Source organism: Pezoporus flaviventris, unplaced genomic scaffold (genome assembly GCF_033815535.1).
Source record: "Pezoporus flaviventris isolate CSIRO_AGI_PZ_B2104156 unplaced genomic scaffold, CSIRO_AGI_Pfla_v1 ptg000044l, whole genome shotgun sequence".
NCBI classification, from domain to species: Eukaryota; Metazoa; Chordata; class Aves; order Psittaciformes; family Psittacidae; genus Pezoporus; species Pezoporus flaviventris.
Genome location: NW_026892592.1, coordinates 868,313 through 1,012,491, shown reverse-complemented (window position 1 = coordinate 1,012,491; position 144,179 = coordinate 868,313). Strand labels below are relative to the sequence as shown.

General features: G+C 45.2%; 3 protein-coding genes and 1 pseudogene across 3 annotated transcripts; 3 read left to right on the top strand and 1 right to left on the bottom strand.

Moving 5' to 3' along the window:
* Nucleotides 1–52,433: 52,433 nt before the first annotated feature.
* On the top strand, nt 52,434–118,512 carry LOC133276324 (nuclear pore complex protein Nup93-like; annotated as a pseudogene).
* A 5,448-nt stretch (nt 118,513–123,960) lies between these two features.
* LOC133276337 (solute carrier family 12 member 3-like) lies at nt 123,961–125,944 on the top strand. Its single transcript, XM_061467066.1, is given in 3 exon segments — nt 123,961–124,745; nt 124,747–124,900; nt 125,136–125,944. Coding segments are annotated over 3 exon segments (552 nt in total). The 5' UTR covers nt 123,961–124,611; the 3' UTR covers nt 125,400–125,944.
* A 2,220-nt stretch (nt 125,945–128,164) lies between these two features.
* On the top strand, nt 128,165–129,657 carry LOC133276339 (solute carrier family 12 member 3-like). Its single transcript, XM_061467073.1, has 2 exons — nt 128,165–128,411; nt 129,534–129,657. Exons 1-2 carry the CDS (start codon nt 128,214–128,216, stop codon nt 129,648–129,650), a joined length of 315 nt encoding a protein of 104 aa, XP_061323057.1. The 5' UTR covers nt 128,165–128,213; the 3' UTR covers nt 129,651–129,657.
* Nucleotides 129,658–132,328: 2,671 nt separating this feature from the next.
* Nucleotides 132,329–138,025, bottom strand: LOC133276340 (transmembrane protein 170A-like). The gene is made up of 3 exons (XM_061467074.1): nt 137,961–138,025; nt 137,693–137,863; nt 132,329–132,462 (listed from the first exon to the last, which is right to left on the bottom strand). The coding sequence occupies exons 2-3, from the start codon at nt 137,859–137,861 to the stop codon at nt 132,332–132,334; spliced, it is 300 nt and encodes a 99-aa protein (XP_061323058.1). The 5' UTR covers nt 137,862–137,863; nt 137,961–138,025; the 3' UTR covers nt 132,329–132,331.
* Between the last annotated feature and the right edge of the window lie 6,154 nt (nt 138,026–144,179).

Genomic DNA, 144,179 nt, shown 5'->3' with positions numbered 1-144,179 from the left:
ACCAGTGGTGAAACTGGATGGAAATAAAGGTGTTTGGCTGGAGGTGAGTGCTGGTGCTGGGATGGAGGCTGAGCCCTGTTGCTGCTTGTGACTCCTGTGTGGGAATTGTTACCTTGGGGTGGTGGTGGGCTGCTTGCAAACATCCCAATGGTCTTCCCTGAGTGGAGAAGAACTTGGGGGAGTTCTCAGAAGAACTTTGCAGCTCCCTGGGAGAGAAACGCAGCTTTCCGGGGCTGGGGATGGACCTCATTCTGCATGTTGGGTGACCTTAAGTACCTTTAAGGTGCTGGTTTGGAGATGAGGCCAGGGGAGACATGCCCAGGAGGGTTCCAGCCCCCTCCTGCCTTCCTCTGGCTTTGTGGTAGGTGTCTATGCACCACCCTGGGCCTCCCTGTAGCTGAAGAGTGTGGTGGGTGAGAAGGATGGTGTGGGCTGGCAGCTTGTGCATTCTGAGCTGCTGCTGCAAGGCACTGGGCTGAACCCCAGTGGGAACAAACCCACCCCAAGATTTCATGCTTAGCAAGCCCAAATCCATTTGCAGAGCAGATAAATCCCCAAAAGGATGCCATCCCTGCAGCCTCCCCAGGCTGTGTACATCCACTATGGTGCCTGGCTCCTCCTGCACCAGGCATGACCTCCAAGCACATTTTTCAAGCCCAATTTTGGGGATCATTTTGCTTAGAGCTGTGATGACTTCCAGGCCCAGGAGGGTGGACAACCATAGTTGTGAATAAGCCCTGTGGGGGTTAAATGCAGCTCTTTGCTGTCATGAGGGTGGGTGGCTGCAGGATGATGGATGCTGGGAGTGTGGTGGGGTGATGGGAAGGTGCGTGGGACATAAAATCATAGAATCATAGAATAGTTAGTGTTGGAAAGGACCCCTTAAGATCATCTAGCTCACACTAAACCATATCTCCCAATGCTCTGTCCGACCTGGCCTTGAACACTGCCAGGGCTGGAGCATTTACCACTTTTTTGGGCAACCTGTGCCAGTGCCTCACCACCCTGTGATAAACACATAAACACACCTATGATTTGCAAAAGCCAATACATTTATGTGGATATAACTGTACCAGTTTACAATAACAGAAAAAAAGCTCGCTAAAGACACAAGATTAGACAACAAGTTAAAAAGGGCCAGAACTCTTGAGCAAAACGGAGTCACATAGCAAAAGAATTTGCAAAGGTAAAAGAAGGGGGGGGGGTTGGGCTTGATATAAGAAAAGCTAATGCCTGGAAAACATAAGAGTTAACGTACTTTTTATCTTAACTTAGGTTGTAGAAAGAGAACAATGTTTATGTTGTAAGTCTGTGGAATGTAGTGGCCCCACTAAACATGAGTTAATTGTTTCTCACTAGTCTTCTAAAGTATCTTTAGTTTTAAAGAACAATGTTTGTGTTGTAAGTCTGTGGTGAGATAACAGGATTTAGTGGCCCCACTAAACATGAATGAGTTATTTCACACCATCCTTCTACTTATCAGTTAGTTTAGAGACAGAGCCTCCCAAACATCTGCTAGCTTGGGATACTCCTTGTCTGCCTATCCTGCAATAAATTTTGCAGGAAGGTCACACTGTTTTAAATCTTTGCTAGTTATCAGAAGAATTACAGATATGGCTGGTTTCAGCTAGTTGTGTGATTACTGGGGCATCCACCTGTGCCAAAGGTGAAAAGTACGCTGTGAGGAAGACTGCTTACTTCATCTCAAAGACCCCTACTCACAAGAGGAAGACTGCTTACTTCATCCTCAAGACCCCTGCCCACAATCACCGGAGAGCAGTGCGCAGACGCCAGGAGGAGGGGACTTATGATAATAAGTTCCGGGAGTTAGTTATAATATTCCCCACCCATATGTGGGAATTATGAATATGCATGTAACTAATGTAATAGTGAAAGTATATAAACCTGTAACAAATGCTAATCACTTGCACCTCTGGCTACAGTCATGCGCCCAGCGCTGTTGCTTTTGCTTTATTGACTTTGTTCCTCAATAAAACCTGGTTTAAACTTGTTTAGATGAGTGAGTTCGTATTTCACACATGAGGGCTCACCCGGGATAAAGCCTGCTTTGCTTCCGTGGGCCTAGGGGAATCCGAGTGAAAGGCGCACCCTGCCGATTTCGACAGTTTGCTTGGTTTCCCCTGGTGTCATCAGCACTTGCAGGTTATATCCTGGGCAAAGAAGGAGACTCATAAAGCAAAAGCAGGGAAGGGGTCCCAGGAAAACCGCAGTCGCCTGTAATTCACATGCACAAAGACCCAGACAAGAAAACGGACTGTAAGTACTGTTCGGTTAGGTGGGAATATGGGGATGATCAGTATGTGAATGAGACACGGACCAGGTAACCTGGATCTGTGAAGACACGGACCAGGTAACCTGGATCTGTGAAGACACAGACCAGGTAGCCAGGATCTGTGAATCGAGTGCAGAGTCCTTCTAACCACGGTTCCAATCTCCCACAAGGGAATTGGCTGGTGAAGAGACGAAGTGAACGAGTAACTGAAGAAAGACTAAAAGACCCCCCAGGGTATAAGTATGGGACAAGGGGCAGGTAAGCCAAGTCCCAGGAAAGAAAGGGAGCCAGGAAATGCCAGCCGAAATACCCCCAGACAGTCCACTGGGGGTTATGTTAGCTAACAGGGAATATGGTTCAGGTAGGAGAGACAAGACTAGGGGTGTCAGGGGCTCTACCTCCTGGGGAATATCAGGTAAACGAGATACCTGTAAGTCGTAAGGAGACGTCCTACGCGAGGTAAAGACCATGGGTGCTCGCCCCAAGGGTTGGTTTGGTACAAGGGTAATTGTACTAACGGCTTTACGAGCCTTTGGCAGGTAAACAATGGCTTGAGGTTTATGTGTTATTGCTCTGACCCAGGTGCAGGACCTTGCACTTGGCTTGTTTGATCTTCATAAGGTTAGCATTGGCCCACCTCACAAGCGTGTCAAGGTCCCTCTGGATGGCATCCCTTCCCTCCAGCATATCAACTGAACCACGCAGCTTGGTGTCATTGGCAAACTTGCTAAAGGGCTCACTCAATCCCACTGTCCATGTCACAGACAAAGATGTTGAACAAGACCGGTCCCAACACCAACCCCTGAGGGATACCACTCCAGCTGGACATCGAGCTGTTGACCAGAAATCTCTGCGTGCGGCCATCCAGCCAGTTCTTTATCCACTGAGTAGTCCATCTATCAAATTGATGTCTTTCCAATTTAGAACAAGGATGTCGTGTGGGACAGTGTCAAACGCTTTGCACGAGTCCAGGTAGATGACGTCAACTGCTCTACCCCTGTCCATCAGTTCTGTAGCCCCATCATGAAGGCCACCAAATTGGTCAGGCAGGATTTCCCCTTAGTGAAGCCATGCTGGCTGTCACCAAACACCTCATTGCTTTTCATGTGCCTTAGCATGCCTTCCAGGAGAATATGATCCAAGATTTTGCCAGGCACAGAGGTGAGACTGACTGGTCTATATTTCCCTGGGTCTTGGTCCTTTAGTTCACCTGCAGAGTCTGTCACTGGAGCTGGAATGGCTGCAGTGTCTTTCACTGAGGTTGGAGTGGCTGCAGTGTCTATTGTTGGGGTTTGAATAGCTGCTGTTCTTGTCACTGGAGTTGGTGGAGCTGCTGTGCATAGAGTTGGAGTAGCTGCGTTGTCTGTTGTTTTACCATCAGATCCAGAGACATCCTTCTCCTGCTCCTTACTGGGCTCTGTAGGCATAGGCCAAACCCCAGCACGTTGCAGCAAGTTGTCTTCTCTGGATGACAGCACACCTTGTCTAAGTGTTCTATTAACTTTTCCATATTCTGCATTTATTCAGGAGTGAAATTCCAACACACTGGAGGGGCCCACTGGCTTGCCCATACTGTCCCACACACCCTGCCACTCATGACTGCCCAGCCTCAGGGAAGATCTCTTGGTGGTACTCTTAGATCGTCCTTTAACCTTAGACAAGTCTCAAGCCCAACCATGCTTAGCTTTTGAGATCAGACGAGATCAGGTGTTCTCACTGTGGTATGGCCATGGGTAAAGCACACAAAGTATTTGTGGCAACATGCTGATTCTCAGCAAAAGCAGCAGGCAGGTTTCAAGGCTATCCAAAAGATATCCAAAATCTTCAGAATTCTCAAAAGCTGCTGTAAATAGCCTGGTGGGGGATGGGGGGTGTGAGGGGATGTCTCCTTCATAGGATGACCCCCTGAGGTGGAAAAAAGAAAAGTGTAATTGCTAAAAAAATCCATTATATGCCTCCCAAAGTATAGAGGTGATGACCACGCTGGGAATGCAAGCCAGACCAGTTTAATGATCAATGAGTCTATTGTATTACAAGTCATTGCCATGAACTACAGCGAAACAATAACCTTAGGCCAGGGCCCCCAGACGATAAACACTAAAACAGCAAATACTGGCTGTAAGTAAGGTACGACATGCTGAAACTCCGAGACCAAGTGCAACAACTCTGAGAGAAAATAAATCAACATTGTAACAAGTGACTATTAATCCAAAACAATGAATGCTTATCACAAATCCGATTAGACACACTCTGGTCAGATGTTGTTATCTCAACCCTTTGTGCCCCACATTGGGTGCCAAAAAGGACTGTCGTAGTTTAAGCCCAGCCGGTAACTTAGAACCATGCAGCCACTCTCTTGCTCCCTTCCTCCTTCCGCCTGCTCCCAGGGGGATGGGGAAGAGTATCAAAAAAATGTAAATGCCAAAGGTTGAGATAAGAACAGTCCAGTAACTAAGGTATAATACAAAACTACTACTACCATCAATAATGATAATGATAAGGGAAAAAACAAGGGGAGAGAATATAAAACTAAAAGGGGAGAAGGAAAAGAAAGCAATAAACCCAATTAATGCCCAAAAAATTGCTCACCACCTTCCGACTGATACACAGCCCGTTAGGTTGCATTTTATCTCATTGGAAAGATATGGGGGGGGGGGCACTGGGAGAAAGTGTGAATAAGAAAACTCTGATCAAATATTGTAATCAATGGTGGCCTTTATATAAATTGGAAGATGGGGAAAAGTGGCCCTTCAATGGAACTTTTGAACTATAATACGTTGTTACAATTGATGTTCTTAAAGCGACAAGGAAAATGGGATGAAGTGATGTATGCAGATATGTTTTTCATTTTAAGAAACCACCCGGCATGACAGACTGAATACGAAATTAATGCAGCTCATCCAGATCCCTTAATTTTGACTTTGGAAAAGGACAGAGAAAAACAGAAAGCTAAGCTGGAGAGATGTTGTTCAGCCTGTGATACTGGGGAAAGATGTTTAAAGTGAAAAAAAACAACCAACCAACCAAACAAAAACAAACAAACAAAAAAAACAGAAACCCAGAGTAATCAGGAAGATAGGTTGAAAAATCATGTATCACAGGAACCTCTGTATCTGTCCTATCTGATTTTGATAAGGAGGAAGAGATTGTTGTCACTGGCAACAAGCAGAACATTCACATTCAGAGTTAAGAAAGGGTTAAACCAGAAGTGCTGTTGCAGAGGCAGGCATCTGCAGCCCCTGCAGAGCAGTGTGAGCAGCTGTGAAAAAAAAAAAAAGGAAAACCAAGGGGGAAAGGAGGGGAGCTTGCCCAGCTCCTGTGTTTGAGCATGGGATGAGTGCTGGGGCAGGCAGAGAAGTGGGAACAGACATGCTGACAGACAGGACTGAGGGCTTGCTGGACCCTCACTGGGCAAACCCTTTTATTTCTATGAAGTGATATTAATTAATAACAATGATTTAACATTAATGGTGGACAAAAGCCTAAACCCTGCTCATTTCTTATATGGGGAGCAAAAAGAATGTTTAACCCACAACTGTTTAGAAGTTATACAATACCAGACCAAGATTTGTGAGGATTAAATGGAACAGGCTTTCCCGGATGGTGAAAGAATATAGGTGGACAGATCTTCTAGATGTCTACAGGGAAAAAGGATGTCAGGGTATGCGCTAGTTAATGGAGAAAATATGCAAATCATTGATAAAGGGAAATTACCCTCAGATCGGTCTGCTCAAATGTGTGAGCTATATGCTCTGAAAAGAGCCTTAGAATACCTAGCGCATAGGAAGGGAACTATTTATAATGACTCGAAATATGCATTTGGTGTAGTGTATACTTTTGGGTAAATTTGGGAAGAATGGGAACTTTTAAAGTCAAAAGGGAAGGGGTTGATTCAGGTTATAAGAAAAACTACCTCCAGGGGACGTGAATTGGTGATGCAGCCATTTCAAAGCATCCAAATAGATTTCACTGAACTCCCTCCTGTGCAGAGGTGGAAGTTCCTATTAGTAATAGTAGATCACTTAACTCATTGGGTGGAAGCAATTCCGGTTGTCAGGGCTACAGCAAATACAGTATCAAAAACTCTTTTGGAACTAATTATCCCTAGATATGGGATGATTAGCAGAATTGACTCAGATAGGGGAACACATTTAACATCAAGCCTTGGGGATAAAATGGGAATTGCACACCCCATGGCATCCTCAAAGCTTGGGAGGAGTGGAAAAATTAATCAAACCTTGAAACAAACATTAACTATACTAATGATTGAGACCCAAATGTCCTGGGTCAACTCCCCCCAGCTTATATAGTGGGCATGATGTGCTGAGGTATGGAATACCCCTTTGGCTACTTTGGGTCAGGTGTCCTGTCTCTGCTTCCTCTTGGCTTCCCGTGCCCCTCCTTACTGGCAGAGCATGAGACTGAAAAAGTCCCTGATTTGGACAAGCATTACTTAGCAACAACTAAACCACCGGTGTGTTATCAGCATTCTCAGACTAAAGCCGAAAGCACAACACTGCACCAGCTACTAAGAAGGAGAAAAATAACTGTTATGGCTGAACCTAGGACAGGTGTTTTTATGTGCCTTAATTGATGCTTGTGATTGGGAAAAAGTGAAGTATCAGGAGATGATTTATGACAGCTTGAAAAAAAAATTTTGGTTAGTGAGGAAAATGAAAGAAACCCCCAGGAGCATTCGAATAATTTTTCATATAGACCAATTTTTTTGCATTTTTTGATGCGTGTCATCCTGCGTGCAAGGGAACACCCTTAGGAAAATCTGGATTTCTTTGTTGGGAAAGGCTAGGATATAATCTGACCAAGCGCATCCCGGTGAGGACAGTTTTCCATACAGCTGCTTGCTGGGTGGCTGGCAGGGCCATGGATTGATGGACAGGGATTCATCCTAACCTCTAAGCAATTAGGGATAGTGACTGCCCCTGGGCTTGGAGCTGCCTTAGTCATGGGAACGGCTTTTTACATGATTTACCAAGGATTTGGAAATAGAGGCTGTATTAACAGGGAGATCCATTCAGCTTTGTAGGAAAATCTTGGTGTTGAATCTGCTTCCCTTGCTGGGTATCCCAAAATGGCATCTGAAGGGGTTGCTGCAGCCAGATAGTGCTACTAGGGATTTCCTCTGCAGGAATAACTCCTCAGGCAGTGGGATATGGGGAGAGCAGGGCAAAGGGGAGCAGGGAGGTGTTTCTTGCTGCTGCTTGTTAAAACAAGCTTCAAGGAACAGAAAAGACATGACCACTGTTATAAGGAGGGACTTTGGAGCGATGGGCGATGTTCTGAAGCAATGACGAGGTCCAGCCACCACCTCTTACACAAGCAGGCTGTTAGATGTACCATTTTGGGGTTTCTGAAATTCTCAATTTCCATATCATGACCTACAAGTCCTGGGTCCTCAGCATTAGCCACTCCAAGGCTTGTGCTAATGTCCTGCCCCTGCTATTATGGGCATGTTCCCATGAGGGGACCAAACGCAGTGTATCCCTATATGCATTCAGGACACAATTTCACTGGTGATGTGTTGCAGAATGACTCTAGGAGCAGGACCATAGAGCCCTGGAGGACTGTGCAAGCAAGGCAGGGGGTGGCCCCCACAGGCAACCGGAGACCGGACATGGGAGGAGAATGTGGAGGAAGCTGTGTGGGGCTAACCAATACTGTTGTGCCAAGGAGGAGTGGCTGAATACCACTCCTATATATATGTGAACTGCGTTACAAATAAAGTAGAAGTTTGCTTATCACCCATATTGGGTTGGCCTGCCTGCTTCTCCTCGCTGCTTACAAATGGCACCCGAACAGGGACGCGGACTACAGGGCCCTGGTCACTGGGGACCCGGATACAGGGCCCCGGTTTAACGGGGACCCGGATACAGGGCCCCGGTTAACTGGGACCCGGAACGGCGAGTGAGCGGCGCCGGCGGCAGCGGCCGGGGAGCGCAGGCAATGCTGCTGCGGTGGCGTGATGGACCCGGGTGCTTGGACTAACCGAAAGAATCCGCCGCTGGGGCGAACCAGACACTGCTGCGTCGGGAGGCCGATCCGGAGACTGAGCTTTACAGGACGACCCAGAAGAAGATGATCCGGAAAAGGCTGTCCATGAAAATGGACCAAGAGGTAGCCCTGGACTTATTACAGTGCTTTTTATAAAAGCGGGGAATTGAGCCTGAGACTCTAAAGCAGCTAGCAGGTCTAGTGGCTGTAGGGAAGGCTAAGGGATTTTTTGCAGATCCTAATACAATATTTGAGGAGAGTGAGTGGCGAAAGTTTGGTGATGAACTATTTGACTCAGTGCTTAATGATGATAAAACAGCAAAGAAACTCGGTAAACCACGGAGAGAAGTAATGAACTGTATAAGAAGGTACAAGGCAGAAAAGAAAACTGCCGCGGTAGCAATAGAGAAACTAGGAACAGGCGTCCCCGGTCGGTTGAAACCGGGGGAAGATTACAACTCATTTCCCCCAACTCGCGGGAGCACAGGGCTCCCCCCCCTTCCTTTTCTCCCCCTCCATCAGAAGGTGCCGCAGAGGAGGTATAACCCCCCCTGCTCCCCCACCACCCCAGTTCCGAAAGTAGGGACTTTGAAAAGGACAGAGAAAGTATATTAGAAGGTATATGCATGATAAATGTCGAGAAATCCGAAAGAAAGAGGGCGGTGCCTCGGCGCCGGATCGATTGCGGCGCCACTGTGAAGCATACAGTAGAAAATAGAGATCATGCGCTAGTGGAAGATTTAAAGGAACTGCGAGCCTCTCCAACCCACTATGCCCTAGAGTGAAAAAAATTTTAACTCGGTCACAGAGGAGCCAGGTCTGCAGATGGCCACATACCGAACGAGAGACATCTGATAAGAAAGACACAGCTGCGAGCAACGGAGACCCTGAGTTCGGCACAGGATCAGCCCCCGAATGCCCTGAATCCGAGCCAGATTTATATCCTCTGCTTCCAGACCCTGACTCTTGGTCTCCCGGGTGGGTCTGCTCAGACTCACTGGCCCTGGAGACGCTCAGCTGTAACAATGGGTAACCAAGGATGCGATCATTGCAGAAAATTCCCCAGTAATGGGCATCTTTGCATATCCTGTGTTTACTACACAGCAGGGGGCTAAAGAGTGGGAAGCTCTTGATCTCAAAATAGTTAAGGAGGCCTGACAAACAGTGACCACGTATGCGTTAAAATCCTCTTACACCCAAGCTGTATATGTTATGATTTTTTTCTTGCAATTGACAGGGGTAGCCCATACAGTTTCTCTGTGATACTCATGTACTAGAAGTTGGTAAATATAAGTATGTCCAGGTTTCTATCAACCCTTGGAGACCTTTGTAGATACTGCTGGCCACTTCTTTCAGCACAGGCTGGCCACCTGTGTCGGAATGAGTGTGCATTTTGGTCAGTATAAAAGCCCAAGCCTCATACGATGTGGGGGAGGCAGAGCTTCTGCAGGGATGCCTGCTAAGGTTGAGCCTGCCACCTCGCACTGCAATGATGCTTCTCGGAGCCGCTTTTCTGTTAGTCTCCACAGGGTCCTTGTGCCACATTCTGTATGTGGACTGTAGTGGGAGTAATGATTGTCTGGATTTTGTGCTTCAAGTATTGTAGTTGTGTGGCGTGTGTTTGTATGTGTGTGCTGAGGGCAGACGGTGTTCTGTGTATTTTTCTTGTTGTTGGGTTCATGTAAAAGCTTTCAACGGGTAGCTGTTTAACATTTTGGGCATGAAAGGGTTAAGGTAAAGGTGCGGTTGCCGGCGGGTATTTATGGTTGGCAGGCAGGCCCCTATAGTTGCTGCCCAGCAGGATGGCTTTTGCAGGGACTTAAAAAAAAAAAAGGGGGGGGGGGGGGGGAGAGAGAAAGTAATGATGCTGCACTTAACCTGTCTACTTCTCAAGAACTGAAGAACTGATAACCTGGGGGAGGGGGTATATTTGTGCCCTCCTGCCTACAGGTCCATGGTGACTGTCTGCAAAGTTTGTGAAGCCTTGCCATGAGCTGGACAGACGAATGGAAAAACCTGATGCCTCAGCTACAGGAGCTGACTGTGAATACCCCAAGCAGACTGAGATAGAGGAAGAGAAAAACGAATGACTGCAAAACATCACTTGGGGGCAAATGAAAAGTAACATCCTGAATATGTGTGCTTGTAAAGTAGCTATTATTAGAGGTTGTGATTTTGTGTATAAAACCACCTGTATTTACTAGCTAGTTGCTAATAAGAAATTGCACCTTGTATTGTATAGATTTGTCACATGTAAAAGAGATGTTAGAGTATGGAAATTTGCAGTAGCTGCTAGAAAATGCTAAGGCAAAAGCTAGAAAATTTTTAATACAATGGTAGTGCTATAAAGCAGGTGATGGAACAAATTAAGAGGGGGGGAGAATTCCACTGGTAAGAAATTACTTTGTCTAGTCCCTCACTGCCATCAGCATCTTCAACATGCTGCTGCACCCTGTAATAGTTACTCTGCTAATGTAAATCTGTGTGTGCCTTGCTGTAGTAGCAACTTGTTACTGGATAAAGCAGGTGAAACTGTGCATTGACAACAAGGTGCAAGGACTGAGGCTGACCAAATGCCTGCTACCACAATCAAGGGCAAGACTGGGTTGGCTTCTGTGTTTGCCACCAAGAAGAACTTTTAGCTCTGCTGCTGGCTGCAACCCAGCAGGAGTGGAGCAGTGGGGACACATGCCATGCCAGACCTTGATGTGAAGGATCAGAGAGCTATACAGCCTGTTATCAGAGAGCTATAGAGCAGAAAAAAGGGGCAGGCCCAGGTTGCTCTAGTTGGCATATTTTGGAGATATAATCTAGCCCAGATCCCCTGCTCAAGTAGGGTCACCCAAACCATATATAAAACATAAAGGGGGAAGATGTGGAGACAGTGTTCTCACAGGAGAATGCATAATTGGTACATAAACTTTGAATAGTCCTGAAAGACACAGCAAGGCCATGAGAGGCCTGAAGAAGCTTAAGCAAGCAAGATAAGAGGCTGGAATTCACCAAGTTAATGAGAACTGTGGACTGTTGGCAAGCTTTCAAGGTTGAGTTCTCACACCTGTGTTTAACCAATTATATGTTAGTCACTAAGGGTCTTCAAAACATGTATCCAATCATAATATGCCAAATCACTGTAAGTGCTTCAGCCAGGGCCTTGGCTCAACTAAGCAGACTGGGTTGCTGAGTTGCTAAGCAGACAATTCTACATCGAAGGCAATTTCTGATTTGTTTTAATGTTGACTCTGTGAGACATGCAACACTGCAGAACCTTTTGTTGTTGGAACAGGGATATGGATGTGAAGAGTTTGATGGAATGTGTTGTATGAGTCTCTCTGATTATGCTAATTCGATGCACGAACAGCTGAGAACCCTGGCTCAGCTTACCCAGCAATAGTAAATGAGCAATATCCTAAGAATAACTAGATGGTTGTCTTCACGGGGCATTACAGGTTGAGTCAAACACTGCTGTTTAAAGTATTGCACTTATGTATCATTGTTAGGTTAATCATTGTAGCTATTAGACTTGCTTATAGTTGTATGATAAAACAGGTGAACAGAATAACCCACAATGCCTTGCTTGCACAAAGAAAAAGGGGGGAATTGTTGCAGAATGACTCTAGGAGCAGGACCATAGAGCCCTGGAGGACTGTGCAAGCAAGGCAGGGGGTGGCCCCCACAGGTAACCGGAGACCGGACCTGGGAGGAGAATGTGGAGGAAGCTGTGTGGGGCTAACCAATACTGTTGTGCCAAGGAGGAGTAGCTGAATACCACTCCTATATATATATATATATGTGAACTGCGTTACAAATAAAGTAGAAGTTTGCTTATCACCCATATTGGGTTGGCCTGTCTGCTTCTCCTCGCCGCTTACAGTGATGGAGAGAGTACCTGCTGGCTATGGGTTTGTTCGTTCATGTATTTGGCCATAAAAGAAAAAAAATGAGGTGAATTCATTACCCTCATTTTATCTCCTAAGGTATCAGCTCTTGGAGGGGGGTTTGTCAGCATGAGTTAGCAGTGACTATGAAGGGAGAGGGAGGACAGAGAGGAAAAAACCCCACTCTTTCCTCATTTCTCTTTTTTTAGTCACTTCACTGTGTGGCGTGTGCAGCGCTGAGCACACGGAGCGGAGAGGAGGAGGGCGGAACCTGTTCTCCAGAGGAAAACGCCGCCCAGCCCCTCTACCCCCCTCACCGCAAGGTGCTGTCCGTGTCTATCTCCGAGTGCTTCAGTAAAGTTGTAGCGAGGGGGTGGGCGGTGGTTGCGCTAATAGAAGCGTGTGGCGCGGGGAAATGCGGCGGTTTGCTAAATGGAAGCGTCGGTGTGGTGGGTAGGTCGAGGGTTTCTCTTGTGTGTTGGCATAGCTTCTCCTCTTTTTCCTGCGGTGGGCGCTACAGGTCTCCAGCCTCCTTCCCCCCCTCCTGACGGGCGCTGAGCCCTCCGCAGCCTCCCACCGTACGGGGCTCTCTCTCTTTTGCCGCTGGGTGGGCCCTGCAGCGTGAGGCTTTGGTGAGGCCTCCCCTCAGGAGAGTCCCCTCAGGGAAGCTGCTGCCAGAGGCAGGTGGTGACCGGCTCTGTCCCCGGCTGAGTGCCTCAGCCGCAGTGCAGGCCTCTGTAGCGGGAGGATGGTGGGGAGCAGTTGCAGGCCTTCCTGTGGCCTTTTCTGGGGCTTCTTGGAGGGTTCTGTATGTCTCTTCCCCCAAAGTAACCCGCGTTAAAAACAGCGGGGCTGGCCTTGTATGGGTGAGGAGTAGCCTTCTCATTAGAGTTGGTTTGTGGTGGTCGGCAGTGCAAAGCCCAGCTGTAGAAGGGGAGTTTAGTGTTTAACCAGGGTGCTGTGTTGGTGCTTTGGGAAGCAGAAGCTCTTTGGATGGGGAGGTGTCAGGAGAGCAGGTCAGTGTGTGTTTGTCATTTGGTGTCTTTGTTCAGAACTGGGGGGGGGGGTGTGTTCCTCTCCCCAGTGGGGTTACAGATTGTTTCCTGACTGGTGGAAGCGCATCTGCTGCCAGGGGTCTGGTTATGGGAGCTCAGGAAAGGCTCAGTGTTCTCTGCACTGTCCCTGATGCAACTTTGTTTTCACTGCAGATTTTGTTCAGCTTATGTGACCTCATAGTTGCTAGGGTTTGCTTTCATACGTGCCTGGCAAGATACAGTAGGCTTTTGAATGCAGAAAATAAACCATATATAATGCTTGGGACTTTTTGTTTTTCAGACCAGTAAGTTGGATGCAGGACAGGGTCTTTAAATGCTATCTTTAAATGCTTAATATGGACCCTTTAGGATATCCTTGAATGAGAATGATGGCTAGCCCTTTCCTCCTACCACAATCACAGGTCCTCTCTACCAACAGCAGTGCTGACTTCTTGTGCAGAACATGTGAAAATTACTATAAGGATTTCTTACAGGGCATCTTGGATGCAGACCTTTATTTCTGAACCTAAAGAATGCCATTGTGTCCCAACATTATTTTAACCCAGAATATGTTAACAGTGAGCAGAGGGGGTTGAATTAAAGTCCAAGTGCAAGCAAGGGCTACTTCCCCCCTCCTTCAATGTGGTCATGTTGTCTCATGGAACAGCAGTTAGGTCTTGGAGAACTAAGGTGAGGGTGCCAAAGAAAAGCTAGTTCCTGTGGACAGCAGTAAAACACACTTATGTTGTGTCTCCAAAAGGATTTCTTACTCTTTGGGAAAACTTCTAGGGGCTTACAAATAGGAAAAGCTTAAAAATTGCTTGGAGAATGTATTCTGTCATCTAAATCCATGCTTTTCCTGTGGTGGTAATGATACAGAGGGTTGACCAATGTACAGGGGGGTAGTACAGGGGGGTTGTACAAGGGGGTTGTACAGGGGGGTTATACAAGGGGGTTAGAGGAATTTGCTTGCTTAAACAAAAGGACTATCTGTTGTAAATGCCTGCTAAGCAGAACAGAGACCTCCGGTCCTGTTGATAAGCAGACGCCTGAATCTACTGATAAAGGGGAGAAGCAGAGGATTTATGGCTGGGACACTGACCAAACTCTACTGATAAAGGGGAGAAGTAGAGGATTTATGGCTGGGACACTGACCAAACTCTAAGACCACACGTAAAGACTAAAAAAGGTGAAAAGTGCAAGAAGAGGAAGACTCATTTACTTCATCTTGAAGACCCCTACCCACAGGAGGAAGACTCATTTACTTCATCTTGAGACCCCTGCCCATGACCAGAGAGGGCACTGCGCAGGCGCAGAGGACCTTCTGGCTCATTATAATACGAAGCGGGGATAGGACATGAATATGTATAGGTGTGTTGTGCAACCTTATGAATATATATAACTTTAGAGAATAAATGTAGAGGGAAACAACACTGAGGTACGCATGACTTTGAGGAATTATCCCCGTGCGTCTCAGCGCTGAATAAAAAGCATACCTACTTTACAACTTTAACGAGTTGTGGCGTCAATCTGCGCATCAGTAATATCACAAGAAATCCAGTGAGGGGGGAGAATCTGTGTTTTCATGTAAAGATTTTCAAATGCCAAACTAAATGCTCTATTTAATGAGGGTCATTTGGCCACCCTATGGAAGTTAGTGCCCTGCTGATTTGGGTGACAGTCAAGTGCTTAAAATAAGTTCTGTTTGGAAAAGAGAGTGCTAGGATAGCAAAACTGCTAGATGAATCAGTTATTTAAGGACAGTGGGGTACAGTCAGATGGCATGTAAAAGGCAGCGTTAACAAATGGGTGATAACATATATTGGAGGAAATCATTTAAAATGCCTACTGTTTGGTTCCAAGTTCAGTAATGAACAGGATAGAGAAGAGTCATCTGTCCTTGTTTGTCCTTTCTCGCAATGCAAGAGCAAATAACAATGTCATTGCTTGTAAAGCTTTGGGGGAAATAACTCAACAAACAACAAACCAAAAAACTTTTGTTTGTCATATGTACTATAAAGCCTTTTTGCAATCATAAAAAGATTTGACTTCTTGTCATGGTTTAAACCCAGCTAGATGGCTTGTTCACTCACTTCCCCCCCCCACTTCTTGCCCTTCCCCTACTCCCGGAGGGACAGAGAGGAGAATCGAAAAGAATGCAACTCCCACAGGTTGAGATAAGAACAGTTTAGTAACTAAGGTATAACACAAATCACTACTGCTACCGCCAATAATAACAATGATAAAGGAAATAACAAGGGAAGAGAATACAACACCTCACCACCAGCCGACTGATAACTCGCCCCCCCAGCCCGACCAAGCTCTGACCAATGCCTCCTCCAACTATGCAGTCTTAGCCCTTCCGGGTAACTCTCCATTACATCCTGGGCATGACGTGCTGTGGTATGGAATACCTCTTTCGTCTGTTTGGGTCAGGTGTCCTGTCTCTGCTTCCTCCTGGCTTCCCCTCCTCCCTGGCAGAGCATGAGGCTCACAAAGTCCTTGGCCAAACCAAAACATCCTTGTTATCAGCTCTGTTCCCAAGCTGAAAGTCAAAACACTGCACTGCACCAGCTACCAAGGAGGAGAAAAATGACTGGTACTGCTGAACCCAGGACACTTCTGCATGTCTACCTACAGATGAGATGAACAAAACACACAGGACTGAAAGTCCTTATGAGAGGCAGGGGAGGATTAATTGGTGGGTGGCAGAATAAATAATAAGCATGGAAGACTCTGTGGCCTATTCAGGATTTTCCTGAATCAGGCTTTTGTTGCTGAGGGAACGGGCCGTTGTACCAGAAGGAGAACCAAGTTTAGTGTGGAGATTTTAAGATGACCTGTCTGGATTTCATATGTTTTTAGTGATGCTAGGGTATGGAAGTTTTCCCTTTGCTAGGTTTGATTAAACATTTATTATTCTGCTTGTCCCATTTTCAGTTTTAACAGTTATTTTTCTCCTTCTTAGCAGCTGGTGCAGTGCTGTGTTCTGGATTTAGTCTGAGAACAAAGCTGATAACACACCAATGGTTTAGTTGTTGCTAAGTAATGCTTACTTTGATCAAGGACTTCTGAGCCTCAAGTTCTACCAGTGAGGAGGGGCATGGGAAGCCAGGAGGAAGCAGAGACAGGACACCTGACCCAAAGTAGCCAAAGGGGTATTCCATACCTCAGCACATCATGCCCACTATATAAGCTGGAGGGAGTTACCTGGAAGGCCAGGTCCATGATGTCTGGCTCCATCTCTTGTAAGAGTCTTTCAGAGCAGGCAACAGTGTGCAGTGTTGGATTGTTGCCTGCTGATGACACCGTGGAACTCATCTGGTTTCATCAAAGTTGATTCTTTGTTGGAATGATTGTTGGAGGGAAGTCAGGGCCACTCGCTAGTGGGCTATAAAAGTGCTGCATAGCAGGCAACAGCATACAGTTGAGTTCATTGGCTGTTTTCCCGTAAAATCAAATTCCCTTGAGGTACACATCGAGCTTCCCCATCTTCCTGCATTACCCACCAAATATATCCGGTTCCCTGAGCAAAAGCAATCCCATGAGTGGGTTTGCCTTTACCTGAGGCAGGAATAACCCAGACTGTCTTCCACAGCAAATTCTTTATGTGCACCACAGGAAGTATGTCCCCTTCTATAATATGTAAAATTTCTGACTGGGCCAGGCCAGCCCTGTTGGCAGATCCTCTGGTGTTGACCAACCAGGTGGCTTTTGCTAAATGTGTATCCCAATCTTTGAAAGTCATAGAATCATAGAATAGTTAGGGTTGGAAAGGGGCTTAAGGTTGTCTAGTTCCAAACCCCCTGCCATGGGCAGGGACGCCTCACACTAAACCATACTACCCACGGCCTCGTCCAGCCTGGTCTTGAACACTGCCAGAGATGGAGCATTCACAACCTCACTGGGCAACCCATTCCAGTGCCTCACCACCCTAACAGGAAAGAATTTCCTCCTTATATCCAATCTAAACTTCCCCTGTTTAAGTTTTAACCTATTACCCCTTGTCCTGTCACTACAGTCCCTAATGAAGAGTCCCTCCCCAGCATCCTTGTACGCCCCCTTCAGATACTGGAAGGCTGCAATGTGGTCTCCATGCAGCCTTCTCTTCTCCAGGCTGGACAGCCCAAACTTTCTCAGCCTGCCTTCATACGGGAGGTCCTCCAGTCCCCTGATCATCCTCATGGCACTCCTCTGGACTTGTTCCAACAGTTCCATGTCCTTTTTATGTTGAGGACACCAGAACTGCACACAATACTCCAGGTGAGGTCTCACAAGAGCAGAGTAGAGGGGCAGGATCACCTCCTTCGACCTGGTGGTCACGCTCCTTTTGATGCAGCCCAGGATATGGTTGGCTTTCTGGTCTGTGAGTGCACACTGTCAGCTCATGTTCATTTTCTCATCGACCAGTACACCCAAGTCTTTTTCTGCAGGGCTACTCTGAATCTCTTCTTTGCCCAACCTGTAGCTGTGCCTGGGATTGCTCCGACCCAGGTGTAGGACCTTGCACTTGGCATGGTTAAACTTCATAAGGTTGGCATCAGCCCAACTTACAAGCATGTTGAGGTCCGTCTGGATGGCATTCCTTCCCTCTAGTGTATGAACAAAAACACACAGCTTGGTGTCATCAGCAAACTTGCTGAGGGTGCACTCTATCCCACTGTCCATGTCAGCGACGAAGATGTTAAACAAGACCAGTCCCAACACTGATCCCTCAGGGACACCACTGGTCTCCAGCCAGACATTGAGCCATTGACCACAACTCTGTGTGTGCGGCCATCCAGCCAGTTCTTTATCCACCGAGTGGTCCATCTATCAAATTGATGTCTCTCCAATTTAGGGACAAGGTTGTCATGTGGGACAGTGTTGAATGTTTTGCATAAATTCATGTAGATGACGTCAACTGCTCTACCCCTGTCCATCAGTTCTGTAGCCCCATCATGAAGGCCACCAAATTTATCGGACAGGATTTCCTCTTAGTGAAGCCATGATGGCTGTCACCAAGCACCTTGTTGTTTTTCATGTGCCATAGCATTCCTTCCAGGAGAATCTTCTCCAAGATTTCGCTAGGCACAGAGGTGAGACTAACTGGTCTGTAGTTCCCTGGGTCGTCCATTTTCCCGTTCTTGAAAATGGGGTTATATTACCCTTTTTTTCCAGTCATCAGGATCTTCACCTGACTGCCATGATTTTTCAAATATGATGGACAGTGGCTTAGCAACTTCATTCACCAGCTCCTTCAGGACCTGTGGATAGATTTCATCAGGTCCCATGGACTTGTACACATCCAGGTTCCTAAGATGGTCTCGAACCAGATCCTCTCCTACAGGGGACCTAAGGTCTTCATTCTCACATTCCCTGCATCTGCCTTCCAAGACTTGGGTGGTGTGGTCAGAGCCTTTGCCAGTGAAGACTGAGGCAAAGAAGTTATTGAGAACCTCAGCCTTCTCCAAATCCAGTATAGCCAGTTCTCCTGATAGCTTCCAGAGAAGCCCCATGTTGTCCCTAGTCTGTCTTTTATTTATAATTTACCTATAGAATCCCTTCCTGTTATCTTTCACATCCGTAGCCAAGTTTAATTCTAACTGGTCAGTTCCGTTGACATGCTTGGTTAATTCTGTGTCTGAACTTCTGTCCTTTATTTCCTGACTTTTCTGTCCTGTCGGTACGCAGTTGAAAAAAAAATTTTGTACAGTTTAGTGGACCAATTAGGTCTAGAATAAATATTTAGTAGCTGTAAAATATTATGTACTTTGTTTCTTGCTTCAATACTGTTTTTTATTTGGAGATGAGCTTGACAAAGTATGAGGCCAGAGGCAGTTATATAGGATGTATTGTATTTTTACTGTAATACTGAAGTATTGATTGTTGACTTACTTATTAGTAGGCTCAATGCACAACCATTTCCTTAGTGTTTGAATGTCCATTATAATGTTGGCTGGGTACCAGTATGTTGAAACCCTGCATTTTATTACATAATTTGGCTATCCAAAAGTACTAATGTTGTTTGGATTAAAAAATAATAATAGTAATAAAAAATAGGCAAGTCTTGAGTTAGTTTCCTTGTTTTGTATTTATTAACCTTTACATACTGAAATGAACCTCCGAAGCAGGAGATGCTGAAAAGACAACAGAGGGAGGCAGGCAGGAATCCTCATGCTTTGAGGTTTGTGCTTCTCAAAATTTTCCACCTTTTATCTTTGAGATCCCCTGTGTTTGCTGAGCTGCTGACAGGTCTTCAGGGATGCACAGCAGTATTCCTAACTAACTCTTTATTTTATGAGTTTAAAACTAGTAATTGTTTTTTCTAGAGGGATAGTTTCAAGAGCGTGTTGCATGTTAGTATCACCACCCATGAAAACATGTCTATTGTCATCTTGTAAATCCTCTCAAAGGTGAGGCGGGGCTTGCTCACTCTTCTCTGCAACACTATCAATAACCTGTGCTCAGTTCCTAGGTGTGCTTCCCATGTTGTTTAATGGCACATCTTCTGCTTGGTCCCCTCTGCTCAAGTTTCAGGGCTGTGCTACTAACTGGACAGCGTTATGGCTTGTAGAAAAGACGGCATCAGGTTTTGAAGAGACAAGAATGGAAGGCCTGATGCTCCTGTATAGGAACAGTATTGGTGCAAAGTAGCTGTTCTAATTACAGTGGTGGCTTTTCCTGTACTGGTAAGGTAGACAGAGCTGGAAACAATTGCTAAGAATTGTTTGCCACTGCAGCAACCCAGCAGTTACCCCAAGCCCTTCTTTTCTAATAGCTCTTGCACAGGTACCCAGTGCTCCTTCAGGTACATCTGAAGTTTTGTCTACCATATCTCCATCCTCTTCTGTCTCCCTTTTATAGAAACACAAATCTTTACAAAGCAAAAAGGATTCAGCTTGCTTTGCTTTATGCATGTCTTTGGTTTTGGGTGGTGACATGAATACACTTTTGGGTGGAAAATGATATTTTGGGCTATCTGGTTCTACCAGATAGTATTGCTGTTCATTACAACTGGCCAACAAGAATTACGCAAAGCCAAAATACTTCATTATAGCTAGATAAAAGCACTGGAAATAAAAGGAGGCTGAAACAGCTTTCTGCCCCACCAAGTGTGAGGGGAGACGCTTGACAAAAGGTGAGGAGTCAAGTTTGCCCTCTGGCTACTGTCCCGAGTGTTATTTTAATCTTTCTCACTCTGACTTCTAGCCAAGATTTGCTGCTGTCCCTTTCCTGTTATTTCAGTTTTCCACTAAATAATAAGTTTTTTTTTGTGAGGTAGGGTTATAGCCTGTTGAAGTATACCTTTTTAAAATAAATTAGAGTGAGAGACTACTGGGAAGTAGTAGCATTTGCTCAATCCCTGAAGCAAATATCAGTGCAGGTAATGCAATTACCCAAATGAAGCTTATGCTGGTATTTATGTTAAAACTGACTTTTTTTTCTGACATGGAATATTTTGGGCTTGGTGTTTCTTTCCCCACCCATCTGACCTTCTCCATTCCCCTGTTTCAGTGGTCTGCAAAATCTGATGGCTGGGTGTAAAGACAGCCATTGTCATTGTTCAGCTTCTTTCCAAAACATACAAAGATGCTGGAGAAAAATGTTCAGATTTTTTTTTTTTTTTTTTTTGTCTCCTCTGCAGTTCATATACATTCAATTGCTGTGATCAGTGTGTGGAATTTTATTGTGACATTTAAGTATTTTGAGTTTGGGTAACAGTTCATGAAGCAATTTGGAAATTAATCTTTTCTCTTTCATACTGAGAAAGAGAACCTAAGAAGCTATTTTGGATTTTCAGCTCATCTTTGTGTGGAGTACAGCATACTTTCTAAGCACTTGTATTCACTTCCCATGGACTCTTGCATGGCATGGTCCCTGCTCACCTGACTTAATCAGAGTTTAGCTTTAAAAGGTAAAAAAGAAAGGGATGTTACCATATAGCAATTTAATCTACGCTGGCAGCAACTATTTATAGACTTTAAATAATTGCAATGCCAATTTAAGTTGCCCTGTTTGTGGAGACAGTGTTCTCACAGGAGAATGGATAATTGGTACATAAATTCTGAATAATCCTGAAAGATACATCAAGGCCATGAGAGGCCCGAAGAAACTTAAGCAAGCAAGATAAGAAGAAGCTGGAATTCACTGAGTTAATGAGAACTGTGGACTGTTGGCAAGCTTTCGAGGTCGAGTTCTCACACCTGTGCTTAACCAATTATATGTTAGTCACTAAGGGTCTTCAAGACATGTATCCAATCATAATATGCCAAATCACTGTAAGTGCATGTAAGAAATAGTATATAAGGAGTTAAGGCTTTGTAATAAATTTGGCAATCGCTTGATCACATTGATCGTCTCTGCGTTGTCTGTGACTCCCGCGTCAACAGGCATGCACCTTATGTGCTGTAATACCCAATTATACTATTATCGACACGTATCCTTCCAGGACCTGGATTAGAAGTTTTGCTAAATGGATTAAGCCAGGGTTTAACACCATTAGTGAATGGCACACTGCATTTCATAGTTTTGTAAGAGGGCTAATTCCATCTTTGGGAGTAAGTGAATCAGAGAAGGCAATTGTAAATATCTCAGCAACCACAGAGAAAATGGAAAGTAAAAACATTGATATAATCCAGGCAGAACAACAAGAGATAACTAGCCTATCTAAGGTGGTATTACAAGACTGAATGGCTCTAGACATGTTACTGGCATCACAAGGAGGGGTTTGTTCCATAATCAATGAAAGTTGTTGTTCCTATATAGACCAAAGTGGCAGAATTGAAACAGATCTGGAGGAAATTTGGAAACAAACTAAAGTATTTCATGAAATGGCCATGGATGACACCTCCTGGGGTTTTGAAGAAATATGGAAAAAGTTAACTTCATGGTTACCTAATCTCTCCTGGTTGAGGCAACTGGTTGCAGGAATATTGATGTTAATTGTTTTAATATTGATTGCTTGTGTTATGATACAATGTTCCCTCTGGTATTGTAAATGATCTATGATAAATTATGAAGATTGGAAGAGAAATGAAATCAAGCACCAAGTAGAAATGGGAAATTATTTCAAAAAGACTTTAGACAGTAATGGTAATATATAAAATGTTGCAAAAGAATTTGTAAAAGGACAGGAAAAGGGGGGATTTGAGACAAGGGGGGGCACAAAAATCACAAAAAGGAATATATAAACCTTTAGAATCAGTTTTAAGTAATGTTAAGTTTGATGGCTTTGTAACAGTAGCAATGGAAAATTACTGAGGTGCAAGATACACAGAAAATAAAGTAGACTACAGCTAGAGAACATACTGAGAATTCTTGTACAAGATAAATTGTTATAGTTGACATAGTTTTAAGAAAAACATTCTGGAACAACGGGACGCAGGGATAAGCAGTATCTGGGAATGGCAGGTGTCCAGGATGGGCTACAGTTAAACTAACTGATAAGTAGGAGGACAGGAGGATTATTATGTCTGCGGTGCTAACAAACCAATTAAGCTGGTATGAGCATCTACTGTGCGTGCTCCAAAGGCTGTCAGAAGTGATGAAGGTTGTTGGAAGAAGTAAATGACCCTCAGAGACCACCACCACAATTTTGTATGCATGTAGAGAACTTTCTGGAAAATAATGCAATCCATATGTAACCTCATGAATATGTATGTGTGCCCAGTGACTATATAAGGACGGCCTGTGTAGTAATACAGAGACACCCGTTAGGAGGAGCTATCCCCCGTGTCTCCCGGCGCCGCAATAAAGAATACCTGCTTGTCAGCTTGAAAACTTTGTTGGCAAGTTTGTTCCTGGAGTTTTCTCTGAATCACTAAAAGTGCTACATAGCAGGGAACAGCATACAATTGAGTTCATTGGCTGTTTTCCCCTAAAATCAAATCCCCTTGAGGTATACATTGGACTTCCCCATCTTCCCGCATTACCCACCAAGTATATCCAGGTCCCTGAGCAAAAGCAATCCCACGAGTGGGTTTGCCTTTACCTGAAGCAGGAATAACCCAACCTGTCTTCCCCAGCAAATTCTTTATCTGCACCACAGGAACTTTGGCCCCTTCTACAGTATGTAAAAGTTCTGACTGGGCTGCGCCAACCTTATTGGCAGATCCTCTGGTGTTGACCAACCAGGTGGCCTTTGGTAAGTGTATTAAATTTGTTGCTCGATTTTTCAAATTATCCCCAGACATTCCCAGAGCCTTCAGTGTAGTTCCTATAGCAACACCGCAAAAGCTTTGCTTTTACTGCAACCAAACTACTCTGACCTGAGTTAAAGGTTGCTGAACAACAACAAAATATTCTTGGCTGCAACAGATCACTCTCTGTGCTTGGAGCTGGAGTAGCTGCACTGACTGTTGCTTTGCCCTCAGATCCGCTGACATTCTTTTCCTTTTGAAGGTGCTGGATAGTGTTGAACAAGGCCCTGTAAGCATAGGCCAAGCCCCAGCACGTTGCCATGATTTGTCCATCTCTGGTATGGCCAGAATGACCACACACCTCATTTAAGTGTTTTACTAATTCTTCTGGATTTTGCAGTTGTTTGGTAGTGAAATTCCAAAGTACTGGAGGGGCCCAGTGACCTAGATACTTGCCCATACTATCCCACACACCCTGCCACTCATGGCTGTCCAGCCTCAGGGAAAAAATCTTGGTCCTCCTATATCGTCGTTTGACCCCAGACAAGACCCAAACCTGACTCTGCTTAACTCTTGAAATCAGTCGTGGGCAAAACACACTCTGTATGCATGCTAGCATCTTGATTCCCATCACGATCAGCAAACAAGTCTCAACAGCATTAAAAGGCCATTCAAAAACTTCAAAACTCTCAAATGCAAATGGTCTGGGGTGACGACTGGGAGGGTAAAAGGATGTCTCCTTCACAGGTTGAGCACCTGAGAAGGAGAAAAAAGATGTGTAATTGCTAAGCACTTCTATTATATACCTCCCAAAGTATAAAGGTGGTGACCACACTGGGAACATAAGCCAGATCAGTTTCATGATCAATGATTCTATTGTATTACAAGTCATTACCATAAAGTACAATGAGACAAAAACCTTAGCCCAAGCCCCACACTTGAAAAACACTAATACAGCAAATACCGGATGGAAGTAAGATATGATATACTGAAACTGTGAGATCAAGAGGAACAACCTTGAGAGCCAATAAATCAGCATTTTGACGAGTGACTATTAATCCAGTCAGGTATGTTGTTATCTCAACCCCTCGTGCCCCGCGTTGGGCGCCAAAAAGAACTGTTGTGGTTTAAACCCAGTCAGGCAATTTAATTTGTTCACTCACTCCCAGTGAGTGTTGCCGGGCTGACAACAATCGAGGGCCCCCCCCCCCCCCCCGCACCGGGGCTCTCCCTTTCCCTGCTCCCGGAGGAACGGGGAGGAGGATTGAAAGGGTGCAACTCCTACGGGTTGAGACAAGAACAGTCCAGCAACCAATGTACAACACAAATCACCTCCGCTGCCACCAATGACAACAATGATAAGAGAAAATAACAAGGGAAGAGAATACAGTGCCACCGTCCAAGAAACGAGTCCCACCCGGAAGCCCGTGTCCTTCTGGGTAACTCCCAGTTACCCCCCTCCTGGGCATGACGTGCTGTGGTATGGAATACCTCCTTGGCTAGCCTGGGTCAGGCGCCCCATCTCTGCTTCCTCACAGCTTCCCCTCCTCCCTGGCAGAGCATGAGCCTCACAAAGTCCTTGGTCAGGGTAAACATCACTTAGCAACAACCAAAAATATCAGTTTCACCAACACTGTTCCCAGGCTGGAAGTCAAAACACAGCATTGCACCAGCTACCACGAAGGAGAAACATGACTGCTACTGCTGAACCCAGGAGACTGCTTTATAACGCTACCATAGTATTAAAATCTTTCTAGCTTTTGTTTTAGCATTTTCTAGCAGCTCCTGCAAATTTTCATGCTCTAACATCTCTTTTACAAGTGACAAATCCATACAATACAAGGTGTAGTTTCTTATTAGCAACTGGCTAGTAAATACAGGTGGTTTTATACGCAAAATCACAGCCTCTAATAATGGCTACTTTACAAGCACACTTATTCAAGTTGTTACTTTTCAGTTGCCTGCAAGTCATGTTTTGCAATCATTCGTTTTTCTCTTCATCTCATTCTGCTTGGGGTATTCACAGTCAGCTCCTGTAGCTGAGGCATTGGGTTTTTCCAGTCGCCTGTCCAGCTCATGGCAAGGCTTGACAAACTTTGCAGGCAGCCGCCATGGACCTTTAGGTAGGAGGACACAAATATACCCCTTCCTCCAGGTTATCAGTTCTTGAGAAGTTAAAGTGTTTCCTTAAAGTGGAGGCATTCTGATGCAAAAGGAAAGTGAAGCAGCTGCAGAAGTAAACTGCACAGTGTTAACAGTCAAGGAGTTTTCTGTATCATTATCTTTTTTTTTTCTTCTTTCTCTACCACCCTGATGCTGCTTAGGTGACGGCTGATAAAGCTTGTGGTTGCACTACCCCTCTTGCTTTTTCAGTTAGAAGTTCTTTTTTCAACCGGTCTGTTCCTCTACGTCTTGGATTCACCCCCAGGTTACTTTAAATACACTAAGCAAGGCTCCTACTGTATGCCCACTGTGTTGCAGGTGCTCTTTAGGCTTTGTGGTGTCTCTACAAACTGCCTCAATACTTCAATAGATGGAGAGGTTTGGTTTGTTTTTTTTTGTTTCTTTGGTTTTGTTTTTTGTTTTTTTTTTGGTTGAGTTTTTAGTGTGCTTTTTTTTTTTTTTTTCACTCCACGGCTCCAAAGTCCATCCTTGTCGTTCCACTGGTGGAGCGATGAGAGCAGAATCAGAGGGCAGCTTCTTTTGAACATGGCTACCCAACTCTTATCAAACACATTTTTTTTTTTTTTTTTTTTTTTTCAAAGTCGCTTCCCTGCTTTGCACAGCTAAAAATGCCAGCCTGCTTGGCAGCATCTATAAATGCCTGCCTGCTCAGCAGCAGCTACAGCTGCCTTCCTGCTTCAGCAGCAACCATAAATACCTGCCCGCAACTGCACTTCTGCATTAACCCTTTCATGCCCGAAATGTTAAACTGCTACCTGTTAAAAACTTTTACATGAACTCGACAACAAAAAATACACAGAACACGCACACACACAAGGGATCCCACAAGCACACTCCACACAACTTTTAGAACAATATTTGAAACACAAAATCCAGACAATCATTACTCCCACTACACAGTCCCACGTGCAGAACATGGCACAAGGACCCTGTGAAGACTATCAGGAAACCAGCTCTGAGAAGCATCATCGCAGCGTGAGGTGGCAGACTCAACCTTAGCGCGTGTCCCCGCAGAGGCTCTGCCTCCCCCACATTGCATGAGGCTTGGGCTTTTATACTGACCAAAATGCACACTCATTCCGACCCAGGTGGCCAGCCTATGTTGGAAGAAGTGGCCAGAAATATGTATAAAGGTCTCCAAGGGTTGATAGAAACCTGGACATACTTATGTTTACCAACTTCTAGTACATGAGCATCACAGAGAGACTCTATCAAATGAGTTGTATATGGGGTCCTAAGTCCACGGTCTGCCACAGTCTGCCCGATACCCCTGATAAGGGCATACGACAGACCTTCCCACCATGGGTCTTGATCCAGCACATACACCACAGGGAAAGCACACAATACATCTGCATCCCCCACCCATCTTGCTTCTCCCTCTACAGCTGCCCATTTATCATGAGGATCTGGGGGATATAAATTAGGCTCCTTTTCCAGATCAATAGGCCCTGGGTCAAAAGGACCATCCAGGTCAGCATCAGAATTATCAGGCATCAGAACCTCAGGAGCAGCAACAACAGCAGTCCGATGAATGTGCACAGGCTCCTTCTCAGGGTCAATAGGGCCTGAGTCAAAAGGATCATCTTCATCTCTGTCCTCAGTCTTCACAGCCGTGGCGGCAACCGGCAGAGGTTTGGGGGGGGGTGGGGGAGGGGACTGGGCTCCACGATCTCATTTTTTGACTTTAACGTCTCTAAAATAGTTCTCCAAATGACTAACAAATTTTTCACAGTGTCATTGCCTTTTGTGGCTGTGTCCCACAATTTAACTCCTGCCCCATTCCACAAAGAGACCTCAAATACAGTGGACTCATCAATCTCTGGATAATGCGTCTTCGACTATTTCAACATTAAATTTAAATCTGTCTCTTTAAAGGTTGCTCCCTTCACCTTAAGAAGGACTGAAAACATCCATAAAATGGAGGCTTCTTCTTTAGTGATTTTTTCCCAAGTCTCAAGCTCAAAGGCTTCGCCAACCCCCTGGATTAACTCCTCACTCCAGAGCAACAATCTTTTTAGCATAGCTTCATCATACTCTATCCCTCTCACAGAGAGGATATGTTGGAAGAGTTTAAGTATTGCTGTTTCTTCTTTGTTCATTTGATTACCCCCTTTTTTTTTTCTTTTTTTCCTCTTCCACCCGCGTTGGCTGTTACCTTATTTGCACTGCTCAGTATCTTCCAGGCTCACAAGGCTCTGTGTCTTCTGGACTCACAAGGCTCCGTTCCGAGGCATCTACCTCCCGATCCTGGTCCTGCCAGATCATATCCAGCCGATTTCCCATGTTTCAATTTCTTCAGTTTCAATGTGAAAATATAAAGGGTCCCTGTTCAGCCGCAATTTGCTGTGGAATGGACTCAGTCAGAGATGTGTGATCAGACTACAGCTGTTTATTGCAAAGCATTAAGTCCTTATATACTATTGCTTACATACACTTACAGAGATTTGGCATAGTATGATTGGATACATGTCTTGAAGATGCTTAACAACTAACATATAATTGGTCAAGTACAGGTGTGAGAACTTGACCAACAGTCCTCAGTCTTATTAACTCAGTGAATTCCAGTTCCCTCTGATCTTGCTTGCTTAAGCTTCCTCAGGCCTCTCCTCTCATGGCCTTGCTGTATCTTTCAGGATTATTCAGAGTTCATGTACCAAATATCCATTCTCCTGTGAGAACACTGTCTCCACACCCCATTACCATCCCTCAGCATTTTACAGTGGAAAAACCCACAACTATCTAATTCACATTCCCTCTTAACCCCCCAATGCAGGACAGTAGCTGAGTGGAATTTACAGTTCATATTTCACATATGTGGATTCCTTCTGTGTTTCACTGTCTTCAGCATCAGCATCAACCTGCTCTTCATCTTGTTCTGTCTCCTCAGCTGCATCTTCAGGCTCTTCAGGTTCCTCCTCCAACTTTGCATCCAAGTCAATGTTTAAACTTAAACGAAGCATCCTTTCTATTCTGTCTCCATATTCCTTGGTGTCTGGTAACATATATCCTGATCTCAAAGTTGCAGTTTCAAACAATACCACTGCAAAATCTGAAACTGTTTTGTCATCTTAATTTTCCTTGACTCGCCTCAGCATGTCCTTGATCAGTGGATGCCTGGGATTAATTTCAAATGTCTTCTTTTGGCTAGCATAGTAATTTGTAGATATATCTTTCCCAGTTTAGTAAGTGTGTATCCCAATGGTTAAAAGTCCCACCACCCATTGTTCTCAGTGTAGTTTTTAACAGCCCATTGTACTGTTCGATTTTTTTTCTTGGGATGATAGCCGGAGGGAAGTCAGGGCCAATCGCTAGTGACCTGAAGACATCTAGTTGGTGGGCTGTTGAGAAAATGGGGGCACAAAATCACAAAATGGAATAGAGAAACCTTTAGAATTAATTTTAAGTAATGTTAAGTTTGACGGCTTGGTAATAACAGTAGCAATGGAAAATTACATGATACATAGAAAAAAAATAGAGTACAGCAAGAGAACATGCTGAGAATTCTTGCACAAGATAAAATGCTTTAGCGATGTGTGGGTAGAATCCACAACTCATTAAAGTTGTAAAGTAGGTATGCTTTATTCAGCGCTGAGGCGCATGGGGGATCGCTCCTCCAAAGGCATGCGCACCTCAGCGTTGTTCTCCTTCACATTTATCCTCTAAACTGTTACATATGCATGAGGTTATACAACATGCCTATACATATTCATGACCTATCCCCTATCCCCAAGGTAAAAGGTCCTTGCTTGTGTAGTGTCTCCTGGTGGTTGTGGGCGAGGGTCTCGAGATGAAGTAGACGACTCTTCCCTGAACTTTTCATCTCTAGTCATTGTGCATGTTCCCTGGTGATTTAGTCACTGTCCAAACCGCAAAGCTGATTTCGGCCGGTTTAGAGGTCCAGAGAAGAGGAGTTACTGCTCCTTCCTCTTATCAATAGCCTTGGTCCTCCCACCCTGTTCCAGCAAGCACGATAAGTGTTGAGCATGCATTTGTTGAGCAAGCACAAGTAGGCAGTAACATTGTTAAGCAAGCAGCATAACTCTAACCCCCCTGTACATCGGTTAACCCTTCGCATCAATAGTTGACGTAGTTTTAAGAAAGACAGTCTAGAAGAGCAGGACACAGAGATAAGGAGTATCTGGGAATGGCAGGTGTCCAGGATGGGCTACAGTTAAACTAACTGATAAGTAGGAGGACAGGAGGATTATTATGTCTCTGGTGCTAACAAACCAATTAAGCTGGTATAAGCATGCTTCAAAAGGCTGTCAGAAGTGATGAAGAGTGTTGGAAGAAGTAAATGACCCTCAGAGACCACCACCACAATTCTGTACGCATGCTGGGAAACTTTCTGGAAAATAATGTAATCCATACGTAACCTCATGAATATGTACGTATGCCCAGTGACTATAAAAGGAGGAGCTATCCCCCGTATCTCCCGGTGCCACAGTAAAGAATACCTGCTTGTCAGCTTGAAAACTTTGTTGGCAAGTTTGTTCCTGGAGTTTTCTCCGAATCAATTTGGCACCCCAGATGGGACCCTCTCTGCTCGGCTGCAGGACCCACTGAGGACAGGGTTCCTAGGGCCCTTGGGAATTTTTCCCAGAGGGACCACTCGACTCATTTGGATTGCTGTGGGAGCAGACAAGGACCAACTTCATCAAAGGTATTCTTTTCTTTTGTATAGTCTGTAAGATGCAGGGGGCATCTTGCATAAAGACTAAATTGGTAATTGGGTTGGTTTGGTAAGCGTATAAAAGGTTAGGAAGCCTTCCGTAAATCGAGATAGGAAATCTCGTAGGTAAAGGCATACACCCGGCTGCTAGCGTCCGTTTGGTATACACCCAAAAGAAGCAGGGGGCTTCCTGTGGTTTGGGTCCTGCAAGACGCAGTGGGTGTCTTGTAGAAAAGGTTTTGGATTGTACTGGTATACACCCACAAGAAGCAGGGGGTATATTGTGGTTTGGGTCCTACAAGACGCAGGGGGTGTCTTGTGGAAATGGTTTTAGGTTCAGTGTGATATCAACAGCCCATAAGGGATTCGATTCAGTGATGCTGTCAGCGTGAGTCCCTGAATAGGTTAGTCAAATCATCCTCCGATAGAGTGGGCTGTCCAGTATCGTTCCCACAGTGGGAACCAGTTGACAGGCTGGTCAACTATAAAGGGTTCAAGGAAACCCAGCTATTAATGTGACAATATGGTCTGAACCATAGGGATTAGGAAGTATTGCTTTTGATTCTACTGGTATTTGTCTTATTTTGTGGCTTGTTACAGTAATGATTTTGGTCTTGTGATATTGGTACTGGTGACAGGATATTATAAATGTGTTATTAACTGTTGTTTGTTTGGTTGAATTTTAGCCTCTGTCTTATTCTCAAGTGTTGTAACTGTGTGGAGTGTGTCTGTGAGATCCCGTTTGTGTGTGTGTGAATGTGAGATTGATAATGCAAAATCAGCAGAGTGAAGAGATCTTGAAAAAGAGTCCTTTATGGTGCATTATGGCACATTGGAAAAAACTGGGAGGGTCTCTTGGGGGCTCGGTAAATAAGAAAACATAGGTAAAATATTGTAATCAATGGTGGCCTTTGTATACTTTGGAAGATCAGGAAAAATGGCCGAACAATGGAACTCTGAACTATAATACATTGTTACAATTAATGTTGTTTTGAGGGGGCAAGGAAAATATGATGAAGTAATGTATGCAGATATGTTTTTCACTTTAAGAAACCACCCAGAGTGACAGATTGAATGCAAAATTAATATAGCTCCACCAGATCCCTTAATTTTGGTTTTGGAAAAGGAAAGGGAAAGGGAAAAACTGAAAGTTAAGATGGAGAGATGTTGTTCAGCCTGTGATATTGGGGAAAGATGTTTAAAGTTAAAAAACAATTATCAGGAAGACAGGTAGGAAAATTATGTATCACAAGTACCTCCAAGAGGAGCACCCTCTGCTTCTGTCCTATATGATATTGATAAGGAGGAAGAGACTGCTGTGACTGGCAACAAGCGGCAGATACATATTCAGAGTTAAGAAAGGGTTAAAGCAGAAGTGCTGCTGCAGAGGCAGGCATCTGCAACCCCTGCAGAGAATGAGCAGCTGTGAGGAAAAAAAACGGGAGAGCAGCTCAAAGCGTGGGTGGAGGGATGTCAGGCGGAGGTGGGGGAGTGGGCTCTTCTTCTGTGGAAGAGGATCAGTGTGCGCGCTATGGGGAGTTTGGACCTTGGAAGTGAGACTGCCCTGGGCAGGGGGGGAGTGCCATAGGATGGCTCCAGAGACTGAATTGGAACTAGACTGACAAGGGACCTGGGGAATCTACCCTAGCAGATCCACTGGTTAAATTAAAACTACGGACTAGAGGAAATAAAGCGGAATTTTAGTGGATACAGAAGCAACTTATTCGGTGTTAAATCAGAGAGAAAAGAATTTGTTACAGATGTGGGAGCTACCGGCCACCAAGGAAAAGAGAAAAAAGAAAAAAAAAAAAAAAAAGAGGCATTCTTTCTGAAACCTTTAAAGTACAAATTGGGAAAATAAATAGGAATGCATAAATTTTTATGCATGCCAAATTCTCTAAAATCTTTATTAGGGCGAGAAGCAACATTTAAAGAAGGCAAAATGGAATTTAGAGTTAAAAAAAAAATCAGTTAATTGCAGTTTTGAGTTTATCTTTAATTCAACAGAAAAAGCAAATAGGAGGACCTTCCTGAAATAGCAGAAATCCTTAATCAGGTATATCTGGGACTATGGGCATCTGAAGTTCCATGTAAGGCGAAAAATACTTTGCCTGTTAAAGTGGAAATAAAAAGGGGAGGGGGGGGGGGCTGCCCAATTAGAATAAAACAATATCCCCTAAAATTAGAAGATCAAAGCCAGTAAAGAAATATGATGGAGAAAAGTTGCAGATCGGTTCAAGGTCTCAGGGCAATCAACAGAAGTGCAGAGGATATTTGTCCAGTAGTAGCTAATTTGTATGACGTATTGACTAAATTGAATAATAATCAGAAATGCTTTGCCATCTTAGATTTAAAGAACCCTTTCTTTTGCTTACCACTGATCAAAGAAAGCCAAATTATTTGCTTTCAAATGGCAAAATCCTGACACAGGAAGAAAAACTCAATTAACTTGGACAGTATTTCCTAAAGGGTTTAAAAACAGTCCAGCAACTTTTGGAAATCATTTAGCACTGGAACTAGAATCATGGAAGCCACCTACTCAGATGGGGACCCTGTTACAATATGTAGATGACTTATTAATTGCTACAGAAACAAAGGAAGAATGTATCCAGTGAACAGTGGAATTATTACATTTTCTGGGACTGAATGGTTATAGGGTATCCAAACAAAAGGCCCAACTAACCCAAACCTGAGTTTTCTACCTAGGTGTCCTGGGTTTAGCAGTAGCAGTTAATTTTTCTCCTTCTTGGTAGCTGGTGCAGTGTTGTGTTTTGACTTTCAGCCTGGGAACAGTGCTGATAATACCGATGTTTTCAGTTGTTGCTAAGTAATGTTTACCCTGACCAAGGACTTTGTGAGGCTCATGCTCTGCTAGGGAGGAGGGGAAGCCAGGAGGAAGCAGAGACGGGACACCTGACCCAAGCTAGCCAAAGAGGTATTCCATACCACAGCATGTCATGCCCAGGGAGGTAACTGGGAGTTACCTGGAAGGACATGGGGTCTTCTGGGTCGGACTCGTTTTTCGGCGGGTGGTATTGTATTCTCTTTCCTTGTTATATTCTCTTATCATTGTTGTCGTTGGTGGTAGCGGTGGTGATTTGTGTTGTACATTGTTTGCTGGACTGTTCTTGTCTCAACCCACAGGAATTGCATTCTTTTGATTCTCCTCCCCATCCCTCCGGGAGCAGGGAAGGGGAGAGTCCCCCCCCCCCACTCTCAGAGGGATGGCGAGGAGAATCGAAAGAATTTAACTCCCATGGGTTGAGATGAGAACAGTCCAGTAACTATGGTATAACACAAACCCCTACTGCTACCACTAATAATAATAAAGATAAGGGAAATAACAAGGGAAGAGAATACAACCGCTCACCACCCTCTGACCGATACCCAGCCCAACCTGAGCAGTGGTCTTGCCCCTCCAAGCAACTGCCCCCAGTTCTACATCCTGGGCCTGACGTGCTGTGGTATGGAATATCTCTTTGGCTAGTTTGGGTGAGGTGCCCTGTCTCTGCTTCCTCCCGGCTTCCCCTCCTCCCTGGCAGAGTATGAGACTCAGAAGTCAGAGTAAACATGACTTAGCAACAACTAAAGCCATCTGTGTTATCAGCGCTGTTCCCAGGCCGAAAGTCAAAACCACCGCACTGCACCAGCTACTAAGAAGGAGAAAAATGACTGCTACTGCTGAACCCAGGACAGTTACAAAATACCTTTTAGTCTGACCAGTCAAAAAGGGGAAAAAAACAAAAGACAGTTTGAGGAACAGAGGGTGAGTTTTGGTACCCTTCCCTTCTAACACCTTCCATGTGAATGACTTTGCAAGGAAAATACATGCATTTGGTTTTATTAAGAACCAAAACCTTTTAAATACCTGATTATACACACAATTCTCCCTACAGAAAACCTCTGCAGACAGGGAGCAAGAGCATATTACAGGGCTTATAAAGGAAGCTAGAGAAAGCTCGATTCATTCTTGTTACCAGAGTTCATCCCAACACACAGCATCTTCCAGCCCCCCTCACTGTAAGAGGATGAGGAGCAAAGCACAGAGATGTCAGCAGGAGTCTCTTCAGTTTCCTCACTCACACATACACACAGACCCCCTGTTTTGTTGGTTTTATTTTGAGCATCAAGAAAGGCACAAGCCTCAGGGGAGAGCTGTGCCCATCAGCACAGCTCAAACCAAAGCTCACTATGCTGCTCCTATATCACAAAGAGAATCCAGGTCTGTGAAGGGAAACCAGCAGGGCTCTGTAAGGGCACTCCAAGATGCTGACAAGCAGCTCCAGAATCAGCACTGCCAGATCACAGACCTCCCCAGCCAGAAGGAAACCAGTCTGTAAGCCTGGAGCCTCATCATGGGGCAAAGAACATAGGGCAGTGGTAAACCCAGCCTCTCCCAGCTTTGACTGACACCTGGTACCAAGTAGAGCCCACACTGCCTGCTCTAAAGCTTCAGGCCCTTCCCACCCTCCCTGGGTGAAAGCCCAGGGCCCTGTTACCTTCTCAGCCTGAGTAGCAGCCACTGCTTTGGGTTTCTGTCCAACACTGCTAAGGAAACTGGCCCAAAGAGCATCCCCTTTCTTTTTTATTTCTTCTTTTCTTCTTTTCACCTGCTCTACATCATCCACTTCCTCCTCCTCCTCTTCACCTCTTCATTTTGTTGAGCCTTTTCTTCTTCTTTCTCATCTGGCTCTAGCGAGACCTCCTTTCTTCTTCTTCCTAGAAGCAGATGCCAAAAAAAAAAAAATATATACGCACTGAGGTGCTGCAACACTATTGCAGAGCTGAACGGTAAAGCAACATGGTATTTTATACTTACAGTAAGACAGTCTACCTGGGGCAATTCCCCTTGTCTTGGGGGTAAAGCTGCCTAATTAAAAGACAGTGCTGTTCAGAAAACACCACAGGACTGAAGCAGGCTGTCCCCCTGAAGTGGACTGACACACGCATGCGTGTCCCTTTAAGGGACTGTAAGTGCATGTAAGAAACAGTATTTAAGGGGTCAAGGCTTTGTAATAAGGGGCTTTTTGTCTGATCATATTGATCTCTGACTGAGTCCATATATATTCTGCGGCACCTGTTCTACTTCTTTAGATACTAGCAATTGCAAGAGATGATAAACTTGCTCTCTACAGGTGAATTAATAGGTGTCTCAGGAGGCCTAGAAGGGGCAGGATTTGATTGCATTCCTTGAACACTTAACACCTAAGGCTCTCAAATTGGATACCAAAGAGTATCTGTTGAAAGAACATGTGGACTTGCAAGAAAGGTCTTTGCTAATCACGGAGGACCCTGGGGAAAATGCATTTTGGGTAGTATTCAACTTCAGCATCTGGAAGATATTGTTTGGAGTAAATATTAATAAAGCCTTCTTTAAAAAAGAAGTCAAGTATTCTTTATTTTGCTGTCAGCATGACCTTACTTCCAATAGTATACACAAGAGTTAATGTTACTTCCAAGACCCTAGTTCATTAATATTATGTTAATAATATGCTACATCATAATTGATAAGCAACTAATATTTTTATACAAAAACATGCATTGGTGTGTTTTATCACCATGCTACTGAAACTGCTGGTCCACGAGGAAGTGTTTGCTTAATGCATATTATAGGGAGAATGGTTTGACCCAAATTCTGAAGTAAATGTATCTACAGTCTGCGTTACTGTGCCCAGTACTAGTGAGAAGGAAAAAGCTTCACTGGATGGGTTGCTAGTACACAGCATGGTGCAGGGGTAGAGCTGTAATTCCCTGGGAAGGATGGGAGATGCCTAAGTTTTGCTTGATGATTAAAGTTAAGGCAGCTGTGTTATTGGATGTACCTCCTGAGTGCTAAACATTGTGTGTTTGCTGCTTTTCATTAGTGAAATATATGCCTTGTAATCCTGTTTGTCCTCTTTGGGCATCTCCTGGAAGGATTTTTTGCAGTAAGGCATCTTGTAATGAAGTTGTCTGAGCCTGCAGTGCTGCAAGGGGTCTAGTGATAAATGGAGCCTCTTCTGATCAGTGTTGGGGATGAGGATAAATAATATTTGGTGGGTCTATTTTTCCTCAACATGTAAGTTATATGACATTAATGAATCAGCAAAATAATTTTACAGGAAAATTCAGAAACAAAATGGTGCCCTCAAAACCTGCAATGTGATCTTTGTGCTTGTCTGTAGCTTCTAAGTGGATCTTCAAGGGCAGTAGCTGATTACATGTATCCAGCAACAAACTGGTGAACATGCCAAGGTAGAGAGTTGTTGCAGGAAGGACTAACTTGCCCATTTTGAGCAAGTGGAACAGTGCAGCCTTCCGGATTCTGCAGTGACTGTGGGGACAGGCACTTGGGCTCTGGGTACTCAACTCATCCCTGGCTGTTCCCATGGGGCTGTGATGGAACGTTCTGTGTTGCTTTCCTCAGGGAACCTGCAGTATCGGCACTTGTGTAGCAGGAGCTGAAGGAAGATTAATAACATGGTTTTGTTTAAACCACTAATCAGGCTTTAGATGCTTTAGTCTTGGCCACTACTGATGCAGTTCATGTTTGAACTAGTGACCTCTATTTGAGAATCATTTTATCCTTTTAATGTACAGCTTCCTAATCATTACAGTGGTGATGATGATGGTATTAAACCATTAACCAGGAAGGCATGTCCAGTATATGCTTTGTTTGAGGAGTCTGAACCAGGGCTGGAGGAATCTCCCTTCCCAGTTGTTAGCTGTTCCATGAGCACCGTGAATGCTGTGTTTCCATTCACCCAAGAAAAGGAGAATAAACAGCATGTGACAGATGTTAGTCATATTACTTAATGCAGGACTGGAAAGTGCTTGGATATTAATGTAATGAGCAAAGTATAAAGACCTGAATAGAGTAAATGTGACTTCTAATTAAGCCCACTGAGCTGCCAATACCAAATTCAGTTGTACTTTAACTATGAAAAATACAAGGATGGTTTGACAATGCAGGCGTTTGCTGCTGTGGTTGATTTGAACCATTGTGCTTGTGGGTGTTCACTTCTTGTGCAGGTCAGAACTTCTAGTGCTGCTTTCTTCAGAGGTGGCAGCTTTAATTAAAGGAAACACAAACATTTAGCTTCTTCACTAAGGAAAACCTAAAATGCTGTCCTCACCCTGCCTCTTTGCTGCTAATTGTGGAACTTCATGGCATCCCATCCCAAGCAAACATCTCTGTGCATCTTAGGATTCATCAGCTCATGTTAGAATTCAGCAGCTTATTGTAAGTCTATCACTAATGTTTGTTGCTTCTTGGTACCTTCTGGTTTAATATGGGGAGCTGACTGGATTCCTTTGTCAGTGTCATGGTCAAAGTTTGGGTAGCTGCTGTACTTGTTGCTGGGGCTGGTGTAGCTGCTGTGCTTGGAGCTGGAGTAGCTGTGCTGTCTGTTGCTTTGCTATCAGATCCAGGGACATTTTTTTCCCTTTTGAAGGTGCTGGATAGTATTGAACAGGGCTCTGTAAGCATAGGCCAAGCCTCAGCACATTACCATGGTTTGTCCCTCTCTGGTATGACCAGAATGACAACACACCTCATTTAAGTGTTTTACGAATTTTTCTGGATTTTGCACTTGTTCAGCGGTGAAATTCCAAAGCAGTGGAGGGGCCCAGTGGATTAGATACTTGCCCATACTATCCTGTACACCCTGCCACTCATGACTGTCCAGCCTCGGGGAAAATCTCTTGGTACTCCTACATCGTCGTCTAACCCTAGACAAGGCCCAAACCTGGCTCTGCTTAACTCTTGAGTTCAGACAAAATGGTCATGGGTAAAACACACTCTGTATGCGTGCCAACATGGTGATCCCCATCACAATCAGCAGGCAGGTCTCAAGGGTACCTAAAGGCCATTCAAAACCTTCAGAACTCTGAAATGATGCTGTAAACGGTCTGGTGGGGGACTGGGAGCGTAAGGGAATGTCTCCTTCACGGGTTGACCACCCGAGGAGGAGAAAAAAGACGTGTAATTGTTAAACACTTCCTTTATATACTTCCCAAGGTATAGAGGTGGTGACCACACTGGGAATGCAAGCCAGATCAGTTTCATGGTCAATGATTCTATTGTATTACAAGTCATTACCATAAAGTACAATGAAACAAGAACCTTAGCCCAAAGCCCCCAGCCGATAAACACTAACACAGCAAATACTAGCTGTAAGTAAGGTACGACATGCTGAAACTGTTAGATCAAGAGCAACAACTTTGAGAGCCAATAAATTAGCATTGTGATGATACAAAACAATAAATGCTTATCACAAATACGATTAGACACACTCTGGTCAGATCTGTCATTATCTCAACCCTTCATGGCCCACATTGGGTGCCGAAAAGAACTGTCGTGGTTTGGTTTAAGCCCAGCCACTCAGCTTGATCTCTCACTCCCCCCCTTTCCTCCCCCCCCGCTTCTGGAGGGAGATCGAAAGAATGTAACTCCCACAGGTTGAGATAAGAACAGTCTAGTAACTAAGGTATAACACAAACCACTACTGCTACCACCAATAATAATAATGATAAGGGAAATAACAAGGGAAGAGAATACAAACGCTCACCACCCAGCCCGACTGAGCAGTGAACTAGCCCCTTCTGGGTAACTGCCTCCAGTTTTGCATCCTGGGCATGATGTGCTGTGGTATGGAATACCTCTTTGACTAGTTTCGGTCAGATGTCCTGTCTCTGCTTCCTCCCAACTTCCCCTCCTCCCTAGCAGAGCATGAGACTCAGAAAGTCCTTGGTCAGACTAAACATTACTAAGCAGCAACTAAAAACGTTGGTGTTATCAGTGCTGTTCCCAGGGTGAAAGTCAAAACCACAGCACTGCACCAGCTACGAAGAAGGAGAAAAATGACTGCTACTGCTGAAACCAGGACACAGAGGAAGGCTGGGGACATGCATTTGGGCAGCACTTGTCATAGTAAGAACTGAATGCATCTCTCTTCATCTGTCTACTGTTGGTGAGGAAGCTGTGAGCCACAGCCCAGTCAGGCTCTGGGCTGGAAACAGGCTCTGCTACAGGATGCAACATGGGAAAGGATGGTTCTGAAACTGCTGGCAGGTTTCTGTGGCCACATAAATTGAATTTCTGTGGAAATTAAGAATATGGGCCTGAATCTGCATGTCTATGACTCTATGTTACTCTTCCAGCGATGCAAGTCATAATTCCTGTAATGCAGGGGGGAAGACAGAGCTTTCTTAGGCCATTCAAAATTGACAATATACCCCTGAAGAAACAGGGTAGAAGCACAGGATTGTTTCTGCTTTCATGTGAGCGGCTGCATGGTGCCTTTTGGGCCTTATGTGTTGCAGAATTCAGAGGCATTTTGTGAGAAACAGAAACACTGGTATTTTCAGTCCGGTTAATCATCATACAAAGATTATGATTGCTACTTGCTGATGCTTTACAGCTTCTGCCAGGGTTAATAATTCATCACTAGACTGTGTCAAATCATGCTCATAAGTCGGGTCCTTCCTTGGACTGCTGGCATCAGTAGGAGACATGAGATGAAAGATGGGCTTAGTGTTTGACAGCCATTCATTTGGTGTGGGCCTCTAGGCAGTGTTAGGTTAACTTCTTCATCCTGCACTTCCCTGTGTTTGGGAATGTGAAGGACATGGGAATTCATTTTCTTATGAAGTTGTGTGAATTCAGCTAGACAGACAAATGCTGAAATGAAGGTGTGAATATCAGTGATCATCTGGCTCTATTTTAATAGGTTGTGGGGTTGAAAGGATTTTGCCTGCCATGATACTGAGGTGGCAGCTTTATAAAAGAGCTGTTTTCCTATGGAGTCGAGTTGCTTTCCAGTACACAGTGCCTCTAACCTCCCAGGGAGAGCTGCTTTCCCCACCAAGAGTTGCATTTGTGCATTTGGTCCTGTCAGTCCTTGCAGTCATCTGTGAGAGGCATTGTCATTCAGGGTTTGTATATAAAAAAAGAGGTTAGCATTCTGAATTAAAAATTAGCATGTTCTCTGCATAATTACAGACTTACCGCATGCACTAATGCTGTACAATAGAGGGCTTTTCAGGCAGAGTTTAATGGCCCAAAAGCAGAGCCATCACTTCTTTACCCCCCATCTCCTTTTAAATTAGAATGGACATGTTTAAAACACTCCTCAAATTCTACTGCAGAATAGCTGTTTGGCTTCCAGTTGTGTTTTTTGGCTGGTTTTGGTTTTGTTTTGAGGGGGATGGTGTGTTTCTTTTTTGAAAGGTGATTTTTCTTTTTAATGCTAAAGATGGAAATGGTTTGCATATTCATAGCACATTATAATTTTGAAAATAATCTAATAGATATTTAACAATGGCTGTGGATAAATGGACACTTGTTGCACTTTGTTTAAACCATTTAAACCATCGCTTGATGGTGAGAGCATGAGTAATACCCTTGATTCTTTGTAACAAAGGTTCTAATTAAAGCTGGTTTCTGCTGTCTCCTCTTGGATAAATATGGATGTGAGGTAGTTCAGTGACACTGTCAAATTGCCGAATGGAGTGCTAGTTCCCCATTCATCTTGACAAATGATACCCTTAATTGGGGTGTGGGGCATGGATGGCAGGAGCAGCACTGTCAGTGTTGGTGGTCATCCCATCTGCTTGGCTGCGCTTCCCCCCTCTCCCCTTCTTGGACCAGCGCTTGTCTCATTTTACAGAATTTGTGTTCCTCTGTCCACCTGGTCACAAAAAGCAGTGCTGTCAGGGGTGCTTCCCACTCTGTGCAGCCTTTGTGTCCTGCCTCTTGCTTGGTGCAGGTCCAGCCCTAGAAAGCTGTCTTGAAACTTGGGTCTCCTTTGAGCTCTGTAATAAGCCAGTAACTCCCTCCCAGTCTGAGCAAGCTGGTGTTTTTTCCCCTGCAATAGGACAGCTTCCTGTGATGATGGTACTGAATATTACTGGAGCTGGTCACTTCCCAGTTCTAGGTTTGGGTTTTTTTTTGCTTTGACTCTGGACAACTCATGTTCTCTTAGTCTATGAAAGTTAGACCCTTTGCCACAAAGTCCAAATTCCCTGACAGATAGGCCAGTAGCATAACATCACACTCAGCCCACCTGACTCTGCTCTACATTGTTTGTATGTGAATTTAACTGTATCAATGTGAAAGCATTAGCCTGAATTTTCTTCCTCTCTACCACAACCTGCTTGAATTGGACTTCTGAACCCCTTGCCTCCCCTTTCAGCATTCCTCTGAATGGAGAGGATCAGTGTGCGGAACTGAAACCAGAGGCAGCATGCTGGGTCTGACAGCCCTCCATCTGAAGAGCCCTAGTGTGTCATTAATGTTGGATCATCACTGCCTGCCTTACAGAGGAAGGGAGCTAATGCTTTAAGGCACTCTCCAGACCCAGTATGACAGTGCAGTATTTGCTGCTGCTAGAGCACTGGATTAAGCAGAGAAGAAAAGGGTTTTGGGAAGGAGCTATGTATCACTGTTTTAACTTGCTGCCACTGATGTCTTTCACTTTTGCTTGGCTAATGCTTACTGATGATAGCAGTTGTTGCAGCTGTAGGACTTCAAAAAGGGGCTAATACAGGAGCAGATCTAGGGAGGCTGTTGTTTTTTCCCTTACCCCTGCCCAGTGCAAGACTGTGGAAGAAGAGATTACGATGATTGTAGACCAGCATGTTTTATGGGGTTTTCTTGAATTTAAAGTAGGGATGGACGGTAGCATCTTTAATTTTTGTAGTTATGGTGAAGGAATCTCCTCCACTCTGGAGATGCACCCCTACCTTTGAGGGAAGGAGGTCATTGTGGACACCCAGGGAGGGAACAATCCTGACACAGAGGAAGATGTTCATATTCCAGCATCTTCTGCATGATGTTTGCATCATCATTCTCTGAGGAATATGATGCTTTCTACTCAGAAGAACTTTCATAGTTTTCCCTAGCCGTGGCCCAGCAGCCCTGAATGATATTTTTTTTCCTTCTTCTCCCACAGTCACATTTGAGTGCAGAAGTGATTGATGTGTGAGCTGACTGAACACTCCACTAAATTGATTACCAGTGAACCAGACAGCAGTTCTGACATCTGGGTTACCACTCAGAGTTGTTTACACTAACCGCCATTTGGGGTGAGTAGTTTTTGTTCATAGCCCCCCAATCTGTTGCTTTAAGAAATCCATAGCTAAGGGGAGACAGTTCTGTGCTGAGCCACACTAATAAAGCTTTCCTTGTGATATCCTGAGCTGGCAATGCAATACGTAAAACAACAAATATATAAACTGATCCATAATGTGTAGTTTTGCACTTGGGAGTAGGTTCTGCAGTAATGTTACATGGCCATAAAATAACAGAGAATGTCTGTTGATAAAAACAGCATCTTTAAAGTTGTGGTTAGCAGCTCCAAATGGATCATTACACTCCTGAAATGGCTGACAAGGCTACAGCCTGTCCCAAAGACCTGACTCTCTCCAGGGACCTTTACCTGTTTTAAGGTTTGGCTAGAAAGCAAAAGCTCTGTGTATCTTCTGTGCTTCTGGCTCTGCACCACTAGTGAGTTATGCAAACTGGAGCTAAGTAGGGGGAGAAGCTGTCTGAAAAGAGAATGTGAGGTGAGCAGCAAGCTACCGAGGCAAGCATGGCTGCAGGGACACTGCCAGGCATGGATGCTCAGAAATGCAAGAGGGATGCCAGGGATAAATTATTCCTGCAAATATATATCCTTCCTTTCCAGGAAAGGACTTTGCTTGGGTGTAGCTGGTTGTGATCAGTGGTTTTCCCTGTAATGCAACTGACTACAGCTTTCCTCTAAGAACATCAGTGGGTTTGGACCTGTCCTCTCCAGTCATAAGACTCCTGGTACAAGGATTTGGGTATTTAATACAGTGTTTATTCATTCACAGGGAGGGAGGGCTCACTCCCTGCAGTGGTTTGAGGAAAATCACCCTTAGGATCAAGTTTGCTAGTTTCAGAGCCAACATACACTGTATTTGGGAGACCACTCTGTCACCTGTGAAGCTCTGACCTGTGCAAGGTGCCCACTGGTGCCTTTGGGGTAGGTAAGCCCAAGCCACAGAGCACCTTCTACAGACACAATGCTGTTAATGGAATTGTTCCCAAACCAGGGAGTACAATGTTAATTCAGAGGCTCAGGTTTTTCCTCTATGTAAAATATCCTGCACCATTTTTACTGATAATTTGTGTCCAGCTGATACCCCTGAAGTGTTGTTTTAATTAAAACAGAAGTGGAAATAATGAATTGGTGGCATCGTTGGTGATTCTGCAGCTCCATCAATGTTAATGCATGGTAAAGTGCTCTCCTGATAGCTTTTTAAGTTTCATTAAATTAAATGTAGACATCTCAGGTCTGGATATTTTTGTGTATGTGGTTTTGCAAATACAAGCCATGCAGTTGGTAAACAGAATTATGGAATTGTGAAATGCAGGACTATTGCACCAGGGATTTAAAAAGAAACCGCTTTGAATTTGAGAGTGTCACCAGCAGTTTGCAGAGGGACAGGAGCTGTGTCGGCACCATGGGTTAAATGTTCACTTGGGGACCATGGAAGCAACTGCCCAATTGCGTTTCTCCTGCCTTTTGTGAATTGCTTCTTCATGGTTGTATGTTTTGCATATTAGCAAATGCACTCCTTATTTATTTCTTCAGTGCTTCTAATTTTTTCTTTAAGATGGGGGTGGTCTGTTTCTCGATTTTTCTCTGGCTTTCTGCACTGTAATGATGGCAAACACCATCACCTGACTTCTGGAATACACTGGCCTGACTTTAATCATTGGGTGACTGGCTCTTAGCATGGTTTCATCTCTGCTGTTTTACATCTCTTCCTGTAATTACATGGTTGCTGGTAGCATTATTTTTCTGTTGGTGACAACGAAAGGCACATGTTAGTATTTTATGTAACCTTATACTTTTTTGGTTTTGTCTAAAGGGTAGGTGAAGTACTTTCCAAATAAAATCCTCTTTATTTGTGTGTAAGCGGCATATTTTCACCCCTTCTGCTATTGTGTTTAAGACAGGGTTATATATAAACCCACGTTTGTATGATATGGAGGAAAAAGTAGTTGGGGGAAGCCTGTGTTAATAACAGGGCTGAATTTCTGTACTGCAGACAGTTTCATTGAGGTAGATATGCATGCAATTAAATAACCTGTTCAAAGCCACAAAAAGGAGTGATGTTTAATGTAATGGTGTCCAAGTATTTTAACTGCTAAATAACCAAACCCAGCAAAACAATAGAGAATCAAAGCTCCCCTCTAAAGAACAGTGACACCAATTAATATGCAGTAAAATTATCTGCCTATACAAGTTTCAACAGCTCTGTAGATCTAAAATGGCAGATGCTTTCTGTTGCTGTATAAAAGTCAAACTCCCATCTATTTCAGCCTCATGGTATGTGCAAATTCATGCAGCTCAGTTAAGGGAATAGATTCACAACTGGTGTTCCAGTCTGTGGCTGTAGTGGTGCATCACAGTGCAGCAAATGCATTTTCCACATTAACCAAACATGACAGCTGAAACAATTATTAACCATGCAGTATGTCAGAAGTCATCAAAAATTTACATCAGAGTAATTGCAGTGGCTGGGGGGGGGGGGATAGTAGCATCTCTCTCCTCCTGCTGCCTCACCCCCTCCTAATTCCTACATGGTACAGTCCATTAACAATAAAATATCCTTCTGTAACCTATAAACTGTTACTCCCATCAGTTACTGGTTTCAGACTGATGCTTTCCCTAGAATTTGAATAAAACACCGCTGGAAAAAATAAATATATCTATAGATGCTTTACAGGCAGAGGTGTTCAGCCGTGGAAAGCAGCTGCTTTCTTATTGTCTTGCTGGACTCTTGACTGTCTCAGCCATTTCAGGACTTGCAGGTTTGATTTATAATTTATTTTTTAAGAGATGAGAAAATGTGAGCATTAATACAGAAAGATACAGCTGTGTAAGCGTAAATCACAAGGCAACTGAAGTGTGGCAGTTACAGCCAGCATTAGCAGGTTTGTAACTCCTCAGTACTGAGATCTACAGGTAGGAATGTATGTATTTTAAAATCTATAAAATGAAGCTAACAAGCTTGCTTTGCTATGAGAGAGTTTGCCTTCAGATGTCTTCTCTGGTGGTTTTTTGTGCTCTTGCTACAGGTCAGTTCAAGTTGTAGGTGAGTAATTCAAGAGAGCAGGTGGGTAGATGTGGAGAAATCCTTTGCTCCCAGAAAAGCAACCTTACTGTCTGTGCCTTTACCTTCTAATCATCTTGGCTACAGCAGCTGTGGGTGGGGCAGCCCAGGCTTTGCTCCAGGCTTCAGTCAGGTTGCCTCTTTACAGCCTCTCTTGACATTGCTGACTTTGCTTTTCATTTAAGCAGAAATATGGGAGCTTAACTTTCTAAATGCCTTGATTCTTGTTGTTCTCTTCCCTAGGCTCTGAAATGTCTATGGAAGCATTTGAAACAAAAAATAAAATATGCTACTTGATGACATGATTTTTCTCTTTGTTTTCATTGTGGTGCAAATGTCTGGGTCCACTATGTTTCCTCTGTTCCTCCAAATGCAATTAGGATTTATTTAGGAGACACATTAAACTTTCTCTAATTTTATTTTGAAGTAAGGGTTTCAGATGGGGGATGAAAATGAAAATAAGATAGAAAATACTTCTACTTTCCCAAAGTAAATGGAGACACTTAGATATTTGTTTTCTTTTTGGCTAGTTTCTTTAAATGGGGTGGTGAAGTGCACTTGCTTAGTCAACTGGAGTTTGCATCCTAGACCCCACCTCTCTTTCAAGTGAAAAGGGTATGTTATGAAAGGGGTTAAGCCAGTAAAATCATAGTAAAGAGAAGCAGTCAGGGAATTAACATTTATATAAATGTGGTGGCTGTGACGAGATGGGTGGGTGGCAGCTGATTTAATACTGTCAGCTCTCAGGACTCAGAGGCTGCATGCAAACTGGGGGTTCTGCCTGCCTTTGGTATAGAGGACAGGGGTATAGGGTGGGCTGCTTTTCCTCCTTTCCTTTCAGTTCTGTTTCTCCATAGGGAGAAAAGCAGGTTAATGAAATGTGCTGTGCCAAGACAGGGCCTGGACTCTTGAAGCGGAGAATAACTTGCCTCCCTCCTTCGTGGCTTCCTCCTGAATATTGAGGTGCCTATATGCCACCTTCTGCACTCCTCCTGTTGTCAACTGCCAAATGCTTAGAAGGGGAGGCAGGGGAACAGTGTCATAGCATGGCCAGAAAGTTGCCTCTTGTTTAAACAAGATTACCTGTGCAAAGGGGGGTGGGGGGGTGGGGTGTCTTGCCACAAAAGCAGCTCAGCTAGAAGTCAGGTAAAAGATGATGAAATGTGTGGTTTACATGTGTAAAAAGATGGAGGAAGGCATCTCCACTGACCCCGTATGGGAGATGGCTCAATTACCCTGCAGTTGGTACAGTGTGGCAAATTATTTTCCTTTGTCTGAAGTGGTGGGAGACAGAGTTCAACTAATCTCTGTAAATTAACGTATGGAAAAAGGACTGAGCCACTGTAATTAATAATTAGCTGTAGGTCTCTTCTAGCAGGATTTTTCTCTGATATCTGCTGGCATTTCATGTACATTAAAGTCCAAAAGCTTGTATGTCTTGTTAATGTGACGTGCAAATAAAGGCACACACTGCTAGAGAGTTCCTTAGCAAGGGTGGAGTACAGCTGGAGGAGAAAAATGGAAACCTTTTGTGTCTGGTGTATCCTCAGCACACTGGGCTTGTGCCCCAGGTCTGGAAAGTTTAAACCTCAGGTTTATTACACAATAGGAGAAATAAGCTTAAAAAGAGGAAAGTGCTTATTATAACATATCATTTGTTGCAGCAGAGAATTTTAATGCACCCCTTTCTCTCCAAGCTTTATAATGTCTAGCATTTAAAAATACAAATTGTATCATTATAACAGGCATATTCCAGGATTCTGTTTTTATTTTAATCATATGTAATTAATAATTCATAGGTAATTTAAATAATGAACTTTGTGAAATGTATCAGTAATGTAGTAAGGAAACATAATTTCTGAAGACTATGGCATGTTTAAATTGAAGATTTAAAGATGTCATGACATGTATGAGCTCCAAATTGCTTTTTTTCACTGTCAGCAAAATATTGATATTTATTCCAAGGGACACCCTGCCATGCTGAAAATACCTGTTAGGTGAATAAAGTAGCTATTCAAATATTCCAAATATTTAGGAAGACTGGGCTAGCTAATGTGGGCTTATTTTTTTAACTCAGGTGGATGATTTTGCTAAATCATCCCGTGTTATTTAAGAGGGCAGAACTTCAAATTTGCTCATTTTCTTACACAATTTTCTTAAAATTTTATTTTCTTTTTAAAAAAGAGAAAATCTTATACCCTTCACACTACAGTGCATCTAATCTTGTCTCTTTCTTTGTAGTGTTAGCCAGCCACTATCAGCAAGATAAAGTAGATTTAACTTTGGAAAGGTTTTCTTTCCCTATGTGGGTTTTTCTGGGAGACTTCAGACTGCAGTAGGAATGTTAGGGAAAACCCCATTGTGGATGTGTGGCTCTAAGGAAAGCCACCTCTGCTGGGGTTTAGGGTTTGCATCCTGGTTTAAATTGGTTATCACATTTACAGAGCTGACAGGATTTTGATGTCTCTGAACAAGGCGTTGTCCCTTCAAGGCAGTGAATGTCTGCTGCATGCATCACTTTGTGTCTGAAATACAGTTGGAGGCCGAAAGGTTGTTGCTTGGCTTTATTTTCTTTTCTAACCAAAGCAGAAAGATTACTGCTCCCAAGGAACATTCAGGAAGGTGGTACCATGGGTATTCAGCTGTGGGACGGGGGCACAGCACCTGAAATTCTTCTGCTTGAGTCAGCCTGAGTACAGGGAGAGTGTGAGGCTCAGTGCTGCCAGGCTCACTACTTGCATCCAGAGGAGGTAAAGACAACTGATTTTTTTTCATTACTATATTTTTACATACAGTTTCAGACTAACTTGAAGGCATTTCATTGTTTTTATGCACCTGAAATTGTGAAGGAAGAGATGTGCAAATGGTGATAATGTTTTTTTTTGCTTCACAAAAAAGCCTGAGAACATCCTTGTTTCTCGAAAACAGCAAGGTTATGTGCTCCGAGACAGACAGAAGGATAAAGCACTTACAGGGGTGTGGGAGACAGAAAGATTGCACTAAAATGTGCAGAAATGGGTTAGAGGAGGCTGGGAGTTAGTGACTAGCAGGTTTGTTTAATAATTTGTCCTTCTTGCTAGTGTTCTAGCAGAAATGTGCTGCTTCAGGCTGGTAAATACTTCAGCTGATAGGGATAGCAGTTTGGCTTTCAGATGCGATCCTGATAAATGAATTTTCTGTGACCCAGTGGGTTATTGTAGCTACTTATATGTTGATGCTAATGTACAATTAGCCCAGCGACAGACTGCAAGAGTGTCATTATGCCTCCTTTATGCCTTTTTCTTTTCTTTTCAAACTACTCCCTTGTTAGCTTTTGTTTCCTGTGCTATCCGGAGAGAAGCCTATCCTCCCATAACAGGGCTGGATACTCCTCATTCCTTGGCTTTATCAATTTTTTGTGTGGTGCTGGCAGATTTCCAGTGGCTGGTTTCTCAGCTTGCACCATCTCAGGAGACTCCTCACCAGCTTTTGGTATGGTAAATCGAGGTGTGGTCCGCAATGACAACTCTTCATCCCTGCTGTGCAAGGACGTGACACAGACAAGAATTCCATGTAGAGGTTGTATTCGTGGCTGCATTACTTGAGCATGATTTCCTCTTAGAAGAGGAAGAGCACATAGCTACCTCTGAGAAACTGTGGAAGAACCATGGTGCTAAAATGGCAGCAGAAGAAATGAGAAAATGGCATCCTCAGTGAAATTAGTTTTGATGGCTTGATTTGAGGTTTGGCCTGCCTGATGCAAGAATGTGTTCAGCAAGGTGTTGCATTACAGGCTTAGTTATGACAATGAATGTTTTAAAATAATTTAAATATGTAGATTTTCCTCAGTATTCCCTTAAAAAGTGTTATAACAGAGAGGCGAATGTAAGAGCTTATTCCAAGGCACGATCAGAAGTTATCTTTGTTTACATGCTATAAATACTTTTAATACAGGACTGCATTATGGATCTCAAACCCATCAGCATCACCTCATAATTTGCTTAAACTGAACTCCATAAAAGAGCCAAAGCCCTGAGTTTTGCTTTGATTGTGAATCTCTTGATGCGTGTATGATTTTTGTAGGGTTGTATTTTTTAAACAGGATGATAATACAAGGATATTTATAGTGCATGGGAGAGACTGTAGCCACTCACCATAGAGCTGAGCAAAGACCCACACCAAGGGCATCCCTCTGCATTTAAAAATCTTCAGGAAAAACATAGCCACGTATTTGGAAACTTGAAGAGAGCACTTAGTCAATATTTGCCTACAGCTTGCTCTGCAACACAGATTAAAGGCTGTACTCAAACCAAGCCTTATATCAGTGGCCTGCCAATGGGGCAGAGAAGCCCTGCTCCTGCCCCAGGATCTGTCTCCAGTGAAGGTTGCTGTTGTGCATCTTCCACAATGCACACAATCTGTGGAAGGCAGCTGGTGGGTAGATGGTGGTGCCCCTTCTGCAGGGTGTGCATGGGGAGTTGTGTGCATTGCATGGAGTTTTGCTCTAGCACAGGGGGCATCTGTTCTTGCTGCTGCCAGAGTGAGGTCAGCATTGCTTCTCCTCCATCATGAAAGGAGACCACACTCAGAAGGTATTGGGTAGTTGTGAATGCTCCATCCCTGGCAGTGTTCAAGGCCAGGTTGGACAGGGTTTGAAGCAACCTGGTCTAGTGGAAGGTGTCCCTGCCCGTGGCAGGGGACTGGGACTAGATGAACTTTTTAAGGTCCCTTTCAACCCAAACCATTCTATGATTGCCTACAAGCGTGGAGCACAGTCATGGTGCATGGGGGGAAGGTGGTTCGAGACCCCTGTGAAGGCAGGTAGTAGAGCAGCAGGTCTTCCCCAAACCCAGTGTTTGGCTGTATTAGTGCAGTTTTGTGTTACAGCTGTTAGTCTGCATGGTTTTCCCTCTTGAGAGCTTCAACATGGCTGTTGCTTTCAAAGCCTCTGATTCACCAACAGGCCCTTGGGTTTTAGCAAACTGTAAACCCTTCTGTGTTTTCCTGATTTTTCTCCTGTTTAGTCAACAGTTTATTTTTTTATTTATTTTTTTTTTAGAAAAATGTTGTAGATTTTCCCATTCTAAACATGGTGGTAAGGAACCTGAGTATTGTAGTTTGATCGGCTCTGCTGTCTTAGGCTAGGAAAATCTTGTATTGCTAAAACCTTGAACACTGGGAGGAGCCTTGTCAGGCCTTCCTTTTCAGTGGACCTTTGCATTTGTTTACAATGACTTATTACTTGTCTGTCATGCAGCTTTGAAGTGATGCTGGTTGATAAATCAACCTTTCTTGGGTTCTCTTCTTCTCTGAGGATCTCTGCACTTGGGCCCTCAGTCTGCTTTGGCCCCATAGCAGTTTTGCCATCTGAAGTCTTCCAAGGAGAAAGCCAGTTTCACAAACGCCCTTAGCTTATTGCATTTGGTCACTGATCTTTGGGCAGCTTCCTTGCTGTTTGAAGGACACTATATTGCACAGGCCAAGGTATGTCATGAAGCTGTTTATCTGTGTCATTTTAGCAAAAGCTGATGCTTTCTGGAAAACAAATCTTAGGAGACCTATAGAAGCTTCCTAGAGATGCTGGTGTGATGCATGCAGAAGAAGAGTCTGGATAGAGACAAATACTGCCTGTGCTGTGCTGGCATGTCCCCATCCTCAGGAATACATTAGTTGGCCACACCATTGCTTGTGGGCCCATCTGATCAAAGCCAGCCAGCAAATTTTGATACTTGTGTCAGCATAAACAATAATTTGGATTAAAATATAGTAAGGTCTGTTATTCTGGCAGTGGGTTACAAGTTTTGCTTCATTTTCTCCCAAGAGAACTTGGCCAGGAGAGCTGTGCTGGGGTGCAGCACCCTGGGAGTGTGCTCAGACTTGTGCACCTCTGCAGTAGGATTGTATTTAGCAGTTAGTTTCTTAAAATTCCTAATAGAGATCATAAGATCAGGTACTTCTCCTGGAATACTGTTCCCAAACCATTGCCAAAGAGTGATTTTTTTTTTTTTTTTTTGTTAACCATGTAGTCATCATTCCTGCTAGTCCTTTGCAGCATTCACTGGTTCTACTGGAAATACATCACTTGGAAATATTTTAATCAAAGAGCAATTGATTTGAAAAGGCCCCGGATTGTTCATTTCATTTTCTCCTTTCTTCCCCTGCCAATGAAAAAGAAACCATTGCTGTCAATATCCGAAGCCTCGATATACTATTTGGTAACATTTGCCTTCTCTTTGACAGCTTGAATACTAAGATCAAGTATTAAAAGTATGGCCTGGCTGACGGAAGTAATTGAGAGACTTCTATCAGCCAGCAGAGAGTTTACTAACCTCATTTAATGCCGTAAATGGAAGAGACTTTCCGTCTCTTGTCAAAAGGAAACCATCAGTGCATGCGTGCCCTTACATACCGATAATGACTTAGTTACTGGAACACCTCCTTGCTGGAATTCAGTCTGGAGCAAAGCAGGTGCCAGTTCCTGTCACATCAGCCTGTGTCGGGCAGTAGTTGCTGGAGATGAGAAATGACAGCAGAGTACAGTGTGAACTGGGAAGTGGCACGGCCTCCTGGGGGTCCTGCCCCTCCACTGGTGGGGTCATGCTTACAAACCATTCTCAAGCAAGGCACAGTGGGGCTGGATTTCAGCAGAGAGGGAGAATGTGAGGAGATCCGAATGGAATCCAAGGGGTAAGAGATTCAAGAGGAACTGGAATGTGCTGGGGAAAGATGCTGAGAGGTAGTAGACATCTAAGTTGGACTAGCTGGACAGTGGGAACCTGAAGGTGGGAGAGTTGGGTATACTTCTATGCCTGTGTCCCTGTTTCACAAACACCATCTCATCAGATATTGTATAAACTGTGTGTGGGAAACATTTAGCAGTGAGTGTTGTGGAGAACCTGTGATGGAGAAGGGTTGTGCTGCTTCCCCTCCAAACTCAACACAGGAAGAATGTGTGAGACTCCCACAGTAACAGAGAGGAAAATTAAATGCCACTTACTAAAGCAGGAAAGCATGATGTGACATGAGGGCTCTTTGAGCTTTTTGCATAAACCTGCCTCAAGGAAATCAGATAAGTTTTCTTTTTCCAGCAAAGTCCAGGCTACGTTAGGATCCCTGCAGTGGCAGAGCTTGTGCATGGAGGGCTGCAAGGTGAGGATTTCACCTCTGTGGTTTTAGCAATGCTTGTGTTAGCTATTCCTGTCTTTGCCATCTGCTGCTGTGAAATAGCCCTTTGTTTCCTAACAATATCTCTGTTCTCCTCCTTCTCTCTTTGGGTACAGAATATGAAGCAGTGTCTCGTTGCTCCTTGTACAATCAGTAGCATCTCCCCTGAGAGGGCAGCTCCTGCGCTGTGGGTTGTGTACTCCCTGTGCGTGCTGAACACCGTGTCTCTGTATCCTTGTTACAGCCTGCAAGTGTTTGTGGCAAAGTCAAATCTTGCTCCTGGGACTGCAGAAAGCTTTTAGGGCAGATGTAACTCGGTGAGCACCACCAGTGCTGCTGTTCAAGACTTAAGAGATACTGAACCCTTAACGCTGTTATGTGGCCTGGGATTTTTTTGAGGAGCAAAATTCTCTACTGTAAAGCATATCTCTCCCATCTTTCTGCTCACCCTCGTTCCAGAGAGCTCTGCTTTTTCCTATGGCAGATGGACATTTGTGTGCATTTAGATATAAAAATGTCTAAATCTAAATGTCCAGTGACCAAAGCATAGTGCACCACTAGGTGGCAATGCAATAAACCCAGGGAATAAATAGTGTTACAGCAGCCGGACACTCCTCACTTCCTCAACGTGTGAAATTTGGACCACCAAAGCCTAGAGTGACAACCCCAGGAGCTCTTGGCCTATTGAAGAAGAAGCAGTCTTGTGAGCAGTAGCAGGCACCCCAGCATCAGCTACTGAAACTCCCTCTTCTGAGGTTTGACAAGTGGCCTGTAATTAACTGAAGCAGCAGTTGTCATGATACAGTCATAATTTTTAGCACAAGGCATAGGGTAACCTTTTAAAAATGTACTTATCCTCAGTGAGGCATTACAGATATTATTTGGAATGTGTAAGGATTTTAATTTGCTAAAGGAGTAGGTTTTGAGATTGAAAAAGACAGTTATCATACCCTAATTGGCATTCAATGTAATGTAATCCTTTAAACAGACCTGGTGAACTCTCTCATTAAGAAAGATACTCGGCCTGGATTTACTGACTTCAAGGGAAGTTCAAACACATCTTAAATTACTCTGTTGATTACCATCATTTCTGTGTACCTTTCTAGGCAGGTATGCATTCAGCACAGGGCACAAGTCCCTCCAAGGAGAGAGCAGAGGACCATAAGCAGTAATGTAGGACCTGTATCTCTCAGGGCTCTCAGGATCCCAGTGCTCACAGTGTGCTCAGCACCTTCCATCACATCCAGAAAGCTCTAGGTCTTCATCTTGGAGATGGTGGGCTTTTCTTGCCTGTAAAATTAGCAGTGTTGTTAGGATATGGCAAACATGGTGTTCTCTGCAGCATCAGATCCCTACCATCAGAAGTGAGGCTGTGTCTTTTGCTCATATGTTGGTGTGTGCTTTGAAGGTCTAGAATTGTTATAATTCCAGACAATTTTTCTCCAGTTTAGGTTGGAAGCAGGGAAATAAATAACTTGTTGCCCTCCCAAACTCCTTCCACCCATGCAGACATGGACAAACCTTACAAAGTCACATATCCATCCAGGATGGAGCCAAGATCAGGTGACTGCAGCAGTCCTTGCCTTGGTGTCAGCTGCTGTAATATATGGTCCCCAGACATACTCAAGGACCTGGATTTCACTTCCCTTTTTCAGATTGTAACTGCACTTTCTCTGTGAGCATTGTCTAAAAATAAAGCAAGATGTGACAGACAATGAAATGAAGAATAGGCTGTGTAGAAGTGGCTGCTCTCTCCTGTATGTAATTCAAGGGCTGTTTCTGGGGGGACTGTGTCACACATCTGTCTCAGAGGACAGCAGTTGGTTCTCTATCTGATATACAGAAAGGGGTCATGTCCCTATTTCCAGTTCAAGGTGGAGTCACAGACTCTCCCATACCCCAAATGCTTGTTCTACATATATCAGAAGGAAAGGGTGCAGCACCCTTTATTTTGCATGCTGGTGCTGGGGAGCAAAAAGGCAGACAGCACACCTATGTGGTGGTTTCCTGCCAGATTTCTTCCATTTAGGGAGATTTCAAACACTCCTCACCTCCCAGAGCTAAGTAGCAATCTGTGATACCCATGGTTGCACGAAGTACTGCTGCAGGACTGTTTCTAACACCTACAGTCAACACATTTTCCCCAAGGTCCAAATCCCTATGACAGCAGGTTTCTGTCCTGCTACAAGATCCATGCTCCTTTGGAGATCACGAGCTCTACCTAGGTTGTATGGATCAAGACCTATATCATCAGATTGTTGGGGCAGGAAGCATTTATTTGCAGGAAGATGTGGGAAACAAAGGGCACAAATGCCTCCTGATTCCCGATAAGTTTGGTTGGACACTGCTGCAATTATGGATCCTCATAAAAGCAAAAAGCATGCTACATTGAATTCCCACTGCCTGTGTTTCTTGGAGGCTCTGAAGTTTGGATCTGTGGAGTTGACCATAAAGACTCTTAAGGTATTAGCACTTAATGGAGTTGATAATGTTCTAGTTGATGACTTCAGAGGAGACAAAGGCTTCTTTTCCTTTTTTATGTTCTGAAAAATTATTAAGTTGAGGTGTGAGAGCACAAATTAACTTGGTGGTTGGTGCTATAATTAGTGATATAACAGTGAAATGCAAAAAGAAGATACTCAAGTTAAGGTATAATAAGCACTTCCTGTTGTCTGTGCATGTTACTGCGCTCTGCTTAAAATTCTAAGTATGGTATATGTCCTAGTATAGGTCCTAGTATAGCTCCAGGGCAGCCTTGGATGCAGCAATCACGAAATGCTCAAATTTGAGATCCTCAGGACAGTGAGAAGAGCGTGAAGCAAGCTCAATGCCCTGGACTTCAAAAGAGCAGACTTTGGCCTCTTCAGGAACCTGCTTAGTAAGGTTCCATGGGATATAGCCCTAGAGGGCAGGGGGGCCCAAGACTCATGGTTGATATTCAAGGCTCACCTGCCACAAGCTCAGGAGTGTTGCATCCCAACTAGAAGGAAGTGCAGCAGGAGGGCCAGGAGACCTCCATGGATGGATAAGGAGCTGCTGAGGAAACTTGGAGGGAAAAAAAAAGAGGCTTATAATAAGTGGAAGCAAGGACAGGTGGCCTGGGAAGAGTACAGGGATGTTGTCTGGGAAGCTAGGGACCAGGTTAGGAAAGCTAAGGCCCAGTTAGAATTAAATTTGGCTAGGGATGTGAAAGATAACAGGAAGGGATTCTACAGGTACGTAGCCAATAAAAAACAGACTAGGGACAACGTAGGCCCCCTCTGGAAGCTCCTGGGAGAACTAGCTACACAGGATTTGGAGAAGGCTGAGGTTCTGAATGACTTCTTTGCCTCAGTCTTCACTGGCAAAGGCTCTGACCACACCACCCAAGTCTTGGAAGGCAGAGACTGTAAGAATGAAGACCTTGGGCCAACAGTAGGAGAGGATCTGGTTTGAGACCGTCTTAAAAATTTAAATGTGCACAAGTCCATGGGTCCTGATGAAATCCATCCGTGGGTCCTGAAGGAGCTGGCGAATGAAGTTGCTAAGCCGCTGGCCATCATATTTGAGAAATCATGGCAGTCAGGGTGAAGTTCCCGATGACTGGAAAAAGGGTAATATAACCCCATTTTCAAGAAGGGAAAAATGGATGACCAGGGAACTACAGACCATTCAGTCTCACCTCTGTGCCTGGCAAAATCTTGGAGCAGATTCTCCTGGAAGGCATGCTAAGGCGCATGAAAAACAACAAGGTGCTTGGTGACCACCAGCATGGCTTCACTAAAGGGAAATCCTGCCTGACCAATTTCGTGGACTTCATGATGGGACTATGGAACTGATGGACAGGGGTAGAGCAGTTGATGTCATCTACTTGGACTTGTGCAAAGTGTTCAACACTGTCCCACACAACATCCTTGTCTCTAAATTGGAGAGACATCAATTTGATAAATGGACCACTCGGTGGATAAAGAACTGGCTGGATGGCCGCACACAAAGAGTTGTGGTCAATGGCTCCATGTCTGGCTGGAGACCAGTAATGAGTGGTGTCCCTGAGGGATCAGTGTTGGGACCGGTCTTGTTCAACATCTTCGTCGCTGACATGGACAGTGGTATTGAGTGCACCCTCAGCAAGTTTGCCGATGACAGCAAGCTGTGTGGTTCGGTTGATATGCTGGAGGGAAGGAATGCCATCCAGCGGGACCTCGACACCCTTGTGAGGTGGGCTGATGCCAACCTTATGAAGTTTAACCATGCCAAGTGCAAGGTCCTACACCTGGGTCGGAGCAATCCCAGGCACAGCTACAGGTTGGGCAAAGAAGAGATTCAGAGCAGCCCTGCGGAGAAAGTCTTCAGGGTGTTGGTTGATGAGAAAATGAACATGAGCAGGCAGTGTGTGCTTGCAGCCCAGAAAGCCAACCATATCCTGGGCTGCATCAAAAGGAGCGTGACCAGCAGGTCGAAGGAGGTGATCCTGCCCCTTTACTCTGCTCTTGCGAGACCTCACCTGGAGTATTGTGTGCAGTTCTGGTGTCCTCAACATAAAAAGGACATGGAGCTGTTGAAACAAGTCCAGAGAAGGGCCACAAGGATGATCAGGGGACTGGAGCACCTCCTGTATGAAGGCAGGCTGAGAAAGTTGGGGCTGTTCAGCCTGAAGAAGAGCAGGCTGCGTGGAGACCTCATAGCAGCCTTCCAGTATCTGAAGGGGGTCTGAAGGGATGCTGCTTTTCATTAGGGACTGTAGTGATAGGACAAGGGGTAATGGGTTAAAACTTAAACAGGGGAAGTTTATATTGGATATAAGGAGGAAATTCTTTCCTGTAAGGGTGGTGAGGCACTGGAATGGGTTTCCCAGGGAGGTTGTGAATGCTCCATCTCTGGCAGTGTTCAAGACCAGGTTGGACGAGGCCTTGGGTGATATGGTTTAGTGTGAGGTGTCCCTGCCCATGGCAGGGGGGTTGGAGCTACATCATCTTAAGGTCCTTTCCAACCCTAACTATTCTATGGTTCTATGATTCTATGAAAGTAACCTTTGGGATAAGGAGCTAACAGCTCATCTTAATCCATCTGTTCATGTACACCAGACCTCTTTAAGACATTTCACTAGAATTTAATGCATATCAAACCTGGGGGTTAATGCATTTTCATTTTCACATTGCTCTGTGTGGGCATCTTACTGTACATCTGGTGAAGTAAAATGACCTTTAAGCTTCTCAGGAGTGGATTGGGGAGAGAGCTGTGAGCATTGCTCAGATTTGGCAGAGCTGATTACTAAAGCATGTATCTGATGTTAGTGGAAGGCTGATTTTGTTTGACTGAAGCTCCTTGTCTCCTTTTCTGCAGGTATTCCTGAAGAACAAAAAAGATAATTCATTGCTGTCAGCCACTGAGGAGTTGAGGAAGAGGGTAAGTTGGAGGCAAGCAACACTGTTTCCTTTTTTAAAAAGGGGGTGTAAGGAATGTATAAATTAGATATTTAATAAACTAGTGGAATTTAAGAGGTACCAAGATAATAAAAAAAAATTAATTAGGAAATACTCAGAATTTCCAGAAGAAATACTTGCCAGTTGTATTTCAACTGCAGTGTTTAATATGATCAGGAGTCTGAACAGAGAATCCATTGTTCATAAGGCACAGCACCTTCCCTGCAACCCTCTCCTCATGGTTGCTGCCTTTTGTAGAGGTGATAATGCCTAGGACCTGGGATTTATTTCCTCTTTTTGCTCTAAGTGCCTTGTTACATTGACTTTACATACAGCAATGACACCCAGTGTGTTCATTGTAGCCGTTTCTCCAAGTTACAGGAGTTGTTGAAGTACATACAACCACATTTAGGCCTTTGCAGCTAAAGTGCTGCACGGTTTAATTCTCGTGTCTGTGGAAGAGCCAGAATGCCATACTGCACCACATTGTCCAAAGGAAATCTCTCATGTATGAATAAAATAGTTTTTTAAGCAGTACAAAGAAAAAAGCTACAATAAGAAGGTAAGAGTTGTCACTTAAGGCTTGCCCAGTTCAGCTTTCTTCTCTTGAAAGGGACCAGTACTTAGTCTGTAAGCAAGAAAGGCAGTTAACCTTACTCTATTCATCTCCTGTCTCTTCACCTCCAAGCAAGTAGTTGTTTCAAAGATTTTCTGAGCTAGAAGTTGTTTTTTGATGTTCAATCTATCTGATCCTGTTTCTGAATCTATTTATGCTTTTGGTATCTGTCATGCTCTGAGGCAATGATTTCCACAATTGAATTATGCAGTAAGGAAATATGCTTCCTGTTGTTTGTCTCAAAGCTGCTACTTGGAAATGTTATTTCATGCTTCCTAGTACTCATGTTACGATTGTCTCCCGCCATGTACGCTTGGTCATCTGGTTTAGAGCTGTGCCCATGTTTCTTTCAAATGATAAGAAATAGTACTTGAGCATTGCTAGATAATCTTAAGGTCCTTTCCAACCCTCATGATTCTATGATTCTATAATTATTAAATTATTTTAATTACATATAATTATACTGTAATTATCGAAGCATACTTAAAACCCTTTTGAAATTATTATAGTTGTCCTGGGTTCAGCAGTAGCAGTCATGATTTTCCTTTGTGTTAACTGGTGCAGTGCTGTGTTTTGACTTCTAGCTTGAGAACAGTGTTGGTGAAGCTGATGTTTTCGGTTGTTGCTAAGTGATGTTTACCCTGACCAAGGACTCTGTGAGGCTCATGCTCTGCCAGGGAGGAGGGGAAGCTGTGAGGAAGCAGAGATGGGGCGCCTGACCCGGGCTAGCCGGGGAGGTATTCCATACCACAGCACGTCATGCCCGGGGTGCGGGGGGTAACTGGGAGTTACCCGGAAGGACAGGGGCTTCTGGGTGGAACTCGCTTTCTTGGCCGGTGGTATCGTATTCTCTTCCCTTGTTATTTTCCCTTATCATTGTTGTAGTTGATAGTAGCGGTGGTGATATGTGTTGTACATTGGTTGCTGGACTGTTCTTGTCTCAACCCATAGGAGTTGCACTCTTTCGATCCTCCTCCCCGTTCCTCCGGGAGCAGGGAAGGGGAGAGCCCCGGGGGGGGGGACGGGGACGGCTCTTGATTGTTGTCAGCTCGGCACCACTCACTGGGAGTGAGTGAACAAGTTACCTGACTGGGTTTAAACCACAACAGTTCTTTTTGGCGCCCAACGTGGGGCACGAGGGGTTGAGATAAGAACAGATCTGACTGGATTGATAGTCACTTGTCACAATGCTGATTTATTGGCTCTCAAGGTTGTTCCTCTTGATCTCACAGTTTCAGTATATCATATCTTACTTCCATCCGGTATTTGCTGTATTAGTGTTTTTCAAGTGTGGGGCTTGGGCTAAGGTTTTGATCCCATTGTACTTTATGGTAATGACTTGTAATACAATAGAATCGTTGATCATGAAACTGATCTGGCTTATGTTCCCAGTGTGGTCACCACCTTTATACTTTGGGAGGTATATGATGGAGGTGCTTAGCAATTACACATCTTTTTTCTCCTCCTCAGGTGCTCAACCTGTGAAGGAGACATCCTTTTACCCTCCTAGTCGTCCCCCCAGATCATTTACATTTGAGAGTTTTGAATTTTTTGAATAGCCTTTTAATGCTGTTGAGACTTGTTTGCTGATGGTGATGGGAATCACCATGCTAACACGCATAGAGTGTGTTTTGCCCACTACTGATTTCAAGAGATAAGCAGATTCAGGTTTGGGTCTTGTCTGGGGTCAAACGACGATGTAGGAGGACCGAGAGATTTTCCCTGAGGCTGGACAGCCATGAGTGGCAGGGTGTGTGGGATAGTATGGGCAAGTATCTAGGTCAGTGGGCCCCTCCAGTACTTTGGAATTTCACTACCGAACAACTGCAAAATCCAGAAGAATTAGTAAAACACTTAAATGAGGTGTGTGGTCATTCTGGCCATACCAGAGATGGACAAATCATGGCAACGTGCTGGGGCTTGGCCTATGCTTACAGGGCCTTGTTCAACACTATCCAGCACCTTCAAAAGGAAAAGAATGTCGGCGGATCTGAGGGCAAAGCGACAGTCGCTACTCAAACTTTGGCTGCAATGAACAGCACAGCTACCCCAGCAACAAGTACAGCAGCTGCTCAAACTTCAACTGCAACAGACAGCGCAGTTACCCCAGCTCCAAGCACAGCAGCTGCACCAACCTCAGCGACAAGCACAGTCGCTACTCAAACTTTGGCTGCAATGAACTGCGCAGCTACCCCAGCAGCATGTAAAGCAGCTGCTCAAACTTCAACTGCAACAGACAGCGCAGTTACCCCAGTCCAAGCACAGTAGCTACACCACCCCCAGCAACAAGTACAGTCGCTACTCAAACCACAGTGATAATCACTGCAGCCAAACCAGAGGACCAATTCGTACCAATATCAGTTGCCCCTGAAGGGGGAATTGACAAAGCAATTGCAAGAGAGAAAAAGTCCCTCAGCCTTTGGAGGAGGCTCTTGGCAGCTGTGAAAGAAAGGTTTCCGTACAAGGACGATGTTACGAGTCGTTCGGCCAAGTGGACTACTATAGACAAAGGCATCCAGTCTCTGAGGGAATCGGCCATCGTAGAGATGATCTATCACATCAAGCCGAATAACGGGGATACACCTATAGATCCAGATGAAGTTGAATGTACACGACCCATGTGGCGAAAACTTACACGGAATGCACCGTCATCATATGCCCATTCATTGGCAACAGTGACCTGGAATGACATAGTACCACTAACAGTGGATGAAATGGTTCATAAACTCCGAGAGTTCGAAGACAATCTCACTCCTTCCATCATCTCAGCTGTGAAAAAACTGTCCCAGGACCTCGACAAATTGAGGGACGATGTATCTGATTTATCCAGCTCCTCACGTGTACCAACACGCGTCTCAGCTATTAACAAAAGACGTCCTATTGTTCAAGAGAGGAGATACAGAAGGTATACGCCACGGGGTACCCTATGGTTTTACCTGCTGGATCACGGAGAAGACATGACGAAGTGGGATGGAAAACCTACTTCAGCTTTGGAGGAACGGGTGAGTGAACTGAAGAGGGGAGCAAGGGCCAAGACTGATCGTCCCATGAGAGCTACGGCTTCAGTCTCTGGTGAGCAGTTTCCCAGATGGAGTGGAAGAGCTGATTTTACTACAGCTCCTGTGATAACGAAGAATAATCCCTTTCAACACGACTTAAGTGTCCAGTGCTGTGACGACCATTAGAGGGGCCCTGCCTCCAGCCAGGTGGAGGTAGGGGACAATCGGATTTACTGGACTGTGTGGATCAGATGGCCTGGCACATCAGTCCCACAGAAGTATAAGGCTCTAGTAGATACCAGTGCACAGTGTACCCTGATGCCATCACGCTGTCAAGGGGTGGAACCCATCTATATTTCTGGAGTAACAGGAGGATCCCAAGAGTTGACTGTGCTGGAGGCGGAAATCAGCCTGACTGGGAGGGAATGGCAAAAGCACCCTATTGTGACTGGTCCAGAGGCTCCATGCATTCTCGGCATAGACTACCTCAAGAGAGGGTACTTCAAAGACCCAAAAGGGTACCGGTGGGCTTTTGGTATTGCTGCTTTGGAGACTGAGGAAATTGAGCAGCTGTCCACCTTGCCTGGTCTCTCAGAAGATCCCTCTGCTGTGGGGCTGCTGAAAGTTGAAGAACAACAAGTGCCAATTGCGACCACAACAGTGCACCGGCGGCAATATCGCACCAACCGAGACTCCCTGATTCCCATCCATCAGTTGATCCGTAGACTGGAGAGTCAGGGGGTGATCAGCAGGACCCGCTCACCCTTCAATAGCCCCATATGGCCAGTGCGAAAGTCTAATGGAGAATGGAGACTAACAGTAGACTATCGTGGCCTGAATGAAGTCACACCACCCTTGAGTGCTGCCGTACCGGACATGCTAGAACTTCAGTATGAACTAGAGTCAAAGGCAGCCAAGTGGTATGCCACGATTGATATTGCCAATGCATTTTTCTCCATTCCTTTGGCAGCAGAGTGCAGGCCACAGTTTGCTTTTACTTGGAGGGGTGTCCAGTTCACTTGGAACCGACTGCCCCAGGGGTGGAAACACAGCCCTACCATTTGCCACGGACTGATCCAGACTGCACTGGAACAGGGGCAAGCTCCAGAACACCTGCAATACATTGATGGCATTATTGTGTGGGGCGATACAGCGGAAGAAGTCTTTGAGAAAGGGAGGAAAATAATCCAAACCCTGCTGAAAGCCGGTTTTGCCATAAAACGGAGTAAGGTCAAGGGACCTGCACAGGAGATTCAATTTTTGGGAATAAAATGGCAAGATGGACGTAGACAGATCCCCACAGATGTGATCAACAAGATAACAGCAATGTCTCCACCAACTAATAAGAAAGAAACGCAAGCTTTCTTGGGTGCAGTGGGGTTCTGGAGAATGCACATCCCAAATTACAGTTCGATTGTAAGCCCTCTCTATCATGTGACCCGGAAGAAGAATGATTTTAAATGGGGCCCTGAGCAGCAACAAGCCTTTGAGCAAATTAAACGCGAGATAGTTCATGCAGTAGCCCTTGGACCAGTCCAGACCGGGCCAGATGTACTGTACACTGCAGCTGGGGAGAACGGTCCTACCTGGAGCCCCTGGCAGAAAGCTCCAGGGGAGACTTGAGGTCGACCCCTCGGCTTTTGGAGTCGGGGATATAAAGGATCTGAGGCCAGCTATACCCCAACTGAGAAAGAGATACTGGCAGCCTATGAAGGGTTTCGAGCTGCTTCGGAAGTGATTGGCACTGAAGCACAGCTCGTTCTGGCACCCCAGCTGCCCGTGCTGGCCTGGATGTTCAAAGGCAGGGTCTCCTCTACACATCATGCAACTGATACTACATGGAGTAAATGGGCTGCACTAATTACACAACGAACTCGAATAGGAAATCCCAGTCGTCCAGGCATTCTAGAAGTCATCATGGACTGGCCAGAGGGCAAAGATTTTGGAATGTCACCAAAGGAGGAGGTGATGCGCGCTGAAGAGGCCCCACCATATAATAAACTGTCAGAAAGTGAAAAGCAGTATGCCTTGTTTACTGATGGCTCTTGCCGTATTGTGGGAAAGCATCGGAGATGGAAGGCAGCTGTATGGAGTCCTGGACGACAAGTTGCAGAAACTGCTGAAGGAGAGGGTGAATCAAATAAGTTTGCCGAGGTGAAAGCCATCCAGCTGGCCCTGGACATTGCTGAACGAGAAAAGTGGCCAGTACTTTATCTCTATACTGACTCATGGATGGTGGCAAATGCCCTGTGGGGGTGGTTGAAGCAATGGAAGCAGAGCAACTGGCAACGCAGAGGTAAACCCATCTGGGCTGCTGCACTGTGGAAAGATATTGCTGCCAGGGTGCAGAACCTGGTGGTGAAGGTACGTCATGTAGATGCCCATGTACCCAAGAGCCGGGCCACTGAGGAACACCAGAACAACCAACAAGTGGATAAAGCGGCTAAGATTGAAGTGTCTCAGATGGACTTAGATTGGCAACATAAAGGTGAATTATTTTTGGCCCGGTGGGCCCATGACACTTCAGGCCATCAGGGCAGAGATGCAACATATAGATGGGCCCGTGACCGAGGGGTGGACTTAACAATGGACACTATTGCCCAGGTTATTCATGAGTGTGAAACATGTGCTGCAATTAAACAAGCCAAGCAGTTAAAGCCTCTTTGGTATGGAGGATGATGGTTGAAGTATAAATATGGGGAGGCCTGGCAGATTGACTATATCACACTGCCACCCACCCGCCAAGGCAAGCGCCATGTGCTTACCATGGTGGAAGCAACCACCGGGTGGCTGGAAACATACGCTGTGCCCCATGCCACTGCCCGGAACACTATCCTGGGCCTTGAGAAACAGATTTTGTGGCGACACGGCACCCCAGAGAGAATTGAGTCAGACAATGGGACTCATTTCTGGAATAACCTTATAGATATTTGGGCCAAAGAGCATGGCATTGAGTGGGCATATCACATCCCCTACCATGCACCAGCCTCTGGGAAAATCGAATGGTACAATGGGCTGTTAAAAACTACACTGAGAGCGATGGGTGGGGGAACTTTCAAGCATTGGGATACACATTTACCAAAGGCCACCTGGTTGGTCAACACCAGAGGATCTGCCAACAGGGCCGGCCCAGCCCAGTCAGAACTTTTACATATTGTAGAGGGGGACAAAGTTCCCGTGGTGCATATGAAGAATTTGCTGGGGAAGACAGTCTGGGTTATTCCTGCTTCAGGTAAAGGCAAACCCACTCGTGGGATTGCTTTTGCTCAGGGACCTGGATATACTTGGTGGGTAATGGGGGAAGATGGGGAAGTCCGATGTATACCTCAAGGGGATTTGATTTTAGGGGAAAACAGCCAGTGAACTCAATTGTATGCTGTTGCCTGCTGTGTAATGCTTTTATAGCCCATCAACTAGATGTCTCCAGGTCACCAGCGACTGGCCCTGACTTCCCTCCAGCCATCATCCCAGCAGAGAATGAACTTTGAACACCATGGACTGAATGGACTCGGCAGCATTATAGGGATTGGTCCATGCACTAAGAAAATGATTTTTTCCTCTTGGTCTATATGTATATGGATGTATATATGTGGGAGAGCGATGGTGTATTGAAAATGTGGGATCTGAGCACGACGTGAATGGTATGGAATAAGGGGTGGATAATGTCCTGGGTTCAGCAGTAGCAGTCATGTTTTTCCTTTGTGTTAACTGGTGCAGTGCTGTGTTTTGACTTCTAGCTTGAGAACAGTGTTGGTGAAGCCGATGTTTTTGTTTGTTGCTAAGTGATGTTTACCCTGACCAAGGACTCTGTGAGGCTCATGCTCTGCCAGGGAGGAGGGGAAGCTGTGAGGAAGCAGAGACGGGGCGCCTGACCTGGGCTAGCCAGGGAGGTATTCCATACCACAGCACGTCATGCCCGGGGTGGGGGGGGTAACTGGGAGTTACCCGGAAGGACATGGGCTTCCGGGTGGAACTCGTTTTCTTGGCCGGTGGTATCGTATTCTCTTCCCTTGTTATTTTCCCTTATCATTGTTTTAGCTGATAGTAGCGGTGGTGATTTGTTGCTGGACTGTTCTTGTCTCAACCCGTGGGAGTTGCACTCTCTCGATCCTCCTCCCTGTTCCTCCGGGAGCGGGGAAGGGGAGAGCCCCGGTGCGGGGGGGGGGGGGAGACGGACACGGACCTCGATTGTTGTCAGCTCGGCACCACTCACTGGGAGTGAGTGAACAAGTTACCTGACTGGGTTTAAACCACGACAATAGTGAAGGTAAGGGTAAGATGTATATTCTGCCATGAAAGTATAAAATGAATTTATATAACAAAGAAATACAAATCTCATGCCCTACTTGCATGCATGCACTATAATTCAATGTTGCCACCTCTTAGAAATTTGTTTATCCTGGGGAACGTTTTGCCCCTTGACTGACAATATCCTAACAGTGGGCTGTAATGAGATGAAAAACTTATTTGGCCAACCAAAACATTTAGTTATGTGCACTGCAGCACAAAGATTTGAAATACAGAGGAGGTCATAAAAGGAAAAAAAGTAGGAGATCCAATATAGCTTATTCTCTATTTAGAATTAGCAGAAATACTCTTTATTTCCTGTCCCGGATTACTCAAGGCTGCTAGTTAGCATTACCCCACCAATAACAGGAAAGGTAGTGAAGCATTGTCTCTATCCTAACGATATTTCAAGAATATGGAATATTGTGGGGAAAAGCTGTTTCCTTCCATGAATTCCTCAATTGGATCTGAAGACAATGTAGTATATCAGCCATTTTAAAGGTGAAAGGATGTTTTTGATTTTCCTATGTGTTTTCCTGAGTTATGTTTCTGATGAAAGAGACTTTCTGGTTCTTTGGCACTGGTTAATTCTTTAATACTTTTATTTTTATTTTATCCTATTTCCCATTTAAAAGAAAAACATACTGGTAAAAAACAGAAAATGAAATATGGGCAATAAACACACATCTCTTACTGCATTCTTAACAGAGATGTGTTAACTTCACAAGTTTTGTGTGTACTGCAGTTCCATGGAAGAGATACAGATTCCCTGTTTTACCAGCTGGGAAAATGTGAGAGTTGTCTTAATTCCACACACACACACTTTCTGAATTCCCTCATACCTGAACAGGAAGCCTCTTAAAATAATATGTAGCACATCATTAGTTCGAGGGCTGACCTAGCAGATTTATCTAATTGCTATTTTCTGTTTCATTTTTTAGCTGGTCTATTAATAGCAGAACTGGGCTGTTTGGTGTTTCTGGATGTTCCTTAGCTCTTGTTCTTCAACAACAGACTTTTGCTATGGCTGAGGTGTATCACAGAGAATCAATGCTGGTTGAATGGGAACAGGTGAAACAAAGAATTCTTCATACTCTGCTTGCATCAGGGGAAGATGCTCTCAATTTCACCCAGGAAAATTAGGTAATTCCATCTTTCTAAACACTGTCATGAACAGCATGTACACAGCTGGCACTCCAACACTGCTGAAACCACCTCTGGATTATTCTGTAGCTACAACTGCATGAAAATGAGAAATATCAAATCTCTATTTAATTCAAGAACAACTGTGACTAGCAGAATGCATTGTTTATGATTGTTCCTTTGACTGATGATTACAGGTAGTGGAGCTCCTATTGCTGTTTTAGGTAAAATCTGTGGAAGCTTGAAACATAGGAACACATATTAGGTCAATATACTCAGGAGGCATAAAACATGTTGGCGTGAACTTCACCTTCAGGAAACCTCTGCAACGCTAATGAGACCAGACAGTTTCTCAGGTGCAACGTAGGTCTTATAGTGTTTCTTTCCCTTATCACTCTGTGCTAGCCAGGATTTATGGCTTTCCTTAGGAGGCAAAACCAAATGAATATTCAAAAAAAGGTGTATGCTTTCCTTTTTACCTTGTTTTCTCATGCAGTGCAGATTAGAGGTTTTAGCAGCACAAAATTTTAGTGTTCAGCAATTCAAGGTTAATCCAACAGTGACCAAATCCTTTGGGCAAGACTGACCCTGTGTTTAACATGAAAAGGTATTCACTAGCAACTTAAAGCATTCCTTATCTTCTGTTGCAACTTGAAACTTTATAGTTTATTCTCTTAAAGAAAATCGTCCAGTTACATGAGTGGAGTAAAGCACAGTTCTTTGCAGAGCTGTGGGAACTCTACCTCTCTTAACTAGAGGCATCAGACATGAGCCCTGGAGCACGAAGCTGCATCAGAGCCCCCTGCACAATCCTCCATGAAAACTGTAACCTTGAGAGGAGAGGTGATCGAGGATGGGGGAATTCAAGTTGCTGTGCTTTCAGGCCAGGAAACAGGCCCATTTTTTTATAACAATGTTCCCCACCTTTGTTCCTTAGAATGACTTAGAGAGCTGTAAAGTTCATTAAAATAAAAAAAAAACCTTGGTGTATGACCTGTATAGGGATTTGGAAATAATTAAAGTTGTTAATGAAATGTACCTGTCTGATTACTGTTCTTTTAAATATAGGTTAATCCCAGTTAGCATACATCTTTTTATAGAAGCTGTCTTTCCCAGTACTTTACTGATACTTTTCTGTGACTTCTCAGAAGGTAGTCCAGCTTTCCAATATTAGAAATACTAAATAATGCAGGCTGAATTAATTTAAAACTAGGAACAGCTATCCCATTATTTTAGGATGTGAGCCTGAAGACTTGGCAGCTATTCTGATAGCTTCTAACATCTTTGATTTGTGTGTGAGTTACTGGTGCAGGGTTTTCCTTTTGAAGTGTAGATATTAACCACTAGGAGAAGCAATTTAATAACCTTTAAAAGGTAAACACCCTTTTCTGATGTTTCAGTGTCAAATGGACACTATCCCCAGTCCTTGGCACTCAAAATGCCAAACATAAAATTGGAGGGAGGGAGGAGGGGGGAAAAAACCTGTAATGCTTTTCATGAATGAGTTTAAAGATTCAGTATACACTATCAGTCAGTAATACTCCACTCTCCATTTAAAAGCACTCGTAGTATAGAAGCATAGAATCATAAAATAGGGCTGTAAAGGACCTTAAGATCGTCTAGCTCCAACCCCCCTGCCACAGGCAGAGACACCTCACACTAAACCATGCCACCCAAGGCTCTGTCCAACCTGGCCTTGAGCACTGTCAGGGATGGAGCATTCACAACCTCCCTGGGCAACCCATTCCAGTTCCTCACCACCCTAACAGTAAAGAATTTTTTTCCTTATATCCAATCTAAACTTCCCCTGTTTAAGTTTTAACCCGTTAACCCTTGTCCTGTCACTACAGTCCTTAATGAACCACACAGCTTGGTGTCATCAACAAACTTGCTAAAAGGCACACTCATTCCCACTGTCCATGTCAGCGATGAAGATGTTGAACAAGACCGGTCCCAACACTGATCCCTCAGGGACACCACTCATTACTGGTCTCCAGCCAGACATTGAGCCATTGACCACAACTCTTTGTGTGCGGCCATCCAGCCAGTTCTTTATCCACCGAGTGGTCCATCTATCAAATTGATGTCTCTTCAATTTAGAGACAAGGATGTCCTGTGGGACAGTGTCGAACACTTTGCACAAGTCCAGGTAGATGACATCAACTGCTCTACCCCTGTCCATCAGTTCTGCAGCCCCATCATAGGTCACCAAATTAGTCAGGCAGGATTTCCCCTTAGTGAAGCCATGCTGGCTGTCACCAACCACCTTGTTGTTTTTCATATGCCTTAGCATACCTTCCAGGAGAATCTGCTCCAAGATTTTGCCAGGCACAGAGGTGAAACTCACTGGTGTGTAATTCCCTGCGTCATCCGTTTTCCCCTTCTTGAAAATGGGGGTTATTTTACCCTTTTTCCAGTCATCAGGAACTTCACCTGACTGCCATGATTTTTCAGATATGGTGGACAGTATCAGTATGTCATTTCAAGAGCATTTAAAATCCTTGATGTATTCTAGTCTTAGCCTCAAGAAGTCAAAGGTCTCGAGGTTTGAGAGGTTTGAAGTGCATCTACTGTGTTAAAAACATGTTATCTAACCTCCCCACAGCAGGTTGTTCTTCTGAAGCCCTGTTCCAGTCAAGTAAGTATTTTTGTGTGTGTGACACAGATGCATTCTGTAGAATATAATACAGGTTTAATTGATATCCTCTGGAGATAGAGAATCAATTGAAAAGGCACAGATCCATATGCAGCAGGGGTCCAGTATGCCTGAGAGCCAATTCTCAAGCTTTGGGCAAGCTAATTTTGGCAGAGTGAAATACCAATTCATTATTCATGGAAATAAGACCAGTTAACAAGCTAAGTTCATGGTTCAAAGAACCTAGCACAGGACTTGCCATTAGGGTTTTCTGGTCCTCCTTGTCCTCCAGCCTGGCCTTCTCCCTGTAAGGGAAAACCAAAGCTAACAAAGAGATGCTTCTTAGGGGAAAAGGGAGGAAAGCCTGAATTTTGTTTTCAAGGTATCAAAAACCTGTACTCTCAAGGGGTGTGTTCTGAGTCTTGTTACACTAGGGGTTTCTTTTGTCCTTTTATTCCAGGTTTTTCTTTCTTCCATTCCTGCTGTCAAGCATCACGTTCCTCCAGTGACAGAGAGACAATGTCACTTTCTGATCCGTCCCTCTGTATTATGTCTTCATATCCCTTAAATCCCAAGGACTGCAAGATGCTTTCTACTCCCCGCTACACTGTGGTGTATATTGTTGGTGTTTCTCCAGCTCAGTTTATTCACCACATCTATTGGCCAAGCCATTTGGAATGCTGACAAAAAGTCTGCCCAGACTTCTGCTGAGAAATGTGCATATGCATATGAGAGTGATGAATAATGTATCTTTATAGCATGGGGTTTGGTGTGCAAGTAATCATAGAATAGGTAGGGCTGGAAAGGGCCTTATAATCATCTAGTTCCAACCCCCCTGCCATGGGCAGGGACACCATCTCACCCAAGGCTCCATCCAACCTGTCCTTGAACACCACCAGGGATGCAGCATTCACAACTTCCCTGGGCAACCTTGTACTATCACTACAGTCCCTAATGAAGAGTCCCTCCCCAGCATCCCTTCAGACCCCCTTCAGATACTGGAAGGCTGCTATGAGGTCTCCACGCAGCCTGCTCTTCTTCAGGCTGAACAGCCCCAACTTTCTCAGCCTGCCTTCATACAGGAGGTGCTCCAGTCCCCTGATCATCCTTGTGGCCCTTCTCTGGACTTGTTCCAACAGCTCCATGTCCTTTTTATGTTGAGGACACCAGAACTGCACACAATACTCCAGGTGAGGTCTCACAAGAGCAGAGTAAAGGGGCAGGATCACCTCCTTCGACCTGCTGGTCACGCTCCTTTTGATGCAGCCCAGGATATGGTTGGCTTTCTGGGCTGCAAGCACACACTGCCTGCTCATGTTCATTTTCTCATCAACCAACACCCTGAAGACTTTCTCCGCAGGGCTGCTCTGAATCTTTTCTTTGCCCAACCTGTAGCTGTGCCTGGGATTGCTCCGACCCAGGTGTAGGACCTTGCACTTGGCATGGTTAAACTTCATAAGGTTGGCATCAGCCCACCTCACAAGGGTGTCGAGGTCCCGCTGGATGGCATTCCTTCCCTCCAGCATATCAACCGAACCACACAGCTTGCTGTCATCGGCAAACTTGCTGAGGGTGCACTCAATCCCACTGTCCATGTCAGCGACGAAGATGTTAAACAAGACCGGTCCCAACACTGATCCCTCAGGGACACCACTCATTACTGGTCTCCAGCCAGACATGAAGCCATTGACCACAACTCTTTGTGTGCGGCCATCCAGCCAGTTCTTTATCCACCGAGTGGTCCATTTATCAAATTGATGTCTCTCCAATTTAGAGACAAGGATGTTGTGTGGGACAGTGTCGAATGCTTTGCGCAAGTCCAGGTAGATGACGTCAGATGTTTTGCCCCATCCATCAGTTCCATAGTCCCATCATGAAGTCCACGAAATTGGTCAGGCAGGATTTCCCCTTAGTGAAGCCATGCTGGTTGTCACCAAGCACCTTGTTATTTTTCATGTGCCTTAGCATGCCTTCCAGGAGAATCTGCTCCAAGATTTTGCCAGGCACAGAGGTGAGACTGAATGGTCTGTAGTTCCCTGGTCATCCATTTTCCCCTTCTTGAAAATGGGGTTATATTACCCTTTTTCCAGTCATCAGGATCTTCACCTGACTGCCATGATTTTTCAAATATGATGGCCAGCGGCTTAGCAGCTTCATTCACCAGCTCCTTCAGGACCTGTGGATCGATTTCATCAGGTCCCATGGACTTGTACACGTCCAGGTTCCTAAGATGGTCTCGAACCAGATCCTCTCCTACAGGGGACCTAAGGTCTTCATTCTCACATTCCTTGTGTCTGCCTTCCAAGACTTGGGTGGTGTGGTCAGATCATTTGCCAGTGAAGACTGAGGCAAAGAAGTTATTGAGAACCTCAGCCTTCTCCAAATCCAGGGTAGCCAGTTCTCCCGATGCTGAACGCTTGGCTGAGTGCAAACAAAGGAAGACTCCTTTGGCAAGCAACGCCATTAGGCTAAATGAATTTAAAAGCTATAAACATGATGATAGTGCAGTATAGCTGCAGCTTTCATGGGTAATATTCAGAATAAATATTACATTTCTGAAGAGTGTTTTGGAAAGACCTGAATTCAGGGCAGGGAGAAGCAAATGTGGTTGAAAGAGCCCAAGCTGTTTAAGCAGTATCAGACTAAAGATGCAGTAAGATCCTTGTTTGTGTGTGCCTGCACTTGCACTTCTGCAGTCCTTTGCACATAACCCACTTTGTTTTTCCTTTTGCTGGTCTGATTAAGCTTAAGAACCTGACCTGAAACTGCTCTTTTCAATACATTTTTCATAATCTTTTCCTTGCTTGAAATCTTGGTAAGTTCTGACTTGCCCCAAGGGATATCCTCTTCCTTCCCCAAATCCCCCTCTTAGCTTCCAGGAAAAGCCTCTTCAAATGCTGGTTACCAGCTGCAGGATGATTACCCATGCAGTGCTCTGTTTCTGCAGTTCAGGATGAAGAGTGGAAATGGCCTTCCCCGCCCTGGCTCACTGCTTTAGTTTTCCTTTGGAAATTTCCTTTTAGCGCAGCCATGAGATAGTTTGGTGAGCTAGTACTTTTTAAAAGTTTAATGATTCAGAGATGAAGCCAGAATACAGCTATGAGATCAAAAAAAAAAAAAAAAAAATAGGACATAAGTTTGTTTTCATGGCTTTTGGCATAGGAAAGAAAAGCAAGAAAAATTTGGGGGTTCCTGAGTTTTTTCTTTGCTGAAGTGCCAAGTTGGTAGTGGGCATTTAAAGAATTGAATTTCAGTGTGGCAGTTCTCACCTGTGTCAGCTTGTTAATAAGTGATCCTCAAAGCATAATGGCTACAGTAAAATTAAATTGGAGAAAGGAAAACCCAAACCCCACAATAGTTACTTCTTAGTTTCAGGCGTGCACTTTTGAATTCAGATCCTTACTTTCAGGTTTTAACCATTCAATCATTCACCATGCTCCAGAGCAGCAGCCACATGGATGCTCTTTGGTGCTGCAAAGCTGCAGCAGGAGACAAAGGAACCAGATTCACAAAACAAAGCCCCAGTACTTATGTTTCTTGTGTTTGGACACTGGTTAAAAAGTGACACTAAGTCACGATGTACCCTTCTTCTCTTGCTGTAAAAGATGAAACCTCATCAGTATTTAATGACAACATCCATAGTTCAGTGTTACTTTAAATAAGTCTGCAATTTATCTGTCACAGCACAGGGGAAGGCTTTGAAGTGCTATTTATGCCATCATGCCCATTTCCCAGGAAACCTGCTTTAACAGCTTCTTTGTTCTTTAGAACAAAGAATTTGTCGGATTTTAGGTGGGTTTAAAGGAATTTGTAGATGATTTGGCACTGAAAGAAAAATGCAAATGCTTATGAATATCAGTATCCATTAAGAATGACTATGAAGAATATTTTTAGTGTAAGTTCAGTTGCAAAAAGAAAAAATGGGATTTCTTTGGTTTGTCTTTTTTTTTTTGTAAGGCATTTTTATATTGCCTAAGGTCTAAATATATCTGCCTGACTATAAAATCAGGTTGGACATAATTTAAATGACACTATTACTGAGAAATTAATGCAGTGATAAACTAACTCCAGTGGTTTTAAAAGATCATCAAGGATCATCTTTGATATCTTCATTCATGTATGTTTCACTGTACTGGGGACAAACACAACTGAGTGGGTTCGATTCTGTAAACTTTATTATGTTGTCTGCAGAAAGCAGTAATCACAAATATCACAAAACTCTTATAATTTCTCAATAGAGGTCAATGCTCTTATCTTCACATAAATTCCTGGCTAACTCAGAGCAGCTTCTTGGCCATTGTAGTTGTGTCACTTTATTTGTCTTTAAATTTTAAATTTTGAAAATTTTCCTGATTAAAACTCCTGGACGGGGCAGTGGATAGTTGTCATCTGCAAGAACACATGCTCATGAGTGTAAGGGAGGTCCTACACAATAGAAGATAACCTGGATTAAACCGATATCAAATTAAGTTGATAAGCATTTGGGAATGACTGAGAGACTGACTGTTCAGAGCATAGACTGACAGGAACATGTCTGGAAGTTCATATGTTTGTATTATTTAATTTCAAAGTTGGGATACAGTTCCCAAAAAAGAGAAACTCTTTTGAAGACCCTGTCAGCATTTCATCCTCATTTGAAACAAGAAAAGGAATGATGATACTATCTGGAGAAAAGCTCTCACTTCTCGGCTCTTTTCCTGGAATCCGCACAAGCTTGGGCATGGAAGGAACATTGGTCCTGCCAAGCTGTGACCTGACAGCATCAGCAAAGCTGAACTGTAAAGCTGAAAGTGAAAACAATGATTTTTCCATTGCATTTGTTCTTTCTGTTGTTTGTCCAGGCAGCCAGTTGGTCATGTTTAACTGAGCTCTTCCAATACTCAAAGGTGATTCTGTCTACCCAGTAAATTACTGATGTTCTGGGTAGCTGATGTAAGGAAAAGCAAAGACAGCTCAATGTCCAGCTGGAAACCAGTAACGTGTGGTGTCCCTCAGGGATCAGTGTTGGGACCAGTCTTGATCAACATCTTTGTCGGTGACATGGACAGTGGGATTGAGTGTGCCCTCAGCAAGTTTGCTGATGACACCAAGCTGTGTGGTTCGGTTGATATACTGGAGGGAAGGAATGCCATAGAGAGGGACCTTGACACGCTTGTGAGGTGGGCTGATGCCAGCCTTATGAATTTTAACCATGCCAAGTGCAAGATCGTACAGCTGGGTTGGAGCAATCCCAGCATCTCCATGCATCCTTGGCATAGACTACCTCAGGAGAGGGTACTTCAAAGACATGCAATCCCAGCTCCTTCAGGACCCCCAGATGGATTTCATCAGGTCCCATGGACTTGTACACATCCAGGTTCCTAAGATGGTCTCGAACCAGTTCCTCTCCTACAGTGGACCTAAGGTCTTCATTCTCACAGTCCCTGCCTTCCAAGACTTGGGTGGTGTGGTCAGAGCCTTTGCCAGTGAAGACTGAGGCAAAGAAGTCGTTCAGAACCTCAGCCTTCTCCAAATCCTGTGTAGCCAGTTCTCCCAGGAGCTTCCAGAGGGGGCCTACATTGTCCCTAGTCTGTTTTTTATTGGCTACGTACCTGTAGAATCCCTTCCTGTTATCTTTCACATCCCTAGCCAAGTTTAATTCTAACTGGGCCTTAGCTTTCCTAACCTGGTCCCTAGCTTCCCAGACAACATCCCTGTACTCTTCCCAGGCCACCTGTCCTTGCTTCCACTTATTATAAGCCTCTTTTTTCCCCTCCAAGTTTCCTCAGCAGCTCCTTATCCATCCAAGGAGGTCTCCTGGCCCTCCTGCTGCACTTCCTTCTAGTTGGGATGCAACACTCCTGAGCTTGTGGCAGGTGAGCCTTGAATATCAACCATGAGTCTTGGGCCCCCCTGCCCTCTAGGGCTATATCCCATGGAACCTTACTAAGCAGGTTCCTGAAGAGGCCAAAGTCTGCTCTCTTGAAATCCAGGGTAGTGAGCTTGCTGCACGCTCTTCTCACTGTCCTGAGGATCTCAAATTCGACCATCTCATGATCCCTACAACTAAGGCTGCCCTGGAGCATCGCATTTCCAACTAGCCACTCCCTGTTGGTGAGCACGAGGTCAAGCATGGCAGCTCTCCTTGTCAGCTCCTCTGTTACTTGCAGAAGGAAGTTGTCTTCCACACAATCGAGGAACCTCCTAGATTGCTTCTGACAGGCTGTACCATCCCTCCAACAGATCAGGGTGGTTGAATTCCCCCATGAGGACAAGGGCCTGTGAGTGTGAGGCTTTTCCTATCTGTCTATAGAGTTCTTCATCCACAGAGTCCTCTTGATCAGGCAGTCTGTAACAGATCCCCACATTAATGTCCCCCACAGCTGTTCTCCCTTTAACCCTGACCCATAAATTCTCTGTTGACTGATCCCCTGTCCCCAGACAGGACATGGAGCTGTTGGAACAAGTCCAGAGGAGGGCCATGAGGATGATCAGGGGACTGGAGCACCTCCCATATGAAGACAGGCTGAGAAAGTTGGGGCTGTTCAGCATGGAGAAGAGAAGGCTGTGTGGAGACCTCTTAGAAGCCTTCTGGTGTCTGAAGGGGTTCTGAAGGGATGCTGGGGAGGGACTCTTCATTAGGGACTGAAGTGATAGAACAAGGGGTAATGGGTTAAAACTTAAACAGGGGAATTTTAGATTGGATGTAAGGACGAAGTTCTTTACTGTAAGGGTGGTGAGGCACTGGAATGGGTTGCCCAGGGAAGTTGTAAATGCTGCATCCCTGGTGGTGTTCAGGAACAGGTTGGATGGAGCCTTGGGTGACATGGTCTAGTGTGAGGTGTTCCTGCCCACGGCAGGGGGTTTGGAACTAGATGATCTTAAGGTCCTTTCCAACCCTAACTATTCTATGATTCTATGATTCTCTCTGCCAGTATTGCTGAGGTACAGTGTAACAGCTAATGGGGGTGTGCAGCCAGCTGTAACAAACTTGGATGGTAAAAAGCTTAATTTAAAAACTGTGGATGTACCTTCTTTTTCTTGGAAAAAGTTACTGATTCCAGTTTAGAGGAATATCAATAGGCTTGAGTTATACAGTAACAAACCTGGAAACATGCTTGCTTTTCTGAAATCTTCTCTGCTCCTCTTTGCCCCAGCTATGTCAGTTAGCTTCATAATAAATATTATGCTTTTATACCAAGCTTGACTTTTATCTTCAGAACATCAGGGCTGTAGCAGTGCTTATGAAGCAGCTGATATTAAAGGGCTTCTTACCTTAAAGGAGTCTGTCTTTTCAAATCCGAGACTTGCAAAGCTGATGCTGAAATGAAGAGTTCCACTTTTAGGAAGTAGGAAACATTGGAGAGTGTTGCTTACTTAATTGGGAGTATTCATTCCTCCATTGTTGAACAGCCATGTTCAGTGGTGGCTATACTGAAAGCACCTGTGATTTGTAGTAAACACAATAGCTTTATGCAATATTAGACTATTATGGCATGTTAAGTTTTATAAAAGAGTACAAATTTTCCATGCCATGGCTCTATCAGCTGTCCCTCCCTATCTTCACTGAAAATACCCCATTGTCCCTGTGGGTAAAATTATTATTTTTTTCAGGTCAAGATATTACCAGCATCCTTTCTCCTGCAGCAGACCAGCAGTGGGGTGCTTCTCAGCACATAAATGAATGCTGCAATCCTGTTTTTTATATGTGCCACGGTACTGGCACAGAAGTGGAGTGGGTGTCAGATTTACTAGACTGGATCCATTTAAGCTGGTCTGTTGGATTCTGTGTCCTTGCTGTTATGGAGGTTCAAAAAAGACACTGATGTGAATAAGCAACCTTTCAAGAAACAAAAGGAAAGAATTAACATTATAAGATGCTATCAAGAGACACCAGTGTCCTAATTTTAGAGAGCTAATGGTTTGTTTGTGCACAGAATAAGGAAGATTTCTGTCACTTCAGAAAGTTTAAGCTATATTGGGAAGATGGGGTATTGCAGTGAGACTGTGCATTTTGCTCTGTAGATAGTTCAAAACCCTGTCCTTAGTTCTGTCAGGAACATGGTTTTGCTGTTGGTCTTTAGGAGTAGATATACTGGTAAAATGTGTTGCAGTAATTTTATACCTCCTTATATGCTTCCCATTAAACAGCCTAGCTACACCAATGAGTTGGGTCCTCCAGGTCACAGCTCTTTGGACAGTGTGGAGATGATGTATGCTCATCAGGTGAGTAGAAATACAAAATAAAAAAATAAACATAATTAAATATTGTTTTCTACAGAGAGGTGGGGAAAATACAGATCTATGAGTGCAGTGCATAAGAAGATACAGTAGGCAAAGCCTGAAAATATCTGCTTGGAGTTAAAAAGCAATTGAAAAATACAGAAATTTAGCCTGGCTTCTTAGAAGTGTACTCACTTGTCTGCTACAGGGATTTTTTTTTTGTCAAAAAGAGATCCTGAACATCATCTATGACTGTAGAAATCACTTATGCATGTAATAGTAAACTGAAACTCTTTTCACCTTTAAAAAAAAAAAAAAAGTTTTTTAGAATTCATGTCAGTGTGTACTTGTACACAAATGAAGACTTTATAGGGACAGGACAAGGGAGAATGGCTTTAAACTGACAGAGGGGAGATTGAGATGAGATCTGAGGAAGAAGTTCTTCCCTGTGAGGGTGGTGAGGCCCTGGCACAGGTTGCCCAGAGAAGCTGTGACTGCCCCATCCCTGGCAGTGTTCAAAGCCAGGTTGGACGGTACTTGGAGTAACCTGGTCTAGTGGAAGGTGTCCCTTCCCATGGCAGGGGGTTGGAACTGGGTGAGCTTTAAGGTCCCTTCCCGCCCAAACTATTCTATGATTAATTAATTTCATATCTCCTGTAATGCACCTGCATTAATGGTCTTCCTTATAGCATAATTATATCTGTACTTTAAGGCTCTCAACGTTATTCCCTGATGTTTTGTGAATATTGGAAGCCCAACCTCTCTAGCAGTACCAGTTCCAGGGGTGCTGGAGTCCTGGAGATCAGGCAGTCCATGCTGTTTTAGTTTATCAGCAGCCATGAAATGTTTTAATTACACTGAAATGATTAACTGTTCTTCATAGGTAGTTCAGGCTGTTTCACAGAAACATGGTGAAGTCCACATACATGATTTTACTGATGCTAGATTCTGGTTGCATTGCATCTTGTTTGCACTCTGGGCATGTTGAAGAAGTAGCAAGTGCAAAAGGGATGTAAAGTACGACAGCACTACCTTTCTAATATTGAGAATTACTATTTTCAGATGTAGCGGAAGGTCTTTAGGCTGAAAATAGAATAAACAATAGTAGGAGCAGCTAAATGAAGACCAAGATTTAAATCAAAATGGAAGTGTGTGTGTATATTGAAGGGTCAGGTTTCTATTCCCATTTCCCTACGTCAGATTTCCCTGAATACTGACAGAAACAGCAAAATCCAGTTTCTTTTATGTTAGCAGGTAGGAGGCTGCCATGCAGGGGATATCACAGCCATCCAGTGGCTGGGTCTCTTCTGAATCTTTGTCCTCCAACAATTAGCTGCAATTAGTCCAACAGGCCATTCAGCTTGTCATGTAGAACCACAAACAGCTGGATTACTACCTGCCTTCAGGCTTCAGTGTTGTGGAAGGGCAGTTGGTGCTGATGCCAGTTCTTCTTGCATTGGATTAGAGGGGGCTAATGTGGTAGGGAAGCAGAAGGACACTGTTTTTGAAGTCTGGTTCAGATTTTGCTGCTTCAGTTGGGGATGAAGAAGGGGAGCAATATGTACTGTTCAACTTGCTTACTTTCAATATGTTTCAGATTTATATTTATTATGAGAAGATAGTGAATGAATATCTGCAGCCTAACCTGTTGGACCTTTGTGCTGCTGTTGCAGAACTGGATAATAAGGTACTGCCAGTAAGTTAACATAAGGAAATGTATTTAATCTGGTTTCAGCTGTGATTAACAGCCTGCTGACATTGGTGGAAAAATACTGATATTCCAAAACAAATTTCATGGCTTCACAGAAAACACAGAGCCAATACCAGAATTGTCTCTAGTACAGCAGGGCCCACCTGTGATGTACTTGGTCATGGAGAAAATATCTTAACACAGTGAAAAAGAAATGATCCTGGTTTCACCCATCACAAATGATGAGCTGTTGGGAAAAAAAAAATGTTTTTCATGTTAAATAGGTTCTGTTGTATTTGGTTTTCAAAATGTGATCTCTTAATACCTTTTGAACGTATTTTAGTTGTAGGTGAAGGGTCTTCAATTAGACCCTGCTAGAGCTGAAATAGGCTCCCTTATCAAAGTGTAAAGCCCCTAGGATTGACTTTAAACCAATGATCTGCCTGTTCTTTTTTTCTACTCCTTTAATTGCATTGCTTTGATCCACCATAAAACAAATCCCAAAATGCACAAACCTGGCCACCTTTGACAAATGTCTGGAGGAGAATACTGCAGGAGGGTCAAGTCATGAAAAAACTTAGCAAATGGGGAAAGCAAAAAGCTGTTCAGAAGCTGAGGGACAAATGCTTCAATCAGATCTGAATTACAGATGTGCATCTTTGAACAGCTGTGTTCATTTTGCTGGGGACAAGATGGTGAGTTTGAGTCTTCTTGCTGCTTTGAAGCACTGATATCAAACACCTGCCCTTGCTGAAGCTAGCAGTGTTACTTCTCAGAATTTTGCTGTTGCATCAGGGGTGCCCTAGTCTTGCAGAGACTGATATGATCTGTCCTTGTAAATGAGCAGACTTGGATGGCTTTCAACCTTTCTTCAAAACTGAGTCTTTGCCCAAGAGATCAGTGCCCTTTAGATATTTCTTTGTTCACTTGATAGCACAGCTTTCCAATGGCAGCCAGAGCAATTGCTCACTTGAAAAGCTGATGCTACTGTGGTATTTATTGAGTGGGAATTCTGAACTGGAAATGAGCAAGGAGGCCGAGCACCAAGTACACAGCCTAGGTTTGGAAATCGGTGTTGATCCTGGGTGACAGTGGAAGGTTGTCACGGTTTAAGCCCAGCTGGTAACTCAGAACCATGCAGCTGCTCTCTCACTCCCCCTTTCTTCCCCCCCTCCCCCAGAGGGATGGGGAGGAGAACAGAATGAATGTAAATTGCACAGGTTTAGATAAGAACAGTCCAGTAAATAAAGTATAATGCAAAACTACTACTACCACCACTAATAATAATAATGATAAGGGAAATAACAAGGGGAGAGAATATAAAACTAAAAGGGGAAAAGAAAAAAACAGCAATAAACCCAAGTAATGTGCAATACAATTGTTCATCACCCACCGACCGATACCCAGCCCGACCTGACCAGCAATATGGGCATTCCAGCTAACTCCCCCCAGTTGATATACTGGCCATGACGTGCTGTGGTATGGAATACCATTTTGGCTCTGTAGGTGTAGGCCAAGCCCCAGCACATTGCAGTAAGTTGTCCCTCTCTGGTATTGACAGAATGACAGCACACCTTGTCTAAGTGTTCTGCTAATTTTTCCAGATTTCATGCTGGTTTTGGCTGAAATCTTTTCATATATTCTGCAGCTCAGTCAAGGTCCAGGATTGAGAAGTTACCTCTTCTTCTTCCTCTTCCTTCGATTCTTGTACTGTTTCCTCTCGTTCAGATGTCACCCCCTCTAGTATGTGCATTGGGTCTTCATCTTCCTTCATTACAAAAGTTGCTCTTCGTGCCTCTTGTTTGCTTTTCCCCTTGTTTATAGGGGCAACTGATATTGGCACAGATTGATCCTTTGGTTCAGCTGCAGTGTCTATCACTGTGGTTGGAGTGGCTGAAGTGCTTGTCACTGGGGTTAGAGTGGGTGCAGTGTCTGTTAGCAGGGTTTGAGTAGCTGCTGTGCTTGTCACTGGGGTTGGGGTAGCTGCTGTGCTTGTTGCTTTGGATGGATCTGCTGCATTGTCTTTTGCTTTGGATGGATCTACTGCATTGTCTGTTGCTTTGCTGTCAGATCCAGAGACATCTTTCTCCTGCTCCTTATAGAATGGGGCTCTGTAGGCATAGGGCAAACCCCAGCATGTTGCAGTGAGTTGTTCCTCTCTGGTATTGCTTGGACGTCAGCACACCTTGTCTAAGTGTTCTACTACTTTTCATGATTTCACACTTGTTAAGGGGTGAAGTTCCAAAGCACTGGAGAGGCCCACTGGCCCAGGTGCTTACCCATACAATTGGTGTTGATCCTGGGTGACAGTGGCAGGTTGTCGTGGTTTAAGCCCAGCCAGTAAATCAGAACCACTCAGCCGCTCTCTCACTCCCTCCCCCTTCTTCCTCCCCACTCCTGGAGGAATGGGAAGTAGAATCAAAAGAATGTAAACCCCATGGGTTGAGATAAGAACAGTCCAATAACTGAAGTATAATACAAAACTACTACTACTATCACTAATAATAATAATGATAAGGGGAGAGAATATAAAACTACAAGGGGAAAGAAAAAGCCAGTAAACCCAAGTGATGCCCAATACCACCCTGTGCTGATGGCTCACTGCCTGCCAACCAATACCCAGTTCACCTCGAGCAGTGACCTGAGCCTTCTGGGTAACTCCTCACAGTTTCTCTACTGGGCATGACATGCTGTGGTATGGAATACCTCTTTGGCTAGTTTGGGTCAGGTGTCCTGTCTCTGCTTCCTATCAGCTTCTTGTGCCCCTCCTCACTGGCAGAGCATGAGAGACTGAAAAGTCCTTGATTGGGTGTCCTGAGTTCAGCAGCAGTCATTTTTTCTCCTTCTTGGTAGCTGGTGCAGTGCTGTGTTTTTGACTTTTGGCCTGGGAACGGTGCTGATAGCACTGATGTTTTTAGTTACTGCTCAAATGTTTGGTCTGGCCAAGGACTTTCTGAGCCTCATGCTCTGCCAGGGAGGAGGGGGAGGCTGAGAGGAAGCAGAGACAAGACACCTGACCCAAGCTAGCCAAAGAGGTATTCCATACCACAGCACGTCATGCCCAGGGAGGTAACTGGGAGTTACCCGGAAGGGCATGGGCTCTCTTTTGGAGTCGGGCTCATTTTGACGGGTGGTATCATATTCTCTTCCCTTGTTATTTTCTCTTATCATTATCATCATTGGTGGTAGCAGTAGTGATTTGTGTTATACCTTAGTTACTGGACTGTTCTTATCTCAACCCATGGGAGTTACATTCTTTTGATTCTCCTCCCCATCCCTCCGGGAGCAGGGGGGAAGGGAAGAAAAGAAAGAGGGAAGAAGGGGGGGAGTGAGTGAATGAGCTGTGTGGCTGGGTTTAAACCACAACATTGGGGTAAGCATTACTTAGCAACAACTAAAATATTGGTGTGTTATCAGCTTTGTTCTTAGACTAAGGTCAAAAACACAGCACTGCATCAGCTACTAAGGAGAAAAATAACTGTTACAGCTGAACCTAAGACATTATAACAAGATTGTTCTAGAAACCTTATTGAAGGCACTGTCATTTTCATTACAAACTTTTTAATGATACACAGTATAATTGACTTGTGGTTTTAATCACAGCTGTTAAAAGGTACTGTTCCTGCATATTTGACAAACAATGTGAAAAAAACAAAGTCTAAGAACGCTTTATTGATTCATTTCTGTAAAATTTTCTACAAGAGGGTACAAGAAATATCATGACAGAGAACATTATAACGGTACGTCATGATAAAGATGAAAGTCTCTCCTGAAAGACTTCATGGTACAATAACTTGCTCCCTTTTTTGTTATTCACCCAAAGTATTCCCAAGTCTTTGTGAGCTCTCTTTTTCTGAAGTGAAGAAGTAGCAGTCAGACAAAAATGGCTCATCTACCCCAATATTAACATACCCCTAAAGAAGCTGTCATCCTGCACTTTAATTACATGTTTAAATTCACATGTGCAAAATCTTGACCTAGAGATGTAAATAGAAAGTGCAAGAAGTATCAGCCAGTGCTTACTGTCACTATGCTTTTGCTGTGAATGTGCACCTATTAAATTGATTTGTGTCCAGCTTTCCTCATACAGGGAAAGATGGGTTTCATGTCTTTTCTGACACTCTTTATTTTACTCTTTTTCCCCTTAGACTGTCTCCTGCTGTTACCATAAAAGTTGGTTGGAGAAACTCTCTAAGACTCGATTTGGAGTTTTAGAAAGCAGCATTCTTTATTGCAGCACTGGCTGCACACGCAAATTGTTTCACAAAGGTGAGTGCACCCCATGCTTGCCAGCAGCATCTCTATATTTAGCATACTCATGCATATTCACAGATTTTACAGAGAATTACATATTCAAGAGATGTCCAGGAACTAATTGTAATATTTTCATCCTAATTACGCATGCTCTTTCTTGCTGAGTGGGGGTCTCTGGAGGTCACTGATAGTCTTCCTCACTGTGTTTACTGAATGACTTTAGTGCTTGCACATGCTCACAAGGCCCTAGTGCTGAGTTAGCAGTTGGTATGTCCTTGTTTCTGTTCTGTTCCACTCTTGCTCCATGTTGGGTGCCACTCTGATATCTTGAAGGCTGGCATCCTTGGTCTTATTTACTGTCTCCTTAGTTGTTATCAGTCCAGTGATGTTCCTTCCCCCATCAGCCAAACGTTACTTTCTCTCTATGTGTTAGCAAGTTAGAACAGTTTGCTGTATTCTACTATGTTAGTTTAAAGACACACACACTATTGTTAGTTAAAACCTATGATTTAAGCCTACACTGTCACAGAAAATAAACTGCATCTTCACTACAGACAAGCTCTGAGAAATAACACTGACCCCTACAAAAGGGCTGTTTACTGTATTATTTGCCATTGTGACATTACAGATAACCAGAGTGAAGTTGCTGATAAAACAGAAGATTATCTTTGGCTAAAATTAAGTGTGGTGTTGGGGTTGTGTTGGTATTTGTTCTTTTCTTTAAGAACAGGTCTAAATGGTATTGCATTTCTGCAGTGCTCTGCTAACCTCCCTGCTTCTAGGTGGAGTGTTCTGCATATGACTTGACCTTGGGGATAGTGAAAAGCTGGGAACCTGAATCACAGAGCTTCTCTGTTACCATCTGTGCTCTCAGGTGTTAATTTGGGGACATTTGTCTTTGGAAGTGTCATGTTCTACATTTGACACTGATCTTTGTCAGCTGTTTTTACAAGTAGTGTTAGCTTACTGCAGTGAGGATCTTTCTGAATTTTCCTTTCTGGATGGATTATGGCTGAAATGTTGGTGTCCTTTGGAAGAAAACACTGTGTCCTAGGTTCAGCTATAGCAGTCATTTTTCTCCTTCTTAGTAGCTGGTGCAGTGCTGTGTTTTTTACTTTCAGCCTGGGAACAACCCTGATGACACCGATGTTTTTAGTTGTTGCTAAGTAATGTTTATTCTGACTAAGGACTTTCTCAGTCTCACACTTTGCCAGGGAGAAGGGGAAGCTGGGAGGAAGCAGACAGGACACCTGACCTAAACTAGCCTAAGGGGTGTTCCGTGCCACAGCACATCATGTCCAGTATAGAAACTGGGGGGAGTTACCTGGAAGGCCAAATCGCTGCTCAGGTTGGGCTGGGTATCAGTCAGTGGGTGACGAGCAATTGTATTGCGCATTACTTGGGTTTATTGTTGTTTTTTTCATTTCCCCTTTTAGTTTTATATTCTCTCCCATTGTTATTTCCCTTATCATTATTATTATTGGTGGTATGTTCCAGATTCATAGGATTCCCACCCCCCACGTCCATCCCTGAAAGAGGTTCGCAGTATCACAGTATCACAGTATGCTAGGGATTGGAAGGGACCTCAAAAGATCATCTAGTCCAATCCCCCTGCCGGAGCAGGAACACCTAGATAATGCTACACAGGAATGTGTCCAGGCGAGTTTTGAATGTCTCCAGAGAAGGAGACTCCACAACATCCCTGGGCAGCCTGTTTCAGTGTTCTGTCACCCTCACTGAGAAGAAGTTCCTTCTCAAGTTTAAGTGGAACCTCTTGTGTTCCAATTTGTACCCATTACCCCTTGTCCTATCATTGTTTGCCACTGAGTAGAGCCTGGCTCCATCCTCGTGACACTCCCCCTTTATATATTTATATACACTAATAAGGTCACCCCTCAGTCTCCTCTTCCCTAAACTATAGAGACCCAGCTCCCTCAGTCTTTCCTCATAAGGGAGATGCTCCACTCCCTTAATCATCTTAGTTGCCCTGCGCTGGACTCTCTCCAGCAGGTCCCTGTCCTTCTTGAACTGAGGGGCCCAGAACTGGACACAATATTCCACCCAGTGTTTTCTGCTAGGTGGCTGGTGAAGGTCTTTAACTTTTGTATTTGTGCATATATTGAACTAGAGTGGTCACTTAAATTCATGCAACATAACCCGTCAAAGTCTTCACACCCATGCTTATGTACTAAAAGCAAAAAATCAATTGCTGCCCTATTTTGTTTTGCACTATCAAGGTGGTGAGCACTTTGGCTTCAGTTCTTCGCAAATTTTTAACAAGCCTCCAGATGACATGGAGGGAAAGCAAAGCAAAGCAAATCAGTGATGTCCAGGCTCCAAAAACAAGGTTTCACCAATGCATTGTTCAGATGTTCTGGGAGTCTTGGGAACCTGGAGATAGATGCTGTTACTTCCAAAGACACAGTCCTTGGCTTTCCTTATCCCCTTCTCTGCTTAAGGAAGGAATCTTAAATCACACAAGAGCAGCTTCTTGACATTAGCCTTTGAGAACAGAAGGTTCAAATACGATAGTTATTTATTATGTTATTATTACTTATAATAGTTACTTTTGCTTTTTTTTTACTGTGAGGATGATGAAACCTACTTTAGATGACCCTGCTTGAGCAGGGGATTTGGACTAGATCATCTCTCGTGCAAACCACGGGCTGCTTGACCTGCCCTTCCCTCCTGGATGGCTCTCTTATAACAGAGTAGGCCATCCCTCACATCAAGGTCTGGAATGGCATGTGTCCCCATCACTCAGTGCCTGCTGGGTTGCAGCCAGCAGCAGAGTTAAAGGTTCTTCTTGGTGGCAAACACAGAGGCCAACCCAGTCTTGCCCTTGACTATGGTAGGAGGCATTTGGCCAACCTCAGTCCTTGCACCTTGTTGCCAATGCAGTTTCACCTGCTTCATCCAGTAACAAGTCACTACTATGGCAAAGCACACACATTTACATTAGCAGAGTAACTATTACAGGGTGCAGCAGCATGTTGAAGATGCTGATGACAGCGGGGGACCAGCCAAAGAAAATTTCCCATCAGTGGGTTCTCCCACCCTCTTAAGTTGTTCCATTACCTGCTTTATAACACTACCATCATATTAGAATCTTTCTGGCTTCTGCCTTAGCATTTTCTAGCAGCTGCTGTAAATTTGCATGCTCTAACATTTCTTTTACAAGTGACAAATCCATACAAGGTGTAGTCTCTTATTAGCAACTGGCTAGTAAATACAGGTGGTTTATACACAAAATCACAGCCTCTAATAATAGCTACATCGCAAGCACACATATTAGAGTTGGTAAACACAGTCTGGTTATAAACTTCATTGATTTACATGTATTTACAGCAGAATTAGCTACGATGATTGCTAAGTAAGCCATTGACTGGAGAGGGATTCACGCCTACAGCGCTCATCACAATATTGCAGTTTGATGTAGACATTTCATTTGTCCCCAAGTGATGTTTTGTGAATCATTCCTTTTTCTCTTCCTCTGTCTCATTCTGCTCAGGATCTTCAAGGTCAGCTCCTGCAGCTGAGGCATCAGGTTCCTCAGCTTGTCTGTCCAGCTCATGGTATGGCTTGACAAACTGTAGGTGGCCACCACCAACCTGTAGGTAGGAGGACACAAGCATACCCCCTCCCCCAGGTTATCAGGTCCACTGGCCCTTCCCGTTTCTGTGGGCCCAAAGGATCACAATACCACATTTGCCTTTAAGCCACAAGGATTTACACCCATGGCAAATGAGGATTGAGCTGTTGACTGACAGTCAGGGAAAGACCTGACAATTTGCTTTGCTTGAGAAGAAGACAGGTTAAAGTGTTTCTTTAAAACAGAGGTATTCTGATGAAAAAAGGAATGTGAAGCAGCTGCAGAAGTAAACTGCACAGCGTTAACAGTCAAGGAGTGTGCTGTGTCATTACCCACAGTTAACGGGCCAGGTAGGTTGGAATGCGACCTGATATGACCAATAAAAACAGAATAATTACTGCAGCAGCCAATACAGGAGCTCTATGAGCCTCAACACCGACATCCTGTAGTGCCCCAACAAACTCATCAATGTCTGTAAATTTTTCCTCTGACTGGGGCTAACGCAGTCCCGCAATCCCCACCTGCACTCTCATATGCTAGCCAAAATAAAAGTGCACAAGCAACCCCATGACCATCAGTCTGCCTTTGTATAGCATTGTCCAATCGGTCTAGAAAAGACACATAGGGCTCCTGAGACACCCCCCCCCCCAGCGAACACCCATGAAAGAAGTAGTCTTCCCCCACTGCCCTGATCCAGGCACTCGCCTCCAGGCCTGAGCAGCCACACAGGTGGCCCACTGGAATACCAGTGTGTTTAGATCTGAACTATGAAGCCAAACAGAAACCACATTAATCACAGTGACTGTCTTTAGTCACTATAAATTCCATTCTATAAACAATCACTCCTCAGGCTGTTTCCCAGCCCAACCTTGCACCCATGCACACAAACACTCCCTGGCCTGCTCAAGACCCAGGTGCACTATCAGCAATTATTCTTCTTCTTTAATCTTCCACATAGCAGGAGCAGGACAGCTTGCAGTTTTTTATATCTCCTCCTTTCCACCTCTTCCCTTATCGTGAGCCGCTTTGTCCAAGCGCAGGCCCTGTAAATCCCCTAATTGGCTTAGCTTTTCAGTCATTTGTTCAATGGGGTTTCCTTGTTCTGATAGTAGTATAGGTATAAGATATGCCTTCCATGCTGGTGGACATCCCTCTAAAAGTGTGTTGTGTATTTTGGGAATTAAGGACTGTTGCATATAAAGCTCGGGAGATCCCACTAAGACAGCTAGTTTCATGCCCTCTGCTTTAAGCAATTGGCAGGCTTGCCGCAGATTGGTCCCCTCTTTAGCCGCAGGGGGCCAGGCACCATCATTAGTATATCGATCTGACATTCCCTCTCCAGCTACTGCAATCATGGTGACATATTGGTCGCCTATGTGACGTAATGCTGATTGTACATACAGATCAGAGGTGAGTCCCATGAGTTTTTTCGCATCTACTCCATATAGTAGTAACACAGTATCAGCTCCTTCCTCCATGAGGCGAACCAGCCAGTTCTGGGGTTTCTCTCCTGGTCTCTGCTTATATTTATCCAATAAGTTACTAATCTCCTTAGGACTATAGTCTGTCAGTTCGTCTGTTCTTACATGTCCATTTGCTCTGGTAATCATCTTACATTTGAACACAGGAGCTGCATGGGCTCCTTCCTTTTTCACGTCTGCTTCATCTTCAGTATTTGATTCTGACTCACTGGTACCCGGAATATCTCCATTCCATGTCTCTGGGTCCCAGTTGGGATCAGATACAAGGGCACGGACCTGTGGCCTCACTGCCTTCTTATCTTTTTTATTGCTCCGTTTTTTAGCAACGCGAACAGTGTATTTTTCTGCTAGGGTGTCACATTTTTTCCCAAGTCTCTCACCCTGCTCTGCAGCAGGTACAAATGCCTGCCTCTGCAACAGCACTTCTGCTTTAACTATTTCTAGCTCAGAATGTAAATCTGCTATTTGTTGCTTCAACTCTGTGTTCTTATCTATCATGCCTTTGTAGGCAAGCAGCAAGCAGCCTGTCATGTGTCCGGCATGACTCAGTCGCTCCTTCGAGTGGGTATGGGGGGTTTCTAAAAACTCACCCCAATACTTTAACACTCCCATGGGGTCCTTAGCTCCTCACGGTTCAGGTCCTACATTAGTGCAAGTCTCTATTTTATCCCACAACATGCTCCATGGTTCCTGCATCCACCCCAGCCTCTCCAAAGCAGGAGCCATGGCCTGAGGCTCTTTCCTATGAAACATAGTGATAGTATCTTACACAAAAACCTTAAAGCAACCCTGACAGCACACATACACACACACAGACCAAGCCCTGTTTTCACATCCACAAAGACCAGCACCTCTTGGTGCAGCTACTCACTCAGCTGACCTGTTCTCAGTCCACAGTGTTTGTATTATGAGAATCCCATACTCATTGCCAATTATGTTCCAGGCTCGTAGGATTCCCATGTACAAAGACTGGACACCAAACACAATGTAAACAATCAAATGCTCTAGTCTATTTATTGAGGTATTAATGTGAAGCAAATATATATGTATTAATGCGAAGCAGGTTACATACATGCCAACCCCTGGTTGAATGGGATACCGCCGAGCAGGAGGAGATGGAACATGTTGCCTGGTCAGAGTGGTGGTAGGCAGTGCATAGTCAGGGTGTCCCCTGAATCAAGATGTGCATCTGGCCTTCTTACCCGTCCATCCCTGCACAGGTCCTTATATCCCCCCTCGGTTGGAGTGGAAAATTACCAGTTGCAACATCAGCGCACACATGGCCAGCGTGGGAACAGATGTTTACTGGCATAAGACTCCCTTTTCCTAACAGCAGTGTTAACTCCCCTATTTTCAAGGTTATGTTCCCACAACCCATGACAAACAGTACTTTACTATTTTTGGGTGTTTCACCATGAACCATCACTGACACATGGTATCAGTAGTAGTTTTGTGTTATACCTTAGTTACCGGACTGTTCTTATCTCAACCTGTGGAGGTTACATTCTTTCGATTCTCCTCCCCATCCCTCCGGGAGTGGTGAGGGGACGAATGGGGGGAGTGAGTGAGCGGCTGCGTGGTTCTTAGTTACCAGCTGGGCTTAAACCATGACAGCTCTTTGTGGCACCCAACATGGGGCATGAAGGGTTGAGATAGCGACAGATCTGACCAGAGCGTGTCTAACTGTATTTGTGGTAAGCATTCATTGTTTTGGATTAATAGTCACTCATCACAATGCTGATTTATTGGCTCTCAAAGTTGTTGCACTTGATCTCAGAGTTTCAGCATGTCATACCTTACTTACAGCCAGAATTTGCTGTTTTAGTGTTTATTGTCTAGGGGGCCTTGGCTAATGTTCTTGTTTCGCTGCAATTTATGGTAATGACTTGTAATACAATAGACTCATTGATCATGAAACTAGTCTGGCTTGAGTTCCCAGTGTAGTCATTACCTCTGTACTCTGGGAGGAATATAATGGAAGTGTTTAGCAAATACACATCTTTTTTTTCCCGCCTTGGGGGGTAAGCCTTTGAAGGAGACATTCCCTTACTCCCCAACTCCCCCACCAGAATATTTACAGCATCATTTGAGAGTTCTGAAGGTTTTGGATGGCCTTTGAATATCCTTGAGTCTTGCCTGCTGATTATGATGGGAATCATCATGTTGACACCCATACAGAGTGTGTTTTACCCACAACCATTTCATCTGATCTTGAAAGTTAAGCAGGGTTGTGTTTGGGTCTTGTCTAGGGTTAGATGATGATATAGGGGGCCAAGAGATTTTCTCCGAGGCTGGACAGTCATGAGTGGCAGGGTGTGAGAGATAGTATGGGCATGTATCTAGGCAGGTGGGCCCCTTCAGTGCTTTGGAACTTCACCACTGAACAAGTGCAAAATCCAGAAAAACTAGTAAAACACTTAAATGAGGTGGAGGTGAGGGATAATCAGGTTTACTGGACTGTGTGGATCAGATGACCTGACACATCAGTCCCACAGAAGTATAAGGCTCCAGTAGATACTGGTGCACAGTGCACCCTGATGCCATCAAACTGTCAAGGGGTGGAACCCATCTATATTTCCAGAGTGACAGGAAGATCCCAGGAGTTGACTGTACTGGAGGCTGAAATCAGCCTGACTGGGAGGAAGTGGCAAAAGCAACCCATTGTGACTGGTCCAGAGGTTCCATGCATCCTCTACCTCAGGAGAGGGTACTTCAAACAAATAAAATGTACAAGTCTCTGGGAAAATCGAACTGTACAATGGGCTGTTAAAAACTACACTGAGAGCAATGGATGGTGGGACTTTCAAACATTGGGATACACATTTACCAAAAGCTACATGGTTATTCAGCACTAGGGGATCTGCCAACAGGGCTGGCCCGGCCCAGCCCAGTCAGAACTTTTACATACTGTAGAAGAGGATAAAGTTACTGTGGTGCACATAAAGAATTTGCTGGGAAAGACAGTCTGGGTTATTCCTGCTTCAGGTAAAGGCAAACACCATTCATGGGATTGCTTTTGCTCAGGGACCTGGATATACTTGGTGGGTAATGCGGGACTCTTTCACGGACACCCCCTTTTTGTGGGGAAAGAGCTTGCATGCCCTTGTGAGGTTGGGAGCTATGCTGGTGGTGTCTTATGCCTCCGGTAGGGTCTCCCATACCAGACAGGTGTCAACTGAAGGGTCAGACAAAGTGTGTCCATGGGCAGGATGGGCTCACTAGCCTTCGGGCAACCATCCTAGGAGAAGGACAACTCTAACTTCAAACCCAGGCAGAGGAAGCTTGTATAGCCCTGTAAGGCCATCCAAGAGAAGGACACTCTAATCAAACATATGACCTGAGACTTTGCTGTCACCATCCAAGCTCACTAGGCCCTGGCAGAGGTGGGGTGTAAAGGGTGTAAAGGGTGGGGCCACTTCTGCGCACGCAGTGCCTCACCTAAAAAATCCACTGCACAGGCCCAAAGGGTTTACTCACACTTGCAAAGCCCTGTAGCGACAGGCGAAGGACAAAATGACAGGTGATAAGGTACACTGGAAGTCGCAGACAAAGCTCTGCATGGAGGCAGTTCAGGACATTGCTTGCTCGAGACTGACCCAGGAGATGACAGTCTTGTTTGGCAACATCCTGAATGACCAAGCAGACTTTTTTCAAGGAGAACACTGCTTGCTCCATACGGAGAGAGGCATAGAAAAGGTGGCCTAACAAAGCTCATGTCCCCCTCCACATGGTTGGCTAGCCGTGGCCAATGGGCATCTTCCATTGAGGTCAATTAAAGAAAAAGAGACAAAGGCATACACCTGCCTCCAAAGGTGTGTCCAGATTGACACTTGCATGTTGGAAAATCATAACCATGCTTGATAAAGTGAACAGTGGGCATCCTGAGCACTGTTCTGCCCTAATTGCCCACAAATTGTCACGACTTAACATCGATATTGCTGCTCTCAGTGAATCATAGAATCATAGAATAGTTAGGGTCGGAAAGGACCTTAAGATCATCTAGTTCCTACGCCCCTGCCATGGGCAGGGACACCTCACACTAAACCACCTCACCCAAAGCTTAGTCCAACCTGGCCTTGAACACTGCCAGGGACAGAGCACGCACAACGACCCTGGGCAACTAGTGCCTCACCACCCTAACAGGAAAGAATTTCCTCCTTAAACAGGGGAAGTTTAGATGGATATAAGTTTTAACCCATTACCCCTTGTCTTGTCACTCCAGACCCTAATGAAGAGTTCCTCCCCAGCATCCCTTCAGACCCCCTTCAGATAATGGAAGGCTCCTATGAGGTCTCCACGCAGCCTTCTCTTCTCCAGGCTGAACAGCCCCAACTTTCTCAGCCTATTTTCATACGGGAGGTGCTCCAGTCCCCTGATCATCCTCGTGGCCCTTCTCTGGACTTGTTCCAACAGTTCCATGTCTTTTTCATGTTGAGGACACCAGAACTGCACACAATACTCCAGGTGAGGTCTCATGAGAGCAGAATAGAGGAGCAGGATCACCTCCTTCTACATGCTGGTCATGCTCCTTTTGATGCAGACCAAGATACAGTTGGCTTTCTGGGCTGCTAGCGCACACTGCTGGCTCATGTTCATTTTCTCATCAACCAGCACACCCAAGTCCTTCACCGCAGGGCTGCTCTGAATCTCTTCTTTGCCCAACCTGTAGCTGTGCCTGGGATTGCTCTGACCCAGGTGTAGGACCTTGCACTTGGCATGGTTAAACTTCATAAGGTTGGCATCAGCCCACCTCACAAGGGTGTCGAGGTCCCGCTGGATGGCATTCCTTCCCTCCAGCATATCAACCGAACCACACAGCTTGCTGTCATCGGCAAACTTGCTGAGGGCGCACTCAATCCCACTGTCCATGTCAGCGATGAAGATGTTGAACAAGACCTGTCCCAACACTGATCCCTCAGGGACACCACTCGTTACTGGTCTCCAGCCGGACATAGAGCCATTGACCACAACTCTTTGTGTGCGGCCATCCAGCCAGTTCTTTATCCACCAAGTGGTCCATCTATCAAATTGATGTCTCTCCAATTTAGAGACAAGGATGTCCTGTGGGACAGTGTCGAACACTTTGCACAAGTCCAGGTAGTTGACATCAGCTGCTCTACCCCTGTCCATCAGTTCTGCAGCCCCATCATAGAAGGCCACCAAATTGGTCAGGCAGGATTTCCCCTTAGTGAAGCCATGCTGGCTGTCACCAACCACCTTGTTGTTTTTCATGTGCCTTAGCATGCCTTCCAGGAGAATCTGCTCCAAGATTTTGCTAGGCACAGAGATGAGACTGAATGGTCTGTAGTTCCCTGGGTCATCCATTATCCCCTTCTTGAAAATGGGGGTTAAATTTCCCTTTTTCCAGTCATCGGGAACTTCACCTGACTGCCATGGTTTTTCAAATATGATGGACAGTGGCTTAGCAACTTCATTTGCTAGCTCCTTCAGGACCCGCAGATCCGGGATCAGGTCCCATGGACTTGTGCACATTCAGATTTTTAAGATGGTCTCGAACCAGATCCTCTCCTACAGTGGACCTAAGGTCTTCATTCTCACGGTCCCTGAGTCTACCTTCCAAGACACGGGTGGTGCGGTCAGATCATTTGCCAGTGAAGACTGAGGCAAAGAAGTCATTCAGAACCTCAGCCTTCTCCAAATCCTGTGTAGCTAGTTCTTCCAACAGCTTCCTGAGGGTCCTACGTTCTCCCTTGTCTGCTTTTTATTTGCTATGTACCTGTAGAATCCCTTCCTGTTATCCTTAATATCCCTAGCCAAGTTTAATTCTAACTGGCCTTGGCTTTCCTAACCTGGTCCCTAGCTTCCCAGACAAGATCCCTTTACTCTTCCCAGGCTGCCTGTCCTTGCTTCCACTTTTTATGAGCCTCTTTTTTTCATTTGAATTTTCCTCAGCAGCTCCTTATCCATCCATGGAGGTCTTCTGGCCCTCCTGCTGCACTTCCTTCTAGTTGGGATACAACACTCCTGAGCTTGTAGGAGGTGATCCTTGAATATCAACCAAGAGTCTTGGGCCCCCCTGCCCTCTAGGGCTATTTACCATGGAGCCTTTCTAAGCAGGTTCCTGAAGAGGCCAAAGTCTGCTCTCTTGAAATCCAGGGTAGTGAGCTTGCTACACTCTCTTCTCATTGTCCTGAGGATCTCAAATTTGAGCATCTCATGATTGCTGCATCCAAGGCTGCCCTGGAGAGTCACATTTCCAACCAGCCCTTCCCTGTTGGTGAACATGAGGTCAAGCATGGCAATTCTCCTTGTCAGCTCCTCTATTACTTGCAGAAGGAAGTTGTCTTCCGCACAATCGAGGAACCTCTTGGATTGCTTGTGCCGGGCCGTACCGTCATTCCAACAGATGTGAGGGTGGTTGAAGTCCCCCATTAGGACAAGGGCCTGTGAGCGTGAGGCTTTTCCTATCTGTCTATAGAGTGCTTCATCCGCAGGTTCTTCTTGATCAGGTGGTCTGTAATAGATCCCCACAGTAATGTCTCCCATAGCTGTTTTCCCTTTAACCCTGACCCACAAACTCTCTGTTAATTGATCCCCTGTCCCCAGACAGAGTTCCATACTCTCCAGCCTATCCCTAACATAAAGGGCAACTCCCCCTCCCCACCTGCCAGGCCTGTCTTTTCTAAAGAGCCTGTAACCTTCCATTCCAACACTCCAGTCTTATGAGCCATCCCACCATGTTTCTGTGATGCCTATTATATCATATCCCCATAGATGTGCACACATCTCTAATTCCTCTTGTTTGTTCCCCATGCTATGGGCATTTGTATAGAGGCATCTGAGCCGAGCTCCAAATGAAGCCAGCTCATTGGCTGGAGTGGCTGGAATATATTTGCTTTGCTCCAAGCATTTATTATAGGTGCTGGCAACTGACTAGGTGTGTTGGGATGGCGTGATACCCCCCTCCCCCAACACATCTAGTTTAAAGCCTCCTTGACCAGTCTGGCAAGCCTCCTACCAAAACTGCTCTTTCCCTTCGTTATCCTCAGACCAGCTCCACCAGCCCCCAGTAGACCTGCCCTACAGACTTGGGTCCCGTGTTCAAGACACCCAAACCCCTGACTATGACACCACCCTTTTAACCATTTATTAACCTGGCCAATCCTTCTAGCTTTTTTTAGGTCCTCCCCCGTATCCTGGAGAATTGATGAAAAGACTGTCTGAGTTCCAGAGCCCCTAACCACCCCTCCCAGGGCTCTGTAGTCCTTCTTTATGTTCCCCAGGCTAATACTGACTAGCACCCACATGTATCACTAGAAGCGGGTAATAGTCCATGGGACTTACTAGAGCAGGCAGCCTCTCTGCAATATCCCTGATCCGTGCCCCTGGTAGGCAGCACACCTCCCTTGAGACTGGGTCAGGCCGACAGATGAGTGCTTCTGTCCCTTTCAAAGTAGAAGTGAAGTTCGCCTTCATGAGGAAGGTAGCCTTAAAGAACATGGTGCTGGCTATACGCTCTACTGGTCAGGCAAATCCAAAACTGAAAGTCATCTTTCTGGAGTTAGCTTCAATGTTAAAAACTCCATCGTCTCTAAACTTGAAAATTTGCCCATAGGTCATTCCGATTGTATTATCTCCTTACGTCTTCCACTACACAATAAGCAGCATGTTGTTCTTTTCAGCATATATGCTCCAACTCTGTAAGGTGACCCTGCAGAAAAAGAAAAATTCTACTCCGACCTGCGTCACCTCACTCAAAAGTTTCCTATAGAAGATAAGATCATAATCCTTCGGGACTTCAACACCCAAGTAGGTAAGAACTTTGAAGCCTGGAAAGGAGTACTAGGCAAGCAAGGTGTTGATAGCTGAAATGATAACAGTCGCCTCTTGATAGAGTTTTGTGCAGAGCAGCAGGTTACCATCACCAACACTATTTTCCAGCAGAAAGACAGCCTGAAGACAACCTGGATGCATCCTCGATCTAAACATTGGCACCTTATTGATTATGTCTTAGTGCGCCAGAGAAATATTCATGATATCTGTCACACCCGAGTGATGCCTAGTGCAGAATGTCAAACAGACTACCGCCTTGTGCGTTGCAAACTTAACTTCCACTTCAAGCCCAAACCTGGTGACCTTATAAGTGTCTATAAATATATAAAGGGGGAGTGTCACGAGGATGGAGCCAGGCTCTACTCAGTGGCAAACAATGATAGGACAAGGGGTAATGGGTACAAACTGGAACACAAGAGGTTCCACTTAAACTTGAGAAGAAACTTCTTCTCAGTGAGGGTGACAGAACACTGGAACAGGCTGCCCAGGGAGGTTGTGGAGTCTCCTTCCCTGGAGACATTCAAAACCCGCCTGGACACATTCCTGTGTAACATTATCTAGGTGTTCCTGCTCCGGCAGGGGGATTGGACTAGATGATCTTTCGAGGTCCCTTCCAATCTCTAGCATACTGTGATACTAAGAGGGGCGGCATTCCGAGGAGGAGGCTCAATGTTAATAATCTCCAAATAGCTGCAGTGAGGGACAGCTTTCAGGCTAACCTTCAAACTAGGCTTGAAGACCATTTTATAGATTCTTCTCCTGAAGTGCTTTGGCAACATATTAAAAATAGCATCCTGCAGTCCTCTGTAGAATCCTTTGGGTTCTCCTTAAAGAAAAACAAAAGCTGGTTTGACGATAGCAATCAGGAGGTCCAGGAATTGCTGACAAAGAAGAGATCTGCTCATCAAGCACACCTCGCTCAGCCACTTTGCCATGTAAGAAAAGCAGCCTTTCATCTTGCATGTAGCAAACTCCAACAGAAACTTCGAGACATCCAGAACAAGTGGTGTCTCAACTTAGCAGAAAAGGCTCAATTATGTGCAGATTTGGGTGACCACAGAGGATTCTATGAGGCTCTGAAAGCAGTGTATGGACCCACATTTCAGGTTCAAAGTCCCTTACTTAGTGCAGATGGCCAAATGCTTCTTACAGATAAAATCTCCATCCTGAATTGTTGGTCTGAACATTTTCAAACACTCTTTAGTGCTAACCATGTAGTCCAAGGCGAAGGAATCCAGCACATTTTAAAACATCAGGTGAAAAATCAATTGGATTTAGCCCCTACCATGGGAGAGACTCTTAAGGCTATACAGCAGGTGAAAACTGGCAAGGCAGCTGGGGTCGATGGAATCCCACCTGAAATCTGGAAGCATGGAGGCCAAGCACTTCATGCTAAATTTCACGAGCTAGTTGTGCGCTGTTGGGAACAAGGTAAACTACCATCAGATTTTTGTGACGCAATCATCATCATTCTTATAAGAAAAAAGGTGTAAAGTCAGACTGCTCAAGCTACCGAGGTATAACTCTGCTCTCCATTGCTTGAAAAATTCTTGCAAGAATACTATTAAACAGTTTAGTACCCCGTATCGCAGAAGAGCTTCTACCTGAAAGTCAGTGTGGTTTCAGAGCTAATAGAAGTACCACAGACATGGCATTTGTTCTCAGACAACTGCAAGAAAAGTGTAGAGAACAGAATAAGGGGCTCTGTAACTTTCATTGATCTCACCAAAATTTTTGACACTGTAAGCAGAAAAGGCCTGTGGCTGATCTTGGAACGATTAGGTTGTCCCCCCAGGTTCCTCAAAATGATTATTCTGTTACATGAGGATCAGCAAGGGCAAGTCAGATATGGCGATGCACTCTCTGAGCCCTTCCCAATAACCAATGGTGTGAAACAAGGTTGTGTTCTCGCACCAACTTTATTCACAATCATCTTCTTCAGCATGATGCTCCAAAGGGCTACGGTAGACCTCAACGAACAAAACGGCATTTATATTCAATATCGTACTGATGGGAGCCTATTCAATCTAAGGTGACTGAGGGCCCACACTAAGACCCTAAATCATCCTGTCTGTGAACTGCTTTTTCTGACGATGCCACCCTTGTGGCCCATGCAGAAGCATCTCTGCAGCACTGAACATCTTGCTTTGCGGAGGCAGCTGAGATTTTTGGGCTAGAAGTCATCTTGAAGAAGACAGTAGTTCTCTACCAGCCTTCACCACAAGAAGATTATCATCATCCCCACTTTACCATTGGCGAGTCAGAGCTTAAGTCAGTTCAGCTATCTGGGAAGCATTATTTCCTCGGATGCCACGATCAACAAAGAGATAGACAACAGAATAGCAAAGGCATATAGAGCCTTTGGAAAACTCCATAAAAGAGTCTGGTGCAATAAACACTTGAAGAAAAGTACAAAGATTAGTGTCTATAGAGCCATTGTACTGTGTACTTTTTTATATGGGTCTGAATCATGGGTTATCTACCGCCATCACCTGCGACTCCTTGAACGCTTTCATCAGCGCTGCCTACGTACAATTCTAAACGTTCTGACTATGTGACAAATGTCACTGTCCTTGAACAGGCAGGGGTCACCAGTATCGAGGCCATATTGCTGAAATTGCAGCTGTGCTGGGCAGGGCACATTTCCAGGATGAAGGATCACCACCTCCCTAAGATCGTGTTTTACGGTGAACTCGCCACTGGTTGCTGCAAGAGAAGTTCCCCAAAGAAGAGATATAAGGACGCCCTGAAACACTGCCTTAGCCTTAGCCATATTGACTACCATCACTGGTCCACCTTGGCCTCCAGTCGGGAGACTTGGAGACACACCATACATAATGCTGTTGTCTCCTTTGAGAGCTCATGCAGAACTAGTCTCGAGGAGAAAAGATAATGTGGAAAGAATCGCGCCCCACCTATACCACCCAAGGAGACCTTTCACTGTGCTTTTTGCAACCAGATTTGCCTATCTCACATTGGCCTTTTTAGTCATCAGCATGCTTGTAGTAAGCGTGGGTAAAGCCCTTCCCAAATCTTCATTTGCAAAGTCAAGCCATGATGAAATGAATGAATGCGGGAAGATGGGGAAGTCCGATGTATACCTCAGAGGGATTTGATTTTAGGGGAAAACAGCCAATGAACTCAACTGTATGCTGTTGCGTGCTATGTAGCACTTTTATAGCCCACCAACTAAAAGTCTTCAGGCAACAGTGACTGGCCCTGACTTCCCTCCAATCATCATCCCAACACAGAATGAACTTTGATGAAAACAGACAAGCTCAGATGTGACCAGACGAGTTCTGCGGTGTCATCAGAAGTTAAAAATCCAAGTCTGCACAATGTCTTTCCTGCTGTTGTGGTTTAAACCCAGTCAGGTAACGTGTTCACTCACTCACTCCCAGTGAGTGGTGCCGAGCTGACAACAATCGAGGTCCATGTCCCCCCCCCACCAGGGCTCTCCCCTTCCCCGCTCCCGGAGGAACGGGGAGGAGGATCGAAAGAGTGCAACTCCTATGGGTTGAGACAAGAACAGTCCAGCAACCAATGTACAACACAAATCACCACCGCTACTACCAACTACAACAATGATAAGGGAAAATAACAAGGGAAGAGAATACGATACCACCGGCCAAGAAACGAGTCCCACCCGGAAGCCCGGGTCCTTCCGGGTAACTCCCAGTTACCCCCCACCCCGGGCATGACGTGCTGTGGTATGGAATACCTCCCTGGCTAGCCCGGGTCAGGTGCCCCATCTCTGCTTCCTCACAGCTTCCCCTCCTCCCTGGCAGAGCATGAACCTCACAAAGTCCTTGGTCAGGGTAAACATCACTTAGCAACAACCGAAAACATCGGCTTCACCAACACTGTTACCAGGCTGGAAGTCAAAACACAGCACTGCACCAGTTAACACAAAGGAAAAACATGACTGCTACTGCTGAACCCAGGACATCATCCACCCCTTATTCCATACCATTCACGTCGTGCTCAGATCCCACATTTTCAATACACCATCGCTCTCCCACATATATACATCCATATACATACAGACCAAGAGGAAAAGATCATTTTCTTAGTGCATGGACCAATCCCTATAATGCTGCCGAGTCCATTCGGTCCATGGTGTTCAAAGTTCATTCTCTGTTGGGATGATGGCTGGAGGGAAGTCAGGGCCAGTCGCTGGTGACCTGGAGACATCTAATTGATAAGCTATAAAAGTATTACACAGCAGGCAACAGCATACAATTGAGTTCACTGGCTGTTTTCCCCTAAAATCAAATCCCCTTGAGGTATACATCGGACTTCCCCATCTTCCCCCATTACCCACCAAGTATACCCAGGTCCCTGAGCAAAAGCAATCCCACGAGTGGGTTTGCCTTTACCTGAAGCAGGAATAACCCAGACTGTCTTCCCCAGCAAATTCTTCATATGCACCACGGGAACATTGTCCCCCTCTACAATATGTAAAAGTTCTGACTGGGCTGGGCTGGTCCTGTTGGCAGATCCTCTGGTGGTGACCAACCAGGTGGCCTTTGGTAAGTGTGTATCCCAATGCTTGAAAGTTCCCCTACCCATTGCTCTCAGTGTAGTTTTTAACAGCCCATTGTACCGTTCGATTTTCCCAGAGGCTGGTGCATGGTAGGGAATGTGATATACCCACTCAATGCCATGCTCTTTGGCCCAAATATCTATAAGGTTATTCCGGAAATGAGTCCCATTGTCTGACTCAATTCTCTCTGGGGTGCCGTGTCGCCACAAAATCTGTTTCTCAAGGCCCAGGATAGTGTTCCGGGCAGTGGCATGGGGCACAGCGTATGTTTCCAGCCCCCCGGTGGTTGCTTCCACCATGGTAAGCACATGGCGCTTGCCTTGGCGGGTTGGTGGCAGTGTGATATAGTCAATCTGCCAGGCCTCCCCATATTTATACTTCAACCATCGTCCTCCATACCAAAGAGGCTTTAACCGCTTGGCTTGTTTAATTGCAGCACATGTTTCACACTCATGAATAACCTGGGCAATAGTGTCCATTGTTAAGTCCACCCCTCGATCACGAGCCCTTCTTTATGTTGCATCTCTGCCCTGATGGCCTGAAGTGTCATGGGCCCACCGGGCCAAAAATAATTCACCTTTATGTTGCCAATCTAAGTCCATCTGAGCCACTTCAGTCTTATCTGCGTAATCCACTTGTTGATTGTTCTGGTGTGCCTCAGTGGCCCGACTCTTGGGTACATGGGCATCTACATGACGTACCTTCACCACCAGGTTCTGCACCCTGGCAGCAATATCTTTCCACAGTGCAGCAGCCCAGATGGGTTTACCTCTGCGTTGCCAGTTGCTCTGCTTCTATTGCTTCAACCACCCCCACAGGGCATTTGCCACCATCCATGAGTCAGTATAGAGGTAAAGTACTGACCACTTTTCTCGTTCAGCAATGTCCAGGGCCAGCTGGATGGCTTTCACCTCGGCAAATTGACTCAATTCACCCTCTCCTTCAGCAGTTTCTGCAACTTGTCGTCCAGGACTCCATACAGCTGCCTTCCATCTCCAATGCTTTCCCACAATATGGCAAGAGCCATCAGTAAACAAGGCATACTGCTTTTCACTTTCTGACTGTTTATTATATGGTGGGCCCTCTTCAGCACGCACTGCCTCCTCCTTTGGTGACATTCCGAAATCTTTGCCCTCTGGCCAGTCCATGATGACTTCTAGAATGCCTGGACGACTGAGATTTCCTATTCGAGTTTGTTGTGCAATTAGTGCAGCCCATTTACTCCATGTAGCATCAGTTGCATGATGTGTAGAGGAGACCCTGCCTTTGAACATCCAGGCCAGCACGGGCAGCCGGGGTGCCAGGAGGAGCTGTGCTTCAGTGCCAATCACTTCTGAAGCAGCTCGAAACCCTTCATAGGCTGCCAGTATCTCTTTCTCAGTTGGGGTATAGCTGGCCTCAGATCCTTTATATCCCCGACTCCAAAAGCCGAGGGGTCAACCTCGAGTCTCCCCTGGAGCTTTCTGCCAGAGGCTCCAGGTAGGACCGTTCTCCCCAGCTGCAGTGTACAGTACAATTTTTACACCTGGCCCGGTCCGGACTGGTCCAAGGGCTACTGCATGAACTATCTCGCGTTTAATTTGTTCAAAGCCTTGTTGCTGCTCAGGGCCCCATTTAAAATCATTCTTCTTCCAGGTCACATGATAGAGAGGGCTTACAATCGAACTGTAATTTGGGATGTGCATTCTCCAGAACCCCACTGCACCCAAGAAAGCTTGCGTTTCTTTCTTATTAGTTGGTGGAGACATTGCTGTTATCTTGTTAATCACATCTGTGGGGTTCTGTCTACATCCATCTTGACATTTTATTCCCAAAAAATGAATCTCCTGTGCAGGTCCCTTGACTTTACTCCGTTTTATGACAAAACTGGCTTTCAGCAGGGTTTGGATTATTTTCCTCCCTTTCTCAAAGACTTCTTCCGCTGTATCGCCCCACACAATAATGTCATCAATGTATTGCAGGTGTTCTGGAGCTTGCCCCTGTTCCAGTGCAGTCTGGATCAGTCCGTGGCAAATGGTAGGGCTGTGTTTCCACCCCTGGGGCAGTCGGTTCCAAGTGAACTGGACACCCCTCCAAGTAAAAGCAAACTGTGGCCTGCACTCTGCTGCCAAAGGAATTGAGAAAAATGCATTGGCAATATTGATCGTGGCATACCACTTGGCTGCCTTTGACTCTAGTTCATACTGAAGTTCTAGCATGTCCGGTACGGCAGCACTCAATGGTGGTGTGACTTCATTCAGGCCACAATAGTCTACTGTTAGTCTCCATTAGACTTTTGCACTGGCCATATGGGGCTATTAAAGGGCGAGCGGGTCCTGCTGATCACCCCCTGACTCTCCAGTCTACGGATCAACTGATGGATGGGAATCAGGGAGTCTCGGTTTGTGCGATATTGCCACCGGTGCACTGTTGTGGTCGCAATTGGCACTTGTTGTTCTTCGACTTTCAGCAACCCCACAGCAGAGGGATATTCTGAGAGACCAGGCAAGGTGGACAGCTGCTCAATTTCCTCAGTCTCCAAAGCAGCAATACCAAAAGCCCACCAGTACCCTTTTGGGTCTTTGAAGTACCCTCTCTTGAGGTAGTCTATTCCGAGGATGCATGGAGCCTCTGGACCAGTCACAATAGGGTGCTTTTGCCATTCCCTTCCAGTCAGGCTGATTTCAGCCTCCAGCACAGTCAACTCCTGGGATCCTCCTATCACTCCAGAAATATAGATGGGTTCCACCCCTTGACAGCTCGATGGCATCAGGGTACACTGTGCACCGGTATCTACTAGAGCCTTATACTTCTGTGGGACTGATGTGCCAGGCCATCTGATCCACACAGTCCAGTAAATCCGATTGTCCCCTACCTCCACCTGGCTGGAGGCAGGGCCCCTCTAATGGTCGTCACAGCGTTGGACACTTAAATCGGGGTAAAAGGGATTATTCTTCGTAATCACAGGAGCTGGAGTAAAGTCAGCTCTTCCATTCCATCTGGGAAACTGCTCACCAGAGACTGAAGCCATAGATCTCATGGGACGATCAGTCTTGGCCCTTCCTCCCCTCTTCAGTTCACTCACCCGTTCCTCCAAAGCTGAAGTAGGTTTTCCATCCCACTTTGTCATGTCTTCTCCGTGATCCAGCAGGTAAAACCATAGGGTACCCCGTGGCGTATACCTCCTGTATCTCCTCTCTTGAACAATAGGACGCCTTTTGTTAATAGCTGAGACGTGTGTTGGTCCACGTGAGGAGCTGGATAAATCAGATAGATCGTCCCTCAATTGTTCGAGGTCCTGGGACAGTTTTTTCACAGCGGAGATGATGGAAGGGGTGAGATTGTCTTCGAACTCTCGGAGTTTATGAACCATTTCATCCACTGTTAGTGGTACTATGTCATTCCAGGTTACTGTTGCCAGTGAATGGGCATATGATGACGGTGCATTCCGTGTAAGTTTTCGCCACATGGGTCGTGTACGTTCAACTTCATCTGGATCTATAGGTGTATTCCCATTATTCGGCTTGATGTGATAGATCATCTCTACGATGGCTGATTCCCTCAGGGACTGGATGCCTTTGTCTATAGTAGTCCACTTGGCCGAACGACTCGTAACATCGTCCTTGTACGGAAACCTTTCTTTCACAGCTGCCAAGAGCCACCTCCAAAGGCTGAGGGACTTTTTCTCTCTTGCAATTGCTTTGTCAATTCCCCCTTCTCTAGCAAGTGATCCCAGCTGCTTGGCTTCTGTACCTTCTAGTTTGTGACCATCGGCCCCATTGTCCTAGCAACGAAGTAAACAGGTGATGATGTGCTCCCCTGGTTGATCGAATTGGTCCTCTGGTTTGGCTGCAGTGATTATCACTGTGGTTTGAGTAGCAACTGTACTTGTCGCTGGGGGTGGTGCAGCTGCTGTGCTTGGAGCTGGGGTAACCCCGCTGTCTGTTGCAGTTGAAGTTTGAGCAGCTGCTGTACTTGCCACTGGGGTAGCTGTGCTGTTCATTGCAGCCAAAGTTTGAGTAGCAACTGTTGCTTTGCCCTCAGATCCACTGACATTCTTTTCCTTTTGAAGGTGCTGGATAGTGTTGAACAAGGCCCTGTAAGCATAGGCCAAGCCCCAGCACGTTGCCGTGATTTGTCCATCTCTGGTATGGCCAGAATGACCACACACTTCATTTAAGTGTTTTACTAATTCTTCTGGATTTTGCAGTTGTTCGGTAGTGAAATTCGAAAGTACTGGAGGGGCCCAGTGACCTAAATACTTGCCCATACTATCCCACACACCCTGCCACTCATGGCTGTCCAGCCTCAGGGAAAATCTCTCGGTCCTCCTACATCGTCATTTGACCCCAGACAAGACCCAAACCTGACTCAGGTTGAGCACCTGAGAAGGAGAAAAAAGATGTGTAATTGCTAAGCACCTCCATCATATACCTCCCAAAGTATAAAGGTAGTGACCACACTGGGAACATAAGCCAGATCAGTTTCATGATCAATGATTCTATTATATTACAAGTCATTACCATAAAGTACAATGGGATAAAAACCTTAGCCCAAGCCCCACACTTGAAAAACACTAATACAGCAAATACCGTATGGAAGTAAGATACAATATACTGTAACTGTGAGATCAAGAGGAACAACCTTGAGAGCCAATAAATCAGCATTGTGACGAGTGACTATTAATCCAGTCAGATCTGTTCTTATCTCAACCCCTCGTGCCCCACGTTGGGCGCCAAAAAGAACTGTTGTGGTTTAAACCCAGTCAGGTAACTTGTTCACTCACTCCCAGTGAGTGGTGCCGAGCTGACAACAATCAAGAGCCGTCCCCGTCCCCCCCCCCGGGGCTCTCCCCTTCCCTGCTCCCGGAGGAACGGGGAGGAGGATCGAAAGAGTGCAACTCCTATGGGTTGAGACAAGAACAGTCCAGCAACCAATGTACAACACATATCACCACCGCTACTATCAACTACAACAATGATAAGGGAAAATAACAAGGGAAGAGAATACGATACCACCGGCCAAGAAACGAGTCCCACCCGGAAGCCCACTGTTCCCAGGCTGGAAGTCAAAACACAGCACTGCACCAGCTACCACAAAGGAAAAACATGACTGCTACCGCTGAACCCAGGACAACCCTGAACCCAGGACACCTGATCTGAAAGACTGTTACAAGAGATGGAGCCCGACATCATGGACTGGATGAACTCAGCAGCTTTATAGGGATTGGTCCATGCACTAAGGAATGATATCTCTATGTGTGTGTTTGTGCGTGTGTGTGTGTATATGAGACAAAAGCGATGGCATATTGAAAAATGTGGGATCTGAGCATGATGTGAATGGTATGGAATAAGTGGTGGATACTGTCCTTGGTTCAGTTATAGCAGTCATTTTTCTCCTTCTACTAAGAAGTAGCTGGTGCAGTGCTGTGGTTTTGACTTTCAGCCTGGGAACAATGCTGATAACACTGATATTTTTAGTTGTTCCTAAGTAATGTTTACTCCAATCAGAGACTTTCTGAGTCTCATGCTCTGCCAGGGAGGAGGGGGAGCTGGGAGGAAGCAAACAGGAGTACCTTCCTTCTTCCATTTCTTTTATAGGAATGAAAAGGACAACCAAAGAGAGAACATGTTCTTGCATTGCGTTAGTGAAATAGTAATTGAAAGCAGAGAGGTATGTTTGGTCATGTTTTGCCTTCCGCACTTAAACTGGCATTCATTTCTTCATTGAAATCTTTATCAGACAGGACAGTCTGAAACAGATTTTACTCTTTCTGCCTGGTGCAGATGTAGATGATGGGAGATCTCACAATGGCCATGTGTTTAAGATACTTAATAACTTTCTTTTTTCTTGTTGTTAATATGCAAATGGTCTTGACATCAGTCACTGTTTTTTCATTCATCCATGACTGTATCTTTGTACTTAGAAAATATATTGTGAAATATGTGCAATTCATCCCTCTGTTTTTGTTTCCTTTTTCTTTACATCTGTGTGGATATAGTTTGATATGATTCTTGGAAAGCTGGAAAATGATGCAAGTAGTAAGGTGAGTTGACAATTTAAATTTTATATAATAAGTACAAACTCTGTGATTTCCAAGGTAGTCATGAGGCTATCTTGCTTTTATTTTTCACTAGCCAAATATTTACTGTGTTTGAGTACATACAACTTCTCCGAGTATGAGATCCTTTTAAAGGATAATGTATGACCTGCCCAACAGAAGGCAGATCAGGAACTGCAGGGCAAAGAGTGTCCCTGCAGACAGCCAGTGTAACTAAAAAACCAAATGGCATCAGGTAACTTCAGCAAGGTCAGAATTTAATTTTTACAGTAGGAAATGGAATTTAGTACGCAGTAGAAAAAAGTAATTATTAAAAAGGGCTTGCTTGTGGGTGGGAGATTGTTCTGTTAACTGAGGTGAGCATGTGAAAACTATCTATGTGACATTATCCTTATTCACCTCAGAGGAGAAATGTATTGCAGCCCATTACAAATTCTTGTAGGGAAGGGAGCAAGGGCTAACAGACTCCAGACATAGCCTCAACTGATCTGTCCTCTCCATATAGATGAGGTGAGTATTGGATCAATGAGCAGCCATTTTTAGTTGTGATGGGCTTTATTTCTGCTGTAAATCAGTAATCTAAAAGTAAAATATAAGCTTACATGATCAGAAGATAAAGGAAACCTTAAGGTTTCACCTGAAAAAAGGAGAGGGCATGTGAATTTTAGATAATCAGTGAAAGCTTCCTGTTTGCTGTGGCAACTTTGGGAGCTTTCTGTGTAAAGCAGACTCCAGAGTTGTTTAAATCTTAATTTTAAGATTAGGGCTCATGCTGCAAACATTGTGACTGTCAAAAAAAAAAAAAAAGGACACACACACACAAAAGTTATTTCTGACACAATTTTCTTTTAGATGTTTTTGTTGTGTCAGTTTAAAAGCAGTGAGATTGAACACATGAGAGCAAGGTAACTCAGTCATCTTTATAAATATTTTTTCATTTTACATTTCTTTGTAAGATAGTTTTTAGATTATACCGTTAGCGGTGAATCCTTTTTTCTTGACTTTACTCAATTACCTTTAAATGTAAATGTATTCTTGTGTTTCTGTGGTATGAAACCAGCAATCTTAGTTATAAAATAAATTCTTCTAGATGATATAGATTTCACTTACAACCTGTCTTGCCAATATACACAAGCAGCATCCCTGGAGACCCTGGCACATTATATGCTGAAGTCTTTTGTGCTTTCTTCTCCTCTGTAATGTGTCTTCAGCAATTAAAGTAATTTAGAATTCGACCCATTATCTGGGTCATCTTGAATGAATGAGAATCTGCAGATGTCTCGGTGCTGACTCTGGGAGAAAGTCTCACAAGAGCCCTTTCTATTTTTGACATGTCCCTTTTGCCTGTTCCCATGGAAATATACAAGCCATTCTAATAATAATCCAACATTTAAAATATTCATTGCCTTGACAGAATATTAAGGAGGTTTTAAATATTCTGATTTCTCTCCTTTTGTTTTTGTCTCACCTCTTTAGCCTAGAGTGAAAGACAAGTTCACAAGTGACACAAAACCCATTATCAACAAAGTGGCTTCTGTAGCAGAAAATAAAGGATTGTTTGAAGAAACTGCAAAACTCTATGACCTTCTAGTGGAAGGTGTCCCTGCTCATGGCATGGTGATGGAACTAGATGATCTTGAGGTCCTTTCCAACCCAAACCATTCTATGATTCAAGCGGATTTTTTCTGCTGCTGTTAAAGCAGAGCCATTGGCTGCATGGAGTAGGGTTTTGGTGAGCAATCCCAGATGGTTTGCACTCCAACCCATTCTGATTTAAGACATCCTGGTTCTTGGAAGTTGTGGCCTTTTGAAGAGATTGCCCCATGCATGATTTTATTCTGGCTAGTGAAGTTATTTACCTGGAGTGTGCTTCTCCAATTTCATAGATGTTGAATTGAAGTCTAAAATAGATGGGCTTTATAGTGAGTATTCTTCTTTCCTTTTGAAATATATTTGAAAGAAAAATGGATACAACCATAGCTACTGTTTTAGAGGAAAATTAGGGGAAAATATTTTCCATGTGGGCCAGCAGCATTATGTTGCTCATAGCTAGTATGACCTTGATCCTTTACAGGAGGGAGTCATCCCTGAGCTTGCATTAGGCACCACTGCATGAGACCTTTCTGCTTTTTCAGTGAGATTAAAACACCAAGTCCCATCCTGTTCCTTTTATCTGTGTGTAACTTTGATACCAACAGAATCCTAACAAAGTTTTAGAACTGATGAACAAGCTCCTCACTTCCGTCATTCCCCAGATCAGCACTCTCCAGTTGAACAAGGAGCAGTTGAAGAACATGGCCCATTCTATTCTATTGCTGAGAGGTAAGATAAGGTGGGGGTATTAGTTCCTGACTTTTTGCTGCCAGGACTGTGGCATCCCCAGCCATGTATTTGGGAAGACAGAGAAGAGGTCAGAATTTACCCTGTCCTGCTCATTACAGCTTGCAGTACTGAAACCAGAAACATAATCTTCAGGGGCAAGGTAGGTAAATTCAGCAAGAAGCTTTATCTGTAGGTGAATCAGGAAAACGAAATTGCAGGATTGCCAGATGGAGACAGTCTATTAAGGAGCCATAAATATAGTGCATTGTATGTTTCAGATTATTTTTTAAGTTAAATATCATAACAGTTGCAGAATCATGGCACACAATTCACTTGTTTGAAATAATATTAAGAAAGAGCTACAAAGTTCTGAGTTGCAACAGCAGAGCAGTGAGTTCAGTAGTTGAACTTTATTTCAGTGCTGCTTTAATGAAAGCTAAAACAGGAATCTTAGAATCATAGAACGGTTTGGGTTGGAAAGGACCTTAAGAACATCAAGTTCCAACCCCCCTGCCATGGGCAGGGACACCTCACACTAAACCATATCACCCAAGGCCTTGTCCAACCTGGTCTTGAACACTGCCAGGGATGTAGCATTTACCACTTCTTTGGCCAACCTGTTCCAGTGCTTCACCACCCTCGCAGGAAAGAACTTCTACCTTATATCTAACCTGAACTTCCTCTGTTTAAGTTTAAACCCATTACCCCTTGTCCTATCACTACAGGCCCTGATGAAAAGTCCTTCTCCGGCACCCTTGTAGGTCCCCTTCAGATACTGGAAGGCTGCTATGACGTCACCACGTGCCTTCTCTTCTCCAGGCTGAACGGCCCCAACTTTCTCAGCCTGTTTTCATATGGGATGTGCTCCAGCCCCCTGATCATCTTCGTGGCCTCCTCTGGACTTGCTCCAATAAATGTTTAAGCTGAGCTGGGTGTATGGCTAATGTAACCAGTGGATCTCATTTACACTTCAGGAAGTGTGGTGTTTAGAAAAGAGAGGGATGGAAGTGACCAAAAGGAATGTCACCTTCAGTGTCTGTGTGCTAATTAGGATATGTGTTTGAGACACACCCGTGCTAAAGATTCATTAGCAGCTAAAAGCTAAGAATAACCTGTTTTTGAAAGGATGTATTTGCAAAACAGCTTTGGGATTTTTAAAATCTTAATCTTTTGGTGCAGTGACTGCCATGGACAATTCTTATGTTTTACTAGAGCAAAATGTGGATATCTGTGAGAAATGTCTTACAGCTTTTCCTCAACCATTCTGGTGTGAGAGAATAAAAATAAACCAAGTAGGCTTGCTGGCCCTTCAAAATTAGGAAGGCAAATACAGAAATTTATTGATTTCAGTCAAAGGCCTTTGCCTTTCTTATTTTGACAAGTGGCATTTGCCAGTCACTCCTTCAGTCAGCCCTTGGTTCATATAGTCAGGCTGCTGACTGAGTGAAAAGTGGTGCCTTATTGACTTAGCAAGAGCCTCATTTAGTAGCAGATATTACGGAGAATTAAACCTATGGCTTGAGGTTAAGCTTCAGCAAAGGCTGTAATGGGCTTTGTTTTTCTACTTGCTTTGATCTTGATGAGAGAGCTAAATATTACTGTTCAATAATGCCACTTTACAGCTGCAAACCTTCATGATTCTATGATTGCAAAGCCAGAACAGTTCTGATTAGCTCATCTTCTTGCCAATTAAATGGCTCCCCATGTACTGTAGTGCAGACAGCACTGTAGCAGTGCAGCTTTCCTTCTGTGATGATTTTGGAACCAGGGAGACACCCAACAGAAAAGGTCAAGAAGCTGTGGCTTCCTCCTCTGTGTACTTGACCACTCTTGCCATTACCTTGAGGAAGGAGCTCCTTGCTGACCTTGTGCTGTCAGGAGTGAGAGCAGACAGCCCTCCATTTTATCCCCTAGCAAGTGCAGCTCAAGAGAGCACACAGAAGCATCTAATCCAGTTTTAAGTCTTAACTTCTTGCCTGAAGCAGGTAGTTCTACTGGGGAATTGTCCGCTGTAAACCAGCATGTTAAATATGCTTGTACAGCACTTGCCTTGCAGGTCTCTGGTTCCTGTCACTGTTTTCCCCATGAATATGGAAAGTGTAAACATTTAAAAGGAAACTAATGCTGGATTAGATGGAAAACTAAAATGAGTAAAAGTATTTTTTAAAAGCCACATCCTGTGAAAATTCTGCCTCCTGGTTAAGGAACATTAAAGCTGTCCTTTGTTAGATGACTTCTGTCCTTGTGCTATATGTCTCTGCTTCCAGGAATTGCACAAGCATATTTATAAATTGTTGCCATGTTGCACAATAAAATTGTAAACCAATTTCTTTCAGGTACAAAGCTCAGGGGATAAGTGCAAAGAAATCCATTGACTCCACATTCTGCCTTCTACTAGGCTTAATCATGTTTTTTTATGAATATCATGTTGGTCACATTGCCAGGACCTTTGTTGTAAGTTTCAAGAGTTCTGCTTGAAGTGCAGCCTTCCTAAAGCCCTTGAAAGCCCAGAATGTCTCAAATAGCATCACTTAAAAGAAAAAACTATATTTAATGAGTGTCCACAACAATGAGTTAGAAGGTGCTGCAGTGCCATAGGAATTTAAAAAATGTGTTTCTTTGAGCAATTCATGTATCTGAGTATTAGCAGATGTCTCAAAGCTCTGGGTAACTTTTTTTACTAGGTGGTGCAGTCACAGCAGGGGTAACTATTAAATGTTTGGATGTTCTATGAGTAAATATCAATTATAGTTATCAGTGCTTGGTTTTCTGATGTTGTGTAGCAAAGGTAATGATTCTGTCAACCTACTCTTCATTGCAATGTCTTTATTTTTCTGCTTCCTTGTGTAGATAAGGCACAATTTATCTGAGGTCCTGCTTGCAATCATTAATATTTTATTCACCCAGTATAAGAGGATGAAAGGCACAAGCTCAGCCACTCCTGCCAGACCCCAGCAGGTAATGGAAGACAGAGATTTGGTAAGATTATAATCCTCACTGTCTGACAAGTTTTCTACTTCCTTTTTCCCCTGGTTTCAAGGGATTGGGCTTCAAATAAATGTGAATCTCTAATGGTCTTGAATTTTTACTTGCTCATTTACTTAGTCTTTGTCTACTCAGTTTGCTTGGTTATTTATGAAAGAGTAGCCTCAAGATTAACTTCAGCTTTGTGTAAAGACAGGATATTGCTCTAAATGGCAGTGAGCTAATTAAGATATATTACACTATATATCCATCTCCTAGCAAGAGAGAAAACATGCTTTCAGTTTGCTTCTTGGTGAGATCTTAAATGGTTAATGGATGTGGACAATGCAGGGTCTCTAGGATGGTTGGTATTCCTGCCTTGACAACTGAACTGCTGTTTTTCCATAATCTGGTTTCCACTTGAGTTAGTGCCTTGTTCATGTGTAACTGATTTGTGGTGGAAAAGCTTCTTTGACTCCTCTCCTTGGCTTGCTTCTGTAGTGATGTGGGCTGATATTTTCAGAGTGTCTGTGGGCAATACACCCAGATGCTCAAGTACAGTCAGTTGGTGTGAATGGCTGTAGTAGTTTGCCTGTGGTGGTCTGCTGCTCTGCAACTTCCAGGTGTGATGGTGTGTGATCCAGCTACCTGGTTTAAATGGCTGACAACAGTGAGTTTGATGACACTAGTGCTAGAGTAGGTGCTGAAGCATCTCCTCCACCCACTGATAGGGTGTGTGCCTTCAGCAAACCTCAAAATAGGCATCGCTTAAAGGGCACAGCCAGATTTGCAGGCAATGGCCTGTCAACATGCTGTGTTGAGCAGAAGGGTTCTCAATTTATCTGTCTTCAGGTTTGGGCTTGTAGCTCTTTTTCAGTTGAAGCTGCCGCAGGCACTTGAACACCAAGGCCAAACCAGTCATCCCATATTACAGATTAGGAAATAAATCTCATCTCCTTTTGAGAATGAAAACCAACTTGTGCCACAGACAGCTTTATTCCAGGCCTTGGTCATCTGAAAATGTGCCTTTGATCTGTAAATTGTAATATCGGTAAAAGTCTTAGCAGCATTTCTAAATTACATCAGAAAATTAAAGTCTCAAGTAATGATGCATCTTTTGTCTTTGAGGTACAGCCTGTGTGAGAGCTACAGGATCCTGCCTGGCAACTGTGCTGGTACTCTAGATCAGCAACATTGGAGAGGGATGCATGTTGCTTGGGCTTCTCCCACCTTAAATTGTGCATGTGTGAAGAAGTCCCAGGCAGCCTGCTCAGTGTGTTCACAAGGTTGGCGCTGATCAAATAGCTTTAGCTCCCTGCTTTCTGAGTGAGCTGTTTATTTTGGTTTGGTGATTTCAGTTTTGTGCCTTACATAGAAGCATTTACCATCTCCATAGGGGTGGAATGCTGTCAGTTGTCATCTTGGTAGGAATACTAGGACCAAAGATTGTTGAGCTAATTGGTGATGGGATCAGCAGTGTTGCTGGCCAGAGATTGTGTAGAAGGAAGCCACCATGGCATCGTATCATATCAACAGTGTGCCTGTCACCAGCATGCTCAACATGAGTGTGCTTCATAAAAGTGCTCTGTGCTCTCATACTGTACATTTGTGGAGCTCAGCTGATGATGTGCCTTGCTAAAAACCCTGGAAAGTTTTCTTTTTTCAGACTTCATGTTTTGTTAATCAAGATTCTAACCTTGTGGTGAGATCTCATGGCAGAAAGGTATCAGTGGTACTGGAGGCACAGGGCTTCTGAGTTGTGGATCTCTGGCTGCCACGTGCAATAAAAGCTATGCTTAACCATCAAGAGGGGATAAGCACCTGCTGTCTGCAGCCAGGGGGTGATAAGAGAATACTGATGTGGCTGTAATGTCAGAAGGGAGCATAAATCTGCTAATATAGGGTGTAGTGTTAGCTGGAGAGAAAAAAAAATCTATAGCCCTGTAGCTCCCTGCAGCCTAAAGATTTTTAAATACCAGGCATGGCATATGGAAGGTAGGGTAAGAACAGCTTTCGCATGTGTTCCCCTTTTTTCTTACCCTGAGGAATTTCCCCTAAGACTGCAGGAGCAAGGAATCTAGATGACTTCAGTGTCCCTGTCTGAGAAGCATGTTGGGGGATTTTAGTGGTGGGACAAAATGAGGGCACTCTGAGTGTGAGAAGAGAGGTATTTCTTCAACAAAATCTCCTAATTTACCTCGAGCAGTTCCAAGCTTCTGGAGGCTGTGCTTGGCAAGAATTTTTCTTTAGACCTTCTCTGGGACACAAAGGCAGCTTTTCCTTTTTCCACAGGGAAGCAAGTTTTAGGGGAAATTGGGCTCTTCCAGAAGTTTAACAACCTCAGCACATTACCCAGTAGGCAGTGCAAGTGAAAAATGACCTTTTCTTGAGTAGGTCTTTGAAATCCTGCATTTTCTCTAGAACCATTGGAGCAGAGAGATTCAAATCCCTCTGTTCATTAGAAGAATTTGAAAAGATGAGGTAGTAGCTGTTTGTAAGTCTGAGGCTTATTCCATGTAGCAGGTAAGAGTCCCCCAGATTAGGAACACACAGCTCTCAAGTTTGCCCTCTGGAGTGGAACACTGGTCTGCTGACTGCCCTAAGAAGTGAGATCCTGCTGTGATGGGCAGAGACTAGAGGAGCTTCAACAGGAGCAGTGTGGACACAGCACCAAGGGCAGGATGAAGAGGAATAGTACTGCTGGAGCCCCCTTAACCAGTAATGCTCTCTGCTAGAACAGCTCCTGTCCCACTTCAGAGATGAAATAATCAGGTTTGGTGTCAGAGCTGGTGTTTGATGAATTTTGTTTATTTCAAAATGAAGTTCCCTAAGCTGTACTTTGAGTCTTTTAAGTCCTGTCCCACTTGGCTTGATCCATTTTGTCGTATTTCATATATCATATTTCATTTGTTCATATTTCAAGCAGAGATAGCAGCAAGCCCAGATTGCAGTGCTGGAAACCATGGCTGCAGTGACAGCCCTGACCCAGATGCTGTGAGTGCCTGACAGCAATGTCATCTGCTCCTTGCCCTGATCTGGGGTGGCAAACTCTGGAGCAGCCCAAGGACATTATCTGAGTGGCAAAATTAGGTCATGAAAAGAATGGAATTATTTTTATTTGTGCTTTTATTTTAAATCACAAGTGATTCAAACATTCATGAAGTAATTACAGCCAATAGAACATCTAGACCTCCAGGCCACTCTTAACCTTGGTTAAACCTCTGTTTGCTCTTTCTCAACTATTGTTTTGATTTTTTAAAATAGTCCAGCTTTAGTATCATTGCTGCCAAAGAGGTAAAGGGAATGGTAACTCAGGCTGCTCCTGAGCCTGCCTTAGTCACAGTGGGAGGTTTTGCCTCTTAACATTTTAATTCCAAAGAGCTGGACACCTTGACATTTCCTTTTTTCCCCATCTACTACCTGTTTGACCTTGTTAACTAGGTGGTAATTTGCATCTGGGAAACTATCCTGGGAGCTTTGAGCAACTGGGTCAGTCTCAGGTTTGCTGCTTACTCCAGAGGCACTGCTGATGTGCTGTGCTGCCTCCTGGCATTCCTCAGCTGCAGTGCTTTAGGAAGGGAGGAATGTCTCCTGCTGCATTGCTCCTCTGCAGCTCCAGGTATCCACCCATCCTCAATCAGATAGGAATACAGTGCAAGATGCTAACTCTGCTCTGTATTTCAGCCAGGCCACTGAGCTTTGTAGACAGTCACAGCTTTCTTTCAGACAGATAATGGAACTGGAACATTAAATGGCTGTGAGCTCAGTGATAAAGAAAACTTAATTTCTTGCCCCATGTGTGAAATTGAAAGTTTTTTGCCTAGCTGAAGCAGTCCCATTTAGACAGTGTCTTGAAACAAGCAGATGAGCATCCCAGCTTTTCCACTGTCAGCTTCCAAAGCTCCTCTGTTGCTATTGAATAGCCAACTGGTTTAACATCACTCTGGAAAAGGAGTAGAATTGCCCAGATGGGCCTCAGGGATGGTGTTTATAACTGTGGCCAGGCATGTAATGGGCTTTGGTCACTTCTTAGTTTGTACACTCCTGCTGTCAGATTTACCATCCACACGCCTGCAGCACCCAAAGCTGCTCTAGCTTTCCCTGCAGTTTGTAGATTAAAGGAAGATTTGACCAGCAGGATCTTCTAGTGCAGTAATTTAGAGATGCTTAATATTTAAGAAGAAAACACTGTGAGCAATCAAAACAGTCTGCACAGTTTTCCTTAGGGATGCAGGCTTTTGGGTTCTCCTGACCTCTATCAGTTACAGGAATTATTTTCCTTTTAATTTACTAATGGTTTTAATAAACTAACCAATTATCCCTGAATTCCTTCAGCTGTTACATAGCCTTCTCAAGAAGGGGTTTGGTTACTTTAGGCAAAGGTCTCTGGGTGTACTTGGTACATCTGTTTTCATCATGTTCTGTAATGAAGATCCTTTAAAGATGCTGTTATGTTGTTGGGATGCTGGAGATCTCCAGGTGCATATGGCAACACTGGTTTATTTCTAGCTTCTGTTTTGAGAGTGTTAATGCTGCCTTTCAGCAGGGTCAGCTTTAGACTTTGTAAGGTGGGAAGGAGTACTGTTGCCCTGGGAAAGCCCACTTCATGCAGAAATGACAAGATTGCTGCAGTACAGCAATGCCCCATATGGTTGAAATGTTTTTTCCTGGGTAATTTAAAATTCAAATGTGGAGGTATGTTATCCAGAGAGCAGCTCTGAGAAATAAAGATTACATTTGCTTGTTTGAAAAGGCAAGTGTTTAACTCATGTCTAACTCAGCTTTCCTTGTGGGTTTTTGATGCTAAAGTAACCAGACTATTTTTCTGGTTTTTAGCAACTTCGATCTCAAGCCTGCACACTGATCACGTTTGCTGGGATGATCCCTTACAGGGCATCAGGAGACATGAATGCGAGACTGGTGCAAATGGAGGTCCTTATGAATCAACAGAGAAGCTTTTACTCAGTGTTGCAGCAGCCTGTGCCTGTCTTTAGTACTGGTGGGACCAGTACTGTTTTGTGTTCTGTATTTTTGTTGATAGAAATAAATTTCTTTGATTTCTATTTGGTTTTGACATTTGCTTTTTCACTGATTTTTTTTTTTGTGTGGTTTTATGTTTTTATTCATTTTATTTTAGATTGGTTTCTATTTAGAAGATTATTCTTGCTTATTAATGGACTATGCAGAGGAAGAAGTCAGATCTGCAGCAGGGAAGTAAAAGAGCAATTTTGTAGCAGAAGAGAAAGTAGGGAAGAATAATTTGATTTAATGCTTGCTGAACATACAGCTTGGAAATTAGGGGGGGGGGGGGTGTTCTTTTAATGCATGTTAAATGTTGAAAACCTGTTTCTGATACACCACATGCTTGTCAGTCCATGACGTTGTCTTGTGTGGTCTATGTGTTCATGTGGTGCAGATGAGTTCTGTGTGCTGCAGAAATCCTTTATGCTTAACAGGGTTTAAACTCTCAGGTCGGTGTCTCAGATGTGCACAGCTCTGTGTATCCTGGACTTCAGCTGAAGCTTTTCATAGAACCATAGAATCAACTAGGTTGGAAAATACCTTTAAGATCATCAAATCTAACAGTTAAAGTTAGACCTTAAACCATTAAATCCTCTGTTTTGGAGGAGAAGCTGGGATTGGAAACAGGTGTATCGGGTAGGAGAGACGTGATGGACATGCGAGTTTTTAACCAGTTGCATTCAAAATTATTCCATGTGGGCTTCACAAGGAGAAGGAAATAACTTCACCAGAGAAGTCCAAGTGTGGGCGCACTGGGCATGGGTGGATATTACTACTGATTTAGTGGGAAACCTGAGTCCCACTGAAATGAGTGGCATTAAAAAAAGGTTAGCTTTAAATGTTTTGAGCTACCATAAATCCATGTGAAACTTCAGGGAGCATGTTGTGGTATAAACTTTCCTCTTTAATATATGTGCCTATCTTTGAAATTAAATGAGAGTAATGTTGGTCATTTCTTCCACTGCTCTCTGTGGATGTACCCTTTGTGCTGCTATTGTCTTGCCCGTGTGCCCTTTGCCTTCCTGGGATGTGAGAACATGTGTGGCTCTGGGTGCAGAACAGGCAACAAAACACGGGCTGATTTCAGCCTGTGCATGTTAAGAGCTATTTTGGGAGAGAATTCATCACCATTTTGCTGTGTCTGAGTTTAAGAGCATAGAGGGATATTTGAGTGACTTGATGACAATTTCCTAATTACTTTTTTTTAACCAGAAATGTTGTAGCATAAATTTTGTCAACCTTTTTGGACAGGAAGCAAAGGGATAGCTTCCTAAGCCACCCATATCCATGTCCCTCAGCATTAGCAAATGCTGCTGGAGCTACCAGCAGCAGAGCTGGGGGCTGTGTGTGGCACCAAGTCCTCCTCTGGCATGGTCAAGGTGGTTTACCACTGGAAGCTGAAAGAGACCTGGACAGCACCCTGCAAGGGAAGGGTATTTGGTGAGTTATCAAAGAGTTATTTGGGGCAGGTGGAATTGAATTGCCTAACAAAATGTCAACAGGTGAGTGTGGAAAAGCTTTATTAGCCATTAACGTTTCTGTCATATTGGTGTAGGAATGCTGCTTGGTGTGTCTCCCTTGCTAAGTCATCCAACTCCCAGAGAACAGGTTACCAAAAAGTAGGTGGTAGAACAGGACATCTTTTGTGATAGCTGCAGACAGTCCTGGTTGGGCCAGGGTTGCCCCAAGTATGGGCCTGTGGGATAAACCCTGCTTCTGTGGTGGTTTTCCTTGCTGGCACTCAGCCCCTGTCCCTGAGTTACTCCTGGCATCAAACCACCCCATGTACAGAGAGGCTGGCAAGGCTGTACCTGGCCTCAGGCAACCGTTGACCTGAGCAGGAGAGGGACAGTGTTTGTGGAGTCTATTCAGAAAGGGTAAAGGCCACCTTTTCCCACTTTAATTCCCTCTCCCCCTCCACCTGTGCAGAGACAGAGAGGTCCTTTGGGGCTCAGCTCTTGCCACTGCTGTTTGCAGGGCCTTGTTCTTCTGTCATTTGCCTATCCCCTGCTCAGTGGAGCTATCATGCTGCCTCACCAGCACATTTCTGATGTCAAACCTTGAACCTGGGGACCTTTTCAAAACAACATGTTGCCCTTTCTCTGTTTGTCCCTTGAGGATGACTGTAGCAGATGATTCCTGGTGCTTCTCAGCCTTCACAGGTGTTAGTAAAAGAGAAAATTGATGGCTGCATGCCGCTTGCTCTCTTTGTGCTCAGTGGTTGTAAATCCAGCCTCTGCTCCCTTCTAAGCCAAGCAGAAACTGCATCATTTCATACTTCTGAAAGCCAAGATGGTCCTTCTGTGATGGACGGACAGAGGAAATAAAACCCAGGGAGTCAAAGTGTGAGACTAACCCTGGAAAGGTAAGACCCAGCCCTGTTTCAGACAAGATGTGAGAGGTTGTGGGGAAGCTGCCAAAGATAGTTGGAATTAAATAATTTCTTGTTGATTGCCCTGTGGTTTCTTCTTGGGTCCCTGCAGGTGGTAAACATTCCAGCCCATTGTCTTCCCACATTCCTCAGACCACCAGGTTCTAGCTCGGCACCTAGGCCTGACTTTTGCAAGCCTGGCTCGACAAATTGATACGCGGTACCCCCTGGTGGTCGTGGGCAGGGGTCTCGAGATGAAGTAAACGAGTCTTCCTCACTCTTGAACTTTTCACCTCTGTCTTGCACGCATGCTCACTAGTCCCCTGGCTTCGGCTCAAACCACAGTTCCAGCCTCATCTGGGTCTTAACCAGATGTATGGTGTTGCAAGTGGAAACTTTGACCACCAGTTTCTCTTATCTGATGTTCTTTCCTTTCTTACACAAGTTTACATTAAACACCAGCTGCACTTTTAGACAAATACTTATTGTTAACTAAAGAGATTAAAGATAATCAGAAGAATAACATAGGTTTAACATTCAGTTATTAATTCAGGCCCCCTATCATCTGCACAACTCTTAAGGGCTTTGCTGCATTGAGGTAGATGCTGACACACACACTGGAGCTTTGCTGAATAAGATACCCCTGTGGTTTTCCAGATGTCACTCTTTTCTCTCTACCCCACACTTAATCTGCTGGAGAGAAAAACCTGGTTCTGTTCCCTCAGGGTTATGACCTGCTGCTGGAGTGATGTTTGTGAACCCATTGGACCATCACACTCTGACTGTGCTAATGTGCAGCCTTAGACTTGGTTTTCTAAACAGCTCACCTGCTAGAAGGGGTTTTTTGGGTGTCACTAAATTCATCACAAAACCACGATAGTGGCCAGCAACATCTGAGCAGGTTGGTATTTGTAGTTTGCCAGGCACAGCCTGCAGCAGAGTTGTAGATATTTATCTGAGCTGAATTTATTCTTAGTATAAGCTAACAAATAAGTCAGTGGAGCTCTGCCCCTTTATACAAGAAAAAAGTACAGTTGGATGCCAAAGGTTAAATTTAAGATAATTCCATCTGTTTTCTCCTACTCCAGGACTAATCCTCAGCAGTAAAGATCCTCCAGGTAGCTGAGACACAGGTCGCTTGAGTCAGATGCAGCTCATGCTTGTATTGCTGGAGGAGATCTGAGGAAAAAGTGAGAAGGTGTTTGCTTTGAGAGCATGGGATGTCCTGTCCTGGTACGGCCACAAGAGAGACACACAGAGTCTCCAGGTCAGTTTTTCGTGGCTTGTATGGCTTATCAGTCATGAAATATCCCCAAGTGCTGCAGTATCAGCATGGCAGCTCTGAAAGCTTTACAGTCTGCACATCCTTTGAACAAGGTCCAAGTTGGTGGGGTTTGGATTTACAAGGGAGTTGCAGCGTGTCATGGGAATCTGGAAATACTCATTGTAAACTTCTGCCCTATGTTACCTGTCCAGTTGGGAAGAAAAAACAACATTAAAGCTCTGCCCAGCGGTTAACCATGGGCTACTTGTAACAACTCAGCTGAGCTAAGGGAAGACAACCAGTTCACATGAAAATTAACAGGTTTTCTGCCAACAAGCAGGAAACTGCTGAAAAATGCCTCAGGGACCCTTCCTAAACTCTGCTACAGAGCTGGTGTTGGTGGGTCATATCTTCTCAGCTTGGTGTCTTTGGGGTTTTCGATTTTGGTTTCTTTGGTGTTTTTTTTATCCCCATAGCATTAATTCTAACTGTTTTCACTATGGTGCCCACACTGCTACCCTGGTGTACACATGGCTCCACTGGCTACACAGTCAGGTTACTCCCTACACCCTGTATAAGATGTTCCTGCTCCTTGGCCTTGTCTTGGATTTCCCTGCTGGCAGCAGATTCTGCATCTCAATCCTGATTGTTTTGTTGTGTTTTCCAGACCCCCTGGGTGAAGCAGACCTGCTGAATGAGGGGGCTCCTCTCTTCTCCCCCATGGTCTCCCACCACCTGCACTTGGACCTTGTTCCTTGCAGGAGCTGAAGGGATTGTATTCAGAAAAAAATAATTTAATTAATTTTTTTTTCTTGTTACCTTCTCAACAGTTATCTCCCCAAATTTAATGAACCCCAGCCTCTCAAGGAAGCAAGCTGTTTTCCTTCCAGCGTGGAGAGAAGAAGGTGATATTGATAACTCCAGTTCTGTGTCCCTGGAGTGGGACAGTGCTTAAATACTGCTGCTGTTCATGTCCTTGTACCAGCATTTTTACCCTGTTTCTGTCTGGGTTTGAAGCTTGAAGGATGGAAATGGTGCCCGAAAGAGGATGGGAAATGGTCCTTTTGTCCCCATCAGGTGAGGTGGCCAGCAGTTGCCTGAATAACCATCTATTTTCTCTTCCCAGGCTTCCTTCCCTGCAGTGCCGAGAAATGGAGCCCCACTCTGTGCAGTGGGTTTGCAGTGCCAGGCCCCTGCATCATTTGCATGGCCTGTGACACCCAGGGTAGTAGGTTCCCTCTTCCATGGGGATGGAAACAGGACCATTAAAACTTCATTAAAGGCCTGTTGGAACATAGCACTTTGGCAAACATTGAAAGGAGCTGCATGTAAAGTATTGCACTGTGATCTGCCTAACTCGATTCAGGTTCATTTTGATCCATTTAATAGCCAGGATGAACCAGGGGATTATCTGGAAGCAAGGTGATGCCCTGCAGAAACATCTTGGCACTTCTTCACTGGGGAGTGGCTGGCGGGATGTGCCACAGAGCATTCCCCTCCTGCTCACCACACCACAGGACCTGGTATTGGTGCTGCAGCTGGTGTTGTGAATCAGGCCGACGACAAGCGCATCCTACTATCCGGCTATTTCACTACACCAGGGTGGCATCATACCACTCACTTCACTCTTTGCCTGGCATCTGGAGAAATCCTGTCTTTGCTGGAACATCTTTGACTGTGCTGTGTTTAACAGACACCCATCCCCAGTTTAAGAGACTGTGATTCATGCTGGTTTGGGCAAGTTAGTGTTTTTGATGGAATGCAAGGCTCTAAAATAAAGCCATTTCTGCTGGTTATGAGTCTGCTGCTGCATCTGTTGTTGTGAGAGGAATTGTTGAATCAACTGGCTTGGAAAAGACTTTTAAGATCATCAGGTCCAACAGTTCTCCCAACACTGCCAGGACCACCACTAAACCATGTCACTGAGGGCCTCGTCTCCGTGGTTTGTGAACACTTCCAGGGATGGTGGTTCCACCACTGCTCTGGGTAGCCTGTTCCAATACCTGATCACCCTCTCTATGAAGAAGTTGTTCCTAATATCCAATCTAAACCTTTCCTGGTTGAGGCTGTTTCCTCTTGTCCTATTCCTTATTCCTTGGGAGAAGAGACCAGCCACCTGCCTCCATCCTCCTTTTGGGTAGTTGTAGAGAGCAATAAGGTCCCCCCTGAGCCTTCTCTTTTCCAGACTAAACCCCCCACCCCCAGTTCCCTCAGCCATTCCTCATCAGACTTGTGAACTGGGTCCTTCGCCAGCTCTGTTGCTCTTAGAAGCAGATGCTGCTAGCATCCACCTCACCTTGCAGGAGGTGTTGCAGGAGATGCTGGAGCAAGGCTTTTTCCTTGTCCCCATCTCACCCTTTTCCCTGTTCCAAGGCTGGGGGTCAGAAGGGGAGGGTTGGGGTGTTCTGCACTGGGATGCTGGGGTGCTGTGAGGGCTGAGCCATGCTGCAGGCAGTGCTGCCTGTCCTCAGCTCCCTGGGTAATGGATCCATACTTGCCCATGTGGGGCTTGTGCAGTTATGGATGGTGTCTGTTCACACATAAACAATCAAGGGGGCTGGAGCGAGTCCTCAAAAAGCAGGTTAGTGTTTGTGCATGAGTGCAGAAGACAGCCAGGTGTAACCTGAATTTTTCATTCACTTGCAAAGCCACACAGGGCTGAAACTCAAATGGGCTGCCCTCACATTTTATTGCCTCATTGCCGTCTTTGCTCATCTCTAACTATCCCATCCTTCCCCCAGCCTCACCTCCTGGTGGCTGCAGGGTGGACACTGAGTGGCAGTTTGGTTTCCGCTTGTGTTTTCTGTGATGTGGGGAAGGGTTTAAGTGATTTATTAAATCAGGGATGGGGTTTGGGGCAATTTTGAACCAGAGAGCTGCCAACTCCCAGCCCTGGGCAGTCATTGAGGGACTCTGTGGCTGTCACTGCTCCATGTTCTCCAGCCTCTCCATCACCCTTCCAGCCCCCTGGCATCTGAGCCCTAGTGGAGGTATCCCTTTATATCACACTCCCCACTTTCCCCTGGTTTCACTCTGAGATAAAGGGGCCATTTCCCTCCCCATGTCCATAACAGCTCAGTGCCACAAGACCAGCCAAGATGATTTACAGGAACTGCAGGGTCTGGCGCAGTATCCCAGGGATAGTGAGGGTGCATGGGAGTCTTGCTCCCATTTTCCATAATAAATCCCAGTGGGAACTGAATGTTCTTGGTCAGGGATGGAGACAAATTCCACACCACATTTTTCTTCTGATCTGCCCTTGGGACTTTTAATCTCAAATCTGTTATTGCCACCCCACTGAGTACTGGAAGGCAGGGATACCAATTACAGCAGGTTTGATATCCCTTCCAGCTAGGTTTTTTTCCCCTGACTAGCTTGGGGTGGTTCAAGCCAATTCCTTTCCCTCCATTAGCAGCAGCAGTGTGTGGGTGCTGGTTTCCTCACTCCAGTTTTGCTAGGTATAAAGCCTTGGAGAGCCCCTGTCTGTCCCATCCCTCTCCTGGCAGGTCCCTTGGGACAGGGCAATGGCTGAGCTGCCCATCGCAGAGCTGCCTCCAGCCTGCTACAGCGGCTACTTCACTCTCAGCACCCTCCTGGACGTGGAGGAGGGTGGTTGTGGTTTCTATATGCCCACCGAGGGCTCCAGTTGTGACAGAACTCACCCAGCTCTTGGGCAGCATCCTCTGCACCAGGACCTTCAGCTACAACATGGTGGATGTCATGCCCACCTATGAGTACTACACCAACAGCAAGAGGGTGGGAGACACTGGGAAAGGCAGACCTTTGCTGGTGAACCTGCACTCCATCCTCAAGGTAAGGTGGGATTCAGCATCCCATGGCCTGTACCACTGGTTCCTGTGATGCCTCTGTGGTTGTGGTTCTTCATCTCCTGCTTCTTGGTTCCATAACTGGTGCTGTGCCGATGTGCACATCTCCGGGAAGGCCCTAGGAGAAGGCAGAGGGATATCCCAGCTTTCTCCAGAGGTCTGCACCCCTGGGGACACCTGGCTGCCTCCCCCCCTCACCTGCCTCCCCCTTGTCCCTGCAGCTGGACCCAGGCCACCTCTGTGCATCCGTGTCTGACCCACAGCGGAGCAATGGGCTGATTGAGGCCAGCTCAGAGGAGGTACCAGGGGAGCTGGGCAGAGACCTTGCACTGGAGCCCATCCACTTTGGATGGGTGAAGGGTGTGATGGTGAGTGTGACTGATCCCATGGGAGCACCCTCTCCTAGGAGAGCTGGCATGGTCCCAGTGCCCGAAGGCTGGTGGTCAGTGTCCCCTCTCTGTCCCCCCAGATTTGCTGCATTCTGAACATCTGGGGAGATGTCCTCTACCTGTGCCTGACCAGGTTCACTGCCCAGGCAGGAATCGGTGGGTGCTGCAGCACAGCACAGGCAGGACAGCAGCACCAAACTCTCTGTCACCCAAAGCACTAGGGGGCCAGTGCCAGCAGCATCAAGCATGGTGGGAGGCAGTGGATGGGGTCCTTGTGGGTCTCTGAGGGAAGGCAGGGGGGTCTATGGGGCTGGGGGGTGGATGGAGATGGACACAGGGTCACAGCTGTGCCCTCTTCCTGCAGCCCTGATGTGACTCATCATCCTGATGTCTGCAATGGTGACCACCATCGCTGGCTTATCCATCTCTGCCATATCCACCAATGGCAAAGTGAAGTCAGGTAGCATGTGTGTGTCCTGGCACGGCCACCACTCCTGGCATGGGCTGCAAGTTGCAAGAGGGGCCAAAAAACGTGCTGGAGAGGCAGCAAACACCACAGGGTGTTCCCACCGCTTCAGGCGGCACCTATTTCTTCATCTCATGTAGCCTTGGGCTGGAGCTGGGTGGCTCCATCAGGCTGATCTTCACCTTCTCAAATGCAGTGGCTGTGGCCATGCACATGGTGGGCTTTGCTGAAACTGCCCAGGACCTGCTGCAGGTAAGACAGCGGCTCTGTGTGTCCCCTGGGTCCCACCTCCGTGCACAAGCAGCATTAATTAATAATATTTACATTAACATTGGACCACTGATAATCAACACTGGCTGCTAAAGTCATGGCAGTCCTGGTGGTTCAGTAAGAGCAAGGGTTATTTCCATGTTGTAGATGGTTCCCTCTCCACAGGAGAACAGCTACCTCATCATGAACCCCACCAATGACATCTGCATCATTGGGGTGGTCACCACAATGGTGCTGTTGGGCATCTCCCTGGCTAGCATTGAGTGGGAGGCCAAGGTAACCCTCACTTCTTCCACTCGCCTTATTCCCCTGGGTTGATATGAGCCATCCCCACTGCCCACCAGGCACCCGAGGAGCAGAGGATGTCTGTAGCTCTACAAAAATGGGCTGGGGTTTCTCCAAACACATTCTTCTCCCTCTCGGTGCCCAAACCCCAACCCCTTAGGTGGCTCTTTCTGCTCTGGCCGGCACAGATACTGTTCTTCCTGGTCATCTTAGTTTACTTCATAAACTACCTGGTGGGGATGGTGATCCCTGCCACCACTGAGAAGCAAGCAAAGGGCTTCTTCAGCAACCAAGGTGACTCAGAAGGGCCAAGCACATGGCTGGAACCTGGCTCTTTGCTGCTGTTGGGGGAGAAGTTTGCTACGGGAATGTGCTCCTCGCTGAGAGATGTCATCAAGAGCTTGGTGTCTTCCTCCCGTGGGTTACCTGCCATCAGCGGTGTACCTCCAACCAACACTGAGATGTTTCAGCCAGGAGACAGGCAGTTTGGAGAACCCAAATGCTTCTCCTCTGCTTCCTCCCCATCCAACATCTTTGCCCAGAACTTCATGCCCAACTGGAGGGGACCCAAGGGCTCCTTCTTCAGCTTGTTTTCCATTTTCTTCTGTTGTGATTTAAGCCCAGCCAGCAGCCCAGAACCACGCAACCATTCACTCACTCCCCCCTTTTACTTCCCCATCTCCTGGAGGGATGGGGAGGAAAATCGAAACAATGTAACTCCCATGGGTTGAGATAAGAACAGTCCAGTAACTAAGGTATAACAAAAAACCACTACTGCTACCACCAATAATAATAATGATAAGGGAAATAGCAAGGGAAGAGAATACAACTGCTCACCACCCTCCGACCGATACCCAGCCCAATCTAAGCAGTGAACTAGCCCTTCCGAGTATCTGCCCCCAGTTTATATACTGGGCATGACGTGCTGTGGTATGGAATACCACTTTGGCTAGTCTGGGTCAGGTGTCCTGTCTCTGCTTCCTCCCGGCTTCCCCTCCTCCCTGGCAGAGCATGAGGCTCACAAAGTCCTTGGTCAGAGTAAACATTACTGATCACCAACTAAAAACATCGATGTTATCAGCGTTGTTCTCAGGCTGAGAGTCAAAAACACAGCACTGCACCAGCTACTAAAAAGGAGAAAAATGACTGCTACTGCTGAACCCAGGACAGTATCCACCCCTTATTCCATACCATTCACGTCATGCTCAGATCCCACATTTTTCAATATACCATCACTCTTGTCTCATATATATATATACACACACACATACACAAAGAGAAAGATATCATTCCTTAGTGCATGGACCAATCCCCATAAAGCTGCTGAGTTCATCCGGTCCATGATGTCGGGCTCCATCTGCTGTAACAGTCTTTCAGAGCAGGAGAGAGAGTGTGATGTAGTCAGTCTGCCAGGCCTCCTCATATTTGTACTTCAGCCATCATCTGTCTTCTCCATGTAGATGTCAACTGGGGCTCCTCCATGCAAGCCAGCTTGTACACCATGGCCCTCAACTACTCAGTGGGGCTGACTGAAGTGGATGAGCACATCAAGAATTTACAGGCAAGGGGTCTCGGTGTGGTGCTGGGCACAGAGGGAGGGAGATGCAGAGCCAACTTCTCCCAGCAAACCCAGGATGGCTTCATGCTCATGGTCACATCCTCACCACCATACTCAGTAACTTGGAGCCCCAGTAAAATGTGTCTGTCTCCAAAGTCCCACATCTTTGCCATGTGGGCAGAGGTAGAATGTAGGGCAAACCTTGCTTCCCTGTACCAGGCAGAGACATTGGTCTTATCTGATATAAAAAGACCTTAAAGAGTGAGGCTGGACCCTCAGCTGGATTTTGCCTCATCCTAAAGATGCTCCCTATAGTTGCTGCTGGCCAGGCATGGGAGAAGAGACATGGCTCATTCCAGAGAGGCTCTGTGCCTCCAAAGTACCAGCCTTCACCACCTTTTTCCTCCCTGCCCACAGGCCACAGTGCCTGGTGCTCACCAGCCCTCCCAATTTTCACCCAGCCCTGATGGACTTCATGAGGACCTTCACCAAGAACCTCAGCCTGATGCTCTGCAGCAATGTGCTGATTGTGAGTCAACTGCAAAAGCTAGTTGGCCCCTTGTCCTGGGGGCTCCGGCCACCAGTGGGGGGCTGGGAAATCCAGATGTGTCCTGGTGGGCTCACAGGGTGGGGATTGAAGAGTGCTCATTATATGCCACCAGATGATGAGATGTTTCATCTGGAAGCCTCTTTCCAGCTTTTTAAGCAATATTGATGAAATACCGGGATGTCCCTGTGGGCTAATGGCTTCCCCTTGCCAATTAATTGACAAAGCAAAAACATAGTAGGACAAAGCAGTTGCTCAGAGGACAGGGGTGGTCCTGAAGCCTCAAGAGCAGTTGAGGTGCAGCAAATGCCAATTCATCTACAGCCATGGGACTACTGGCACTGTGTGTGTTGGCTGCTGACTCCTAAAATTCGCTGGTTCTCTTGCTGTGATTGCAGCCTCCCTCATGTGCAGTGGTTACATCCAGGTCTTGCCAATGATTTGGGAAGAGAGGAGCTGGAGTTCTGTCCTGGGTTCAGCAGTAGCAGTCATGTTTCTCCTTCTTGGTAGCTGGTGCAGTGCAGTGTTTTGACTTTCGGCCTGGGAACAGAGCTGATAGCGATGTTTTGGTTTGGCCAAGGACTTTGTGAGCCTCATGCTCTGCCAGGGAGGAGGGGAAGCCAGGAGGAAGCAGAGACAGGACACCTGACCCAAACTGACCAAAGAGGTATTCCATACCACAGCACGTCATGCCCAGGATGTAACTGGGAGTTAGCCGGGAGGGCTGGGAGACTGCAGGGTTGGAGGAGGTATCGGTCGGTGCTTGGTCAGGCTGAGGGGGGGCAAGTTATCAGTCGGCTGGTGCTGAGGTGTTGTATTCTCTTCCCTTGTTATTTCCTTTATCATTATTATCACTGGTGGTAGCAGTAGTGATTTGTGTTATACCTTAGTTACTAAACTGTTCTTATCTCAACCCGTGGGAGTTGCATTCTTTTCGATTCTCCTCTCCGTCCCTCCGGGAGTAGGGGGAGGGAAAGAAGGGGGGGGGGGGGTGTGAGTGAACGAGTTACCTGACTGGGTTTAAACCACGACAAGTTCCTTGGAGGCAAGATCACCAGCTGGAAGGGCTGCCTGTGCCTGAGCCTTTGCCCCTGCTCCCTGAAGGGACTGTGGAAGCAAAAGATGCCAGAGTCCTGGCTGACAGCAGATGTCTGCACCAAGTGCCTTATGAAGAGGAAGATCAAGTCTTTCTATATGGATGTGGTAGCTGAAAATCTTTGAAGTGGTGTCCAAATGGTGGAGCCTGGGGCCTCTGACCCCCCCCCCCCCCGACCTCCAGGCACCCCCTTTGTATCTTCCCCTGTGGACTGACACTACCTGTGTCCATCTATCCCTGCAGAGGGGTCTCATGGGGACATCTATCCATAGACTGCTGGCCTCAGGAAGATGAGACCCAACATCCTGGTGCTGGGCTACAAGAGGAACTGGTGGATGGTGTCCCCACAGAGCCTGGAGGACTATGTGGGCATCCTGCAGTACATCCACAACAGCTCCTCCACCCCTTGGGGATGCCGGGACCTGGTGGTGGCCCTGTGGTTGGGTGTGGGGATGCCATAGCCACATGCTAGCATTGCCACCCGACATGAAATGGCCACTGTTAACCTCCTCCTCCCCCCTCTTTCCAGTGATGCCTTTGATTTCAAGTACGGTGTGTGCTTGATGAGGATGAAGGAAGGGCTAAATGTTTCCCGAGTGCTGCAGGTGCATGGTAAGTGTTTTTGGGCAGTCAGGGATGCTCAGAGGTGCTGGAGCTGTAGGACATGCCAGCAGGCACCATGTCCCCAGGCAAAGGTCATGGTCCTGGAGACATCACTCCTGGCTGGGACTGAAGGGGCTGGAGACAGCGGAGTGCTGCCTGCTGCCCATGCTCATCTCTTCCCTCTCCAGTTAACTCTACGTTCGAGGCAGCAGAGGAGAACAGCAACAGCAGTAGAGCAGCAACAGCAGTAGAGCAGCAACAGCAGCAGAGCAGCCCCAGGCACAGGTTGGTCCTAGCTCGGGGCTACTCAGAACATCCCTGGCTCCAAGGATTATTTTTGGGAAGCCAGGTTTATAGGCAGGGCTGTGGGTTGGGAGTAGGGATGGGCCTTTAATACATGGCTGGCAGTGCTCCTCGCCGACGCCAGGACCCTCTTGCCCTGGCAGTGAATCCCACCACCTTGGCCAGAGAGCAGCAGGCAAGCACCATCTTCCAGAGCGAGCAGGGCAAGAAGACTATTGACATTTACTTACTCCATTTACAATGGAGGTAACCTTCACCTTTGGCTGTTGTGGCTTTCTTTGACATCCCTCTGTCCACCTAATGTGATCCCAGCATCCCCATTGCCCAGAAGGGCTCGGTCCTTGCTAACTGCACCAGGGCATCCCTAGCATCTGATGTCAACAGTGCTGGTGAGCCCCCAGGTCTGCTGCCACCACCTCTACTGCTGGGTGTTTTGGGGCCAGGTCTCACGCAGCTTATCCCCTACCTCCTGGGGCACAAGAAGTGGTGGGGCAAGTGCAAAATTGGTGTGTTCGTCAGTGGGCAGATCAACAGGATGGATGAGAAGAAGGTGTAAGTGCCCTGCAGCCCCTCATAGCCATGCAGCTACCACTGTTGTCCTCATGGGTGGGTGGCAAGAGCTGCTTCCCCCCTGACCCCCTAGGCTTTGCAGTAACAGCTGTGATCTATGGGCTTGTCGTGGTTTAAGCCCAGTTGGTAATTCAGCACCATGCGGCAGCAATGCCCCACATTGTTGAAATGCTTTTCACCCCTCTTTGCTCTGCAGTCGCTCCAAGTGAAGCTGAGCAAGATTTTGCTGGACTACTCACAGGACATGGTGCTCATAGCCATGTAGGTACCACCAACACCCTCCTGCCCCATGGAAATGATCCCCCTAGATGTTCACTCCCCATGGACTGACACCCTGACCCTGTGGTGGGACGGTGGGGAGAACCCTTTGGAAGGCACCAAGAGGTCTGGCCTGGGTCCTATCGGGGGAGGGGGGGAAGGATGTGCTGTTGCTCCTTTTTAGGGAAATAACCTGCAAATTAGTGGTGGATGGAGAAGGGGACTAAATATGGAGCCTGGCTAGGGTGACTGTGCCTCACTGGCCCCTCGCTGTGCCGCAGCACTCTGCCCATCAGCAGGAAGGGCTGCCCCAGCTCCCTCTACATGGCCTGGCTCGAGACCCTCTCACAGGACCTGAGACTCCCCATCATTCTCATCTGAGGCAACCAAGAGAATGTGCTGACCTTTAACTGCCAATAAAGCCTCCTGGATGCTAACTCAGGATGTGAATTTGTCATGCCAGTTCTGATCTCGGAGCACACTTGCCTGGGGCTGAAGGAGCAGTGAAGGCATCTGGTTGCCAGCTCTTGGGAACTGCTCACTGCATGCAGCTGCCACCCTTTTCCAAAGCCTTGTTTTGCCAATATCAGTCTCTGTAGGCTGTATATAGATATGTAATAACGCAGGCATTGCTCTGGCCCTGGGTTTAGCCAGAGATATGCAGGTGAAGTGTGGGGTCCCATCTTGAGAGCAGGAAGGCGACAGTGAGAATTCCACTGCCCTGTGAGAGCCTAAGTGGTGTGCAGGGATTGACCCACAGCCCTGGCAAGGCCACTATCCGAGGGTGAGAACTGCCTGAGAGGGCAGTAGTGGATCAGTACTAAGCCTGAGGGTTGCAGGGACCCTGCATGTCAACTCAGGGTGAGGGGGGCTCCTGGCCCCAAAACAGGCCAGGCCCATCCCTGACAGCAGAGCTGCAATGAGATGTCATGTCAGGCTGCAGTGCCTGGCTGCAAGAGTGGGTCCAGCTCCTAATGGAGACAAAAATTAACCACCAGAACCAGGACATTCCAGGTGTAGATGGCCCAGGGCAAGGCGGGAACAAGGCTTATTTCTAGCATCTGAGGAAGAGCTAGAGAGTGGCTAAAATGCGTAGAAATGAAACCACCACCATGCAGAATGTCTGACCCACTCCCAAAATGAGGGTTTCAAAGGGAATCATTTTTTTCCCCACAGCTCTGTAAACTCCAGCAATGGCAGCACCTGTAGAGAGGGGGAAAAGCCATGAGCGTGACAGCACATGAGACACATGCTGTCATACCACAGGGATGAAGAGGGAAGTGTTGGAGGATGTGAGACTGGGGCAAAGAACAAGGGGGAGAGGGCTGGCAAAAGCATGGACTGGGTTTGGCATGATAAACCTCAGCCAGTAACCAACACGTGCTGGTGGGAACAAGTAAATTGGTGGTGAAGCTCTGCTGAGGCCTGCAGAAGGTATGGAGATTGGGGAGGGTTTGGACATACTGTTGTGACAAGATCCTCTACGCCACAGCCCACAGACTGCAAATATTACCTAGTTCTAGGCACAGACACCAAACCTGTGTATGTTTTTTCTCTGAGTGCTCAGAAACCTGAAAGCCCACCTGGATCTGCGCCTGACAGGCATGTTTGAAAGCTCTGACAAAGGGCTCGATGTTGGTATGATCCAACTCTTTCAAACATAGAATCATAGTTTGGAACAAGTCCAGAGAAGGGCCACGAGGATGATCAGGGGACCGGAGCACCTCCTGTATGAAGACAGGACGATAAAGTTGGGGCTGTTCAGCCTGGAATAGAGAAGGCTGCGTGGAGACCTCATAGCAGCCTTCCAGTATCTGAAGAGGGGCTATAGGGATGCTGGGGATGGACTATTCGTTAGGGACTGTAGTGATAGGACAAGGGGTAAAGGGTTAAAACTTAAGCAGGGGAAGTTTAGATTGGATATAAGGAAGAAATTCTTTACTGTAAGGGTGGTGAGGCACTGGAATGGGTTGCCCAGGGAAGTTGTGAATGCTCCGTACCTGGCAGTGCTCAAAGCCAGGTTGGACAGAGCCTTGGGTGATACGGTTTAGTGAGAGGTGTCCCTGCCCATGGCAGGGGGTTTGGAACTAGATGATCTTAAGGTCCTTTCCAACCCTAACTATTCTATGATTCTATGATTCAAAGCTCATATAGTCTAACCCCCTGCAATGAACAGGAATATCTTCAACTAGATCAGGTTGAGCAGAACCACATCCAGCCTTGCCTTGAATGTCTCCAGGGATGGGGCAGCCACCACCTCTCTGGGCAATCTGTGCTAGTGTTTTACCACCCTCATTGTAAATAATTTCTTCCTCACATCCAGCCTGAATCTCCCTCTTTTAGTTTAAAACCATCACCCCTGTCGTATCACAACAGGACCTGCTAAAAAGTCTCTCCCCATCTTTCTTATAGGCTCCTTTTAAGAACTGAAAGGCTGCAATGAGTTCTCCACAGAGCCTTCTCTTCTCCAGGCTGAACAACCCCAACTATCTCAGCCTTTCCTCACAGGAGAGGTGTTCCATCCCTCTGATCATTTCTGTGTCCCTCCTCTGGACCCGCTCCAGCAGATCCATGTTTTTCCTGTACTGAGGACTCCAGAGCTGGATGCAAGACTCCAGGTGGGGTCTCATACCAAACATGGACTAAGGGGGAAATGCAGCTAAAACATTCATCTCCTCTCTATTGATTCAGAGAAAACTCCAGGAACAAACTTGCCAACAAAGTTTTCAAGCTGACAAGCAGGTATTCTTTATTGCGGCGGCGGGAGACACGGGGGATAGCAACTCCTAACGTGCGTCCCCGTATTGCTACACAAGCCGTCCTTATAGTCCCTGGGCATGCATACATATTCATGAGGCTACATATGGATTACAACATTTTCCAGAAAATTCCCCGCATGCGTACAGAATTGTGGTGGTGGTCTCTGAGGGTCGTTTACTTCTTCCAACAATCTTCATCACTTCTGGCAGACTTTGGAGCACGCGCAGTAGATGCTTATACCAGCTTAATTGGTTTTGTGATAAACACATAAATGTATTGGCTTTCGCAAATCATAGGTGTGGTTATGTGGATATAACTGTATCAGTTTACAATAAGAAACAAAACTCGCTAAAGACACAAGACTAGACAACAAGTTAAAAAGGTTCAGATCTCTTGATCAAAGAGGAGTCACATAGCAAAAGAATTTGTAAGGGTAAAAGAAAGAAGGGGGGGGCTTGTTATAAGGAAAGCTAGTGCCTGGAAAACATAGATTTAAAGTACTTTTTATCTTAACTCAGGTTGTAGAAAGAGAACAATGTTTATGTTGCAAGTCTCTGGAATGTAGTGTCCCCACTAAACATGAGTTAATTGTTTCACACTAGTCTTCTTTGACCCAGGGAATTACAGACCAGTCAGTCTCACCTCTGTGCCTGGGAAAATCTTGGAGCAGATTCTCCTGGAAGGAATGCTAAGGCACATGAAAAACAACAAGGTGGTTGGTGACATCTAACATGGCTTCACTAAGGGGAAATCCTGCCTGACCAATTTGGTGGCCTTCTATGAGGGGGCTGCAGAACTGATGGACAGGGGTAGAGCAGTTGATGCCATCTATCTGGACTTGTGGAAAGCATTCGACACTGTCCCACACGACATCCTTTTCTCTAAATTGGAGAGACATCAATTTGATGGATGGACCACTCGGTGGATAAAGAACTGGCTGGATGGCCGCACACAAAGAGTTGTGGTCAATGGCTCAATGTCTGGCTGGAGACCAGTAACGAGTGGTGTCCCTCAGGGATCAGTGTTGGGACCGGTCTTGTTTAACATCTTCATCGCTGACATGGACAGTGGGATTGAGTGCACCCTCAGCAAGTTTGCCGATGACAACAAGCTGTGTGGTTCGGTTGATATGGTGGAGGGAAGGAATGCCATAGAGAGGGACCTTGACACCCTTGTGAGGTGGGCGGATGCCAACCTCATGAAGTTTAACCATGCCAAGTGCAAGGCCCTACACCTGGGTCAGAGCAATCCCAGGCACAGCTACAGGTTGGGCAAAGAAGAGATTCAGAGTAGCCCTGCAGAAAAAGACTTGGGTGTGCTGGTCGATGAGAAAATGAACATGAGTACGCAGTGTGCACTTGCAGGCCAGAAAGCCACCCATATCCTGGGCTGAATCAAAAGGATTGTGACCAGCAGGTCAAAGGAGGTGATCCTGCCCCTTTACTCTGCTCTTGTGAGACCTCACCTGGAGTATTGTGTGCAGTTCTGGTGTCCTCAACATAAAAAGGACATGAAACTGTTGGAACAAATCCAGAGGAGTGCCACGAGGATGATCAGGGGACTGGAGCACCTCCTGTATGAAGACAGGACGATAAAGTTGGGGCTGTTCAGCCTGGAATAGAGAAGGCTGCGTGGAGACCTCATAGCAGCCTTCCAGTATCTGAATCGGGCCTATAGGGATGCTGGGGAGGGACTATTTGTTAGGGACTGTAGTGATAGGACAAGGGGTAAAGGGTTAAAACTTAAACAGGGGAAGTTTAGATTGGATATAAGGAAGAAATTCTTTACTGTAAGGGTGGTGAGGCACTGGAATGGGTTGCCCAGGGAAGTTGTGAATGCTCCGTACCTGGCAGTGCTCAAAGCCAGGTTGGACAGAGCCTTGGGTGATACGGTTTAGTGAGAGGTGTCCCTGCCCATGGCAGGGGGTTTGGAACTAGATGATCTTAAGGTCCTTTCCAACCCTAACTATTCTATGATTCTATGATTCTAAAGTACCTTTAATTTTAAAGAACAATGTTAGTGTCATAAGTCTGTGGTGAGATAACAGGATTTAGTGGCCCCACTAAACATGAATGAGTTATTTCACACCATCCTTCTCATTATCAGTTAGAGACAGAGCTTCCCAAACATCTGCTAGCTTGGGATACTCCTTGCCTGCCCATCCTGCAATAAATTTTGCAGGAAGTTCACACTGTTTTAAATCTTTGCTAGTTATCAGAATAATTACAGATATAGCTGGTTGGGTGTCCAACTGTGCCAAAGGTGAAAAGTACTCTGTGAGGAAGACTGCTCACTTCACCTTGAAGACCTCTACTCACAAGAGGAAGACTGATTACTACATCCTCAAGACCCCTGCCCACAATCACCTCAGAGCAGTGCGCAGATGCCAAGAGGAGGAGACTTATGATAATAAATTCTTAGAGCTAGTTATAATATCCCCCACCTACATGCAGGAATTATGAATATGTATGTAACTAATGAATAGTGAAAGTATATAAACCTTTAACAAATACTAATCACTCGCGCCTCTGGCTACGGTCATGCGCCCAGCACTGTTGCTTTTGCTTTATTGACTTTTGTGAGTTACATCAGAGTGATTCGTGTCAGCAACTCAGGGGTCCTAGTGATCATTGCACTTTGTGTGGAGATGGAATCCCTTGTGATCATTGTGCTATGTGCAAAGGGTATGATAAGTGTCCCTGTCAATACCACAGTGAGGAGGAAGGAGAAACAAGGGAATAATTCCCCTGGGTCAACCACAATATTGTGCAAAGAAATGTTTTGTTCATTGTTTAAATTGCATGAATATTCTTAGAAAAGGGGGGGGTAGGTAACTTAGAGATATGTCCTGTTACAGAATGTTGTGAAATCTGTGCGCTGAACAAATAAACACATAAGGAGCGGAATTTATGGGGGCTAAGATGGCAGTCAGACTTGCAATAGACATAATATTTCTTCACCTGGAGACAAGACCCCAACAACAGGTGGAGAAGCCCGGGAAAAGAAGACAACAGGATTGGCTGAAGAAGCCCGGGAAAAGAAGACAACAGAATTGGCTGAAACCCAAGAAGCCTGGGAAAAGAAGACAACAGGATTGGCTGAAACCCAAGAAGCCTGGGAAACCAAAAAGTATAAGAGACTATCCCCAGAAGTTCCCGGTGTGCGTCTTGGGTTGAGCAGAGACTCCCCGGCGCACCCAGCGCTGCTTGCTTATTGTCTCTGATTATTAATTATAATGAAAATCAATTAAAACAGATTGGCTAGGTTTTCATAACACTTTGTTCCTCAATAAAACCTTGTTATCTCATTTAGAGGAGTGAGTTCGTATTTCACAGTTCGTTTGCACCAGACATAATAACCCTCCTGTCCTCCTATTTATTGGTTAGTTTAACTGTACACCTGCCATTCCCAGATACTCCTTATACTCTCAGTATGTTCTCTAACTGTATTCTACTTTTTCTTTCTGTATATCATGCACCTCAGTAATTTTCCATTGCTACTGTTACAAAGCCATCAAACTTAACATTACTTAAAACTGGTTCTAAAGGTTTATATCTTTCATTTTATAATTTTGTGCTCCCCCTTGTCTCACTACCCTGGGGAATGCCATGGTTTGACATGCTCCCAAAGGCAACTTCTGACCACTGCAGAGGCCCCTGGTCATCTACTGCACCTGTGAGGATGCCGGCGGTAATGGATCCCATGATGCCCATCAGCAAAAGTCTCATGGACATGAACCTGCCGTACTTGTGGTGCCGGAGCATGAAAAGCACTAGCAAAGCTGCCGGGACATGGAAGAAGAGGGAGGAGATGAGTGCCCGCAGGAAGACACCATGCCACATCTCTATGGAGAGAAGCGCCATAAGGCTGACGCGGGGCCCACAGGCCTCCGGCAGAGGGAGAGCCTCATATCTGAGAAGGCCCCGCCATGGGGAAGGTACCTGGGAAGGTGGAGAGCGGGCTGGAGTAGGTGGTGGTGCCGTTACCGACATGGAGTAGCAGGCGAAGGCTGCAGGTGTGGAGTACAGTGAGGATGATGTGAGCGAGCTGGTGCGGAAGCACCCGGTGGATAGCCCACGGCCACAAAGCGGCAGGAGGAGCCCCAACGCCCCGCCAGCAGGTACAGCCACCCCTGGTTCCGCACAGGTGCGGAGTCCCTGGTGGGAGAATCCGCGTTGGTGCGGCCCACAGCCACCTTCCCCGGTGCTCGTCCTGCTGGGCGCTGTGGTGAAGTGCTGGGAGATGAGAAACGCTTTTTGTCCTTGTGGTTCAGCACCACAGATCCTCAGGCTTGAAGAACATCGTGCCTGAAACTCCCTGCAGGAGCTAGTTAGTTTCCTTCTAATAAGCCTTTTTAAGTGCAAAGTGTGATAAGCACATAAATGTATTGGCTTTCGCAAATCATAGGTGTTGCTATCATAGGTGGACATAACTGTATGAGTTCGCAATAACAGAAACAAAACTCGCTAAGGACACAAGATTAGACAAAAAGTTAAATGGCCAGAACTCTTAAGCAACATGGAGTCACATAGCAAAATAATTTGTAAAGGTAAAATAAAAGGGGGAGGGAGGGCTTGATATGAGGTAAGCTAGTGCCTGGAAAGCATAGGGTTAAATTTCTTTTAGCTTAACTTAGGTCGAAGATAAAGAGCAATGTTTGTGTTGTAAGTCTGTGGTGAGATAACAGGATTTAGTGGCCCCACTAAACATGAGTGAATTATTTCACACCATCCTTCTACTTATCAGTTAGTTTGGAGACAGTGCCTCTAGAACATCTGCTAGATTCAGATACTCCTTGTCTGCCCGTCCTGTTTTGCTTGCAGTAAATTTTGTACGAAGGTCACACTGTTCTAAATCTTTGCCAGCTATCAGAAGAATTACAGATATGGCTGGTTTCATCTAGTTGTGTGATTACTGGGGCATCCAACTGTGCCAAAGGTGAAAAGTACTCCGTGAGGAAGACTGCTTACTGCACCTTGAAGACCCCTACTCACAAGAGGAAGACTGCTTACTTCATCCTCAAGACCCCTGCCCACAATCACCAGAGAGCAGTGCGCAGATGCCAAGAGGAGGAGACTTATGATAATAAGTTCCTGGAGCTAGTTATAATATTCCTCGCCTATACGCGGGGATTATGAATATGTATATGGCTAATGCAATAGTGAAAGTATATAAACCTGTAACAAATGCTAATCAGTGTGCCTCTGGCTACGGTCATGCGCCCAGCGCTGTTGCTTTTGCTTTACTGACTTTATCCCTCAATAAAACCCTGTTATCTCTATTAGAGGAGTGAGCTCCTATTTCACAAAAGCTCTTTTGGTGGAAGAAAATTTCTGTGTATATAGTTGTCCTGGGTTCAGCAGTAGCAGTCATTTTTCTCCTTCTTAGTAGCTGGTGCAGTGCTGCGTTTTTGACTTTCAGCCTGGGAACAACGCTGATAACATCGATGGTTTTAGTTGTTGCTAAGTAATGTTTACTCTAACCAAGGACTTTCTGAGTCTCATGCTCTGCCAGGGAGGAGGGGAAGCCAGGAGGAAGCAGAGACAGGACACCTGACCCAGACAAACCAAAGAGGTATTCCATACCACAGAACATCATGCCCAGTATATAAACTGGGGGCAGTTACTCGGAAGGGCTAGTTCACTGCTCCGACTGGGTAGTGAACATTCTTTCGATTCTTCTCCCCATCCCTCCGGGAGCTGGGGGAGGAAAAAGGGGGGGAGCGAGCAAGCGGCTGTGTGGTTTTGAGTTACCAGCTGGGCTTAAACCATGACAATAGCTTATTTAAGGCTGGTTTCTATCCAGGTCAGGTTCTTCTCTTGTGGTTCCTGCAGTAGTCCAGAGCCCATTATAACCTTACAGGGACACGCATGCGTGTGTCAGTCCACTTCAGGGGGACAGCCTGCTTCAGTCCTGTGGTGTTTTCTGAACAGCACTGTCTTTTAATTAGGCAGCTTTACCCCCAAGACAAGGGGAATTGCCCCAGGTAGACTGTCTTACTGTAAGTATAAAATACCATGTTGCTTTACCGTTCAGCTCTGCAATAGTGTTGCAGCACCTCAGTGCGTATATATTTTTTTTTTTTTTGGCATCTGCTTCTAGGAAGAAGAAGAAAGGAGGTCTCGCTAGAGCCAGATGAGAAAGAAGAAGAAAAGGCTCAACAAAATGAAGAGGTGAAGAGGAGGAGGAGGAAGTGGATGATGTAGAGCAGGTGAAAAGAAGAAAAGAAGAAATAAAAAAGAAAGGGGATGCTCTTTGGGCCAGTTTCCTTAGCAGTGTTGGACAGAAACCCAAAGCAGTGGCTGCTACTCAGGCTGAGAAGGTAACAGGGCCCTGGGCTTTCACCCAGGGAGGGTGGGAAGGGCCTGAAGCTTTAGAGCAGGCAGTGTGGGCTCTACTTGGTACCAGGTGTCAGTCAAAGCTGGGAGAGGCTGGGTTTACCACTGCCCTATGTTCTTTGCCCCATGATGAGGCTCCAGGCTTACAGACTGGTTTCCTTCTGGCTGGGGAGGTCTGTGATCTGGCAGTGCTGATTCTGGAGCTGCTTGTCAGCATCTTGGAATGCCCTTACAGAGCCCTGCTGGTTTCCCTTCACAGACCTGGATTCTCTTTGTGATATAGGAGCAGCATAGTGAGCTTTGGTTTGAGCTGTGCTGATGGGCACAGCTCTCCCCTGAGGCTTGTGCCTTTCTTGATGCTCAAAATAAAACCAACAAAACAGGGGGTCTGTGTGTATGTGTGAGTGAGGAAACTGAAGAGACTCCTGCTGACATCTCTGTGCTTTGCTCCTCATCCTCTTACAGTGAGGGGGGCTGGAAGATGCTGTGTGTTGGGATGAACTCTGGTAACAAGAATGAATCGAGCTTTCTCTAGCTTCCTTTATAAGCCCTGTAATATGCTCTTGCTCCCTGTCTGCAGAGGTTTTCTGTAGGGAGAATTGTGTGTATAATCAGGTATTTAAAAGGTTTTGGTTCTTAATAAAACCAAATGCATGTATTTTCCTTGCAAAGTCATTCACATGGAAGGTGTTAGAAGGGAAGGGTACCAAAACTCACCCTCTGTTCCTCAAACTGTCTTTTGTTTTTTTCCCCTTTTTGACTGGTCAGACTAAAAGGTATTTTGTAACTGTCCTGGGTTCAGCAGTAGCAGTCATTTTTCTCCTTCTTAGTAGCTGGTGCAGTGCGGTGGTTTTGACTTTCGGCCTGGGAACAGCGCTGATAACACAGATGGCTTTAGTTGTTGCTAAGTCATGTTTACTCTGACTTCTGAGTCTCATACTCTGCCAGGGAGGAGGGGAAGCCGGGAGGAAGCAGAGACAGGGCACCTCACCCAAACTAGCCAAAGAGATATTCCATACCACAGCACGTCAGGCCCAGGATGTAGAACTGGGGGCAGTTGCTTGGAGGGGCAAGACCACTGCTCAGGTTGGGCTGGGTATCGGTCAGAGGGTGGTGAGCGGTTGTATTCTCTTCCCTTGTTATTTCCCTTATCTTTATTATTATTAGTGGTAGCAGTAGGGGTTTGTGTTATACCATAGTTACTGGACTGTTCTCATCTCAACCCATGGGAGTTAAATTCTTTCGATTCTCCTCGCCATCCCTCTGAGAGTGGGGGGGGGGGACTCTCCCCTTCCCTGCTCCCGGAGGGATGGGGAGGAGAATCAAAAGAATGCAATTCCTGTGGGTTGAGACAAGAACAGTCCAGCAAACAATGTACAACACAAATCACCACCGCTACCACCAACGACAACAATGATAAGAGAATATAACAAGGAAAGAGAATACAATACCACCCGCCGAAAAACGAGTCCGACCCAGAAGACCCCATGTCCTTCCAGGTAACTCCCAGTTACCTCCCTGGGCATGACATGCTGTGGTATGGAATACCTCTTTGGCTAGCTTGGGTCAGGTGTCCCGTCTCTGCTTCCTCCTGGCTTCCCCTCCTCCCTAGCAGAGCATGAGCCTCACAAAGTCCTTGGTCAGGGTAAACATTACTTAGCAACAACTGAAAACATCGGTATTATCAGCACTGTTCCCAGGCTGAAAGTCAAAACACAACACTGCACCAGCTACCAAGAAGGAGAAAAATTAACTGCTACTGCTAAACCCAGGACACCTAGGTAGAAAACTCAGGTTTGGGTTAGTTGGGCCTTTTGTTTGGATACCCTATAACCATTCAGTCCCAGAAAATGTAATAATTCCACTGTTCACTGGATACATTCTTCCTTTGTTTCTGTAGCAATTAATAAGTCATCTACATATTGTAACAGGGTCCCCATCTGAGTAGGTGGCTTCCATGATTCTAGTTCCAGTGCTAAATGATTTCCAAAAGTTGCTGGACTGTTTTTAAACCCTTTAGGAAATACTGTCCAAGTTAATTGAGTTTTTCTTCCTGTGTCAGGATTTTGCCATTTGAAAGCAAATAATTTGGCTTTCTTTGATCAGTGGTAAGCAAAAGAAAGGGTTCTTTAAATCTAAGATGGCAAAGCATTTCTGATTATTATTCAATTTAGTCAATACGTCATACAAATTAGCTACTACTGGACAAATATCCTCTGCACTTCTGTTGATTGCCCTGAGACCTTGAACCGATCTGCAACTTTTCTCCATCATATTTCTTTACTGGCTTTGATCTTCTAATTTTAGGGGATATTGTTTTATTCTAATTGGGCAGCCCCCCCCCCCTCCCCTTTTTATTTCCACTTTAACAGGCAAAGTATTTTTCGCCTTACATGGAACTTCAGATGCCCATAGTCCCAGATATACCTGATTAAGGATTTCTGCTATTTCAGGAAGGTCCTCCTATTTGCTTTTTCTGTTGAATTAAAGATAAACTCAAAACTGCAATTAACTGATTTTTTTTTTAACTCTAAATTCCATTTTGCCTTCTTTAAATGTTGCTTCTCGCCCTAATAAAGATTTTAGAGAATTTGGCATGCATAAAAATTTATGCATTCCTATTTATTTTCCCAATTTGTACTTTAAAGGTTTCAGAAAGAATGCCTCTTTTTTTTTTTTTTTTTCTTTTTTCTCTTTTCCTTGGTGGCCGGTAGCTCCCACATCTGTAACAAATTCTTTTCTCTCTGATTTAACACCGAATAAGTTGCTTCTGTATCCACTAAAATTCCGCTTTATTTCCTCTAGTCCGTAGTTTTAATTTAACCAGTGGATCTGCTAGGGTAGATTCCCCAGGTCCCTTGTCAGTCTAGTTCCAATTCAGTCTCTGGAGCCATCCTATGGCACTCCCCCCCTGCCCAGGGCAGTCTCACTTCCAAGGTCCAAACTCCCCATAGCGCGCACACTGATCCTCTTCCACAGAAGAAGAGCCCACTCCCCCACCTCCGCCTGACATCCCTCCACCCACGCTTTGAGCTGCTCTCCCGTTTTTTTTCCTCACAGCTGCTCATTCTCTGCAGGGGTTGCAGATGCCTGCCTCTGCAGCAGCACTTCTGCTTTAACCCTTTCTTAACTCTGAATATGTATCTGCCGCTTGTTGCCAGTCACAGCAGTCTCTTCCTCCTTATCAATATCATATAGGACAGAAGCAGAGGGTGCTCCTCTTGGAGGTACTTGTGATACATAATTTTCCTACCTGTCTTCCTGATAATTGTTTTTTAACTTTAAACATCTTTCCCCAATATCACAGGCTGAACAACATCTCTCCATCTTAACTTTCAGTTTTTCCCTTTCCCTTTCCTTTTCCAAAACCAAAATTAAGGGATCTGGTGGAGCTATATTAATTTTGCATTCAATCTGTCACTCTGGGTGGTTTCTTAAAGTGAAAAACATATCTGCATACATTACTTCATCATATTTTCCTTGCCCCCTCAAAACAACATTAATTGTAACAATGTATTATAGTTCAGAGTTCCATTGTTCGGCCATTTTTCCTGATCTTCCAAAGTATACAAAGGCCACCATTGATTACAATATTTTACCTATGTTTTCTTATTTACCGAGCCCCCAAGAGACCCTCCCAGTTTTTTCCAATGTGCCATAATGCACCATAAAGGACTCTTTTTCAAGATCTCTTCACTCTGCTGATTTTGCATTATCAATCTCACATTCACACACACACAAACGGGATCTCACAGACACACTCCACACAGTTACAACACTTGAGAATAAGACAGAGGCTAAAATTCAACCAAACAAACAACA

What these genes read in the sequence shown, in the direction of transcription:
- LOC133276339 (XM_061467073.1), top strand. Translation starts at nt 128,214, where the DNA reads ATGGGAGAAGAGACATGGCTCATTCCAGAGAGGCTCTGTGCCTCCAAA. An exon ending in TCTGCAGCAATGTGCTGATT is followed by an intron (nt 128,412 to 129,533) that starts GTGAGTCAACTG and finishes TGCTCCCTGAAG; the next exon opens with GGACTGTGGAAGCAAAAGAT.
- LOC133276340 (XM_061467074.1), bottom strand. Translation starts at nt 137,861, where the DNA reads ATGTGGCATGGTGTCTTCCTGCGGGCACTCATCTCCTCCCTCTTCTTC. An exon ending in TACCGCCGGCATCCTCACAG is followed by an intron (nt 132,463 to 137,692) that starts GTGCAGTAGATG and finishes CCCTCTCTACAG; the next exon opens with GTGCTGCCATTGCTGGAGTT.